The 144,179-nt window shown below is 45.8% G+C and overlaps 1 protein-coding gene and 2 long non-coding RNA genes across 13 annotated transcripts; 1 reads left to right on the top strand and 2 right to left on the bottom strand.

The window, feature by feature from the left end:
• Positions 1–3,704: 3,704 nt before the first annotated feature.
• Positions 3,705–17,836, bottom strand: LOC125923915 (uncharacterized). The gene is made up of 3 exons (XR_007458193.1): positions 12,536–17,836; positions 12,189–12,392; positions 3,705–8,972 (listed from the first exon to the last, which is right to left on the bottom strand). It is a non-coding gene; the product is annotated as an uncharacterized LOC125923915 (long non-coding RNA).
• Positions 17,837–32,514: 14,678 nt separating this feature from the next.
• IRF2 (interferon regulatory factor 2) lies at positions 32,515–135,276 on the bottom strand. 11 transcript variants are annotated; one of them, XM_049632580.1, is made up of 11 exons: positions 135,088–135,276; positions 134,793–134,974; positions 91,672–91,767; positions 83,180–83,279; positions 81,352–81,528; positions 80,983–81,029; positions 70,606–70,723; positions 58,308–58,472; positions 50,466–50,512; positions 43,780–49,135; positions 32,515–41,682 (listed from the first exon to the last, which is right to left on the bottom strand). In XM_049632580.1, the coding sequence occupies exons 3-10, from the start codon at positions 91,756–91,758 to the stop codon at positions 48,827–48,829; spliced, it is 1,050 nt and encodes a 349-aa protein (XP_049488537.1). In that variant the 5' UTR covers positions 91,759–91,767; positions 134,793–134,974; positions 135,088–135,276; the 3' UTR covers positions 32,515–41,682; positions 43,780–48,826. The 11 variants fall into 11 exon arrangements, with proteins under 11 accessions (XP_049488537.1, XP_049488533.1, XP_049488531.1 ...); XM_049632576.1 differs by lacking the exons at positions 134,793–134,974; positions 135,088–135,276 and adding an exon at positions 134,700–134,771 and having other exon boundaries at positions 32,515–32,863; positions 34,809–41,682; XM_049632574.1 differs by lacking the exons at positions 134,793–134,974; positions 135,088–135,276 and adding an exon at positions 134,700–134,771 and having other exon boundaries at positions 32,515–39,918; positions 41,590–41,682.
• Positions 135,277–140,458: 5,182 nt separating this feature from the next.
• Positions 140,459–143,895, top strand: LOC125923916 (uncharacterized). The gene is made up of 2 exons (XR_007458194.1): positions 140,459–140,896; positions 142,203–143,895. It is a non-coding gene; the product is annotated as an uncharacterized LOC125923916 (long non-coding RNA).
• Positions 143,896–144,179: the final 284 nt, after the last annotated feature.

Below are 144,179 nucleotides of genomic sequence, written 5' to 3'. Positions count from 1 at the left end.
AATATATAACTCGACAGATCTAATTTCAACATCTAACAAAAATAAACTGACTATAATCCACCTATGATTATGGATCCCTTTACTTTTTTTTTTTTTTTTGGACTATTTTGCTCTTAAATAGACTTTTCCAGCTATTCTACCTAATTAGCTGCCAGTGTTACTCGTCTAAATATCTTTGTTATTATTGTCTCTAAGTCGATATACCATCAATTCAAGAGGAGAAGAATAGGTTTAAGACTGGAGATTGGTAATATCTGTTCAGGGGGTCAAGCCTTAATCACAAAATCTCCTATATTTTGAGTGATACGATAGGGGAGATAAACCTTTCTTTTTCTCTACCTTCCCACATTCAATAGCTGGAGGACCTGCAAATAAAGTTGACAGAAGACAGATTAACAAGAAAAAAAAAAAAAAAACAAGAACAGATTTCGTTATATCAGAATGCACTGGAGTTCGCAAAGAGACATGATTCAAGGAGGGAATTAGTATTTGGGGCATATGCGCACACATGTATACGTATGTATGTATATATGTGTGTATATATGTATATATGTGTGTATATATGTATACATACACACATATCATTTTAGGCGAGACAAAGGAAAAGGAGTTGGGGGTTTCTGGCGGTAACTTATGGGAAGTTAAGGGAAGGAAAAGTAAATAGTGTTGTTCAGAAAGATTTGTCATGCAAATAAGAGTCACCTCTGGGGCTCAGAGTTCTCTGGAGTTCTTGTCTTGATAGGGCAAGAGACACGCCTTTATAAATGGAAATTTATGTTCTGCTTTTAGACTGGGAGAGGGGAGAGAGCTAATTTCCTTTAGCTCAAGACAATCCTTACGCCAAGGTGGCACATTTGGGGGTGGCGTGCTTGGTTTTCTTCATACCCAAGAGCCTGAACAGGTAACGCTACTGGTTTGGTATTGGCACACAGCACCCCCATTGTTATTTCTGTTTCCTGCAAAGGGGTATAAGCTCCTTAAGGGGAGGAGAAATGGTTTCTTTAGTTTCAAGTTCGTAGTGTTCCCACTTAAAAGCTACCCTTTGTTCAGTGCCCATGCTACGTCACGTGATGTGGATACGTTCTCTCCAGGACACTTCAAGGTAATATAAACATCTCACTTTATAGATGAAGAAATTCAGGCTCAGAGAGGTGAACTGACTTACTAAAATTATTCAGCAAATATATAGCAGAGGACTCAGGCCTAGATCTGTGTTTTAGTCAGGATTCTCCAGAGAAGCAGAACCAAAAGGATATGTGTATACAGAGAAAGAATTTTATCCAATGGAATTACCCCCACGGGACTATGGAGGCTGGCAAACCCAAATCTGCAGGTGAGCCAGTAGGCTGGATACTCGGGAAGGAGCCAATGCAGTTCAAGCCCCAAAGCAGTCGGCTGTAGAACTCCCTCTCGCCTGGGGGAGGTCAGCTTTTGTCCTGTTTGGGCCTTCAACTGTTTGGATGAGGCCCACCCACACCATGGAGGGCAATGTTAATCACATCCAAAAACACCCTCACAGAAACATCCAGAATAATGTTGGACACATAAAAGTAACTATCAGCATCTGTTAACAGCCAGTTCCACATTCATTTCTTCTTATTGTACATAGGTTCTTCTCAAACATGGGTTAATTGAGGGGCACCTAGGTGGCTCAGTCGGTTAAGCATCCCACTTGGGTTCAGGTCATGATCTCGCAGTTTGTGGGTTCGAGCCCCGCGTTGGGCTCTGTGCTGACAGCTCAGAGCCTGGGGCCTGCTTCGGATTCTGTGTCTCCCCCCTCTCTGCCCCTTCCCATGCTCACGCTCTGTCTCTCTCTGTCTCTCAATAATAAATAAACGTTAAAAAAAAATGGGTTAATTGGTGACCTTGAGTCAGGTTCAAGCCCTGCACACTGCTCTTGGGCAAAAGCTTCCCCATCTTAGGTGAAATATATAATCAGTTCTATGTAAAAGGTCTTATTTACAAAGAAAATTTTTAAGGGATTTTCTGCCTCCTGAAACGTAAAAAGCAAACCTTATATGAGTGGTTATAAAGAACACAACCATTCTCTAAGCATCCTAGCCACAGAGCCAGCTTGAGAGACCTCCAGGTAAATTTTAGAAACCCATCTAATACAAGGAAATAACAAGAGGTTAGGTTGTTATATTTAAGCAAGGCCATTTTATTCTTACTTTCTGAGAGAAGAGCAAAGGAGAATAAAAACAGGCCGATCACATGCTGGGAATCGATACCATGTGTAATGAAGTTCCCCTAAAGTCGCAGTTATATTTTAGCTTACTTTATATAGCAATTTTGCTCTTAAAATATTTAACAATTTTTGATTAAAACCAAAAAATGATGGCTTCAAATAAACCCATTCCCCAGTCTTTCTGTCATTCTAGAAAGTTTCACTGGTGGGTTTGAGACTAGAAGCTGAGTGGTAAGGTCAGTAGAAATGGTTGGGGAGGGGATGTCCAGCTAAAAGAGGAAGTTTGCAAGTGATCTGGGATGGAAAAGCTTTGGAAACATAGTCTTGTCTGTTCTTTCAGCAAAGGGCCCTGCATGGAATTCGATGGCCCAAGGCATCCAGTATTTTATTTTCATTTTGGTATGTTTATATCAAGGTAAAATACACACAACATAAAATTTACCATTTTAACCATTGTTAAGTTTACAATACCGTGGCATTAAGTGCATTCACGAGGTTGTACCACCAACACCACCATTGCCAAGACTTTTGTCATCATTTCAAACTCTGTACCCATTAAACAGTAAGGCCCCTAGTAATTTCTGATTTACTTACTGTGTCTAAGAATGTGTCTATTCCAGGTACCCTACATAAGCAGAATCATACGGTTTTTGTCCTTTTGTGACTGGCTTCTTTCACTTGGCGACATGTTTTCAAGGTCCCTCCATGTTGTAGCCTTTATTCCTTTTTATTTACAACTTTATTCCTTTTTATGGCTGGATAATATTCCATGGCATGTGTATACACCACATTTTGTTCATTTCTCAATCCGACTTATTATTTGAGAAGATGTTCACTGAGAACAAAAAGGATGTTTTCTCAAAGGATAAAAAGACATTCCTTTCTGTTGAACAGGATGTGGTAGGCAGGTATCAGTGTGAGGTACGTAGCTAAAAGCACACGGATAGCATTGCCTGGATTGGCATGAGAGCCCAATAAAAATCCTTCCCTATTGCCTTAAATAGGTAATCCTAGTTTGCTAAGAGTTTTGGGTTTTTTTGTTTGTTTTTTTGTTTTAACAAGAATGGATATTGTATTTCTACATACTAACAACAAACCATTGAAATTGAAATTATAAGAAAAAACACCTTTTAAAATAAGATCAGAAATATTTAAGAATAAATCTCACACAACTAAAATATCTGTCCACTGAAAACTATAAAATACTGCAGAGAGAAACTAAAGAAGGTCTAAACAACTAAGGAGATATATACCATGTTCTTAGAAAGAGGACTGATCCAACATTGTTAAGATGAACATTCTCCCTGAAATTGGCCTCTCCAGTGCAATTCCAATCAGAGTCTCAGCAGGTTTGTATGTGTGTGGAAAGTAATAAGCTGATTCTAAAAAAAATTTTTTTTTATTTTTTAAAATTTACATCCAAATTAGTTAGCATATAGTGCAACAGTGATTTCAGGGTAGATTCCTTAGTGCCCCTTACCCATTTAGCCCATCCCCCCTCACACAACCCCTCCAGAAACCCTCAGTTTGTTCTCCATATTTATGAGTCTCTTCTGTTTTGTCCCCCTCCCTGTTTTATTATTTTTGTTTCCCTTCCCTTATGTTCATCTGTTTTGTCTCCTAAAGTCCTCATATGAGTGAAGTCATATGATTTTTGTCTTTCTCTGACTGACTCATTTCACTTAGCATAATACCCTCCAGTTCCATCCACATAGTTGCAAATGGCAAGATTTCATTCTTTTTGATTGCTGAGTAATACTCCATTGTGTATATATGCCACATCTTCTTTATCCATTCATCCATCGATGGACATTTGGGCTCTTTCCATACTTTGGCTATTGTCGATAGTGCTGCTATAAACATGGGGGTGCATGTGTCCCTTCAAAACATCACACCTGTATCCCTTGCATAAATGCCTAGTAGTGCAATTGCTGAGTCGTAGGCTACTTCTATTTTTAGTTTTTTGAGAAACCTCCATACTATTTTCCAGAGTGGCTGCACCAGCTTGCATCCCCGTGATTCTAAAATTTTTATGGAAATGTAAAAGACCTAGAATAGCCAAAACAAGTTTTTTGGTTTTTTTTTTAAAGAGCTGAATTTAAAAAGAAGGGGATTAATATGACTAGATCACAAAGCTTACTATAAAGGTACAGTCATTGAGAAAGAATAGTTTTGGCATGAAGATAGACAAATAAAGTGAGGGAGCATAAGAAAAAGTTGAGACAGGGGACAGGAGACCCACACATGAATGGAGAATCAATGTTTTACAAAGATGCAAAAGCAAGTAAATGGAGAATGAGTCTTTCCTATTTTTCTACTGTGTCATCTCAACAAATGATGCCAATCCAACTGGTAATCCATACACAAAAAGCTCAATCCATACCTTGCACAATATACAAAAACTATGGATCATACAACTAAATGGAAAACCTAAAACTATAAAACTTCTAGAAGGAAATATTTGTGACCTTGGGTTAGATCTCTTACATATACCACCATAAACACGATGCATTCAAAACAAATTGATTAACTTTAACTTCATCAAAATGTAAAACACCTGCTCTTCAAAAGATGCTATTAAAACAGACAAGTCACAAGCTAGGAGAAAATATTTTCAAAGCACATATCTGAAAAAGGGCTTATATCCAGAACATATAAAGAATTCTCAAAATTCAATAATAAAAAAACAAATCCGATTTTTAAATGGTCAAAATATTTTAACAGACCCCTCACTGAAGAAGATAAAATAACTACATGAAAATATGATCAACAGAATTTGTCATTAGAGTAAATTAAAACCATAATGAGACACCGTTATACCTTATTAAAATGGTCAGAATCTAAAAGACTGAACACAACAAGTTTTGCGAGAATGTGCAGGAATTGAGCCCTCACATACTGCTAGTAGGAGTGCAAAATAGTGTTAAGTATTTTGGAAAATAGAGTGGCAGTTTCTTAAAAATTTAGATATACACCTATTATATGATCCACTCATTCCACTCCTAGATTTTACCTAAGAGAAATGGAAGCATGTGTCCCTACAAAGACTTCTACATGCATGTTCATAGAAGCTTGATTGGCAATAGCGCAAAACAAGAACCGACCCAAATGTCCTTCAACAAATGAATAGATAAACACGCTGTGGTGTTATCTGTGCAAATGAAATAGTACTCGGCAATGTAAAGGAATAAACTGTTGATATATGACAGCACAGACGAATGTCCAGATTATGCTGAACAGAAGAAACTAGAGAAAAAGATGCAGGATGTGTGATTTCTAGATATAATTTTGGAGAGTACGAACTAATCTATAATGGCAGAAAGCAGATGGGCTTTACTTGATGGGGGCTAGAGATGGGGGAGGACTCACAGAGGGGCACAAGGAAATGAAACTTTTGGTGGTGATGGATGCTCATCATCGCAGCCGTGGCGATGGTTCTGTGGGTAGCTGCATATGACAAAACTTCTCGAACTGTACACTTTAAATACGTGCACTCAAATATTGTACATTTTGCCATATGTCAATTACACTTCAATAAATCTCGAAAAAATCCACCACTTTGTGCTCCACACACTATTTCTCCAGTTTAAAAAGCCCCTTCTGTGGTTACGACCACATTTATTGGGTGAGAGACCCTATATCGATGTCAAGTTACAGCTCACAGCGGGATCATCGGTCCTTATAAGTGCCTGTTGAGAAAGGCCAGGCATCTTCAAGATGCGAAAATACGTGAGGAAACTAGATTGGAGGCAACATGGATACGTGGAAGGTAAACAGGACAGATGTGGGTTCAAGTTGCAGTGCTGCTGCCCACAGCAGAATGACTTAGAGGTGGCTTCTTAATTTGTCACAGTATATCAGCTGGGGGTACGTGGTCACGAGCATCAGAAACTGATTCAGGCAAAGATTTGGAGCAGATAAGAACCAACAGCTCCAAAGCATCTCCATGGCAGAAACCAGATCTTAATAGTTTTATCCAGAATTTTCCTCCCTCTGGTCATGAATCAAATTCCAGAGACAGAGCATCCAGTGGGACCAGTCCAAGTCACATGCATGCCCCTTGACCAGGAGGGGGATGCGCATCTTCTTAGCAAGTACAACAGAAGGGATTTGGGATGCTATCAGCAAATGAAGGTAGGATAGAGGCTTGGTGCAAACAACAAATGGCACTTTATCAGTTATATATTGCTGACTATAGATTTAGTGGCTTAAGAAAATAACGATTAGGGGCACCTGGGTGGCTCATTAGGTTGAGCACCTAAGTTTTGATTTTGGCTCAGGTCATGATCTCATGGCTCATGAGACTGAGCCCCAAGTCGGGCTCCGTACTGACAGAAGCCTGCTTGAGATTCTCTTTCTCCCTCTCTCTCTCTCCCCCTCCCCCATTCACACGCTCTCTAGCTAGCTCTCTCTCTCTCAAAATAAGAAAAAAGAAAACAGTGATGATTTCTTATTTCTCATAAATCTGTGGGTCACCCGGGTGGTTCCTCTTCTAGTTTTGTCTGGCTTGCTCACGTAGTTGCTTTCAGTGAAAGGCAACTTGTTGGAAGGTCCAAGATGGCCACACTCACACGCGAGAAGTGGGTACTTGGCTGTCAGCTGGTGCATTTTGTTTCTTCTCCACACAGCCTCACATCCTCTAATAGGGCTATATATGCTGCTGTTATAGGCATTATAGGACAATGGTCCAAATGAATGAGGGCAGAACCTGCCACACCTCTTGAGCGGGGGCTCCGGAACTCACATGCATGTCTCTTCTGGCACGTTCTATAGGCCAGAGTAGGTCACAAGGTCCTCACAATTCTGGGAAGGGGGAGGCAGTGAAGAACTAAACTGCGCTGCTGCATGGGAGGGACGGCTAGGTTACACTGCAAAGAGCGTGCATACTAGAGAGGGACGTTTAGCCACTAAACAAGCAACCAGTGCCATTAAAATATTTTCCTCATTATGAAATTAGACTAATAACTAAATTCTAGAGTTATTTTGATAATATAATAACATATTTGGGAGCCTTGACATATAAAAAACACTTGGTGAAAGCATACCTGTTATTAATGTCATTAAAGGTTAAGGTTATAGGGGCACCTGGGTGGCTCAGTCAGTTAAGCGTCGACTTCAGCTCAGCTCATGATCTCACGGCTCATGAGTTTGAGCCCCACGTCAGGCTCTGTGCTGAAAGCTCAGAGCCTGGAGCCTGATTCAGATTTGGTATCTGCCTCTCTCTCTGTCCATCCCCCAATTGCATTCTCTCTCTCTCTCTCTCTCTCTCTCTCTCTCTCTCTCTCAAAAATAAATGAACACTAAAAAACATTTTTTTAAAAAAGACTAAGGTCAGAGACAGGCCTCCCTCAAGGAAAATTTCTTCTTTTAAAATACTTGTGTTGTTGGGGTGCCTGGGTGGCTCAGTTGGCTGAGCGTCCGACTTCAGCTCAGGTCATGATCTCACAGTTCATGAGTTCGTGGGTTTGAGCCCTGTGTCGGGCTCTGTGCTGACAGCTCAGAGCCTGGAGCCTGTTTGTTTCGGATTCTGTGTCTCCCTCTCTCTCTGCCCCTCCCCTGCTCATGCTCTATCTGTCTGTCTCTCTCTCTGTCTCTCTCAAAAATAAACAAACATTAAAAATTTTTTTAAATAATAAAAATTAAAATAAAATACTTGTGTTGGGGCAAATGGGTGGCTCAGTTGGTTGAGCACCTGACTCTTGGTTTCAGCTCAGGTCACGATCTCACAGTACACGAGATCGAGCCCCGAATCTGGCTCTGTGCTCACAGCGCAGAGCCTGCTTGGGATTCTCCTTCTCTGTCTGCCCCTTCCCACACTCGTGCACACTCTCTCTCAAAATAAATAAACATTAAAATAAATACAAACGATAAAATACTTGTGTAACTTCTTTTCCGGCTTGGTGGAACCTGCAGGACATACGGCAGGAACTGAATTTTGCTAAATTTGGGGGGTAAAGTGCTGCCTATCCTTTCCTTTCTGTAAATTCCAAAATACAGGTGGAATAGGGGATTAAACACAGTGAAACGGTAGTTTGGTTTGCCTTCAATGTTTGTGTTTAGTTTATATGTGTCTACGTCGGTCAGTGTCCAGTCAGCAGGACAGAAACTACTATAGGAATTTCAAACAGAGGGGCGGTTCACAACATGTGAAGGGCTGGAGGAAAATGAAAAGGAAGCTGAGATCATTCAGAGATCAGTAACAGCAGGAAGCGACTACCATCCCAAGGCTGAATGAGCCCAAGAAAAAATGGTGTGATCCAGAATCTGCAGCCGCTCTGCTGCTGAGGCTGCTGGTATACCCACTGCTCCACTGCTCTTGTCGGGCCATCTTTCAGGAAGCCAGGAGGCTGAACTCCCACCCAGGGTTGCCTGTCACTGCTGCTGCTGCCTGAGCCAGAGCCAGAGCTCGGGAACTCTGCCCTGCAGAGGCTGCAGAAGCCCCCCTGCCCCACTGCTGTTGAAACTCTACCACCTGAGCACAAACCCACATTCACCTGCTGTTGCCAAAGCCTTCAGCAGACATGGAAGAAAAATTGGCTTTTTCTCCCACCTCCCTTGCAGCCTCCCACTGCTGTCTGCCCCACGGGTAGAAGCTAAGTGGAAGCCAGCCCGCTGGGGAGTCTGGGAAGTGTAGTTCACAGGCTTCCGGTCCCTCTGGAGAAAGGCGGGAAGGGTGGGAATGGAGTCAAGAGCCGGCAAAGAGCAAGCAGCCCAGCGTATGAGTCACACACAGATGTTTCACGTAGCGCCGCTGTGTGTACCTCCAGATGTTTTCTGTTCGGGTCTGTGGGAAGCAAAGGGAACATATGTTGACTTGTTTCAAAACTTCTCGTAGAACGCTATCATGCCACATTTAACCATCTGATAATCAAACCCCTCTCCCTCGCGGCCATTTACTCCGTTCCTCCTTGGGCTTTGGCAGGGGATGTGTAAACACTGGCAAAAACTTGCATTTCACACTCACTGTGCAAGATACCAGGGAAATCTTCCTAGTCTCCTGCCTCCTACCCACTTGAGAGCGTTTCATTAAATACCCGATGCCTGTGTACATTGTATGGGACCGCTTATGCGAAGGGACAGCAGAGCCCTTATTTTGCCTTCAACGGGTCCCAAAGGTGCTCCTGGTTTTCTCTTCAAAACTGTCATCTTTTATCAGTGATCGCACATGAAGGGCAACAGAATGTGCCACCCCAAAATATGACATAGCACCCCCAAATATGCTGCTTCAGTGAGTTTTTCTTTACATTTTTTATTATTTTTTTAATGTTTATTTATATTTGACACAGAGAGAGACAGAGTGTGAGCAGAGGAAGGGCAGAGAGAGAGGGAGACACAGAATGTGAAGCAGGCTCCAGGCTCTGAGCTGTCAGCACAGAGCCTGATGCAGGGCTCGAACCCACAAACTGTGAGATCATGACCTGAGCTGAAGTCAGACACTTAGCCAACTGAGCCACCCAGGCACCCCAGTGCTTCTGTATATTGATTATTTTGAGCTGTAAGCAAATACGGGGAGAGGCTTTCTCTGAACTCCCCTCATCTGCCTAAAGGCAGATACTCCAAGGGGAACTCAGTTGTCATAAATCCCCTCCTGTGAGTCTCATCAACCTGGGAGAACTGACTATTGTCACAGGAAAGGAGCCTAGAAGTCAACCCCGCACCCAAACTAACTTTGTCACAAACTGTCACACCACCCATCTATTCTTCCAAGGGCCCATTTTTCTTTCCTAAAAATCATTTCCTCTCTCCTGAAAGGCCTATATTCTCCTTCCCCTTTCTCTATTAAGATGGCTTTTAAACCCAAATCCTAACTCACTTGAGTTGTTCATTTGTCCCTGAGTATCTCCCACACACATAAGTATACATGTAAATGCATACACATATACATTATATTAGTATATACAGGTATATACAGGAGGTATACATGTTAATGAACATCTGTTTTTCTCTTGCTAATCTGTCTGCTATCACAGAGGTCTCGGCTAAGAACTCAGAAAGGTAGAGGGAAATTATTTCTCCTCTCCTGCACACATGAAGTCTGGACGCACAATAATGCTAATGAGCTAGCAATAACTGTCCCTTATGAAACAAGGTCATTTCCCCTGGACACCTGAGCACAGACTTCTTTAGACTATTGGATTTTCTCTTAGGTTTATTGAGCCCGGTTTTCCCTTCATGGGCACAAATCAAGCTGCTGCCTGCAAGACCAGCCCTGGAAAGGAGACGGGTAGGACAAGTGTGATAGGGCAGAAGACACTCTGACAAATGAGGCTTGGTCGGAGCTCAGGGGAACTCTATCCTGACGCTGGAATTGGCTTCTCAGGTAAAATCAGGTCACACTGAACAGTGAAGGCAGTTGTAAAAATGGAAAGTGAAGCAAGGCTTGTTTTGGAAGTGGCCGTCCCTGGGACCTGGAGGCAGCTTAGATCCCTGGCTGGGGCTCCCGAAGGGGGTCCAGCTAAGGCAATGTCAGGGGTACAGCTGCACATGGGGCATTTCGGGGTGTACAGATGGCACATTACAAAGAAGTTTAAAGATGGAAACCAGCTCTACTGTTTTCTCTTTCCAATCCTGACAATGACCTTCTAATATCATGTTCTTTTTGGGAAGCGGGGAGCTTGGGGGACCTCACAGCTGGGGAGCAGCAGAGCCAGATTCAATGCCCTGTCTGTTCCACCCACACAGAAATGTGAACAAATCCCTGTGACTGGCTCCCTCTAAGGGGCTTGAAGAACAAGCCTCCACTGAGCGTTTGTCGTGTGCCAGGCACCGTGCTGTGTGACACGCACATTATGTATTTCAGTCTTCCCAAGTACCCTGAATGGTAGGTATTGGTGCGCCCATTTTACAGGGAAGGATCATAAAGTCTAACATTGTAACAATACACAGACAGAAGATTCGAACCCAGGTCTGGCTTATTCCAAAGCCATACTGTTTCCATGACAAACAGCCTCTCTCTTTAGAGAGAGCGCAGCGTGGAAGAGGACTGGGGGTGGATGACTGGTGTGGACAGATGTGTGTGGAAACAGGAGAGGGGAGAGCCCAGGTCTGGAATGACCACGCACGCATCACAGTTGCCTTACCCCTCATGTCCCCTCTTCCCTGCCAGCGTCTCTCAGTGGCGCACACTACCTGGGCCACTTCCTTTTATTTTTTGCCAGAACCCAGTATAATTTTGAATTTGGGATCCCAGACGAATGTTTCTGCTGATCTCCCCCACAGCGGGGCCCCTTCCCTGCCACTTTCGCTGCCTACATCCCAACCTGCCAGCTCTAGGAGTAGGGCCTTTCATTCTACACAAGGCCTCCCCCTTCATAAGGCTGTAAATACAGCTGGGCAGAACCTAAGCCTGCTCTTTAATTGCTATCCCTGAAGACCCATGACATCACTGTGCACCCAGGGGATGGTCTCTAAATATCCTCTGACCAACTGAAAAAACACATTAACCTTTAAAAAAAAAAAAAAAAAAGCCCCAGCATTTTAGGAAAAGCATAGCCACTCAAGTCAGTTTCATGGGGCTCACTTTGAGAGTTGCAAGCAACATTTTGAACAGCTACAAAGCATGAAGAAGTCAGTGGCATTGAGCAAAACGAAAGAAGTAAACTAAAATATGTTGCCATTTTTCAAAAATCTCTTCCTTTTAAATTTGGTGTCACGGGACAGTATTTCCTGCCTAGGCAGCTTGGCATGTCCTCACCCCACATACCCCGCTCCCCTGTGAAGAAGAAAAAAAAGGAGGAAAAGGAAATCTTGTGCTATTGGGAAATTGCTGGCTAAAATTTCCTTCTATCTCAACACTTTGTCCTCCTAACCCAGTTCTGAGAATGATCTCAGTGGTCGAAAGGTTTACACATTTAAAGCCAGACAGAACTCAGAAATAGAGAGACGAGGGAAAGAAAACGAGATGATCTGGTCACAGAACAAGCTATTTGAGACAACATCGTCTATAGAAAAATGGTTTAAGCACCATTTTATGAAAAAGCATTACGGGGAAGCAACTAACCAGGGATTTCCTCTTGGCAAGGAGTTTGGTACTGCTTTTGGTATGTCACATCCTCCACATGTCTTTCCAGCAGGTGACTGAAAAAGCAATAATGGTGCTGGGGAAATTCTTCCATTTCACAGCAGCTACAAGACAGACCATCCCAAGAGTCTGAAAAGATGCATCCCCAGCGACAATTTCTTAGGAGGTTTCAAAGACAGATTGCTTTGGGGAAAAAAATAAAATAAAGACAGATTGCTTTGTTAACTCTCAGTGAACTCCATAGTATTTTCAAAATGCTGCCTGCCTGCCTTCAATTTTACTTCCTCTTTCAGCTGTGGAACAGCAAACCCTGTTGCAGAAATTACCTCTCCTACTGTTCCTGAGGCTTCAGCTCCAAATAGGAATGGATGGATGGATCCATGTGCTCAATACTCTGTCTCTGGGACCAGGAGCTCATACTCGAAGGGGCTACCTTACTTCTCAGCACCGTCCGATTTCTGTTGACTCAAGAATCCACCCAGAAATCTGGAGAAACGTCTCTGGTAGAGTGACACCACCTGTCCCTCCTCCAGTTTGTGCACCGGCCACAACATACAGGAAGGAAGTCACAACTTAAAAATATAATTCACACAGAAGCCTTTGGCCAACATTTAAATCTTAATCTGAAGTCTCATGATTCCCACACTGACACTGGAGAAAGATCCAATGTCATTAATCGTCACACGGACACCTTAGACCATCTCCTCTGAGCTGGGATCATCCTGGGAGAGCTGCCTCAGCATAGCCGGTGGAGTGCCCTCTGATGAGAACTCTGCCCATGGCTGGATTGGAGTCCCACATCCATACTCCCCTATGTTGTGGCTATGTCCTTGTGCCTAGTGGTAAATTCCCCAGGCTTTATGACACGTCCTTGGATCTCCTCAAGTTCCACTTGAGAAGGGTTTTGGAACTTGCCTCCTGACTCTAATGATAGGTGCAAAAAGCTTGTCATTGCCAAAGAAGCATTCATCAAAGTCTCTGTTCGTCCACAAAAGGATCCAAGTAAGGCTTCCTCCACTGGAGCCTGCCCACCAGACAGAGGTCCAAAGGCGCGGTCTGGTCACACTCAGAGCCCAGGAGGAGATTTCAGTGTCTCCACCCAGAGATCAATGGGGTTTTAATCCCTTGAAGTCAATGGACTTCTCCAGATTGCCTTTCAGTAAAAGGTCTGTTCTGACTTCTGATATGCATATCTATTTTCATTTTTTTAGATCACTTCCCGGTAATAGCCAGGACTCACAGATGACCGACTCCTTTTATAACACCCCAGTTGGCCTCAATTCCTCCCCAATGCCTGCTCCCTGATGGTAAGGTTCTGCTACCTAGAGGTCAGTGTGAGGCCAATAGGAGAGCCATCTGGCACCCAGGACATGGGAAGTCATCATTTTAATCCACTGACCATCTGGGTCTGTTAAGAGGCCTGTGTCTGTGGCCTGGTGCTCCGTTAGAAAAATTGTTTTTCTGAATGTAGACTCCAAATCATCACTCCATACAAATGAAGTAAGATACCTCGCCCCAGATATGCCTTCGAGGTACTGCTCCTTGACTCTTGGTACACGAAGACCTTACTCAACCCTTCTCCCTGCCTGGCTGATGTGAATTGTGTATTTATCAGCCGACCGAAGTTCTTTCCATCCTGGTTTCGCAGTCCTCCCCTGATCAGTGTTACGAGTTGCATAAACAACCTTATCTTTTGGCAGCAGTTTTGAAAAACATGTAAGTCCTTTTCTTTTTCCTCCAGTGCTCCCCCGCCCCGCGCCGGGTACTGTACTGAGCTAGTGCTGACTCTCTGGACTTTTCCCTGGAGCATTGTCCTGGAATATAGTAGGTGGAAAAAAACCACCTGATCATGTTGCTAATCCAGTGGGATGATGGGAGTTCATTTCTCTGTGATGTTAATTGAAGGCCAAGGTCCACACTACTTCATGTGCCTCTTTTAGAACACCAAGGCCAATATCATTGTCACTGCACCAGTTTATCATGGGCCCCCTTGGAAGCAGGTGGGTGTGGCCGGACAAGGATTTGCTGAACAAGGGGCAGGCAAATATTTACACCTGCAGGTGCTGCTCACGGGCGGGCGGGGCTGAGGGCGCTGCACCGAGAAAGCTCCCTCCATAACCCTTTCCTCCTCTTGCTTTCCACAGTCCCCATTTAAACCTAGTTTAATCGATCCTCTTTTTAAAGTCTTCCAAAGGAGGACTGATAATTGCCCTCGAAAGAGCTCCTTAATGCGTAATTTAAATCCAATTCACTTACATATTCAATCCGTGCCTTATCGGCACTTACTAATCCATTGCGCGGAACTCATTTTTCATTATTATTTCTTGAATACGTGACTGGAAAAAGTTGCACACACATAGCTCATCCTCCAGTCTCTTTCTGAATCTTGTGATCGTGACAGAGCACCCCCTCTAAGTCACATTTACAAGTCCCCCAGCGTCCTGCCTTCTTTTCCGGGTTGTGTGGCCTCAGTTTCCCCCGGTTGTCCTTGTGGCTCTCTTTTGAATGCCCTTAAGGACTTATTTCTTCTCTGACTGGGCATGCTGTGCGGCCCAGACATTAAGCCATCACTGAGTTACTTCTGAACGAACAGCAGGCAAACAGGCAGGAGAGACTCTAGAAAAGCTGTGATGAATGCACGCTCTTTTGGAACAAAGGATAAGGCCAGCCCCAAGTCCAGTACCACAAACAGGATAGATCTGGCAACTGGCAAGGACAGAAGCACCACACAAAGATCTTCTAGGGTGCACAGTGAGGAGCCCGGAGCCCTTCCGAGCGCAACTGTCATCTTCCAATTTAGAGGATGCATTTGAAGGGCAAAGCGGGGAAAGAGGCACCGAGAGGAATGTGGGCAGGAGGAGGAGGTGGAGGAGTGGGGACCGACCCCACAGGTCAGGGAGGATGAAGAACAGACGTGGGGTAAGAGTGGCTCAGGCTGAGAAATGGGTACAAATTCATTGTACACATTAATATACAGGAGGTTCTAATATCTGTCCGTGGGGTGTGCATTTGAAGGCCACCTCCCCACCCTATGGTGACTTTGTTGGTGAGGCTTTTTCTCTCAATGGTATCTGTGATAGGCAGAGGCACTGAAATTGTGGAAGGACCTTGTGCTGGAAAAGTTGGAAAAGCGTGCATGTCTAGAACCTGCTCTTGTACATTTTTTTTTTCCTCTAAGAGTTCCAGGGCCACAAAATCACAGGAGGCTGACGTGAAGGGGGAGTTACAGGGGCGAGACAGCTTGAAGGATACGTGAGGAAGTCACAGTGTACGTATGCGGGAGCGTAGGGGTGGCACTGCCTCCTTGAGAGAAGCTTCTTGGTGCCTGCAGTCCAAGACCATGAGAAACAACCCCGAGGATAGGAGGTCTGCCACCTGCAGCCATCGTGACTGTGCCAGCCACTGGTACTGGAGCCAAACACAGTTCACCAGGCACACCCCAGGTTGGATGGTGCCGCCATTGTTCTTCGCTCCGCCTGGAAGTTACTCCATACCCTCCACAGTCTTACCCATTCTCAAGGCTCTGCTCAAGGCCACCAGCAGGAGGCCTTTGCCACCACACTGCCACCTTCATTTAAATTCCTAGCGCTCACTGTTTCCACCAATTACAGTCTGCTTTTGCTCAATTATTCCAAGCAGATCACCATTTGGAAGCAATGATCAGCAAGGGTTTCAGAGTTAAATAGAAAGTTTTAGCACCAAATGAAAACTCGAAGAAAATCTGAGACTCCGAGCATCTTGCCAAAGCGTCTCCCATTAGTGCAAGTAGGAACTGGTTTCATAACTTCAAGAAATTGGACTTTCCAATATGTCTAGGGAAGTTGTAAGTGGAAATGAAGAATTTGCAGAGACATTTCCTCCAGTGCTTAAAAAGAAATGATTGACCAAGAAGGCTATCTCAGGATTGTACTTTAAAAAAAAAATGTTTATTTTATTTTTGAGGGAGAAACAGTATGAGCGGGGGAGGGGAAGAGAGAGGGACAGAAGATCTGGAGCTGGCTCTGCGCTTAATAGCAGTAAGCCAGATGCGGGGCTCGAGCTCACAAACCATGAGATCATGAGATCACGACCTAAGCTGAAGTTGGACACTCCACCAACTGAGCCCCCCAGGCGTCCCAAGATTGTACTTTTAATTTTCATGAAGCAGATCACTATCAGAAACAACTGCCCTATGAACGTTCCATTCTCAAGGAGAAAGCAAGAGGTAAATGCCATGCCAGCAGAGATTAACTGTACCAGTATTTGTATTGGTGTTGTTATTGTTTTAGTAGTGCTCTGATTCTAAACTCCATAAGCTTTGAGTGATTTGCCACAATCATACTTTCACTTAGAGCCCAGTTACTTTTCATGCTTGATTTTACAGACAGAAGCATTTGTTGTCGTTGTTGTTGTTGTTGTTGTTGTTGTTGTTGTTGTTTTAGTAGGGGAGGATACATATATCGCATTATAGTAGAAAACCCAATATTTGACAATTTCTGGCTACTGACCCATGGCACCATTTTCTGGATTTGTGTCTCATTTAACTTTGCTGTTTGTATTAGTTTCTATTGCTGCTGTAACAAATTACCACAAGATCAGTGGCTTAAAAAAAAACACACAAATATCTTATCTCATGGTCTGAAGAGGAGAAGTCCAAAACAGGTCTTACTTACTGAACTAAAATCAAGATGAGGCAGAGCTCTGTTCCCTTTTGCCTTTTTCAGCTTCTAGAACCTGTTTTCATTTCTTGTTCATAGCCAACATTGGCCAGTCAATTCTCATATTGCATAACTGACTTCCTTGCCTCCCTCTTTCACATAAAGGCCCCATGTGATTACACTGGGCCAAGCTGGATAATCCAGGCTAACTTCCCATCTCAGAGCTTTGATTTTATCATATCTACACATTCTTTTGTTGTGTAAAGGAACACATGCACAGTTTCCAAGGATTAGGGTGTGGACCTTTTAGGGACGCCATGATTCTGCTACCACTCTGTTACCCTTCTGTGTGTTCGCGCTTCCTTGAATGCCTCTTTGTCTTTTTATTCCCCACAGCAATTGCCCAATTCAGATACACATAGGCTATGTTTAAATTAACTTTCCTTCCTCAGTCTTGATTTGAATAACACCCAGGTGTACTCTCAGGCATGGGTTGAGTTGACCCAACTACGGCATCTTTCCTACCTTCCTGCTGGGATACAAAGGTGATTAACTATTGCCCCAATTTTCAATAACTTTGCCTTGCAAGATGTTCAAGATGACTGGTCAGCATCCAGGCTTTTAAAAACATGAATAACACATATATCTAAAGATAAGAATAAGTGCAAGACAGGATCAAGCACGGTTTTACGGAGCAAGGCGAGAGCTGGAATTAAAGGAGCAGACAACCAAGGAGAAAGAGAGTCCAAGTGGGTCCATTCTCTCCACATTTTGAATAAGGTCTTGGGGAAAACTGAAGTGAGTGGGGGCAAGATAAAGTGTGCAAAGATGTAGCATAGACATTAGAACCCAAGGGGCACCTGGGTGGCTTAGTCGGTTGAGCATCCAACTCTTGATTTCCACTCAAGTCCTGATCCCAGGATTGTAGGTGCGAGCACATTGGGCTCTGTGCTGAGCAAGGAGCCTGCTTAAGATATTCATTCTCTCTCTCTCTCTCTCTCTCTTTCCCTCCCTCCCTTTGCCCCCCACCCCTACTTGGCACACTCTCATGCTCTCGCTCTCTCTCTCAAATTAAAAAAATGAGATCCTTAAAGATATCAAAGTATGTTTATGCTTAAATATATCCCAAGAGCAAGGAGTACACATTTTATTTAAAGCACTACAAATAAAATGTTAAAATGTAGAGACTCTTGGAGGGAAGGGGAGGGCAGGAGGGACTGATATAAGCAGTTCCTCAGGTCTTTCGCTTTGTCAGTCAGCTGCTGAGACAAATCACGGTTCCATGGACATGTCAAATTTCTCTCCATCTGCCCCAGAGCCCCTCTCCAATATTGTAGTCTTAGGATATAGTCACATTTCCCTGTACTTCCCATCTCCCTGTATCTAAAAGCACGATCTCCTCTGCCTAGTGTCCCCTCTGCTCTGCTTCATCTTTCCAGGTTTAGCTAAAACGCAACCAGACTCATCTCGATAAGTAAAGATTTTTCCCACTCCGGGACCCCTAGGGCACTTTGTTTGCAAAGTGCAGAGCACCGAACACGTGTGGCTTCAAATTCTGCAACACAAATCCACACAAACCTCTAAAAGCAGAATCCACTGTGGCTGCCTGTATTTTCCCAAGATAAGAAGATCACAACATCTTCCATCCAGGCCCTTCCGGAACCTTGCCAATAACCTGTCAAGGCACAAAGTCTAATTCTGTTTCATTTGAGTCTGGGCAGGGTTGTGGCTTGACTGCCACTGATAGAAGGCAGTGGAAACGGTGCTGCATGACTTCCAGATCACAAAGGCATTCATCGAGCTTTCGTCTTGCCACGGAAGCACTTAAGCTTTGAGCCCTGAACCTCCATGTTAGCAGTCCAGCCACCCTGAGGCTGCCGTGCTGTGTGGAAACCACACCACATGGAGAGGCCCTGGATGGGTGCTCAGTCCACAGTGCTCATCTTCAAATATCTCATCCCAAATCAGGGACCAGATATGTGAGTGGAAGGAGTCCTCAGATCACTTTGTCCCCCAATTTCATGTCACTCCAGACATTATGGAACAACCCTAAGCGCTATGGAGCTGGGAGATGGTCCCTCCCATGATGACGGCACAGACGGATGAGGTCATGCTGGCCTGGCTCTCACTCAGCCAAGACTGTCTAGGCCCCCAACATTATGGAACAGCCATTCCCACTATCTCGATTCCAAAACCACACAATCCATAAGCATAATAATAAAGTTGTTTTAAGCCACTAAACTTTGGGGGTGACTTCTTATGCAGCAACAGTAGCTGGGGTACCAGGTATGAACTGTATAGGTATTTTCACTGAACTTACAACAGTAAGTAATCAGGGGTATCCTGATTCAGAGTTATGACCACAGCCATGAAGTCATCAGATAGACGAATGCCCAGGAAAACTAGGGCAGTGTCAGTGGATTCTCCAGTGCTGGATGAGAGAAAAACATTATGAGCATCACTTCTAAGACAGTTTTTTGACTTGAAGCAAGAAAAGATATTTGGGGGGGGTCTATCACTTCTCTAGAAGAGAAAAGTAAGCAGAATTTGGGTGCCTACAGACTGCTGAAAATAGGCACAACTCCCTCCCCAGGACCCCTGGGTACACTGCCTTCCTGCTCTAGGGAAGACCACCACCCAACTTAGGCAGGAGGGGCCCCTGTGGGAGGAAAACAGCAAAGGACACATCTCAGACAGGTTAGGGATTTCCAGGCAGTCGCGGTAATAGTCCTTTCTGTTGTTTCTTATATATGTCTTTTTTATGCCACATTGTGGGTCACACACACACACACACACACACACACACACACACACCACAGCTGACGGTGCACAGGACTTCCTGAAGCTTGGACAGAGTAATTGTTGCTGGGAAGAAAAGGGAAGTGAGTTTTGCCTTCTGTGGCTGACATGTGAGGGGCTGGGCAAACTTCCCAGTCCAAGGAATCTCTGTGACAGGCTCATAAAGGAAAGGAGAATAATCCCCACAGAAGTTGCTGAAGTGAAAGTGAGTTGTCCAAACACGGGACCCATTCATTATACGGGGAACGGCTGAAATGAAAAATAAAACTTGGTAGACTTTGTAACGTCTTGACAGTTAAGTAGACGTCAATCGATATTGTTAAGACATTTAGGAATCCAAGAAATTACTATTAGGACTATTCTTTTTCTTTGCTTAAGACAACTGAATAATTTTGCATGGACCAGGATGGGAATATGAAGTTCTCGGATGTTTCAATCAATCAATCAATCAATCAATCAATGATTACTGAGCAGGAAATTCCAAAACTCTTTGTTTGGATAAAGAAATTCCAAGAAAGAACTTTTTAAAGTCTGTAGTAAATGGATGTTTCCTTCCGTATTAGCTGTGATTTATTATGCATTACAGGTCTACTTGAGGCTCCAGACGTGTATTTTAAATATCAGGCTTTCTTCTTCTTGTCCTAAAAGGTGTAATCATGAACTGAGTATTGGTTTAAGGGACTTCAGTCTTTCTTAGTGTAATCACCTGCCCAACATCCTCAATTATCTGATCACTAACTAGTCAAATCTCCAGTTTACCTATGGTGACATTCTGGAAAAAGTCAATTACAGATCATCTTGTATTAGTTAACATGGTGCTGGCTGTTATTACACATAAACCTGCAAAATAGTATTATTGATTTATATAAAATATACAATTTTACTTATGAAAGTTATGTCCCACTCATGTAGAGTCTGACTGATGCAAGGCTCCACTCTGCACAGCCCTCTGGGGACCCCAGCTGAGACAGCAAACACATGAGTGTCCTCAACACATGGCTCACAGCGCTGTCCATGGCACAGACATCCAACCAACATACAGAACACAGGGAGCAAAGCGCCTCATTTTTATAGGCCAGGCTTAGATGTGTTTACATGACTTTTGCCCACATCCTGATGGCCAGAGCTCATCACATGGCTCAAATTAGATGCAAATGTTTCTGGGCGATGCTATCCCTGGCTGACCATCCGCTTCCCAGCAACACAGAAAGGGGCATAGTTCTTTGGTGAACAACCAACACTTCTCCACCCATCTCATTTACACCGTGGATGCTACCCATCCCCAAGCCTATGGGGTAGTGCCACACACTATTATTTGAAGTCCAGTCACAACAGACCCATGCTTTGCTGCCTTGGTCTGCATTATATTTAGTTTGGAGAAGTGCTATGGAGCTGGCAGACGGTCCCTCCCATGACGACATAGCACAGATGGATGAGGTTGTGCTGGCCTGACTTGCGCTCAGCACAGCGGTGCTATGACCTTTCATATTTTCCATGTTCCTTCACCCAAGGGGTTGGAGGAGGACCATATATGGGAGGCCTTGTGAAGGAGAGTGTTCCTTCCATCCTTAATGACAGATAGACACATTAGCATGGCGGGTGCCTGCAGGCCAACTTTAAGAAGCCAGCACTGGGCATCCAGAAGATTTGCTGTGGGGTGCCTGGGTGGCTCAGTCGGTTAAGCGTCCGACTTTGGCTCAGGTCATGATCTCACAGTTTGTGGGTTCGAGCCTTGGATCAGGGTCTGTGCTGACAGCTCAGAGCCTGGAGCCTGCTTCGGATTCTGTGTCTCCCTCTCTCTCTGCCCCTCCCCTGCTAATGCTCTGTCTCTCTCTGTCTCAGAAATAAATAAAACATTAAAAAAAGAAAAACATATTTGCTGTGAGATTAGGCCTTGGCCAGGATTTCACTTAGTAATAAATTCTCTTATTCTTTTGTAAGCAGCTACTAATAATGTAACGCCTGGGGCAAGCGAGCCTGTATAAAACCCTATTCATTTGCATAATAAACCGGCCTGCTGTGCGGGCCCATCACCCTCCTTCTATGTAGATCTAAATTATTTTTAAAGTAACGGCAATGTAAACTATCATGGACTGTGATCCCATTGTACTAGGCACTGTACAAAGTCCAGGACTTCTATAATAGTAACAATCATTCTGTAAAGTAGACATTGGTTTTGTTTTAAAAGGAGGTACCTGGGCAAGGTTAAGTAGGTTGTTCAAAGTAAATGATGAGTGGCTGAGCTGAAATTCAACTCCAGAACTATGTACCTCTAAAATGTGTTCAGGGGCGCCTGGGTGGCTCAGTCGGTTAAGCGTCTGAACTTTGGCTCAGGTTGTGATCTCGTGGTTCGTGAGTTCGAGCCCCGCATCGGGCTCTGTGCTGACAGCTCAGAGCCTGGAGCCTGCTTCAGATTCTGTGTCTCCTTCTCTCTCTCCCCCTCCCCACTTGCGTTCTGTCTCTCTCTCTCTCAAAATAATAAGTGAATATTAAAAAAAATTTAAATGCGTCCTCCCTCCACCATGCAGTGTGATGACGACGGCCAGCCCCCAACTATCACGCCATGAGGTGCTCACCACCAGCCAAGAGCAAATGCTCTGCACACACCAGGCAAACACCAGCCCACTCCCCGCTCCGTGGCAAGACTCACCCACATAAGGCTTCTCAGACTTCTCAGGGGCCTGCCTGGGGCCTTCACCTTGACAGAGTAGCCCCCACGTACAGCAAGTTCGGTGACAATGTATTCATTGCCAAGTGAGCGTTCCTGGCCCATAACCGTGCACAACGAGAGCGTAGGACCTGTGGCCACACCCACTCCTTTCCAACCTTGCAAAGGGCGAGCTGCCGAGACACCACAGCTGTTCTGGATCATCGTGTTCAGGTGGACATCAGTACAAGGCCCTTCACGTGTCTGCTTCCCAGTCAACAGTCAGGTGTCCCTCCTCTGTCTCCAGCAATGTTACAAAAGCAGCACTGATTTAAACAGTGACCAGCGGGTCACCAAGAGAGCCTTTTTGCCCAGCCACAGAATATTTTAAAAGATAGCGAAGCCAAGAATCTGCATCACTTAACACCTTCTCCAGTGGGACAGGTGTGTGTGTTCCTTTGGAGAAGTCAGGCAAAGGTAGAGCATTTTGATGCTGGGCACAAGAAAGAAATGAATGCTGCAAGGTCCCTTGGCACCAGAATTAAAATAATGACGTCACTTATCGCAGTACCTAAGATTGCCAGGCCCTGTGCTGGATGATTTACACACATCGTCTTATTCAATCTCCACAAGGATCCTACAAAGGCTAAAATGTTACTATCTCCATTTTACAGAAGGAAGGTTCAGTGAATACGTCACGAATGGCAGCAGCAGAACTGGAGGTTTGTCCGTCTGTCTCTAAAGCCCAAGTTCTCTTCTCTGAACCAGCCCACCTGGAGGTCCCAGAGCTGTCTGCAAAGAATGCCAGCCAGAAGGAAATCCTGACATGGAGCGGAAAGACATTCCAGGGCCCTGTGGCAGTGCTTTTGTTGTGCAATTACAAGAAAGGGAACACGATGTTCTGAAATCGCACAAGGAATGTAAACAAGACAGATGGAATCTCAGAACTGGTGCTAATCCCTTGCTGGAAGTTGATTCCAGAAAAAAGGTCTTTTGTATAGCATTTGACTAGGTAGATTGGCCCCTCAAATCCTGAAAAAAAAAAAGTGCTGAGCTGAGCACAATGGCTGAGTTTTGCAAAGGTGTATGCACTTCAGATAGTTTATCTCTTCCTAAGCAATTGGTTTCCTTGCTTCTACTGGATCTCAAAGGAGCTAGTTAAGAATTCCCAGGAAGACGAGAATGAGCTTTTAGAAGGAAAATCCCAAAGCTGACATTTGTTGACAAAAGTAACTTCACAAGGTTTGAGGGAATGATCTGGGTATTTCTCAGTGAACCCCAGTGCCACCCGCTTAAGATCTGTAACCACTTATGGGGACAGCGGTGGGATGGAGTTATGTGAAGGACCCCTGCCACATGCCTCTTCATATACAATAAATAAAGAGATCGAGGTCATGAACTCCCTAGAATTGTTTCAGTTGCTTCAAGTGAAAACACTCACATGTGAAAATGCATGCATATTTTGTCACATTTCATTTGTAACTCAAGCTTTAGGAACTTACAGTAGAAATGAGTTCATACCATGTAACCATTTATTGAGTATTCACAATGCGTCAGGCCCTCCAGGTAGTGTCTCACTGAATGTTGACAATACCCTGAGAGTTTGTGGACGAAAGAATTCTCATGCCCATGCTATAGAGGATGAAATTGAAATTCAGAGAGGTTAAGTGATTTTCCCAATGTCAAATGACAAAAATAAAACCGTGCAATGACTTTGATGTCCTTTATTCACGGGGAAACGACCCATGCATTGGGGGAGGACAGCGCTTCTCAAGCAGTAAAAAAGCACTCTTCCTGAGGGAGTTGGGGCAAGAGCAGATTTTTTAGAGCATAAGAAACGGCAACTCAGAGAATCAATGGCCAAGAGGGTGGGGACTTCCTTATAAAGCTCAAAGTTCCTATTTTCTAGGCTAAGGTAAGGCAGAGCTGAGTTGGGTGATTGTGACTGGCATATGCTAGGTTTCTGTGACAGTGACACATTTCCCTTAAGTGCTACACACTTAGGTTTCGATTTGTGTGGTGGGCCATGCCACTGCGAAAGCCTCGATTTTGCAGGTCCCGATATAAGAATTACCTTTATCATTGAAAAGGAAGAAAAACGGGGCACCTGGGTGGCTCAGTCGGTTAAGCGTCCAACTTCGGCTCAGGTCATGATCTCAGGGTTTGTGAGTTGGAGCCCCTCATCAGGCTCTGTGCTGACAGCTCAGAGCCTGGAGCCTGCTTTGGATTCTGTGTCTCCCTCTCTCTCTGCCCCTCCCCTGCTCACACTCTCTCTCAAAAATAAATAAACATTAAAAAAAATTTTTTTTTAAAGAAAAGGGGGGGAAAAAAAAAGAATTACCTTTATCACCAAGAACACAGAGGTAGTAAGTGGCTGAGTCCAGATTCAGACCCAGGTCTTTGCTTCCAAAGACAGGCTCTCTATCAGTTCTCTGAATAAGACTTGAAGTTTTCTAGCACGGTTGTGCAACAGGTCACCCGAGAAACTATAGGACCTTGCTTGGCATCACTTTGAAGTTTCTATTCCACCAAAGCATCTCAGGAATCCTTGAGAGTAGCAAAAAAAAAAAAAAAGGGTTTGTGTATGTATTCAGAGGTTGCTTATTTTTTACACATAGCCCTGTCTTACCCGACATTGTTCACCTGCCAAAGTCCCCCCAAGTCTACCATCCGCCATATGAAGTAATACATAATTTCATCGAACCAAAAGTCACTTCTTTTGAGCTCTAAGAATTTGCCCATCATTTCCCATTTGGAACCTACAGGAGCTATATTAGCTCTGTCTGAAGATCTCCTATAGCTCAGTCCTCATGGGTTCTGTCGAGACTATAGTCATTAACAACTTACAGTCTCGTTTCACTGAGATCTCTGTTAAGTGTTTTGTCACAAAAAGCCCACAGATAAACCTGTATCCCTAGCCTTTGGAAACCAAACTTTAAAAAATATATTGACGTCACTTCTTTGTGTGGTTAACCTGTTAGCCAGACGAGTCCTCTTGTAGGTGGGGGTGTGGTTCTCCTAAAGGGTGTAACATTCCAACTGTTAATCATCCTGGCAAAAAATAAATTCTGGGACAGGAAATAAGGACCTGGGATTGGGATGAAGGGATACAACTTCCACCTCTCTGAAGCCATGGCTCGGTTTGGGCTGAGTTTGAGGATGGAGGTGCCCCAGGGATTTCTGGCAGTAGGGATGAGCTGCCCCTGGCCACAAGCCATGAAGACAGCAGGTCAGTGGTCTGGTAAGAAACCCCAGCGCAGATATTAGTTTATACAATATTTGTAAATTCATTCCAGGGAAATCTATATCAGTATGTATATCATTCTCTCTCTCTCTCTCACTCACTCTTTCCAGCTCTGGGGCAGAGGAGATATATATATATATATATATATATATATATATATATATATATATCTCCCCGGGGATATATATACATGTGTGTGTGTGTGTGTGTGTGTGTGTGTGTGTGTGTATACATGTATATTTCATCAACCACATATGTATGTTTCTTCCTTTATCTTTGAAACTTGAGTGAAAACTTGTTAAATGCTATAAGGTTGTCTCAGTGATGCCATGAGGAATTAATGAAAATCCAGGCACATGCAGTTGGTAGGCAGAGTACAGAACAGAGTGGCATCCCCTCCCTCAAGCTGGTAGCAGGAGCAGTCTCCAGAAAAGGCCAGGTGCACCCAGTAGATATGCCACTCTCAGAAGGGTCAATTGCCATGTGACCAGAAGGTCAAGATGGAAGACCCCGAGAGACCTACCCTTGAATTCAGGTCAGACTGAATTCAGGTCAGACTGAACCTCGGGAAACAGTCCCCGAGAGACCTACCCTTGAGTTCAAGTCAGACAAAACCTCGGGAAATGGCCATGAATGTCCAGCAAACAACTGTGAAGACAGCCAGTGTCTTGCAATAATACAGCCAGGGGCCATGTCATCAGGATCGTCCCTTGGCTAGGTTGTGTCCTGCCAAGGACAACCAGCCAAGGGGGTGAGTTGGGGTTGAAACCCAAGCTGTCCTTCACTTACCGAGCCATGCACACTTGCATGGGGCTGCATCCACCTGGAGGAAGTCCATGCATGTTTCCAATGTTCAGGAGTGTTGCAGGCACTAGGGCAGCCCAAACGCCACTGTAGTTTGACTTATACATTAAGAAGTACAGCTCTGGAGTGTTGTTAACAGAATGGAGTTCAAGTTGGGGTGAAGAGGACTCAGGCCCACTTGAAGTTACTGTTGAAACAGGTCTGAGTAGAGAATCGTCATGGGGGGCTTGGGCAGTTGGCCAGAGTGGTTGGCATGTCTCCTGTCACAGAAGTGGGAGGGGACATGTATATAGTGCCTTCAGCCAGTATCTGCAGTGCAGGGTGCCTTGGGCGGGCATTCATATCTACATGTCACCGGATCCAGGACAGCTGACCTCAGTGAGCATGGGCAGACAGAGGAAGAAGACCTGTGTTGCACTGTGGCAGCCAAGAGGTCTTCATAACCTTATGGAAGACCCGAGAAACGCCTAGACTTCTGTGGGTGGGAGTCAGAGCAATGCAAATCTGTGACTTCTAGTAGGATCTCTATCCCAACTCCTACCACCGTCAGTAGCACAGGCTAGGAATTAGGGCTTACATCTAGGGGTCTGTTGGAAGGTTTCATTTATATGCTTGTCTCCCATGAAAACTAGAAGTTCCTTGGGTCAAGGATCATGTTACATTCATACCTGTATCCCCGAATCCCTAGTGCCCGATATATAGTAGATACTCCATCTATGTTTATTGAAAGGACAAAGGACAGAAAGCTACAGGGTGTGGTCACCGCAGAACTGTGCAAGTCATGTTCCCACCGACTGATTCCTGGCTGCACGCCCATTTGTGCCACCCAGTCTGATGCTACCACAGGGCTAAGGTGCTCAGAAAAGGCTAAGATGTGGGAGATGGGCTGTACCACTCTCGACAACCACACTTGAGCACACTCTTGACTCACCAGCTGCCTGAGCTAGCCAGTTCTCTGGCTAGTGAGCTGGGTATGCACAGTCTGCTGAGCTGGGCAAGATGACCAGCGAGAGGAGAGAGGGCACAGAAACCTGAATGTCACAGACTTCGCTGTTTCTTCTCTCTTTAAAGATAAGAACGGACTGGGTGCTCTCCTCTCCCAACTCCATGACCAACGTGCCAAAAGAGAAGAAATCGTTGGGGGATGTGGTTCGTAGGCTTGGCCACAAACTCCTAGGTTCAGCTACAAGTTCCAGGAGACCCAGGCATGAGGTTCATGTTTCCATTAAATGTCTTCTCCCTGTTCAGTCAGGAACTGTGAACAAACTTCTCTTTCCGACCTTTGTTCTTGGTGCCTGGATAAGTGGAGAGTTAACATTTAAGTGAGCTGATATAAATGGCTATTAATTTACTTTAGCTGAATTCAACAGGGGTTTATAAGCAGGAGCTATGCACACAGCTCAACGCATCAGGGGACTTTTTAAAAAGTCTAGGATATCAGAGCCTTCCACTAACTATCCCATTACAAAAGCAGAGCAGAGCAACTTTGGGGAAAATATAGAAAAAAGCTAGGCAGGATGTGATCAAGAGTCCCCATGAGTGGCCCAGTCATCGGGAGGTCTGAGAAAGATCACTGTGGGCAGGAAAGCTCCCTGTGGGCGTGAGCCAGATGGGCAAAGCTGGGTGAGTTCAGGGAGAAGAAGGGAAGGGGGGGAGGCATTTCAAGCAGGTAGAATGACATGAGCAAAGGCTTGGAGGTAGAATAACTGATACCTCAAAAATGTTTCTCTTGGGAATAGGGACCAAAGGGAAGTAAGACTGAATGAGTTGGTTGCAAACAGATTAAATGCTCCACAAAAGAGTGTGTACTTGACCATATACTCAGGCCAGCATTTGCTAAAATATTCTCGCTGGAATCCTAGCCTTGCAATCTTGACCATGAGATAAGAGTTCCAGTCAAGTCAAAATCATAGTCCCAGCAATCTTCCCATTAGGCAGTTCACACGGTGCATTAATCTAGTAAGACTGAGTGCAGTCCTGCAGTAAAGAAAGAAAATCTGTTCCACTTGGTTGAAAACCCTGTTAAACATGAAAAGATGTTCAACATCATTAGTAAATAGGGAAGTGAAAATTTAAAACATACACCCTATTAGAATGACTTTTTAAAAAAACTGGCAATACTAAGTACTAGTGAGAATGCAGAGCAGATGAGACTTTTGTAATACTGCTGGTCAGGGTGCAAAATGGTGCCACAGCTTTGGGAAACAGTTGGGCAATTTTGAAAAATAAAGTCAAATACATACTGTCTTAGCTTGGGCTACCATAAGAAACTTCCATAGGCCGGGTGACTTAAACAACAGAAATGTATTTTCTCACAGTTCTGGGGGCACGGTCGGTTTGTGGTGAAAGCTTTCTTCCTGGCTTGTGGATGGCCACCCTCTCTTTGTCCTCACGTTCAGGCCGTATGTACGCTTACCATACAGCCAGAAATCTCGCTCCGAGGTATTGATCCAAGTGGGGAAAAAACAAAACTTACATTCACAGCAAACTAGGACACAAATGCTCAAAGCATTTCATTCATCATCACCCACAACAGGAATCAGGGCAAATGTCCTCGGAAGGGGACCAGAATATGCCACCCCAAAATATGCCACTTTGGGGTAAAGATGATTTGGAGCTACAGCCAATTGAGAATCAAAGGATGAAGAAACAGGCCTTCTCAGAGCCTCCCCTATCTGATTAAGAACGGAAACTTCTGAGAAATGAGGGCTGCCGTAAATGCCCTCTCCTGGGGGAGTTTTATGGCCACAAAGCAGATGGAAAGGACCTACACAAACAGCCTTTACTAAATAAACCTTATCTTCCATTAGTTTCCCTATATATTTACCTTCCCACAATTTACCACCCTAGAAGCTCAAACCCTTTCCGTTTTTCTTATTATAGCTCTGCAAATTTATTGCCCTTTTGCTAAAATGGTGGATAAGCTTTAAGGTCTGCCTGCCTCTTTAGGGTTTTAATTTCATTTTTTTTCTAACGTTTATTTATTTTTGAGTGAGTGAGAGAGAAAGAGAGAGACAGACAGACAGACAGACTGCGAGTGGGGGAGGGGCAGAGAGAAAGAGACTACCGAATCTGAAGAAGGCTCCAGACTCTGAGCTGTCAGCCTGATGCGGGGCTCGAACCCACGAACCGGGAGATCATGACCTGCGCAGAAGTAGACATTTGACCAACTGAGCCACCCAGGCTCCTGTGGGGTTTTGATTTCTGTGAAGCCCTTCTTATGCACATATGAAATAAACCTTTTTTTCTCCTGTCAATTTGTCTTTTGTCAGTTCAGTTTGCAGGGCTCCAGCCACTGAACCTCAGAGGGTAGAGGAAAAAGTGTGTTTCCTCCCCTCCACAGTTAATGAATGAATGGGTGAACAAACAGATACATTCATACAAGGGAATACTGCTCCACAGCAAAAAAGAATAAACTACTGACACATGCAGCCATATGGTTGAATGTCAAGAACATTGTATGAAGGGAAAGAAGCCAGACTCAAAAGGCTACATATTGTATAATACCATTCATGTGACATCCTGGAATGGGCAAAACTTGTAAGAGTAGAAAGCTGCCAAGTGGCCACCAAAGTCTGGGAGTAGGGGAAAGGTTTACTAGAAACGGACAAGAGGGAAGTTTTTGGAGTGAAGGAAATATTTTACATCACAGTAGGGGCAATGACTATACACTGTGCGTTCGTCAAAACTCACAGAGTTGAATGCACCTAAAAGGTTAATTTTACTGCATATAAGTTATGTCACAATCATTTCTTTTAAATGAGGATAAAGCAAAAAAATGACACGGAACAAATGCCGAACAAGGGGGGAAATGCCTATTCACATCCCTTGGAACTATGTTTACATGGAACACAATTTGTAATTGGGGCTTGAACTCATAGATGAAGCATTCCGACAGTCACACCAGGATCCCTCATTCATCCCACAAATATTTAGTGAGTTTCTACCCTATGCATTATTCTAGATTCTGGCGCATTTAAGAGCACAAGCAAATTAAAAATAAGAGGCTTGGGGCGCCTGGGTGGCTCAGTCCGTTAAGCGTCCGACTTCAGCTCAGGTCACGATCTCGCGGTCCGTGAGTTCGAGCCCCGCGTCGGGCTCTGGGTTGATGGCTCAGGGCCTGGAGCCTGCTTCTGATTCTGTGTCTCCCTCTCTCTCTGGCCCTCCCCCGTTCATGCTCTGTCTCTCTTTGTCTCAAAAATAAATAAACGTTAAAAAAAAAATTAAAAAAAAAAAAAAAGAGGCTTAATTCTCCCTGTTGAAAAATAAGGGGAGACGCACTTTCCCCTTCTCCCTGTCCTTTCAGTTTCTTTCTCTGTTCCTTGCACTGCTGTGGGAGAAAATGCAGAGAAGGACATTAGGGAATATAGGGAGTAGGACTTTGTCATTGTTAGTGTGGTGGTCAAAGAAAACCTCAGTGAGAAATTGAAGTATAAGCAAAAACTTATGGCAGATGAGGAAGAAAGCCATGAGGCTATCTAGGGGAAGAATGGCCTGGTCAAAGGGAACAAGTAGATGCAAAGGCCCTACGGAAGGTTGTGTACTTGATCTCTAAATGCTCAAATTTCACTGCCTCCCTTCTTTTGAGAGTTGCTTTCTGCCCATCTGACCCACTTGCCATGCTCACAAAACCAAGAGCCACTCTTTCTCCACCCGCTCCAAATAGGCGGAAGGAACCCGGCCCTTGCTTATGTTTATCTGCACTTGACTCTTTTATGGTGATTTGATCTCTTCAGTATCTTCTCTAAAGAGAGCCAATAATCCCACCTGTTTGAAGGCATCCCCATCCCTTCATCCCATATCAAGCAACACGAGATGCTATTTCCCCAATTCTGAGATGCTACTGATTGTAAGATGCTCTATCACTTGAATAGAAGCCTTTCAGTGGGAGAAAGAAAGGAAAGAAGGAAGTAAATAAAGAAGTTAGAAAGAAAGAGAGGAGGGAAAAAGACAGGGAGAGCTTGGGGAGCTAAATTAACTGTATATACTCTTAAATTACTTTAGCGTTCACACATCTGTGCAATTATATGCTGCAATCGTTTTCCTATATACCAGCAATGAACAGGGGAATTTGAAAGTAAAAACCTAACACTGGGGCTCCTGGGTGGCACAGTTGATTGAGCATCTGGCTCTTGATTTCGGCTCAGGTCATGATCTCAGGGTCATGGGATCAAGTTCTGTACCAGGTTCCACACTGAGTGTGGAGCCTGCTGGAAATCCTCTCTCTCTCAAATAAAAAAACAAAACCAAAACATAACACTATTTATATTAGCACCCTCCAAAATGAAATACAAATCTAACAAAATATGTATAAGATCTATATGAGGAAAACTATAAAACTCTGATAAGAGTATTAGAGAAGAATTCAATAAATAATAAATGGGGAGATGTCTTATGTTCACGGATGGAAAGACTCAGTATTTTCAAGATGTCAGTTCTTCCTAACTTGATCTATAAATTCAATGCAATCCCACTAAAATCCCAGCATGTTATTTTGTGGATACCAATAACCTGATTCTAAAGTTTACGTGGAGAGGTGACACAGACTATCCAGAATAGTCAACACAGTATTGAAGGAGAAAAACAAAGCTGGAAGATTGACACTATCTAATTTCAAGTCTTCCCACAAAGCTGCGGTAATGAAGAGGGTGTGGTATTGGCAAAAGAACAAACAGACCAATGAAACAGAACAGAGAACCCAGAAACAGACTCCCATCAGTATCGTCAACTGATCTTTGACAAAGGAGCAAAGTGATACAATGGAGAAAAGACATGGTCTTCTCAACCAATGGTGCTGGAACAATGGATGTCCATGTACAAAAAAACGATTCTAGACACAGACTCTACACCATTCACAATTACCAAAGCTTAACTCTGGCTTCTTTCATAATCAGAGATTAAATATTCTTCCAAATCATTTTGTACCCCCAGTTATTTCATAGCCTGGTGGGGACCGGCTGCTTTTCAGCCAGCAATGAGTTTGGCCTCATTAGCACACTTAAGATTGACAATATAATTTGAAGGCATCATGGAGAATCCTAGGGGTTTACTGGCATTTCCTCTTTGGTTAAACTTATAGTTTCATTTTTCCTTTTTTTTAAGGATAAACATTAAATAGCTTCTAGTGAAAGTCACTAGAAATTTTCTACAGATTTTGAATTCTGAATAACAGGCTTTTTTTTTTTTTTTTTTTTTTTAATGATGCATGAAACGGTCACAACAATTCCCCCTAGCTTTGAAAACTTTTTAACTCGCCCTGCGTGATGGGGCAATTTCTTTTTTTTTTATTTTTTTGTTTATTTTGACATGTAAGAAAAATAGAGCGAGTCTTAAATTAGAGGAAATACGGCAGTTTTCAAAACTCACAAGGCCTTGAGAACTCTATTGAGCCCACAGAGCTGACACCGTATCCACCAGCTGAAAAGTTGTGCCTTCCTCCACACTTTCTGTAATCCCAACTCCCGCTCCAGCTCCAACCTTGGAGATAAGAGAATTCAAAGCACAGTTTGGAGGGAAAACCAATCTGAAAAGGAAGAAGAAGACAATAGTGAACGTTTATTTTAAACTTCCTGCCTGAAATACCATGAGACTAATTTCTTTCAGATCGGATTTTGTTTCCTGAGGGCTCAAAGGCAAATGTGTATTTTCGCGGCTGTGCTAAAATACGAAGGCTCCCTTTTGTACGGCCTTGAACCTCCCTTGAATTAGCTGTTGTTGAAACCCCAACTCACATCTGATACAGGAATTAGGACTTAATCCTACAAAAAGTATTTTTTTGCAGTTTTGTGTGCAACATGTATGGTTGTGTTTGTTTGGGGTGTCTTTTGTTTCTTTTTGAGTAAAATTATAAAGCAAAAACCTTTTCCTCATGGTTACTAGCTCTCATACAGCAAAGCCCCTCCCTTCATGTTTTAGCAGGAAGAGCTTTGCCTTGCTGCCTCTGAAAAAAATCTGGAAATATGTGACATGAACGTACATGGGAGGGCAAAGCCAACAAACCAGGCCAAGATCCAGTGTCTGGAAGAAGGAGTCACCTAGCAGGGGCTCAGTGCCTCTCTCACTGAGAGCCAGCCCCAGGGTGAGAATACAGCCTCTTGCTGGTGCCCGCAGCCCCGCAGACCGACATAAGAAAAGCAAACAGGACCACGCGCCTCTGCCATAGCGGCCCTTGGTTGCTGGACAGGAAAGAGTAACGTCTCTACCGGAGCAGCTAGAAACCCTTTCCTCTCATTTCTGGCCAGGAAATCTTCCACATTCAATGCAAGATATCCCTTACTTTTTCGGGTTGAATTATTTTCTGAGAAAGGGCCTCATTTTGCATCACCCACTGTCTCTGCATGCTGCATCTGGAGGTCCTGGACTTTCCTGGCCACTATCAAGGCACAGGCTGAGCAGTCCTGCTGGAACCAAATAATGGGGGCACCATTACTGAAAATACAAAAGTTCATGTAGAAAAACAGACATTTGGGGGCACCTGGGTGGTTCAGTCCGGTAAGCCTGCAACTTCAGCTCAGGTCATGATCTCGTGGTCCCGTCAGTGAGTTCAAGCCCCGCGTCGGGCTCTGTGCCGACAGCTCAGAGCCCGGAGCTGCTTCGGATTCTGTGCCTCCCTCTGTCTCTGCTCCTCCCCTGCTGGCACTCCGTCTCTCTCTGTCTCTCAAAAATGAATAAACGTTAAAAATTTTTTAAAGAGAAAAAAGAAAAACAGACATTTGATCTAAATACAAAGTCACCACTGCTTCACGGTGATACATAAATACATTTTTGGTATCCACTATGTTAAATAGCCAACTTCAAGTATGATCTTTTTAAAAAATCTTTTCTAATCTTTATTTACTTTTCAGAGAGGGAAAGAGAGAGTACAAGCAGAGAAGGGGCAGAGAGAGAGGGCGGGATACAGAATCTGAAGCAGGATCCAGGCTCCCAAGCTGTCAGCACAGAGCTTGACGCGGGGCTCAAACTCACAAACCGCGAGATCATCACCGAGCTGATGATGTTGGACGCTTAACCGACTGAGCCACCCAGGCGCCCCTACAATCTTCTTAAAATAACCACTAACTTCTGAAATAGATGCTGACAGTCCTTTAGTAGGTTTTGTCCACAGGTTTTCTTGTGGCCAGTCCCTGGCTGGATGGTGAATGTCACAAAAATTTAGTGTAAATTACATGTTCATTATAACTTCCCCAAGAATCAAAAAGATAGTAATAATTTGTTTCACTAAGCATGTACTTTTTAAAAAAGGGTATTGTTCCCCACAGTGTTTATTTATCAAACAAACAAACAAAAAGGAATTATTAAATATCAGAATGAATAGTTGTGGATTCAGACCATACAGCGAACGGCAAAACCACTGCGGGAAAAGCATTCGGGGCATTTTGTATTTGTGCTACGGAAGCCACGCTCAGCTTTTGTTTTCTGCACGTATTTCACGTACGACCACCCTGTAGTTTCCCATGTTTGCCACTGACCTTGCTGAGTGGCAATGTGATGCTGCCATCCATCTCACAGGCCACAGCACAGACCGCAGGGCACAGCTGACGGGCACACCGAGTGATCCGCCTGAGCACGAGCAACAGACCCCCCCTTCAGGAGATCTGGAGACTTAAAGGAGTCACCGATCCTGAGACACAGGTGTCTGAAAGCCTGGTGTATGTTAAGCTGCCCACGTGCTGACCTTCAAAAGGAGATATTAGTTATGCTGTGTCTGGAAAAGGTCAGGGATACGTATTAAAGTGAGAACGGTTTTCACTGCACATGCATCACATGCAATAAAAGCAGAGGTCTACCAAACTTAACCCGGGTTCATTTAGTGTGACCATAAAGATGAATATATGATCAAGTTTTCAAAATGATCCATGTTCATTACATTTGAAAAGAAGATATAATCTCTATTATTAGGGCATAGTATTAAACATATGCGCACAAGTTCTACCTTATTATTTATTAACTTGTTTAAAACATGTATATCTTTATTTCCTTTGTGTTAGACCTGTCATGCTGAGTTTGTGGTGCTGAAGTCTCTATTTTCTATCTTCTTCTATTCTCATCTCATGTAATTTCTGCTTTATGTTAGTGGTGGCTGTATTATTTGGTGCATAGATGTTCATCATTTCTCTTCATTGCAAATTGTGGTTTTCAGCCTTAAGTGTATTTTTTGTCTCATTTAAAGGTTTTTGGCCTGAATTTACTTTAACCGATATGAGTCACTACCCTGTCTTTCTACTGTTTTTATTTTTATGGTGTGTTTTTGGCCATTTCTTTATCTTGGGTCTTTTGAATCACTGTGTTTGAGGTGCGTCTATTAAATATAACACGGGATCTGCTTTTGCCTTGTGAGCTAATTTGAGAATTGGTTCGTTTGTCCCTATAGCAAGAAAAGAGAAGACACCAGAAAAGTCCATTCCATTAACTGGTTTGTCTTACATGTTTAGTCTCAAGGTGATCACATTATGTTTTAATCATGCTTGTGTTATATTTACTGTCTTCCCTTCTTCATTGGGCATATTTTCTTTGCAATTTCTTTGTTCATTGCTTTTGGCATTTCAGAATGTTTGTATGTCTGTTCCAGGGGCTGTCTTTGTATTTGTTCCACTGACAGTGCCCTTAATCTCCCTTTTTTTCTTACTAAGGCTTTGCCATCTGGTATGTCCATTTGTATCCTTCTTCACTTATCTATACAACTGTCAATTTTACTGTCCTACCTTGCTGTTTCTCTCCCTCCCTCCCCCTCTCTCTTTCTCTCTCTCTCTTTTTTTTTTTTTTGGTTGTGTTAGTTTTACTTTTCCAGAGCATAAACTATAGAGATACTACTCTTCAATCCATATTCTCACCCTCGTTTTAGTCTTAGCTATGCAATTAAATATATTACAACATAAATAACATAATAATTAATTAATGCTAATAAAATAAAATAATATAATATAATAAGATTACATCATAAAATACATTTTCACTACTAGTGCTTTTGCTCAAGTTTACCAATTATCTCTTGGTTAGATAAAATTCATCCTCTAAAAGAGTCCTCTCTGGCACACGTATACAGTATTCCCTGAGTTACTGCATATTGAAACCATTTCCTTTAACCTTAATATTTGAAGGTAAGCTTGGCTGGATAGAAAATCTTTGGCTCACAGTCTTTGTTCTTGAGCCTGTTAAAAAGCTGTCCTTTATTGACTGGCTTTATAAGTTGCTCATGAGAAGTCTGATGTCAGTTTAATATTCTTACCCTTATAAGTAATTTGACCTGTTAGCTGGGAGGCCCTGTAATGGACTAAATAGTGACTCAAAACAGGTATGTCCTCAGCCAAATCCCTGGACCCTGTGAATGTTACCTTATTTGAAAAAAGGGACTTTTCAAATGTAATCAAGAATTTTGACATTAGGTCATCTTGGATTACCCAGGTGGCCTCTAAATTTAATGAAAAGTGTCCTTTTTTTTTTTTTAATGTTTATTTATTCTTGAGAGAGAGAGCACGAGCAGGGGAGGTGCAGAGGGAGGGGGACAGAGGATCAGAAGCGGGCTCCGTGCTGACAGCAGAGACCTTGATGCAGGGCTCAAACTCACAAACTGTGAGATCATGGACCTCAGCCGAAGTCGGACACTTAACCGATTGAGCCACCCAGGTGCCCCAATGACAAGTGTTCTTAAAAGAGAAAAGGATGGGATGTAAATTTGAGAGAGGAAGTGAAAGAAATGCACAGGGATAAAGAGGAGAAGGCCACATGAAGACAGACATTGAGATTGGAGTGATGTGGCCATAAGCCAAGAAACACCTGGAGTCACCAGAGGCTGAGAAAAGCCTAGAGGATTCTCTCATAGACCCTTCAAAGGGAACATACTGACACCTTGATTTTGGACTTCCAGACTCCAGAACTGTATAAAAATAAATTTATGTTGCTTTAAGCCACCAGTTTGATGTAAGTTATCATCAATACAGGTGCTGAGGATTGTGGGTATGTGTGTGTGTCTATAAAATCTCATGGTTCGGGGGCAGCTGTGTGGCTGAGTTGGTTAAGCGTCTGACTTCAGCTCAGATCACGATCTCACAGTTCGTGACTTCGAGCCCCACATCGAGCCCCTGTCAGCTGTGCTGACAGCTCAGAGCCTGAAGCCTGCTTCAGATTCTGTGTCTCCCTCTCTCTCTGCCACTCCCCCACTCATGCTTTGTCTCTCTCTGCCTTTCAAAAATAAATAAAGGCAATAAAAAAATTGTTTTTAAATCTCATGGTTTACCCCAAAATGCCTCAAGTTCTTTCTGGAAAATTTTCCTAGATATGTAGTGAGCCTTTTAAAATATTGATTTACATTTTTTTCTTATTTCTGCAGTTTTCTTGGATTATAGTTATGTTTCATTGCTTTGTTTTCCTTCTTCAGGAACTGCTATTCTATATGTTGCACTTTATTTGCCTATCTTCCATTTCGATCACATTGTCTTCCACCTCGGCTACACCTTTCTTTATTTTATTTTCATCTTCCTGATCATTTAACTGCCCTTGTTCAATGTTGAAATCATGCAACATCCAAATCTATTGTCTTTTTCTTTTTTTTCTTTTTTTAATGTTTATTTCTTTTTGAGAGAGAGAGAGAAACAGAGTGCAACGGGGGAGGGGCAGAGAGACAGGGAGACACAGAGTCCCAAGCAGGCTCAGGGCTCTGAGCTGTCAGCATAGAGCCCGACACGGGGTTCAAACCCATGAACTATGAGATCATGACCCGAGCCAAAGTTGGATGCTTAACCGACTGAGCCACGCAGGCACCCCTCTGGGTTCTTCTAATAGCATCTCTTTATAGAGTTAGGTTGATTTTTTTTTTCTTTTGCTGAGCCATTTTTAACAGAATTCCTAATTCAAGAACACTGTCAGCTGTCCGTGCCGCAAGGTAAAATGTCTCTGGGGGACAGTGATGGGGAGCAGAGCCCTCAGGTCTTATTTATGTGTCATTTCTGCAAGATCCTAAGTTTTCTTCTTAGTTCCTTCTTTTCCGTTCATTGCCAGGTCTCTAAGGTGCACCGCCCTTTTTTGGTTTACCTGATTCTCCCACAAAGTAAAGCTTTCCTGTAGCGGCTATTTCTGGTTCTGTTCACTTTCAAGCACCTTCTCCCTCACTGTGCGGTAGACATTTCACTTAGTTTTAAAACTTGCTCTTTCTGTGAGTGTTTTTGTCTACACTACAGCTAAGTGCTCCCTGTCTCTTTACTCTTTTTCCTGGAGATTTTAAGTCTCTCTCCCACGCTCTTACCCAGGTTATAGTGACAAGTGATAGGAGCTCTCTTGGGATACAGCCTTCATTTCTCTCCTTGTTGGTAATTTGAAGTTTGGGGTATTCTGTCTCTTCTCATGCTGACGTCATGGGCTACGGGTGGTACTCTTGTGCTCCTGTTGAATTTAAAGTCTGTATGAAGAGACTCGATTTCAGGTGCTTGCACTTATCCTCCAAATATGGAAACTTGCTTAGATTACTGTTTCTTAACCCTTTTAAACCCATTTTCTCTTTTCACCATCCCAAAAATCTCATACATTATTGAAATGTTTATAAAATTCAAAACAGATGAAATCCCATAACTAGAAACAAGTCGAAGCAGTGAGACAAAGCACTGTTTTCTTTCTAGACACACACTTTCCCCTCCCCAGAGTCTGGTGTGTGAACATTTCCTTATCCTCTCCTTCAAATCACTGAACTGAGCAATTTCCAGAGCCATTGTTTTAGTCCATTCAGGCTGCTAAACCAAGAATACCATAGACTGGGTGGCTTATAAACAACAGAAATTTATTTCTCACAGTTCCGGAGGTGGGAAGTCTGAGATAAAGGCATGGAATGGCTGTTTTTTGCCGTGTCCTCACATAATGGAGGGGAGGAGGGAGATTTCCGGAGCCTCTCTTCTAAGGGCATGAATCTCATTCATGAGGGCTCTACCCCGTGACCTAATCACTTCCCAAGGCCCCATTTCCCAGTACCGAGGAAAGAGTCTTCAACATACAAATTCTGGACAGACACAAACATTCCATCTGTAGCAGCCATATTACTGGATCAAGATATTTGGCCATGTTGTTTTCATGCAGGAACATTTGGATACTTCTAGACTTATGTCTTTTTTAATACCTTTGATTTCTCTTTTTCTTCACTTTTTATTGTTTTGTCCATTTTAAGTGGTGTGATACGACTCATACCCAGTATCTGTCAATATCATTGATATAATGAATAATACGAGAGAATGAACAATGAATGAGATGGTGGTCCCTTCTTCCTCCCTTCTTCCACCGTTTTTTAGTTACACTCTTCCTGCTTGGCCAGAACACATGTTTACATTCTATTATTTGATCACATTCCCAACTTTGCTTTGGTGTTAGTTATACAAGTATATACGTTAAATTTTCATCATCGGTGCTTTTGTTGACGTTTTCCCCACCTATCCCTTGCTGGAAGCAGCTCATCCTTCAAAAGAATTCTCTAGAAGGCACATGTATGTGGTATTGATTCCCTGTAGGGTCTTCAATGTGAGTGAAGGAACACTCATGAGAGAAGCCTTGTTTCTGGAGGAGAATCAGATACATGGAGAAGCAGTGGTGTTCCTTACAGATCTGATGGTGAGGAAAGAGGAGACAGGAGGGGAAATCTCGACAGTCTTGAAGAAATGAAGAAGAAATACACTTTTACATCATAATGGTCACACTACGATGAAAAAAACTTTTTTTAAAATGTTAATTCAGTTTTTGAAAGAGAGAGAGAGAGAGAGAGAGCAAGCAAGGGAGGGGCAGAGAGAGGGGGACAGAGGATCCGCAGCAGGTCCTGCGCTGACAGGAGACAGCCCAACGTGGGGCTCGAACTCACAAACCTGAGATCATGACCTGAGCCGGAGTCGGATGCTCAACCAACTGAGCCACCCAGGCGCCCCCCCCATCCCCAATTTTTTATTATTCATTTGTAATTTGAATGTCCCAATGTTTACCATCCTGCATCCATGTGACACCATAGGACACATAGACTGTGTCCCTAACTTGAAAGCCCAACCTATGCAACCTAAGGATTTCAGTAGCAGAACCCTTTTCCATTACTACCACCCAGTTTTGAGGTCCCCTCCAGCTCTCGTGTCTTGGGTTCTCTGCTTCATGCACCCACCCACCAAGTACACCTCGTCCATCCCTAGGCTTGGAGTGGCTGCTTCCCTGGGCCGCCTGCCGGCCCCACTACCTAGCCACTTGTAGCCAAGTTCTCATCCCTTGGCTAAGGCCACCCTATGTCCCAATGATGGGGCCCTACTCCAGAATGTCTGAGAGCTCCTCCTGGCCATCTGCTTCTGCCCTTTCCAGGGTCATTCTGGTCATTCTACTGGATCTGCCACTCGGGCTCAGGCCACGACTCATCAAACCACTAGCCAGGGAGATAAGGAGGGGGAGGGGCCCTCAGGTGGCAGTTCTCCACACCCTCCGCCATTCTCTCCTCGGGGTACACATGCTTCTCAAGGGTGGCCAAGTGTCCTTATGGGCTCAAGCAACAGTCTTGACGCTACGAGAACAGCTTATGTTCACCTACCACCTTCAGAGTCTTATGGACTCCAGCTGGTCACATCCCAGGATCTAGTCTCTATCTTCTAGCTCTTCTTCCAGAGCTTTCTCAGCCCCGATGTTAATCGATGTAGGCAAACAGAGGCCCTAGGAGGGAGTACTCCTGCCCTCACACCTGGCGCATGTTTGGGCTCTGACAAACCATCTGCCATATAAGTTCCCTCATCCCATCCATGAGCCCAAAAAGCACAAAAGCTTAATTGTTTGATAGCCTGTTTTATAAGTACGTTGAAATACACCTAATTTTGAAATTGCTGAGCCAAATGTCATGCATCACATGAATCTTGTGGGAAATGTGGTGCAAACTGGTCCATGATAGATGGGTATTACATTGCCGACCCAGAGAATCACCTCAATAATCAAAAGTTTATTTAATTCCCCTTGGAGGTTTTATAAGGCATTTAAAATTTTTGTTTGAGGGGCACCTGGGTGGCTCAGTCAGTTGAGCATCCGACTTCAGCTCAGTTCATGATCTCATGGTTTGTGAATTTGAGCCCCGCGCTGGGCTCTGTACTGACAGCTACGAGCCTGAAGCCTGCTTCAGATTCTGTGTCTCCCTCTCTCTCTGCCCTCCCCTGTTTGCACTCTGTCTCTCTCTCTCTGAAAATATAAATAAACATTAAAAAAAATTTTTTTTACTTGATTCTGTGTTGTAAAAACTAAAAGTAACTACCAGTAAGTTCTGACCTTTTCAACTTCTACGAAAGGAATGTTTTCTTAGCTCCTTCTAAGCCACTCAATAATAGAATTAGCCCGTCCCGGTAAAGGATGGCCCAGGATCTTAAAAAAAAAAAAAAAATCCGGCTCATTTTAGCTACATAGAAATTGGGATCTTCTGTGGTGAATCCTTGAATTAATCTAAGTCTGGGAGAAGATGGGTAATTTGGAATCAGCACTCCAAAATATGTTTGTTAACAATTTTACATACAAGCTGTATGGTTGATAAAAAATTGAATGCCTACAATATGCCCTATATTTTAATAGTATTATCTTATTTAATGCTTACAACATGCTTCCAAGTAAGGTGCTAATACTCCTTTTTATATATAAAGAGGCCATTTCTCATAGGTATTAAGAGACTGCTCAAAGTCATCAGCAAGTGAGAACTGAATCTAGGTTTATCTGATTTCAAAACCTAATTTCTTCCCACTACACAATGTTGCCTTCCCATACACGCTGGATGTACAGGATGAAGTTTGATTCTCTGGACAGTCTTACCTTGGATTTTCTACTTCCTTTGGTCTTCTTGGCAAAGAGTGGTTTCCTGGAGATGTATGGATGTCCTGAATAGGCTCATTCCCAATTCCTTCTCGTGTGTCTTTTTCTAACTCAGAGGTTGGAAATCTAGAACCATGTTTCCTAGTCTTTCTTGCAGCTGGATTTCTAATTGTGAATTAGGGTCGACTAATTATACGCATTTGCATGAGGCTGGAAGTCAGAATTGAAGCAAAATCCACCTTGCCATTGATTTCGCTGGAACCATTGGCAAACACGATTGTGGAGACACTGGGGCTTTTGGTCACTAATTTAATGGGTGCTAAGAGATAGTCAGAAGGGGGGTGACAGGCACTTCTTACTTCTCACATTTCAGGGACAGCAATGTGTTCTCAGTCATTCCTTACAGCGGCAGCCTCCTGATTTCCGAGCTTCACGGCAGTGGCAGCTATGGAACCAAGTCAGCTCCTCCAGCTTTCCAAACAATGCAGTAAACACCTGCTTCTCTCTGTTCATTGCCTTGCTGCCTAAAATAGCTAGAGTGGTTTCTGTTTCCTGCAACTGAACCCTGCTGATACACACTGTTTTCCTTATTTCCCACTAACTGCTGGTCTTTGCAACTGCCAACACTTCAACTGATCCTTTAAGCTCTAAAATGAAAGTCTGAATACCCCCGTTCACTCCCTATCTCTCTTACCCAGCTTTATTTTTCTCCATAGTATTTATTACTGTCACTCAAAGATGATTTATTGGTTGACTGTCCATCCCTGCTGGAACAAGGACTTAGTTTTGTTCGTATCTGTACAGTTTTCTAACACTTAGAACAGCCCTGGCAACTATTGAGAACACAATAGAGAGTGTCCAATGAGTGAATCTTTTCTTAACAGAACACTACTACTAAATTAATGTATTAGTAATAGACTCATCAACAATATACCCTCAATAACACCTCCTCATGAAGCTTCCACTTGGGTTTAGAAAATCCTCAAAGAACACAAAATGGTATCTGTTCTCTGGATCTTGGCATTAAATTTAGGGTGACTAACTCCTCCCAGCTTGCCTGAGACTTTCTCAGTTTCACCACTAAAGCCGCCCCCCCCTCCCCGCTCCCGCTGGCCCAGCCCCCTGATCCCAGGACTCCTTCAGTCCTGGGCAAACCAAGATGATTGGTGACCCTAATTAAATTCATGAGATGCTACAGAAAGGCATTTGGAATCACATTACTTTAAATCAAGCTTGCACATAAAAGTTTGCAAACATCAATCTATTCAACCAGCCTGTGTCTTCATTCCCAGATCACAGCCGTGTTGCTGTGACCCCTGAAGCCATGGGGTGAAATTTGAGCAAAGGCTTGGAGTTGTAATTTGCACTTTTACTAAGATTCCTGTTTGCCTCTACCCTGGATGTGTTGGAGCTCAGCCTATGAATATGAAATGAAATCTCATCTGTATTTCACAGTTACATTAAGACTACAATATGTGAACTTCCCAGAGAAAAAGGTACTGCAGGATTTATTGCATTAGATCCTCTGGGAAAGACAAGAGAAATCCGAGTTTATAACCTCTTTGGGAGTCAGAACAGTGAACTCCACAGAGAATATTTATCAATGTTATTTCTAGGAGTGAATAAAGGCTTAGCCATCCCTAATCCAAAGGAACTCACCTTCTTTAGCTGCTAACATTATCCTGAAACTTCAGACAGCGGGTTCAAGCATATAACTTGTTGATTCGAAATGTCAACACCTTTCAACTGGTGCCTTGGGGAAAATTAGGAGAACATGAGCATCCTCAGATCTGGGCCCCAAGCTTTTGGCAGATGGAACATTTTGGGTATTCTCCTTCCCTGAGGATTCATGCGGATGGGTGTTGGGGTGTTTCAATTTTGAAACGTTCTTCTCAACCAAAACTGAAACTGAGAGATGCAATCGCTCTGGAATTTTTTGCACCTGCAAAAACAGTTGTGTTATTAAAATCAACTGTTGGTGCCGCGCAGGCCATGGCATGTGATGGTGGTGTTTCCCCAGCCACGCGTGTAAGGGGTTCACCGAGCGGTGCTTGCACAATCCCGGCACGACACATTCCCCGGAGCCAGCATTCTCCATTCCCCTGTGTTTACAGAGCAGCTACAGAGCAAATGACCAAACTTCCAAAGAGCAGCTTGCTTAGAGGAACAGAAGTGCACATGCAGCTTTCCGTCTAATGAAATTGGTCAAAGGACTCCAGAAAATGTTTTTCGGACTGTGTGCACTCTGCGATGTCCTGCATCTTGCTCCTTCCACAGCATGACTCAAGTTCTTGGACAGACTTAACATTTCTGCTAAAACCAGCTATTAGGCCTGGCCACTTCCTTCCTTCCAGGCACTATTTTCAGTAGCAGAGACACGGAGCCCCTGCACCTGTTGTTAGCACAGCCACAGAAGGAAACGCAACAAACCCTCATTTGCCCCCACAGCACAGCCAGGGATGCCCGAGCTGCAGCGTGGGGACGGGGTCAGTGTCCAGAAGGGCGCGCTGGGGCCCAGAGGCCAGGCAGCCTCAGGGTGTTAACGTTTCACCCAGCACCTTCTTGGCACGCCGTGGGGCTCCTCTCCAGGTCTGGGGCTGGCCACGTTCCCGAGCCCCAGCCCTGTCCTTTTGACACAGGAATGGTCGATCTCTGAGGAGGAGGAGGAGGAGGAAGAGATTCTGGGGGTGACTGCCAACCTTGTTCCTCATGTTGGGATGCAGGCATGACTGAGACACAGCCCCGAGAAGCCTACAGTCCCGTGGGCTGTGACACTCTTGGGAAGGGGTCCACTGTGGCCCGGGAACAGACGCAGAGCTGGCTCCCGGTGCCCTTGGCTGGTCAGGTTCGCCTCCCGCTGGCTATGATCATCGTGGCCCTGGGTACACCACTGGATGGAATTTTAGGATGAGGTAACTGAACACCACCAGGTAAAAACCAGTTTCTGTTTCCATTCTCTTTCCAAACCGAAACTGGTACTGAGACTGCATGCCAGGGACCCTTCTCGGCTACCTCGTTGCAAACCTCTTCCTCGCCTGCTCTTTGTCTTTCTTCAGTAGAAATTTGGCAGAAGAGTGGGGTTCTTACTTTCACCTTTTATCTGAGTCTGTTGGTCCACAGCTAGAATAACAGGGGCTTTTAAAACCTAATGAATTCAACGTTCAAAGAACAGCCTCAAGCAAATGGAATGTCTAATGTTCCCTCTCTCTGGTTTAGGGCAGGAGGCCATTGGGGCTTAACGTCTTTTTCATTCACATGCAAAATATTTCCAAAAGCACAAGTTTTAAAATTCAGAATGCTGAGACCAAATCTCTAATCTTCCTCATCCTTAAAATTTTTATCTCCTTAGTGGGTACCTGATAGTTTAGTATACTTGAGAAGCGAGGAGCAAAAAAGGGATACTGTTTGGGGGGGGTTGATGTCCAATGGATTTGTGTGGATTTCTTTCCATGTGTATTTCTTCTCCTCTATAAATACATTTGCGCAGACTAAACACCTCCTTTGGCAGTTACTTCATCAAAACATTGAAAAAATGCTACGGTTGAGCATGGATTTATTTAGACACTTGCAAATGGTGTTCTGGAAGCCTTGTGCAGTTGGAGGATGTGCTGGGTTCTCTCGGCCTTCTGACTGGGAGAAAGATCCTGTCACTGGATTCATAGCTCATAGCTGTACACTGTTTCTGTTATCAGGGGAGAGCCCTGGATGCCGGCTGCAGAGAATGGAGATTATCGTTCCAGAAGTCGTTCCATCCAACTTGCTACTTAGACACACACACACACACAGCCCATCATAAAAGCCTATCAGCTCACACAGGCGCGAGCCAAACGGAGCACATGTCCCTGGTACTTCCTCTAACTGACAACAACAAGGTCTGAGGCTTGAGTCCCTGAGATGCCCCATCTCATTTGCTTTTCTTCCTCATGTCAACCCCCACCATTGTTTTCTACACAACTGGCTAGTAACACTTAGAAACAATACAGCCTTCCTCAGAAAGAATTTAAACGGGGTTCTGTTTTCCACCGCCATGGATGATGATCCTTGGGACTTCAATTGTGCATTTCCAAATCCTGAACTTTCTTTCACCTGGTCAGGTTCTGGAAGTCTTGGTTACACCCACAGAGGTGGGGGACGCAAGCGGGGGTGGCGCAGAGCTGCGCAAAGGGGCAGGATGTGAGCTGGCTCCTCAGAGAAACAAGCTGGGAAGAGAGAAGGGGACGGGGACCAGGAGCGACCCACAAACCAGTGACTGCCAGGCCACGTGGCTTAGGGCCACGTTCTGCTACGATTTTTTTTTTTTTAATTTATTTTAAAACGGGAGGGTCAAATAAAAGGACTTAGATACAAGTCACAGAGAGCTGGACTCCTCTATTTAGGACTCTGAAGACGAGTAGGTTCTCTGGGACTTTTTTCACTAAGAAAGTGAGGCTCACCCATGAAATTGAGGTAAACACACGGTCCACAAAGTGCTCCTCGCAGAAGCAGTCAACCATCCAGATGTGGCATTTCAACACATCAACCAGGAAAATGCTTCAGTTAATTTCCGTTCAGAGCTGGATAATGTTATGACCGCTCATTATGTCTGTAGCCACACATGGAGAAAAGCATAAAAACAGCTCACTGTCCTTTCATTGAAGGAACCTTTTCAAAAATTAACTTGGCAATCTCCTCCACAACCCTGGAGGTAGCAGACAGGCAGCTAAGCCTCAGTTTTCGGATTTTGTAGACATCTCGGAAGCAGGAGAGGTTAGCGCAGTGGCTTTGCCAAGGTCAGGTATACACCTTGAAATGACAAATGGGTGATGGAGTCTGGAGTTTTCTCATGCAAAAAGACATGTCCTATGTACTGAGGGCAGCTTCTCAGTCTAAGGGTCAGGTCCTGGAATGAGGACTGATGGAGACTAGGAACCCAACAGGTACCTCCTGTTACTGAAAACGTCTTGCCCTTGGGCCTGGTGTGTGACATAAATACAACATTTTCAGGGGCGCCTGGGTGGCTCAGTAGGTTAAGCGTCCATCTTTGGCTCATGTCATGATCTCACAGTTTGTGCGTTCGAGCCCCGTGTCGGGCCCTGTGCCGACAGCTCAGAGCCTGGAGCCCGCTTCAGATTCTGTGTCTCCCTCTCTCCCTGCCTCTCCCATGCTCACACTCTGTCTCTCAATAATAAATAAACGTTCTTAAAAATTTTTTTTTTAAAAATACAAAATTTTCGTCTTATGTATAAGCCTATGGGGAAGAACAGGAGCAGCACAGAGGTGGAGAAGGAGAGGGGGGAGCAGGTAAATGACTGCCTCCACAGTCACACCAGACTTGGGCTTCATTCGTGCCCTTGATTACTACCCACGTGACCTTGAGCAAAGGCATTTTAAAAGTCACCATTTCTTCCATGTGAAATGGAGAGAAGTCTCTATCCTGGACACAACCTTGATGAGTGAGAAAGGGAACTCCTGTAAAACACGCAGCCTGGCACCTGGCTCATGGTGAGCATTCGAGAGAAGAGGCCATTTGGTCCTCATGGTTAAGAACCCCCCGGGGTTTCTCGTGGTTGAAATGGGAGAAAGTTTTGATGCCCAAGAAGCAACGATACTTGTCCAGCCCTGTCCCATGGTGGTGCTCCCAAGTAGACACAGACAAAGTCAGGCATGATGCCCATTAAAAATTTAACTATATATCATATTCATTTATTATCAATCCACAGGATAATTTGATTGCTACATGAGCTCATAAAAGCTTTTTCACCTTTACAAAATTAAAAAAAAATGTGCCACAAGGATGTAATAACAACTGCTGATAAACAAGAAAAGGAATCTTAAAATTATAAATTTGCTGTAGAAAAGATAAAAAACAATTATATTTTCTTTAGAATTTTACCTTGAATAAAATATTCCCCTGTATAAAAAATAAAAAAGCTTGCTCTGGTTAGAATTAGAATATTTTTGTCTTCAAATCTGGGAATTTGCATAATATCTCCATGATAGTTTTCCTCTGTACCGCGTGGCATTCAAGCACAGCAGATTAGATTTTCTCTTTCTTCCTTTCTTTCTTTTTTTTTTTGAAAGCAGTCTTAAAAATGGGACATCTGTGGAGAAGCTCTTTTTCTTCTTCTCCTCCTCAGGGATGCGGAACGCAGCCTCTGCGGGGAGGACAAGGAGGAAAGGGAAGTGGAGGGGACGGGCCGGGAGGCAGGACACAAAGGGCCGCGAAGGGGGAACGCTGAAATGTGCCGTGAAATAGAGCAAGATCACAAGAAGAAGGTCTATCTGTAAGTGCTTTAAGATAAGGTGCAGAAGCAGACTGCAACGTCGCTAGTGCTGCCCTATGTACATATTCACAAGAATACAAAATTCCAGCTAGTTCACATTTTCTCATCCGTTCTGAGGCATCCACTCCACTGTGCTGGCCTTGACCGCAGGCAACGCAGCACCGCGCTGCCCGTGTGGGTGTTGGTCCTATGACGTCCTTGAACTTGAGGGAGCAGCCCTGGGAGATCCAGCAGGCTCTAGAGACACGCGTCTACCAATGGGCTGGAGTCCTGAGTTAAAAAGAAGCTCCAGTACTGGAGTTGGACACAGCAATCAATGTTCTATTGTCAAGGCTTTTTCCCTTAGATTTGTCTAAGATAGGTGTCAGAGAGAAAAATAAAATACAAACAAACAACAAAACACAGCCAAGACATCCCAACAACCACCGGGGGAAGTCAAAGGCTTAACAGCTCTTGACGCGGGCCTGGGTGATATCTGACGTTTTCTTGATGACGCTGGCCCGCGTCTCCCGGTCCGGCCGACTGCTGCTGGGCGCTGGGGTCACGGAGGGCGGGAGGGGGAGGTCTGGTAAAGTGGGCCACGAGCTGTTGTAAGGCACCGGACAGCTCTCCTCTTTGATGGTGACCTGGAGGTCAGGTTTGTTGGAAGTAACGAAGGTCGCCATGCTGGGCAGCAGGTAGGTGCTTCGTGTCCCCATGTTGCTGAGGTACTGTTTGCCTTCAATGTTCCTCTTCCGCCAGTGTGGTCGTCCCTTGCAAAGAAAAATAATCGAGAGATACATCTTTTTTCTTTGCCTTCTACCGAACGGCTTTCTATAAAGAGGCACCACTGTTCCCACGTGTCGGTGTGTTAAATGAATTTCTTAAGAGGCGTGGAATGAACAGAAGCTTAGCGTCTCGACAGCCCTCAACTGACATCCATACCCAGCTATTCACATCCCAAGCAATGGTTTCTCTTCCCTTTTTATCAATTCCCATTTGCTACCTCCCAGAAAAAACAGGCAAGACTGTTCTATGAAGGCAGGAAAACAAGGCAGCAACTTGGGTTTCTGGTTCCCCTCTCCTCCAACCACCCAGCCTGATCGTTAGGTTAGGTTTTAGGTCATCATGGCTGGTCTGTCATAGAGACTTGGTTCCTCACTCCTGGCCCAATCCAATCTGTGAGTCAATCTGCGTTTTCAGAGAAAGGGAAGTGAGGAACTCGGGAGGGTAGAAGCCCTTCCGTTGTCTTCAAATGGGTATAGCTTAGAGCTCCAGTGTGCCGAGCAAACAGGGGGCCTCCAAGGTGGCTTCGCTCAGAGGATGAGCTGGAATTTCTGACCTTGAAGAAACAGGGTTGGCATGTGCGCATCTACGCTTCCTGTCTTTGCAGAATTCCTGGACTCTTATTTGAAGTATTTAGTACACTGGGAAATGACGGATTAAAAACAACCATTAGTCGGTCAGTCCCTCTACCTCAAATACAGACACAAAGCAGGCCCTTAGCAGGAATGCTTTCCATCACATTACAGCCATTTCCTGCCATTGTGTGAGCCCAGCCTCGAGCAGGGAAATGGGAAGCAGGCGACTGGGAATCCAGACTGAACACACATCTAGCCTCGGCGCCGATCACAGAGAGAGGGGACTCCAGGTAAAGGTGCCGATACATTTGCTTATTAGCACTTTCTGACAGTTACTTCCGGTCACTGCTCTTGGCCACTTGGACGTTCTATTTCTGCGGCTGAACTGGGATGTTTATAGTGGTGAGAATATCAACAGTTCCTGGCCTCCACTTGAGTTTCCTTTTCCTGCCGTCATAGCCTCTTTTTCTAATAGTAACATCTCACTCTCTTCTTGCCTCCCGCTCAGGTCCCAAAGCTTAAATTTAGAATTCAAAATCCAAAAGTGTGGTAAATTTCATGTTATGTATATTTTAAGACACACACACACACACACACACACACACACACACACTCCTCCAGGAAAACTCATGGTCAAACACAGAGCAGCTTAACCAGCAGCCGGGACACCGAGGTGCTGGATGGGAATGGAAATGGTTTCCCACAGCGTCGGTTGGAGCCGAGTGGCGGCCGCCATGCTTACCTCGGCGCTCTCTTCATCACTGGGCACACTATCGGTAGTTTCGCTTTCTGTTCACAGAGAGAAAAACACAGGGCCATCATTCCTGCCGCTCCAACTGTCGTGAGGCTCAGGCAGTATTTGAAAAATATATCAGCACTTTTTTTTTTTTTTCCCAAAAGAAATGGGTCAGCGAACTCGTCTTCAACCCCTTTGTAAAGTTAAGCACTTGGGGCTCGGGAGACATTGCAGTGGATTTTATGTCTCTGATTTTGGCCCTCCCGAGAAAAGTTTTAGAGTTGGGGGGTAGCTCCCTTTCTGGGAGCCAGGCTATGTTTTTTCATGGCCGCCGCCTCCCAGGATGGGGTGTTGGTCCCCAGGATGCCAATCTGCTCTCCGCTCCCTCCTGCGTCTGCCTCACCCCCTTTCCTCAGGGCTGATCCATCCACGCACCCCACTCGTGCTTTCTTTCCATCCCTGTCAGTTCACTCAAGTCCCGACTCAGAGCCTTCCTGGATTACCCCCACTTACTTGGATCTGGTCCTTTACCTCATGTCCCTTTCATACTTCTATGTTGGGTTTATAAAGTTACATTTCCCACCCGGGTTACTGTGGCGGACAGATTCTAGGGGGGGCTCCCATGATCCTCATCTCCTTCCTGGTGTTTACTTGCTCGTTGGGATTCCCTCCTCTGGAGCGTAGGTGGGACCTGAGACTTGGTTTGAAGCAACAGAACACAGTGAGCGATGGGATGTGTGTGGTTACGTTAACGAGGACCGAATGCTGTCCCGTGAGGAGACTTTCTCCCTGGCTGGCTTTGAGGAAGCCATGTTGGGAAGGTTTGCATGACCAAAAAGTAAGAGCTGCTTCCAGCCAACAGCCAGCAAGAAACCGAGGTTCTCAGTTTGCCAACCTGCAAAGAACTACATTCCCCTCCCCCCCCCAAACCATGTGAGCTTAGAAGAAGACTCTCCCCACCACTTCCGTCCTCAGTCGAGCTAGCAGCCCCGGATCGCACCTTGACCACAGGTCTGTGCAGGCAATATGCTGGGCAAAGAACCCCACTAAGCCATGCCTGCGCTCCTGGCCCTCAGAAACCGGGGCGGGATAATGGATGTGTGTTGTTTTAAGCCGCTGCGTCTGTGGTTATGTTGTTGTGCAGCGACAGATAACCAATTAGGTTGCCATCCCAATTCAGTCTGCCAGCTGTGAGACACACGGCAGGTTACTCAATTTCACAAAATGCAGCTTCCTCATCTGTCAAACAGGAGTACGGACCTCTTCCAAAGAGGACTGAGTGATGAATCAGTGAGAGGATATGTGGGAAAAGGCCTACCACAGGGCCTGGCCCACGGCATACACTCAATAAACGATAGCACACCTTTATCCTGAGTTCATCAGCCTTGCTCAACACTGGATTCGCACAACACGGAGATTAACACAGTCAAAGTCAATAGCAAGTGATTGATCACATATCACCTGTGCATACAGGATTTTTTTAAAGAAAGAAAAAAAAATTAAATTAAAATGTTGAAAAATTATTTAAAATTTAGTTAAAAATAATAAAATTAAAATAAATAAGTAATTAATTAAATTTTTTAGGTAAAAAAAAAAATTCGTTTTTAAATAAAAAAATGATGGCGTGCGGCTGTTCAGTGTTTGCAGCATGGAGAAACGAAAGCACAGAGGGCAGAGAAATACACTGACCCTTAGAGATCTCGGAGTCTGAGTCATTCATTTACAGACAAGGCCTAGAGAAAGCATCACAATGTACTTTTCTAGAGAGCTGTGTCAGCAGTGCTGGTGTCTTTGCACGTGGGTCTTGTTCAGCCCTGACTGAGATCGTCAGTCGGGGAGCAGCTCCTATTTCCATACCGCCCCCCCAACCCCCCCGCTTATGCAGAAAAGCTCATGTGTTCTAGCACCTTCTACCTCTTTCCATCCTAAATCTACTGAGGGACTGGCCTCCAGTCTCACATCTGGCGGGTGGCACAGCCAGGACCCCGATGGCTCCAGCCCAGACGAAGCCTTTTCACCCACCCGGAGCACTGGCCACAGAGCAGGATCTCGATGAAGTCAAGGTTAAAGAAGAAACGGATAAACTGGGCCACAGGTTCATTCATTCCTTAACCAGACAAATCAAGAATGTTGACCACATTGGGCCCACCCTGGAGCCTTTTTACGCCTGGATCAGCCACTGTCCTCCAGTGACTGTCCCCCAGCCCCCCACCCCCAGGGCCTGAGTGATCCCCGAGGGCTGACCAGGAGCACCTAGATAGGATACGGGCCTCTCCTCTCCTCAGACTGACAAGACTTCCCTCCCCGACTGGGAGCAACAGCCACCGGGACAAGGCCGGGCCTCGGCCGCTAATGACGCTGGCTGGCAACACCAGGCACAAGAAACGTTTCCACACAAAAACAAGTTAAAAACAACAAAAAAGGGAAATTCCCCTGCTCACGGAACCCTTGGGCTAGCTCGGTCTCCCGAGGAGGCAGGAATCAGTATTGCCACTCCCAAGAAGAATGAGGAACAGAGATGTTGAGAAACCTGCCAGAGTTGTGGCCTGAGTCAGCACGGAGGAGAGAAAACAAAACTGCGAGTCTGAGCCCAGGGCCCCGGGCACCGAACACAGCAGCCCTGCTTCCTGAAGCTCTCCTGCTCCTCCAGCTGAAATTTCAAGATCCCCTTTCCATTTTTAGGCTTAGCTTTCTTTGTGCTCCAAAGCCAAGGTTTCTCTTCCTTTCCTACATGTCTAGACCCCTTTTGCTCCTAAGTACCCTCCCTAAATGCCATCACCTTCGGTTCCTTTCCCCTTGAAATAAAAAGAAACAAACAGATGCCAACAGGCGTGTGTCGGGGCCTGGAGATATGTGAAAATGAGCAGTTACCACCAAGGTTCCGGGATTCCGCCACAGCCCGAGCCCCAGCGGCGGGACAGGTTGGAAGGCAGACCCTGGGGAGACTCCTTGGGAAGACCTCGCAGAGACCATGACCACCGTCAGAATGTTAACTGCCTTTAAGTACCCAGTTTTCAACTGCAGGGAGACGGTCTGAGACAAGAAAAGACATACGTGTTCTGAACTTAACGCAAATGTCAGTGGAGAGCATGGTTTCTAGATTAAGATCACTTCTGAAGTAACTGCATTTCATAACAGTATATAACAACAGCTCCATAATAGCAAGCTGAGATTTTTTAGTTGTCTAAAAGAATGGCCTTGAGTGCCTTTTACCTAGGAGCAGATGGATGCGTGAAGCTCCAGCCTGAGGACCCGAGACCCTTCTCTCTGGAATAACTACAGCTCTTCTGGCTGCCCCAAATCACCAGCTCACAGTGTCTTTGAGGTGCACACAGGCCCATTTTCCTCTGTTTCCTTGGTTTTCCTCACCATTACCATTCTCAAGAACCCCCCCCCTTTTTTTTTAATGTTTATTTTTTGAGAGAGAGAAAGAGAGAGAGAATGCATGAGCAGGGGAGGAGCAGAGAGAGAGGGAGACAGAGGATGCCAAGCAGGCTCCAGGCTCTTGAGCTGTCAGCACAGAGCCCGATGCAGGGCTCGAACTCACAATCCCTGAGATCATGACTTGAGCCGAAGTCAGACACTTAACTGACTGAGCCACCCAGGCACCCTGAGATCCTTTTGTATGTGACAAATGTGTTCATTGGAGCTACTGCTTCTGGGTCAATGCTACTGCCCAATATCAGCCTGTACTGTTATCTTGTTTTCCCTTTTGATTAGTCTGGATTTGGTTTTTTACTGGTTGTGAATACAATGGAATAAAAAAAATTGGGAGTTGCTTGACTAGCACTAGTGACTAAGTACGTGCAGGGGTGCCTGGGTGGCTCAGTCAGTCGGGCGTCTGACTTCGGCTCAGGTCATGATCTCATGGTTTGTGGGTTCGAGCCCCACGTCGGGCTCTGTGCTGACAGCTCAGAGCCTGGAGCCTGTTTCAGATTCTGTCTCCTTCTCTCTCTGCCCCTCCCCCACTTGTGCTCTGTCTCTGTCTCTCAAAAAAAAATGTAAAAAAAAAAAAAATTTAAATAAAGTACGTGCAGAGCGGTAACAGGTACGTGAGTAGCTCATTTCAACACGGTGGTCCCAGTTTCCCTGAAAGTGACTGGTGAGAGGGAAGGGGGTCAACCCTTGGGTAGGCTGATCTCTGAGGTTCTTCTTCCAGAGCGGTGGTTCTAGGATGACACTAGCCTTGGGTTCCCACTCCACTTTAGCACAGTTTTTACTGTCCAAACACCTCAGGAACATTATGGGGAGGAAAACAATACGTCTTTACACAATATGTGCCATGTGCAATCATGCAATATGTGTAGTGTTAAAGCCTTTTTGCATGCTGATACCCTGGTACATTTTCTGGAAGGCTCTTATTCCATAAGCTTTATTAATAAGATTGACAAGGATTTCTTTCCGTCCATCCTTTGCTCAACTCCCTGGAAAGCTCAATCAAAAGATTCAAATCAGAGTGTTCTTAATTTCAAAGTACTTTTATCTTCGCCCCACCCAACCAAATGCAAGCCTACTATGGTTTCCTTAAGGAAGTCTTCACTGCCCGTTCCAGGTCAATAGGCAATTTCCATTCTCTTGGTTATAACCAATCAATCCTTTGTATTATATTCTCTCCTCTAACTCTTCTCCAGCCCTCCACCATATATTGCTATGGCTTTCTTTTACTAAACCATCAATTACGTAATAAAATCCTGGTGCCATAGATACATCATGCAAGGCGCCACTTTATAATAAACCTTTAAATATAAAATGACCGTCCTCCAGAGTTTCCCAAGGTTGGCCTTTGGGATTATCTCTCCCCAGGGTGAAAGTTTTAAGAATCCAGCAAGAATTTTATATTGTCTTCAAACATCCAACACAAGTACCTCCACTCGAAGAAACCACCTCTTTTCTTGCTCGCCACAAAATTTAGACAGACTTGCAAAACTGAATGTGGTTTTGTAATGCTACTGGATTAGATTTCAGTGATCAGTGAGGGTAAAAAAATAATAAACAACAGCCTCCGAATACCAGTTTCCTAAACAAGTGAATGAAAATGGTTGGAGGAAGTCGACAGTTGAATTCCAGTCCAAACAAAGGAATCTTATCACGAAAACACAAACAGCCTATCCTTCTGGGGAACGGAAAATAAGAAGAGTGAATTACAACCAAAGAGCTGCCTCTCCTAGCAGAAAGCCGTAAAACTCCTGTCGAAAAGACTTAAACCAGCCACCATCCGTAACAGGTACATTTCACATCGGTAAGCTCTAGAAAAGCAGCCGTGATGAAACATTTTGGCTCTAGCCAATGAGCCTCACTCCAAAAGGTTCTGGAGAATTCAGACAATAAAAACAATGGAAAGAACCAAAGGCCAGACAGAAAAGCCAGGCTCCAACAACACCCCCCAGCTGCCTGCCAGCCTGCACTGGAATCCTTCTTTTCAAATCTATGCAAATATCCTGAAAAGGGTAATGAAATTTTCATTTCTCTCTGCACGGATCAGCTGTCCTTGGGATTCTTCTGCTAAGGCAAAATGCCACTGAGGGAAGAATAGCAAGAAAATGTCTTTCCGGAATCCTCAAGAAGTCTTCGGAAAGTCTTCAACAGATAAACAGAAACATCTATTCTAAAACTACGACCCTTGGGGCGCCTGGGTGGCTCAGTCGGTTGAGCGTTCGACTTCAGCTCAGGTCACGATCTCGCAGTCTGTGAGTTTGAGCCCCGCGTCGGGCTCTGGGCTGATGGCTCAGAGCCTGGAGCCCGCTTCCGATTCTGTGTCTCCCTCTCTCTCTGCCCCTCCCCCATTCATGCTCTGTCTCTCTCTGTCTCAAAAATAAATAAACGTTAAAAAAATTTTAAAAAAATTTAAAAAATAAAAAAATAAAACTATGACCCTTAAAACAACAAACCCACGGGGTGGAATAATGCCTGTAGCTCATGATGTAGAAGAAAGTCACTCGTTTTTAGCCATAGCTACGTAAATATAAGCAAAGTAACCTAGTGTTATCTCAGCTGTAAAATTAAGGCATAAACATGCCGTTCTGCGTCTTCGGTGGGTCCTTGAGATCAGGGCTGTGGGTGCACACTGAACGGAAGAACCCTGTGCAGCTGTCCAGGGCAGCATAACAGGGGAGGGCGGGCGGGGTAGGGGGGGCAGTTAAGAACAGGCTTTGGGCACCAGCCACATGTAGGTGGATTCTATCTGTTTTACCAGTTGTTCGTCCCCGGACACACTGCTTTACCCACACTGGCCTGAGTTTTGTGATTTTTAAAGAGGGAATAAGGATGATACCCAGGCTGACAGGGTTATTCTCATAATTAAACAAGTCAGCTGATACCAGGCCGTTAGCCCAGTTCCCGGGGCACGAGAAACTTGCAGCAAATAGTAGTTATTCTTCCTGGGGCCTGGCAAAGACCATAAAGGCACATGCAGGGGCTCAAAATGTGACAAATAAATAATGACAAGCTTATCCGGTTTGACAGATTAGAAGGTTCTTGTAGGCGAGGTTTGATCTCACATTCATTGTATGTTCTTAGCACAGAAGAAAGGCCCTTGAGGGCATTAAAGGAAACAAGCCCATCACAAGAGGAGGAATACTGTTTGATTCCACTCACATGAGGTACCCCCCCACAGTAACCAAATTCACAGAAGCAGAATGCAGAATGGTGGTCGCTCTCGGTGGGCTGGGGGGAGGGGACCGGGGACTTCGTGTTTAATGGGGACAGAGTTTCAGTTTTGCGAGATGAACAAGTTCTGGAGACCGATGGCGGGGATGGCGACGACACAACACTGTGAAGGCACCTACTGCCGCTGACATGTGCACTTAAAGGTAGCAAAAATGGTCAGTTCTGTGTTATGTCTATTTAGCCACGACTTTAAAAAATAAGCTAAAAAAAAAAAAAACCCAAACAAACCCAGAAAGTTGATGTTCAGGAACTAAAAGGTTAGGTTAGTGGCTGATAATTCACAAGGAACCTGTCACGATCAACCCAATTCCAACACGACTGTGTGTCAGTCACGGGAGCAGCATCCTAACGAAAGGACACTGGGAAGGACTCCTCGACATTTATGAGCGCTGACTGTAGTTATTCATGATAGGACCTCTGCTTTCTTTTTGTAATGTCTGCAAGCAATAACATTGACTCGGGATATATATTTCCTAATTATAACCAAGTCCCCCCAAAATTAAACAGAGATCATCAGAGAGTATAAGATGATGTAATGTTGGCAGAGAAAGGACTCATTGGTTTGTTCTATAAGGATCGAAGAACCAAATTAAACTGGTTCTAATCCTACTCCTGGGTCATTATGTGGCCCTTCCCTGGGGAGTCAGATACCTGGCCTGATTAGAAGCTCTACTAAATTGAAAAAGAAGGGGAAAATATGTGGAAAAAAGTAAACTTGCCGGAGTGGAATGAAGGTCCAGGTCTCAAGGTTGAGTTCAAGTCCTGACCCAAACCCTCACTGGCCATGTGACCTAGAATAAGTGTTTCACTTGTAAAAATGAAGGAGCTGGAAGAAATGGTCCCCGAGGTTCTATCCAGTTTTTGGTCAAACTCAGATTCCACCGAACACACCCTTCCAGATTTCTGCAAACAAAATAGCCTTAGATGTACTACTTCTCCAAAGAAATAGTATTTGTTAGTCATGCACAAAGATGTTATGGGTGATCGAGTAAAGAAACGCTATGGCTATGACTTCTGGGAACAAAAGTACCCAAGGAGATGTTCATTGAGACAATAAAGCCAGAATAATTCCCAAGACGGAGGAGAGATTCTCTGCTGTGTGGAGGGTGGGTGGCCCCACCCTGAAGGGCTGCCCCACCTTGATCTGTGCCCAGTTCCAAAGCTCCCCTCCTGCCCCCTTACCTGCATAGGAAGACACGGGGGAAATCTGCAGAGGGTAGAGCTCGCTCATGCTGACCGGCTGTTCGTCACTCTCGGTGGTCACCTCTACAACCTGGCAAATGTCCGGAGGATTAGTGACAATCTCTTGATCCTCGATGTTGCTGTCCAGATGTGACTGTCCTACAACTTCAAAGAAAAGACAGCCATCAGGCGCCGATGCCTGATTCACGATTCTAACATGTGCTCTCAAGAAAGAAAACCTTCCCCCAAAAAGCTGAATGGTCAGGAGTCAGATTCTCAGTCACCACATGTCATCGGCCACGAAACTGAAGGACAGCTTTAGCTTTGGGTTAATGTCTCCAGAGAAGCAGCTTGCCAGTAACCTGGCTCCCCAGGGCTATTTCCAGCATGCTGGCCAATGGTGCTTACATGTGGCAATGTCCCAAACTCAATCCAATCACAGCCAAGCCTGCAGGACTGGAGGCTGCATCCAGACCTAGCCCCAGGGCCAGAAAGACAGTGCTTTGAACTTGACCCATTTCTTTCCTCTGTTCTTGCTCCGAAGGAAGCTGTTGTGCCATTTTCCAGGTCCTGGGTCCAGAGAGATATTACCAAATGTTATTATTAAGGAGAAAGGACCACCAAAATCCACTCCATTGTGTCATGTCCAGCTGTGGGTGCTCTGTTCACACTCCCAGCCCCTTCCTACCCTGCAGGCAACATGACCACTGGATGGAATATCTGAACAGTGGAACAGAATGGTTTTCCCAGCCCAACACACATTGGTAGCACCAGCTCCCCAGAACACTGACAAGATGATTTCCGACCACCTTGCCTCTGAATCCTGCCTCAACTTCCTTTTAATTAAATCTTTTAGTTTGAGGTCATTATAGAGTCACGTATAGTTGGAAGAAGTAATAGAGAGATCCTGTGTGCCCTTTATCCAGTTTCCTCCAATGCAAGCATCTTGCAAGATTATAGTACAATTCCTGGGGCGCCTGGTGGCTCAGTCGGTTAAGCATCTGACTCTTGGTTTCAGCTCAGGTCATGATTCCATGGTTCACGAGTTCGAGCCCCACATCAGGCTCTGCACTAATAATGCAGAGCCTGCTTGGGCTTCTCTCTCTCCCCTCTCTTTCTGCTCCTACCCCACCGGCACGCTCTCTCTCAAAATAAATAAACTTAAAAAAATTAAAATTTAAGACTACAGTACAATACCAGGATACCGACACTGATAACATTCTAGGCATCTTGTTCAGATTTCCTCAGTTTTCCTGTGCGTGCGTGCGTGCGTGCGTGCGTGTGTGTGTGTGCGCGCATGCACACACGCAATTAGCTTTCTGCAATTTTATCACTTACGGAGTTTCATGTTTGCCAGCACAATCAAAATACAAAACACGTCCATCATCACAAGTATCTCCTACGTTACTCTTTTATATCTGCCTTCCTTCAGCCTCTCTTCCCCATGATCTCTAACCCCTGACATCCACTAACCTGTCCCCCATTTCCATAATTTGTGTCATTTCAAGGATGTTTCATAAATGAGCTCACACAGTAACCTTTTTATATTGGCTTTTTATTCAGTATAATTCCCTAGAGATTCACCTAAGTTGCTGTGGATACCAACAGTTGGTTCCTGTTCACTGCCGAGTAATATTCCCTGGTGTGGATATAGCACAGTCTGTTTAACTCTCCAGCCACGGAAGGAAGAGAGGAAAGGCACCCAAGAGGCTGGGGAAGGAGGCCGTTTTCATGTTTTGGCTGTTACAAATAAGGCTGCTATGAATATGCGTGTTCAGGTTTTATGTGAACCTAAGTTTCCACCCCTCTGGGATAAAAGCCCAAGAATGCAATTGCTGGGTCATACGGTAACTTCATGTTTCATTCTACAAGCAACTGCCAAACTCTGGCTTGACGTGGCTGTACTGTTTCCCATTCCCACCAGCAACGTATGGATGATCTCATTTATGCACATTCTCGTCCGCTTCTGGCGTGGCCACTATTTTTCTGTCAGCCACTCTGATAGGTGTGCAGTGGTATCTTACGGTGGTTTTAATTCGAATGTCCCTAATGCCCTCCCCTACTTTCCAACAGAACTGACCTTAGACTTCTGTTGGCAACTGACTGGATGAAATATCCCTGAAAACAGCCACCAATAAACCCACGGAAATAACAAAGGAATAACAGTGTTTTCCCAAGGGCCTCAAAATACTTTGCCATCACAGTCAATGTTTTACTCGTGTAAGTTATTTTAACATTTCCACCCATGACCATGACAGGCAAACCACCATCATCCTACGATCAACTAAGAAACTAACTCAGGCACAGAGAGGTAGACTGACTTCTCCAAAGTCACACAGTCTGTGGATTATGTACGGTGTCCGTGTCCCTCGCATCTTCCCGACCATCAGGGTAGGCAAGAAGGCCGCCGTGTTCCAATCTTCTTGAGAAGTCTGCCATCATGGACAAATGCTTGTTTTAACCGCTCAAAGTATTTTCATTGCTCTGGTATTTTTGTTTAGAAATGAGTTCCTGTTTTAATTGCTTTTTTTGGAGGGAGATGAAATGACCAGCCCGACGTAGGGAGAACATGACCTGATTCTACTCGGAGAAGGCTTGAGAAGGGAGTGAGGATTCTCGGGTTCTGGAAGGAAGAGAGGAAAAGCACGCACGAGGCTGGGCAAGGAGATCTGGGGATGTGATAACCATCCACAAAGCCACAGCATTCAGAAGGGAAGGGAAATGGAATGTTGTCTAAGTTCTCCTGGAGGGGACAAAATTAAAGAGGAGGAAGGCAGACTATATATGGCAAGCAGACTCCCCAATTCTTATTTTATCTTTGGACTATCCTATTTGAGCAGGACAGCATCAATTATGCAGTTCACCAGACACAGACTGAGTGCTGACACCGACCTCTCTCGAGTTTCTTCCACCTCTTCTCGCACAGAAGACAAAATGGCAGGAAAACGAGATTTCCCAAGTCCTAAAAGCAGTCGGCAGATAGAAGCCAAACGGGGTGTGTGTACGAGGAGGGCTGGCTACAAGTAATACCCTGCACACTAAGGCAATTAGGCTCTTCTATGAATTAGATTTCCATCGAAGCCACGTTAACTTCCCATACTCCAAAATTCATTCTCTCTTGCACTGTCGTTGCAAATAGACGGCAAGCGAGCTGGGACTGTACCCAATGACAGCAGCTCAAAAGTCTTCCTCTCTACAACAGCCCCGCGAACTCTCTGACCAGGAACTCTCGCCCTCGCTGCTTTTGCCCAGAATGCCCGACTCGGTCATTCAACATACGGAAGATTTGCTGAGCACCTACTTCGTAGGACAACTTGTCACGTACTGGGGAGGGGCAGGACATGACCGAGCCAGCAAGGGCCTGGTTTGTGAGCTGTCTCGTAGGGCTCCTGGTCAGCACAGAAGGCTCGAGAGGTGAAGTTTAGGACAGTGTGAAAAGAAAAGACAGTAGAGAACTTTCTCCCAGTGGGAAGCATCAAAGGCTTCAGTGAGGCGGTAACACGGGTTGGAAGGGGAAGGTGAGCAACAGGCAGCATTCAGAATGCCTCTGTCTTTCTGGAGCCTTTTCCTGACCATCCAGAACTGTCTGACCTCCCCTTCCAGAGCGCCCCTCACTCGCGGTCCCCACTGCTCGGCCAACACTAACAACATGACATGACCTGGAGACACTTCCTGACTTTCTGCCTCCTATTGCAAGTTAATTCTTTATGTCTCCTTTTAACTTTTTATTTGGATGCGTCATCTTCGCCACCAAATTGTGGCTCCTGAGAGAGCCGAGAACTGGGATTAGAACTTTGTGTATCAAGTCGTAGCCCAGGCTCGTGGCTGATGTCTGAGAGCAGCTAGTGAATTTCTGCTAAACAAAGAGATGAATGAACACGGCAAGGCTCACCGACTGGAGCCGGAGTCCCAGAGGAGACCATGGCCGCTTGCAAAGGCCGGATGTGACAATGAATGTTTCCTAGCAAATGTCAGGACTTCTGGCGCGCCGGGCTTTTTAGAACCTAGATGAAATGATGAAGATAGGGCGGGCCATGGTTGCCAGAAGCTGGGGGTAAGGGGAGGAAATGCTTAGGGGTAATAAAATGTCGTAGGTCTTGAATATAGTGGTGGTTACACAACTGAGTGCACCGGCCAAGAAGAGGTTCATTTTACATTATTTCACTTAATATCTGAACATCATTGAGGTCCCAATCCGTAAGGTTCCAGCCCAGAAGAGAAACAGGGAAATCTCAACATCTGAGATGCTCTTTGGATGTGCTTTAGGCACAACCCCTAATCCACTGACCAATCTCTGCCTCTATGTCTCTCTCACGAGTTCCCCAAACCACTAGCCTTTGCCCCCAGTGACACCGACTCCTGACTCCTGACACCTGAAAAGACGGGCAAGTAGCAGAACTGTTAGCAACCCCTAAGGCAAATAAAGTCACAAGTGGCACCCTGCTAGGCACCTGAACATCCCCTCGGATAAGTAATCGTACAAAGCCTAAGGCTTCCCAAGCACTTAATCTTTGCCTTTCCCACTCACCCTGTACGTCCCATCTATAAATCTCCACAGCCCCATGAGGAAGGCACAATTACTGTCCCCATTCTAGACACGAGGAAAAGGCATCATGAAGAGTTAAATACTAATTTGAGGCCAGACAGCCAGTAAGTGGCAAAACCAGCAATCAGATTCCACTTTCCCTGACCCCAAGGCTCAACTCAAGTACTCCCCGATATGGTCTCCCCAGCTAAGACAGCTCAGGAAATTCTGACCGGGCGCCTCTGGCTTCCTAATAAGCCCATCTGAGGATAAAAACTTACGCATCTCACCTTAATGAGACTCTGGGCTCATAACCAGCAGTGGGATTGCTTTTCAACAGCTCTATATTGGGTGCCAAGGAAACTCTCCAATGGTTGGAGGGGCTTGAAATCCACCAACCTTCTCCAGCACATCGGGGAAAGAGCCCCCCACAGGAATGTAATGTTATCTGGACCTAGTTGCTAAGAATTACAACAATATTATTCGTGGCTGGTTACTGATGAGCCAGTGTGGTTCCTTAAAGGGTCATCCCAACTTTATTAACAATTGTTGACTTAGTGGAGGGCTCCACCTGAGAACACAGTTGCCCCCATGCGTCACAGAAAGCTCTTAATAGCAGAGACTATTAGAAATGAAAACAAGGGCCTCTGAAGGCGGGGAGGCTTGGTCCTACCACTTTATAACTAAAGAAAGCTGAGACCCAGAGAGGCCAGACAAATAACCGGCAAGGTCACCTAGGTAGCTGCAGGGTCGAGAATAAAGCCAATGAGGGGAGGGGGGCACCTGGGTGGCCCAGTCAGTTAAGCATCAGACTCTGCGCTGACAGTATGGAGACGACCTGGGATTCTCTCTCTCTCTCTCTCCCCCTCTCTCTCTGCCCCTCCCTCACTCCCGCTGTCTCTGTCTCCCTCAAAATAAGTAAATGAAACGTTAAAGCGTATCAGAGGGCACAGAAAATCAGGCCATCGGCGTGGTATTATGGAGAGAAATTTCTTCTTGGTCCTGTCTGAAAGTCTGAGAACTGGAACTGTTAATATTAGCTGCGACGATGAGGCACAGACTGGAGGCTACTTTTCTTACTCGGATCTTACTTAATCACAATATTATTTTACCACCTTCTAACTACACAGTGACTTTTCCACTAGGCTCATTTTGTGCTCTCAACAACCCCGTGAGGTAGGCAGGATCAGTATTATTATTTCTACCTTATATGTGAGGACATGGAGTCTCAGAGAGGTTAGGGAGTTTGCCCAAGGTCATGTGGCAAATAAATAAATAAAATAAAAAACCTGCAGAAGGAGGTCTAAAACCCAAGTCTTTCTAATCTGGGGTGTGTGTGTGTGTGTGTGTGTGTGTGTGCATATGAATAAAATGCAGGCATGATCTGGGACAGATGTCCAAGAGCAATGGTGGGAAAGACCGTCACTACAGGGTTAATAATTTTAGAGAATGGAGTTCTGTCCTCGCACAGGCCAGACAGACCCCCTGCAGCCTGCACCCACCTCAACCGGTTGATGTAGGCCAGGGTGAAGCACGAGGGTGACGGGGCCGAGATAACAGCACCACACGTTACCATCAAGGGGAGCAAATACTCTGCCCCAATACAATCTCAGGAGAGTTGATCAATACATCACGAGGGTCAACAGTCTGGGAGCAGAAATGTGGGTGAGACGTGCCGGGGTAGCAGCTTACGCTTCCCAGCGGAACTGCCAAACATCCGTTTCTTTCTGTGCTGCGCTGACAGAGCCCTAAGGGCCGTGCCACAGTGACAAAGCCAGAGCCACCTCGCTTGCACGCTGGACAGGCACGTGGAAGTCACAACATGCTGAATCATTCAAGTTCAAAACCAAATACATGGGGCGCCTGGGTGGCTCTGTCCGTTAAGCCTCCAAACTCGGCTCAGGTCATGATCTTGCGGTTCGTGGGTTCGAGCCCCGCGGCGGGCTCTGTGCTGACAGCTGGGAGCCTGGAGCCCGTTTCGGATTCTGTGCCTCCCTCCCTCTCTGCCCCTCCCCCGCTCACACTCTGTCTCTATGTCTCTCAAAAATAAACATTCAAAGTATATATACAAATAGGGGCGCCTGGGTGGCGCAGTCGGTTAAGCGTCCGACTTCAGCCAGGTCACGATCTCGCGGTCCGTGAGTTCGAGCCCCGCGTCAGGCTCTGGGCTGATGGCTCGGAGCCTGGAGCCTGTTTCCGATTCTGTGTCTCCCTCTCTCTCTGACCCTCCCCCGTTCATGCTATGTCTCTCTCTGTCCCAAAAATAAATAAAAAACGTTGAAAAAAAAAAATTAAAAAAAAAAAAAAGTATATATACAAATAAAAGGGGTGGGCAAGGACCAGGTCACCAGGACTCTGTGGAGACAAGAGAGACTCAGATCTTCATCTTGGGGACAATGGTGACATGGTGAGACTGGCATTGTTTTTTTTAAAAAGTCACCCTGTGTGGAGAATGAATGGGGCGGGGGCGGAATGGAAACAGAGCGCTGCGACAGCAAAGGTGACTGGGACTGGTGTCAGAAATAGAAAGAAGGGGCCGGATTTGAGAAACCCGAGGAGCTGATGGTTAATTATAAATGAGGTGGGAGTGGCAAGGCAGAGGGGAAGGTGAGAAACCTTTAGCCTCATGAAAGGATGCCAGGTTTCTTGGGCAAATCAAAACTTCTTAAGGTTGGGGGCGCCTGGGTGGCTCAGTCGGTTAAGCGGCCGACTTCAGCTCAGGTCACAATCTCGCGGTCCGTGAGTTCGAGCCCCGCGTCGGGCTCTGGGCTGACGGCTCGGAGCCTGGAACCTGCTTCCGATTCTGTGTCTCCCTCTCTCTCAGCCCCTCCCCCGTTCATGCTCTGCCTCTCTCTGTCTCAAAAATAAATAAAAACGTAAAAAAACAAAAACAAAAACAAAAAAAAAACTTCTTAAGGTTGAAAAGACATAGCTCAGACTACTGCCGGAACTCTGCACGCTCATGGTGACGGAGAGCGTCCCGCACGGGCCCATCTCTGTGACCAGGCTTTTCCAGGCCGGGTCCACCGGAGAAAAATAAGGTGCACTATGGGTTCTGGGTCTGGGTTCACGTCTCACGTGGGGGTTCATGTTGCTCTGCGTTTTCTAGTCCTAACAGAACCGGGTGCCTTGTCGCGTGAGGGGGTGAACAGCTCAGCCCTCCCAGAAACAGGCAGGAGGCGCAGCCCCCCCACCCCACCCCGAGAAGGAGCACGGAAGACCTTCACTCCCTCTCCCTTGCCAGGGAATGCCTTCCACCTAAAGGTCCACCTCAAGGGACCCCTGAGAGGCTCAGTTGGTTAAGCGTCCAACGTGTGATCTCAGTTCAGGTCATGATCTCACAGTTAGTGAATTCGAGCCCTGCGTCCGGCTTTACACTGACTGCTCAGAACCTGCTTGGGATTCTGTCTCTCCCTCTCTCTGCCCCTTCCCCTCTTGCACACTCCCTCTCTCTCTCTCTCTCTCTCTCTATATATATATATATATATATGAATAAATAAACTTTAAAAAATATGAAAAAAAATAAAGAGCCACCTCAAGCTATTATTTATCTTGTTGATGAAGTTTTTTTGTTTTTCATCGTAAGCACCAGGAAAAACAGCAAACAAAAGAAGGGTGAGCAAAGGAGCTGGGAAAAGATGAAGACATAATTCTACCGCCTAGCACCACCTTTGGTCGACCTCAAAGCATTAGGAATTCTGGTGCCAGAGGCTGCCAACCTTGAGTCATAACCATGAGGTCCTCGTGGGGACCCACGTCGCGAATCTGTTCTCTTCCAACGCAGGTCCTTCTTGGCGATACCTGAGCTCCTAAGCTTGTCTGAAAGAGCTACCAAGCTTTGCTTCCAAAGCCAGTCAAATTTGGAAGCAATTACCAAAAGAAGTACATACATCCCATAAGGTGCATTTGGGCAGACAAAATCCAGACAAAATTCAAATTACATTGTTTCCTAATTGTTATTCGTGACTAAGGGTTGCTCGATTTACTTTGGAGCAATGAATAGCCTCCTCTGTTACACAGCAATCTTTGCTTTATTGAAGGGTGGGGTTACCTTTTATCAAGAAACACAATGGGGTTGTAAAGCACTGCCTGGGCAAGTCAGACAGAATGTCCGCACCTGCAAACTTTTTACACTGGCCCGGAGATGATTTGATTTCAATACGGCTCAGCAAAAGCGCTGCTAACCTGGGCAAGATGCCAGGGGGTATTGTCAGAACAATTCAACATGTTGCTGGCGTCTTCCGCTTCCTAAAAACAGAAGTCCTCCCCCCCCTCCTCCCCCACAAGACAGAATTCAATGCTAAAGAAAAGTAAAAATAAAAATAAAGGAGTGTTCCCCCCCCACTCCTTAAAAGGAAAGCAGGGATGGGTCTTTGGGCTATCTTATACGCTAACCTGTGTGTTTAATCAGACAGGAGAGATGGAACATTAAAAGACAAATCCCGGGGCGCCTGGGTGGCTCAGTCGGTTGAGCGTCTGACTTCAGCTCAGATCATGATCTCACAGTTTGTGAGCCCGAGCCCCACATCGGGCTCCCTGCCGTCAGCCTGTTGGCGTGGAGCCTGCTTCGGATTCTGTGTGTGTGTGTGTGTGTGTGTGTGTCTCCACCCCGCCCCCCGCCCCCCAATTGCTCCCTTTCCCTCAAAAAAAATAAATAAGTAAAAAGACAAATCTTAAGTATTGAGACACTGTGCTCCTTTTTGCTGTGCACCACTAGGCACACCTGAAAGTGCGTTCAGCAGTTATGGACAAGAAGGCAAGCCCAGGACCCAGCCCGCCGATGGCCACAAGGGTGCGTGTGCCTGTAAGCCTGCGTGTGACTAACCGTTATCGTCTCTGGCAACAATAAAAGTCAAACAGAACAGCAATCAAGCAAGAGTCCCTGTGTCCGGGCCACGGTCCGTTCCCCTTTTCTCCTTCTCCACACTGAACTGGATTCACTTACAATAACCTCTACCCTGTCTGGAATGAAAATGTACTGGGTAGTTGGCCTCCACTGACTTGACGTATTGATTTTCAATCTATTTCCCTACCTAAGAGCTTACGGACAGTGTGAAAAATTGCTCTCATATCAAGTACTCATTTCAGTTCCCAATTTTAACCCTATCAACATAATGCTCATAAAAGTAGAATGAAAACATCTGGAAGTTTTCCTCTTGGTGCCTAAATACAAAACTGGAACGAACCCCGGGTTTAGAAACAAATGAACTGAACGCGAGAAACGGTGTCAGTTTTCAATAAAGCGTTTTTAAAAGGTTAAGAGAAACCGAATCTCTCAAATTCCACAGTGGCCTCGGAATCAGAATCCCTGTGTCTCTCACCTCCGTCCACAAGTCACACAGGCTGGGAATGGCTAATTAATGATACGTGGGAGTGGAGACCAAAAAAAAAAATCTGTGAAGGGTTTAAAACTGGAGATAGAGCTGCTGTTAACAAGGATCACCAATCACCCATTCCTTTAAAATGCTTGTATGGATCCACTTGGTATATTATTATACAGCGTTGTGAGGGCCACCAACGGATTCAAGATATTCAAACTCCTTTTACTGCGTCCATTATTATTTTATTATTAGGCCAAGGAAGAGACTCGTGTAATCAAGTTCTACACCAAACCGGGCATCCAGTCTTTGCCCGGAAGAAGGAAGTAATGACTCATTAAATTAGCACCAGCCCCTAGAGCACTAATCCTACCGAAAGGGCAAAGAACAATCAACCTGACAGAGAATTTACATGCCAAAGACTCAACCAAATGTTTAAGGGGGGGAAAAAAAGGCCAGAAAAAAACCCTCTGATACCACTCTGGCTTTTGTTTGTCATTTTATCTGAGGCTGAATTCACCGCATAAGTGAAGGGTAGCGCAAAACCCACCAGCTCCCTGGAAATAGCTGAATCTTAAGAAAAAGTGCCTGGAGTCTTGGCAAATTAGCTTGTTGTTGCTGTTTCTTTTTAAAGGGCTCAATGGGGAAGGCTTTCCAGAGACCGCCTGCCTGCCGAGGAAGGGAAGCCTGGCAGGCAGGGCCATTATCTGCCCTGATACAGCGAGCTCGCAACATATGCTCCCGTCCTTCCTTCACACCGCACTCTGCCAAAGCCCGCAGCGTTCAGGGGAGTCCCTGCATACATCATCCTACTTCCCAGTCGCCAGAACCCAGGGGGAAGGAGGGGCGAGTGACATTTACAGCACCCATCTGTAGCCTCCCATCAGTACTCGGCTAAGGATCCAGGAACCAAGGTACCTGGACAGGAGGTTTGCTCTCATGGTTCTGCGTGATCTCACTGGTTCTTACCGGCATCAGAAGCCCTGACAGGCTACAAAATGGGGAAGGGTTTAAGGGACGCAAAGGCGCCTGAGGGCAAGGCCGGGTTGTGGATTCTGGGGCTGGAGCTGGAAGACAAGGTCACGGGCCTCCACTCCCGCACAGAACCCCCACTGTCCACTCAGTGCAGTGGCCCAGTGGGACTTGGTTGAGATGAAATTCACACTGGTCACCCTCCTGCCGAAAACCCTCCAAGGGGTGGTGTTTACATTGCAGGTGTATGTAAAACGGTTGTGCACTCTACTGTCTGTTATACTTCAATATAAAAATATATATATATATATTTGGGGTGCCTGGGTGGCTCAATCGGTTAGGCGTCCGACTCTTGGTTTCAGTTCAGGTCATGATCTCACAGTTCGCAGGTTCGAGCCCTGCATCGGGCTCTGTGCTGACAGCTCGGAGCCTGGAGCCTGCTTCAGATTCTGTGTCTCCTTCTCTCTCTGCCCCTCCCCCACTCGCACTTTGTCTCTCTCTCAAAAATAAATAAACATTAAAAATTTTTTTTTAATTAAATAAAATAATAAAAATTTAAAAATATGTATTTTTTGAAACATACCCTCTGGCAGTTTGGGAATAAGATCCAAAGTCCTTCCCATGGCCTGCACAGGCCCCCAGGAGCCTACCCTGTGTCCCCCTCTGATGGGGGGGGGGCTTCGGCCCCTCTGGATTTCCTCCTAGTACTCCCAGTAGGTTCCTACACTGAGGTCCGTGTCCCACAGTTCTGGGGCCCGCCCCACGTGGCCCCTCCTCACCCACCCACTGCAGAGGAAATGTCACCCCTTCACGAAGCCCCCAATCTAAATCCGGCCCCGGATATTCCCTCTTGTTCTTTTCTTTGCAGCATTCTTCTCAAATGCCAGCGCCGTAGATATCTGTGGCGCTATGTGGTGACTGACCGTCCTTCCACAGAGACTGTCCTGCCCCCCAACCTATTTCTAGCTCGGAGTCTGGTATACAGAAGGCGCTCAAGAATCTTTGTGGAATCAAAGTGTGCCCTCTGGCAACAGGTCTCTGTGCCTCAGTTCCTTCATTTGTAAGAACGAGCGCCACTTGTATGGGAGGTATGCCAGGGAGCAGGGGCAGAGAGGACCCACGAGGACAGTCTTCCCTCTCCTGGGTCCCAAGTTAAATGAATAACACTTTTGCCCACGTGACCGCTTACTGAAAGACGGAGAACTGCTGATCGTGAGCCACTGGGAGAAAAAAAAAAAAACCCATTTCACCTACCGGACTCTCCGGGGAAGTCACTCTTGAGGCTGACCCATCGCAAGCTCCTTTATCTGACCTTAGAGGTCTTTCTTTTTCAGCCCTGAAATCTAGGGGCTGGAACTTTGCGTTTTCAGATGGTTCCAAGACCTCCTCCCCCTGACTATGTTATTTCAAATCACGTTTTACAAACTTCAGACCCCGGGGGGCTGCTTGTGTGTATGAAAAATGAGATGTCAAAACAGTTTACCTATGATGTTCACCGTACTATCCACTTCATTTTTTATAGCTGAAGTCAGGACGGCATACTCAGGAGAAAGATCACTTACTCCATTACTAAGCCCCAAAGATGACTCAACTGGTTCTTGCTAGGAAGAAGAAAAGAAAAAAGAATTGAGAACACTTCCTTTTCCCTCCTTTTTCTTAGCTTCAACTCTACCCTCTGTCTACTTTCTTTAACGCTAGGGTCATGTTCGTCTCCTGAATGCGTTCCCTGCTAATTTAAATCAGCCTGAAGCTAAAGAAGCATGTTTCTGCATAGACTAGACCTACCATGTACGGCCCTCTCTTCTTTTCCTTCTAGGAAAGGGTCCCAGCAAGCTGGTTTGCGTTTATGAAATGCTTACACCTGTAGAGGACGGTTTGGGGGTTGAGCAGGGCTGCGTAACTGTCTGGGTACCATGTGCCTAGCTGCCAGATCTTCCTTCTCTGAGAGACGGGGTGCTCAAGAGGGCCAACTCCTGGCTTTCTAAGGGGAGGAATCATGCCACGTCTTCCACAATTATTTCTGAGGAGAAGGTCCGCCTCAACCATTGCGCCAAGAACAGGAACCCAGGGGACTTTGTGAACGACTTCTCCTCAGGTAAGGTTTGCCCTGGGCCCTGGTCACCTGAGCACCCTGCTCTGGGCCGGTGGCGGACAACACGGGCCAGACCAAGTGGAAGGCTTCCTCCCCACCACGGGAGTCCAGTGGGGCAACCCCACGCCCAGGGCTTACACGTAAATGCCTTTCGAGTGCGTGAACGTCCCGGGCCGCCCGAGAGGCTACTTGTTCATGCTATTGAAACAATGCAACAAATTCCTTTTCCTTAGTGTAGCTCTCCATTCTGCTTTATTCAAGCCCACCGGAGCCCTCCGACCTCTGAGAAAGCCAACCAACTTTGGGGGAGCCAGTGCTGAGGTACCTATGGACTTTCAGCATTTTGATGAGACAGCTTTTCCTCAAGGTCAGGTTGCATTTGCATCTATGATCAATTGAGCCAGACAAAAAAAAAAGCCACACAGGACAACCCCTTTGGGAAACCAGAATGAAGAGTGGGGGCAGAAAGAACACAAGACGGGAGCAGAAGGTCATCGGAGATAGACATGCCTGTGCTTTGAAAAATCCAGAGTGGTGGCACCTCCAAGGCATGCCAACTAGTCTTACCCATTTGTTTACATGCTACCTGGAATCAGGGATGAACACCCCCTTCCCAAAAGTCTTAGGGAAGGAGGAAGAAATTAACCTCTTCCTTCATGACCCCACCTGGCAGACTCTCACCATGGTAACTCACTCTAACCTCGAAGGCACCACCTCACCCCGTAGCTCAGTCCTAATAAACTTCCACACTGCACGGCCGACAAGAGGCCCCAAAGGGCAAACAGGAGAAGGGCCCAGGATAGTCCCCCCCGGCACAGTCTTACCCCTTTCTCCCTTTCTCCTGCAGCGCCTTGCATCTCCCCCTTTGTACAAGTCCAAATAGGAACTCTGCCCGTTCTGGGGAGCACTCGCTTGCCTGTGACACGAGTCTCCACCGTTTCTCTTCCTTTACTGCCAAACTCCTGAACAGGTGTCTGCCTTTCCCACCGTAGCCTCCTCACCCGTACCCTTGTTAGAGCCTGGGGTAGGGCCGCCACCCCAGCCTCGGGCTCAAGCTCCCGGCTCCTGTGGGGCCGGGAGGACACGCGTGTTGTCTGTCAGGCTTTGCGGTCACACGGACCTGGGCTCAAAGCCTGGTTCCTCCCACCTTGTACTGGATGCAGGACCTCATTTAACCCTCTTCAAGCCTCTTCTAGGGCACTGTAGACAGCTGTAAGCTGAGGACGATAAGGGACCCATGTCCCAGGGATGATGTGAAGATTAAATGAGACAAATATGCCCCTAGCACTTAGCATCAAATAAATGCTTTCTATTATTCAAGATCACCAATACAACTGCTCGCGAATGCAATGACCTGTCCTTAAGTCCCGTCCCTCAACCCCACACTCCGACATCCAACAGGGGGGGAACGCACTATCCCTCCTGACAATGTGACCGTCTGGTGTTAATTCCCCACCTTCTGACGCCACCTGCCTCTCTCGCTGCTTTCTCAGCGGCCCCTTTTCCACATCTCCCTCCCTGGCCACGCCCCTCTATCCATTCTTCCGCAATGGCCCAAAAGGAACTATGTGCAGAACATCTTAAGGAATTAGGAAAGGAACTGCTAATCTTTATGGCTCTCTTAGGTTGTCAAGTTATTTTTTACTCACTCTGCTTCTAGGTTGCTTATAAAAGTAACGAGGCAGCCAGACGTGCATAGATTTAAAGACCTAAATTATTCTGATCTCAGCTGAAGGCCTCTCAAGTGCTTCGCATGATCTACAGTTTAATTAGTGGCAAGTGATACTTCTATCAACTTTACACTTGAGAAAACTATGACTCAGAGACTAAATTAATTTTCCAAGATCACACTACTTTTAGCCTAAGGAGATACAAGAACCGAACTCCGTCTTTGGTCACGCAACATGATCCTATTCCAGGAGCTTTCTGTCTTAATCAACGCTGCGCTAATCCCCACAGAGATTCAGACAGAAGTAGTTTCCACACCGTGTTACTTCCCACCCCATCCCTACCCTGTGTCCCGCGCTACGTCTCTAACGCAACAAACAGCACGCTCTTCCAACGGAGATGAGTCAGACTATTTCGAACGGCCTACTTCAGAAATGCCCTGTTGCTTTTGAAATCTGCAGCGCAAACCATGTCGCTGGTATCATCACTCTGGAAGGACAGTAAGAGTACACTGTAGAGCGAGATGTAGCCAGCGCCTGTCCGAAAGATCTCCACGCAGGGTGCAAAACAAAAGGGTCTTCACTGTACTTAGTCAAACCTAAACTATATACTTTAAAAAAAGGCGGGGGAGGCACCTGGGTGGCTCACTCAGTTAAGCCTCTGACTTCAGCTCAGTGATGTCATGATCTCATGGTCTGTGAGTTCGAGCCCTGCATCCTGCTGACAGCTCAGAGCCCGGAACCTGCTTCAGATTCTGTGTCTCCCTCTCTCTCTCTCTGCCTGTCCCCGGCTCACGCTCTCTCGCTCTCTCTCAAAAATAAACAAACATTAACAAATTTTTTTTTAAAAAGCAAAGAAGTCAAACTAAGCAAGGGGGTGCACAGTTCTCTATGGAACACGCGCATAGAGGTCTTTGTCCAGCATCTCCTGGTCCCATATGGTGCCCCAGGCCTGCCCTGTCCCCTGCCTTGCTGTACTATCTCAGGGCCAGATTAATCCTGAGCCAGCCTCCTCTTTCAGTTCCCTTTCTTAGTTTAGAGATAGGCTGTCCTGTGAATCAGCTAGTTTTGGTTTCCAACCTGCCCCAGAGAAAATCAAAGATTATGCTTAGGTTCAGACCCCTCCATGGTGCATTAACTCTGCCAAATATTTACGCCCAAGAACCTCTCTTCTCAGTATAGAATCTAAAGTTTGGTCTGCAGTTGAAAGGGATTTTAGGCAAAAGCAAACTGGCACAAGAGAGAGTGCAAGGGCAGGGGCCGTCCTCTTTAGACCTCTAAAGTAACACATCTTTGGTTGGTCTCGAAAGCTGTACTTGCTGGAGGGGTTTGGGGATAGACCGAGTCAGAGGCCAGCAAGGGGCACTCAGCCCTCGGCTCCAAGCCAGTTCCATCTCATTCCTGTGCCACAGCCCCTTGTCCAGACGTCCCTCTCCTCGAGGCCAAATACAATGGCCGTATGACCATTTCCATGGGCAATCCAGCCCCCTACTGCCAGAAATGCCCTAATTCATCTGTACAAAGCCTGTCTCCTTGACGCCACATTGAAGGACATCTCTGGGTCTCTCTACTAACTAAAATTTCAGGTTGATGGCTGCGTTCCATAAATGCCCAGGGGACTCCACACTCCACACCATGAAGCCGCTAAGAGCAGGAACTCTAATAAACAGGTTGACGCCTCCCGCGCAGTCCTACGACACCTTCCTTCCTTCCCTAGAACTAGAACTTCCCTAGAATTTCATTCTCTTCCTACTCTCACTGCAACCTCCCTTTGACTTCTCTCCTTGGCTCCCTTTTCTCTTCGTCTTGTCCTTGGGTTTCTGCTTTCATCTCATACAGCTCCTCCTTGGAGAAGACATCTGTTGTCAAGGCCTCCAGTGTCGTTCTCGAGTACATGACCACACTCCTGTGCTCCCGCGCTTACCTGAGCTCTGGGGCCTGCTAGATCCGACTTTTCTACCTGACACTGGCTGCAGAGGGGTCTCTGTCATCTCAAATTCAACAGGTCCCAAGTTAAACTCACCCTCTTCTCCACAAAACATGCTCCACTCCCAACATTCCCTTCTGTCTTAATAAGGGAAGACAGACAGGACTGGACTCAGGGTCTGGACTCAGGATCTCTTCTTTGATCCACTCCAGTCTTCACCCTCTACCTCCCGTCCAAACTCTCCTCCTCTCCGTTCCAATTGCCACCACCTCATCTACACTTGCCCAGTGTGGTCTCCTCTCCTCCGTTCCTTCCTACTCCCAAATATCAACTCCATCATGCTCTGATCTTACCCCAGGAGTTCAACCACGCCTTGTTGCACAACACCATCCAAAGAGGTTATTCAACCCCCCAGCCTTGGCACTGTGCTCTGAGCGGTACCCTCGAGAGCTATCAAGAGTGGAAGGAGGCACCTGGGGCAAGCCCTCTCCCCTGCTCCATCCAGGGCAGCTCTCATTACCTGTTCCAGTGGGTTGTCAGCCTGTGTTTTCACCTGATTAAGGTTTAAAAACTGAAGACCTCTTCCGACCAAGGAAGGGATCGCTCCAGTATCAGCCTGCCAGGTGGTCTTTGGACAGCGACAAGGGAGCATGTTGTTTTTAATCCAGCTCAAGTCACCGTTAGAGCCAACAGCTCGGTTAGAAAGTTGTGCTAGGGGTGCCTGGGTGGCTCACTTGGTTAAGCATCCGACTCTCGGTCTGGGCTCAGGTCAGGATCTAACAACGGTTTGTGAGTTCGAGCCCAACATCGGGCTCCGTGCTGACAGCAAGGAGCCTGCTTGGGATTCTCTCTCTCCCTCTTGCTGCCCTCCCCCACTCGCTCTCTCTGTCTCTCTCACAAAAATAAGTAAATAAATTTAAAAAAATAAAGAAAGAGGGGCGCCTGGGTGGCTCAGTCGGTTAAGCGTCCGACTTCAGCTCAGGTCACGATCTCGCGGTCCGTGAGTTCGAGCCCCGCGTCGGGCTCTGGGCTGATGGCTCAGAGCCTGGAGCCTGCTTCCGATTCTGCGTCTCCCTCTCTCTCTGCCCCTCCCCCATTCATGCTCTGTCTCTCTCTGTCTCAAAAATAAATAAACATTAAAAAAAATTAAAAAAGAAAGAAAGAAAGAAAGAAAGAAAGAAAGAAAGAAAGTAAGTTGTGCTAAAAACAGGGGCACCTGGGTGGCTCAGTCAGTTAAAGTGTCTGACTTCAGCTCAGCTCGTGATCTTGCGGTTCGTGAGTTCGAGCCCCGCGTCGGGCTCTGTGCTGACAGCTCAGAGCCTGGAGCCTGCTTCGGATTCTGCATCTCCTCTCTCTGCCCCTCCCTCACTTGCGCTGTGTCTCTCAAAATAAATAAACATTAGAAAAAATGTTTTTAATAAAAACCAAATACCTGCTTTTCTGTAACTTGTACCCAGAGGTCTGCAGTCAGAACTAATACAGACCAGGCCTGGTCTTGACCAAGTGGCTTTAGAGGAACCTCCTCAAATATAGTTCCCATCATAGCACCAATGCTTTGATCTGGAAGCACTTTACAGTTTCAAAGCATGTCTGTTTCATCTGCAAACAATCCAGTGAGGCAGGAAGTATTAATTTCTAATCCTCCTCACCCACAGTCTTTGTTTCCCACTGTTGCCTCACACAGACTCCTGCTCTAATTAAGCCAGTTTCCTGACTCATCCAGGGAAGACCAAACAGCAACTCTAACTTCCCGGCCTTCATTTGATGCTCCTGGTGCCGGGGATTGACGACCATTTTATTTGATCCCTGCCCCAAAGCCTGGCTCGGGTCCCACAGCTTCTGAAAGGCCAAGAGGTACCAGGTGTGGTGAAAGAGTGTGGGTTCCAAAGCTAGAGTGACCCGGATTCAAATCCCAGTTTCAAAAGCCGTGCTACCTTAGGGAAATTAGTCACCCCCCTGTGCTTCCATTTCCTCATGACCTGCCCATCACAGGGAGAGCTAAATGACATAATAACTAGAGCTCAGAACTGGGTAGAACCTGGCTCTAAAATGTCAGCTACCACCCCTCTGTTTATCCACTTCTCTCCTTATTGATCTTGGCCTTGTGATGTTTTTGAAACGCATATACGCACTGGGGATGCACAATACAGTATTGCTCACTACTGTGTGTCTCAGTCTTACTTCCTTAGATGGTTACCTCCACTCAGGCAAGGCCTGGTTCCAGTAAAACATGGTCCACTGAGCTCAGAGCATACATATTCACAAAGAGAACATCGAGGAACATCGAGGCAGAGTTTCTGCACCTACTGCATAGCCGAGGGGCCTCAGTTTCCCAGTCTCAGGGAAGCTCCTGGCTGAGGGAACACAGAGCAAGGACAGAAACTGCCTGACCTACCCAAGAAAAATGCTGACACTTAGTCCACACGTTCGAAACATCATTTGCTAGTTAAGACTTCAACTTGAACTCAACAAAGACGGGAAGGATCCTGTCTCAATAGCAAACTCTCCTACCCGGTTACTAGACACAAGACAAACTTTCTCCGTGCAAGAAACCTACCTGGCCTACCCAGGTGCACACTGCACAGGACATATTAACTCAGAGCTCAGGCACTGTGACAAAAGTAACGTATTAACAGCTCAGTAAGGATAAAGCCCTCGAACTGTATGATTCCAGACAACCTGGAGAGTTAACTTCGGAAACAATCTACACAAATGTTTCAGGAAACACACTGGCTTTGGCAGTCATGAGCCACAGAACTTGGGAAGGTTACTGGCCTTATCTATACTCTGCTGCTACACTGTGGGACAGGTGCAAGCAGATTTAAACTCAAAAGGTAGGCTGTGCTTACGGCTGATGAATCGCCTGCCTTCTGCCGAAGGAACAAGGCCTGTCTGAGGGACAAGTCTCAGGTATGAGCCATACCGTCATCAGTGGAAGATTGCGCAATATGCACTTGGCTGGGATAGAACCTCATCTACACAGCTGCACGTAAGAGGAAAGCTCTTTCTCGCTCCCCTGGACCACTACGGCCACACCTTGCCCGGGGCCGTCCCTTCCACAACTGAGCGGCCATATAGAAGATACCGCCATTGCTGATGTGACTGAAGACGTCTTCCCTGATGAGAACAGCAAGTGTCATCAATTCTAAGAAGCGCATCTCCACAGCCCTAAAATAGGATTGCCTGGTAATCAATTGTGGGCCATGGTTTCACTGCAAGCAGTTTTTCCTGCTTGGACATACCTAAGATAATGGCGTATCATATAATCGCTGGCATCTGTTTTTCGATGGAGTATGGCAGATATGTTTGAGCAAGGTTTATTGAAAGTGAACATCTGTTACTCCATTCTTATTGTCTATTAACAGAGATTATGAAATTAAATCTGCATTGCAGTGTAAACCCCCCCCCCACTCCCACCTCACACCTTATATTTATTTGTGCATCTATTTAGTGATCAAATATGTATTAAGTATCTGTTCCCTACCAGGCATTGAGCTACATGCTATGAAAACAGTGAAAATATGACGTCATACCTAAGATTGTAGCAAATTCTTCCAACTCACATATTTGTGGGGAAGTTCAACTTTTCTGACTCAACAACATTAATTAAAATGTAGGCCCTAAAAAAAAAAAAAAAAACCCAAACTCCGGGAAACTTAAAACTAATGACTAGGTTTTATCAACTGCAAGGAAAAATACATTTTTTTAAAGTGATGTTAAGGAAGATCTATATGTTAAAAAACACTTGTGGGGTGCCTGGGTGGCGCAGTCGGTTAAGCGTCCGACTTCAGCCAGGTCACGATCTCGCGGTCCGTGAGTTCGAGCCCCGCGTCGGGCTCTGGGCTGACGGCTCGGAGCCTGGAGCCTGTTTCCGATTCTGTGTCTCCCTCTCTCTCTGCCCCTCCCCCATTCATGCTCTGTCTCTCTCTGTCCCAAAAATAAATAAAAAACATTGAAAAAAAAAATAAAAAAAAAAAAAAAAAAAAAAAAAACACTTGTAAGACATACCCGCCAACCACAGTGTGTGAACTGTATACGGATTCTAATTCAAGTAAACAGACTGTACAAAAATTACATCATTTACGAAACAACTGGGAATCTGAACACTCACCAGATATTTGATGCGCTTGAGGAATTACTGTTAATTTTTCAGATGCAATAATGATACTGTGTTGATAACAATTTTTAAAGAGTGCCCATATTTGGAAAGTATACCCTGAAATAGTCATGGGGGGAAAATGACATGATGTGGATTTTGCTTCAGAATAGTGAGCTGAACCATATAAAATGGTTTTTGGGAATCAAAAATGGCTATCTATGGGGCACCGGGGTGGCTCAGTCGGTTGAGCATCCAACTTTAGCTCAGGTCGTGATCTCACCGTTCATGAGTTCGAGCTACATATCAGGTTCACTGCTGTCAGCACGGGGCCCACTCTGGATCCTCTGTCCCCCCTTCTCTCTGTCCCTCCCCCACCTGCACTCTCTCTTTCAAAAATAAACCTTTAAAAAAAAATGGTTGCCTGAAATCTGCAATTTCATATGGGATGGGGGGGGGAAGGCGACGGGGCCACGACTGAAATTAAAGGGCCATGAGCTGATTGATGTGGAAATTAGGGTGATGGTTGCAGAGTAAATTTTACTCAGTTGTCTCCTTCCTGTGCGCATAAACATTTTCTACAATAAATAGTTAAAACTGGGGCACCTGGGTGGTTCAGTCAGTTAAGCTTCCAACTTTGGCTCAGGTCATGATCTTGCGGTCCGTGAGTTCAAGCCCCGTATCAGGCTCTGTGCTGACCTCTCAGAGCCCGGAGCCTGCTTCGGATTCTGTGTCTCCCTTGCTCTCTGCCCCTCCCCTGCTCATGCTCTGCCTGTCTCTCAAAAAATGAAATAAATGTTTAAAAAAAATTTTTTTAAGTTAAAACAAAATTAGGTCTTAGTACCACTCTGTATGCAAAATAAGTCAGAAAGTAAAAATATTTAGAGTGAAACTGGAGGTTGCCTAAAATACACTGCCTAAAATGTTTGTTTTCCACTGTGAATGGAAGGTGAGTATGTCCAACACTTTAACAGTTTATCTCAGCTTCCCCTCAAAGTCCATCTACCTTCACAAGATTAACTTTATATCAGAAGTAAATAGTCTTGTTTTCTTTTTCTTTCTATTTTACTAACTGGCTTGCTTTTAAACATCGGGCTGTCTGGACACTCTGGATTTTTTCTTTGACAGTGATTCTGGCTTAGGAATCAGAATACTTGGCATCACCTTTAAGGTCAGTTCTAAATGACCATGTGACTTTGGCCACATGACCTACACAGCCTTTGGGCCCACGTCACTCTACTCCCTCTAGCCTCAGTTTCTCTACCTGCAAACGGAGTGCAGTGAACCCTAAGACAATCTTCTCTTCGATGGTCTATAGGCCTGGGAATGTAGTGTCTGCTCTTTGCTTGTCCACTGAAACTCATCCTCCATTTTCCGGGGACATCTGGCTCTTCTCTGGCTATTTAACAAGGGCTATGCAATCTAGGCACAAAGATCCTCAGGCCACAGGGGATTCCAGACTACACAGCCTACTGAAAAGCTCACACACACAAACACACCCCTATGGAAAACCCCTGGGAGTCCTGAGAAGTAGTTCGGGGGTGGGGGGGGGGGGGGGCGGTTGCAGAAAGAATCTCCTGAGAACCACACTAACAGGGTGTTCCAACGGACCACTGTGCCCCCAACCTAACGGCCTGTCATGGAATATACACGTAACGTATAGATGCTACATTTTAATATAAGTCTATAATACTTAATATACATTACATATATTTAATAGCCTAAAAATATACTTCATGTGATCAGATAGTAGCTGGTTGCTGGAGCTCAGCTGAAACTAAGTGACCAGCTGGCAACAGTCTTGGGGACCAGATGGAGGCTGGAGTCCAGCTCAGTGTGAATTTGTGACTTCATTCATAAACTGCTCAGTGGAATTGCATTAAGCAGGGGATATGCGTGCTGGAGTCTACACAAGGGGACATGCCAAAGAGGATACATGGAAAGCACATAAAACACGACAGCCAAAGAAGAAAGGTTAAATACTTCACAGAGATCCCATGACTTGTTTTCATGAGACAGAATAGGAATCATTAATACGGTCACAACTTTGGCTTTCTCTCTGAACAACCAAAGATTACCTTGATGTGCTTCACTCTGTCTTCTTTTTCTGTCTTTGGTTTCTTTCCTGTGGCAACAAATAGAATAGTTTTGAATTAATTCATGAAGACCGTACAGAGAAAACATTTCCCCTCAATTCTCTCTGAGACTCTCACTGAACCTGTACATGTTTTAATCTATACATGGTCAAAATTCCAAATGTTTCTTTGACTGTCTTTGGTGACCGGACAGTCACTTTCCCCAGCCAGGTAAAGGCAGGACCATCATCCACAGTGTGAATTACTGTTCCATCCTTGGAGTGACTACGGATGTGGAAATAATGAAATCACAAGGGTACTACAATATATACTCAGTGATCACGGTTTTCATCGGTAAATTTCTTTATCTACCTTTCTTAGAAGGTCTTTCAGACAACGGCAACATCCGATATACTCTGAAGGCATTGTTTCCTTTCTTTATACTTTTGTCCTTGACTTCTTCAATGTCAGGCAAGGAGTTCATGGCACATCGAAAATTCGCCTTCCATGTTTTTGGATCAGGTTTATCTACTCCTGGTTGATGCTTTCCTAACAAAAGAGCCAAAAGAATGAAGGTTAAGAAAAAGAGGGGAAGGGGTGCCTGGATGACTCAGTCAGTTGAGCGCCCGACTTCAGCTCAGTCATGGTCTCATGGTTTGAGTTCGAGCCCCGCGTCGGGTTCTGTACGGACATCTCAGAGCCTGGAGCCTGCTAAGGATTCTGTCTCTGTCTCTCTGCCCTCCCCACCCCTCTCAAAAATAAATATTAAAAAAAAGAAAAAGAGGGGGAAAATATAGAGTAAAAATGCCTGGAAACACAGGAATGCTGGCTAGGTAGTGCAGAGAACCCTTTTAATTCCAGGCTCTACTTATAGCGGCCAACCATCCTGGTTTGCCTGGGACTGGGACTGAATTCCTGGGAGGTGAGAATTTTTGTTTTAAAATCTGGACAGTTCTGGGAAAACTGGGACAAACTGGTCACTCTGGCTCTACCAAACAGCTTGAGAAAACCCTCATAACGGTAGAACAAAGGAGAATCAAGGTACGTAACAGAGAAGGCTGGAAGGCCAGGAGGCCAACAAACCCAGATAACTGGAGTGTCTCTTTTTCATCTGCCTCAAATATTAATCAGAAAGCCGATTCCTGTAAATAGCTCCCTACTGAAATTTTGTTATAAAATGTCCAACTCTTGATTTCGGCCCAGGTCACGATCTCACGGTTCATGGGACTGAGCCCCGCGTCGGGCTCTGTTCTGAAAGCATGGAGTCTGCTTGGGATTCTCTCCCTCCCTCCCTCCCTCCCTCTCTCTCTCCCTCTCTCTCTCTCTCTATGCCCTTTCCTCACTCTCTCTTTCTCTCTCACAATAAATAAACTTTAATAAATAAATAAATATATCCTTGACTACCCTTTGGAGAGAGAAATCCAACTCAAGCTTACCTGCCAGAACAAATAAGTTCTATATTCCCCTGGTGCACACCTAGTGCGCCATAGTCAGAATCCCACATTTACAGGAAATTTAAGGACTAAGTTTCCCCAGCACGGGCACAGCATCACTTCTGAATGATGAAGTGTGTACCCCACGTGTCCTGGATGTGCCTGGGGACACGTCACCAGCTTTCCAGAGCTATCTTCACGAAGCCATAAGCCATATATGTGCAGTGAGAAAAAAACACAAAACGATGGTTAACACTGTATTATTGTAAAATCGAGATTTGCTAAGAGAATAGAATGTCAATGTTCTCACCAAAAACAAAAATTAAAGGTAAATATGAGAAGTGATGGGTGGGTCCATTAATTTGATGGGAGGGAAATCCTTTCACGGTGCATACATCAAATCATCACATTGTACGCCTTAAATATCTCACAATTTTGTCAATCTATACCTCAATTTAAGAAAAACGGGGTGCCTGGATGGCTCAGTCAGTTAAGTGTCCGACTTTGGCTCAGGTCATGACCTCACAGTTTGGGAGTTCGAGCCCCACGTCAGGCTCTGTGCTGACAGCCGGGAGCCTGGAGCCTGCTTCAGATTCTGTGTCTCCCTCTCTCTCTGACCCTCCCCCACGCATACTCTGTCTCTGTCTGTCTCTCTCTTGAGAATAAATAAACATTAAAAAAAAAAAAAGAAAGAAAGAAAAAGAAGACATGTAAGCAACAACCGACAACAGCGTCTGCCTCTAGAGACGATGCGGGGCGTTTGCTACCTGTGTGGATGGCCCAGTTTCTAAAGAGTGGTGCATCTTTTTCCACATCCCACCCATGTCTAGCCGCATGCATCCAAGGGATCTGGAAAATCTTCTTTTCCTGAAAAACAAAAGCAAAAAAGCAACTGCAACCACGGGGTTCAGGCCACCTTTGCGGGAGGTTTGTAAGTCCTGGCTAGTAAGATTCTCTACTAAGTGTCACTGGGTTTGCTAAGTGTCTACAGTAAAATCCACTAGTGAACGCACCTCCCCACTGGGCCCCAAATCTTGATGGCCTGATCGGGAAAGATTCAGAGTCATGTGGAGTCCGGCAGCATAGGAATGTACTCCAAGGTCAACGTGATGATCTGGGGATATGCCAATGCGTTCTGTTACCTGCGTCATTTTTCCTTAAAGGACCACATATAACTGGTCACTGACTGCAACTTCTAATGCTTATTATTACCATTGGTTTCCATCATTTGCCAAAGAGGAACTCTGGTTGCCTTAGGCAAATTAAAAAGTAGGCAACTTTCCAAAATGACACCCATTTGTGCTGCTAAAAGGGAAATCAGGGTTATCTGAGGTCACTGGCACACAGACTAACTACCTCAATCTACTTGTGTAGCCAACAGAAATTGAAGATGTGGTCTAATGTCCTAACCCCTAAGTGTCTACTGCCCTGCACGGAACATCAAGATGTACAAACAAAGACGTATGGAGTGTGCAGAGATGATACTACTTTTCTGGAGAAGTCTCTCAGTGCAATTCTCACAGTAGACCCCTCCCACCTCTCTTACAGCCCGAGAGGCAACTCAGAATAGCTGGAATCAACCCTGGCAAACACAGGATTAGAAACCAGAGCTTTGGAAACAAAGCCATGCCCGTGACTGGACAGGACCAGCAATTATTGTGTTCCCCTGGCACTTTACATCTGGCTGTCCATGTGTTCACATGGTCTCAGTTTTGTTCTGAGAACCTACGGAGCTCCACATGTTATTATTTCTCTTTCACAGTTGAGGAAACTGAGGAACAGAATTCATTCTATAGCCAAGGAAATTACTGTAGTGTCTGAATTCAAAACCACAGCACGTGATCCCACAATCACTTAATCACATCACACATTGTCTCCCAGTGGTCAGATTCAGATTTCCAATCCTATGACGCATCTGTTGTCTTAGATTCTGTGGCAACGAAGCCCAGGAGAACTATATTTTTTGAAGCCCTAAAGGTAGTTCTGGTAGTTTCTAGGTATGGAGACCCCTGCACAATACACTGGGGAAGGGAAGAAGATGTCAGTAGGGATTTTCCACCACCTTGGTTTCATACAACGAAAGACAGAAAGGGTCCCAACTGACCCAAAAGGGACTCAGTGCCTCTCTGTAGAGCCAATCACAAAGCCTGAACTAAAAATATTTCAGAACATTTGAGAGTTCCCCAAAACCTGTTAAAATTAAAAAGAACTGAAAGTCAGAGGCTTTTCATAAACCCCTCCTTGTTCATTCTGTATCATCCACCGAGATTGCACGGTTTCAGGTTAGCTGTCTCCAAAGGGCAGTGATGAGCAAAGGTCTGAGTGAAATTTTATTTTTTAATGTAGATGAAAATCAGAGGGCAAAATCATTTTAATGTCATTTTTGATGTTCACATGAAAATGGAAAAAAAAAAAAAGAAAAGAAATTTATTTCAGTGAAACAACTTCTCTTCAAGAGAACAACCAGAATCCAAAGGCTTATGCTTAAAGACCTAAACCCTTCATGGAATTTGCTGTTGCACCTTTCTGTAGGTCCAAGGAGTTCTGGAGGTCAGTCACCCAGGCTGAAATCTATCTCATTAAGCACAAAGGATTCTGGTATATAGATCTTCTCAAGCATTTGTGTCCATGCAGGCACGCGCGCGCGCACACACCCACACACACACACACACACACACCCTACCAAACCTAGTACCACAGAAATTATGCCCAAATCACAAAACCACAAACATAATGACTAAACCTAGCAATTATCCACCATGGATCCCTAGATCCTCTTTAATAGGCAAAGAGTCTGAGTGGACCTTTGTTGAAAGCAGATAAATAGCATGGCCAATAAGCACATAAAGACACGTAGCATCACCAATCATTAGGCCAATGCAAATCAAAACAACAATGAGATACCACTTCCTACCCCAGGATGGCTAGGTAAAATCAAAAAACAAGTAGTAAGTTATTGGCAAGGATGTGGAGAAACTGGAACCCTCACACATTGCTGGTGGGAATGTCAAATAGGGTAGACACAGTAGAAATCAGTTTGGCTAGTCCTCAAAAAGTTAAACACAGAGTTCTCACATGACCCAGTAATTTCACTCAAAAAAATCACAAACCGGTGTTCAAACAAATATTTTATACATGAATGTTCAAAACAGTGCTACTCACAACAGCCAAATGTCCATCAACTGATGAATGGATAAAGAAAATATTGTACATGCATTAAAAGGAATAGTATTCAGCCACAAAAAGGAATGTACTATTGACACAAGCTACAACATGAAAGAACCTTGAACATTGCACTAAGTGAAAGAAGCCTTCTACAAAAGGCCACCTATTGAATGGTTCCATTTATATGAAATGACCAGAAAAGGCGAATCCAAAGAGACAGAAAGCAGACTAGTTGATGCCTTGCACAAGGAAAGGATTTGCAGTGCCTTGCAATGGAAAGTGACTGCTTAACAGGCACAGTGTCGTCCTCTTGGGGTGATGAAAATTCTGGAATTGTAGTGGTGATGGTTGTGTAACATTGTGAGTATACTTAATGCCACTGAATTGTACATTTCAAAATGGTTAAAGTGGTAAATTAAAAAAAAATACGTGTAACTTTTTTAAAGTGTATTTATTTACTTTGAGATAGAGTGTGAGTGGAGGAGGGGCAGAGAGAAAGGGAGAGAGAATCCTAAGCAGGCTCTATGCTGTCAGCACAGAGCCCAACGAGGAGCTTGATCTCACAAACCATGAGATCATGACCTGAGTTGAGATCAAGAGTTGGACACTTACCCAGCTAAGCTACCCAGGTATCCCCAAAAAGCTACATGTTACTTTTAACTACTTTTTCATGTTGCAAAAAATAAATAACTAATAAACATATCATATATATCTTTTTTTTTTAAAGACTATGTTAAAAGATAAAGAAGGGGAGACTCATTTTAAATTTTTTTTTTTCAACGTTTTTTTTAAATTTATTTTTGGGGCAGAGAGAGACAGAGCATGAATGGGGGAGGGGCAGAGAGAGAGGGAGACACAGAATCGGAAACAGGCTCCAGGCTCCGAGCCATCAGCCCAGAGCCCGACGCGGGGCTCGAACTCACGGACCGCGAGATCGTGACCTGGCTGAAGTCGGACGCTCAACCGACTGTGCCACCCAGGCACCCCGGGGAGACTCATTTTAAAACTGGAAGAGATTCTGGGGGCACCTGGGTGGTTCAGTCAGCTGAGCACCCAACTTCGCCTCAGATCATGATCTCGTGGCTTGTGAGTTTGAGCCCCGCGTTGGGCTCTGTGCTGACATCTCAGAACCTGAAGCCTGCCTTGGATTCTGTGTCTCCCTCTCTCTGCCCCTCTCCCACTCATACTCGCTCTCTCTCTTTCTCAAAAATAAAAACATTATAAAAAAAAAGTAACGCACTGGAAGAGATTCTGAGGAGTAAACATTCTGGTCATAGATCTTTATGTCCCAAAGGTGATAATGACATTGCTCCATGTCTGTGTAGACTCTGGGACATCAGTACTTGCTATGAGAAGCCCTGAGTGTCCCATCCACATAGGATGTGCCTACCATGTATGGAAGGATGGCATGTTACAGACTCTACCAGTGCTTATACAGAGAGAAGACTCTGCCTACCTACCTGAGGGCAAGAGAGAGAAGCACTGCTTGAACTGAGAAGAACATTTAAGATTATCTTGAGTAATGCAGAACAAACATACCTTGGCCCCAAGTGGAAACTAGCTCATTTAACTTTCTCTGCTTCTTCTCTCCTCCACTGTCTATAAGATGTTCCAGTCTACTCTGCTGTTTTTGTGTGGACTCCTTACCTTGATCTGAGGTAGACTGATATTTATATAAACACAAGCCTGCTTGTGAATGAAAGGATAAGGTCTGAAACTACCTAGGGACACCGTACGCTTGGAGAGTGGCCTTGGCCCTGGGGTCCAGGTAGGTCTCCCACATGAAATGAGAACTCCAAGAACCAGAGTGGGAATCAATCAGAGCTACAAAGCAAACAACGAGCCTGGATGTGGCTGCCTCCTTCCCTCCTCAAAAAATGGCCCAGAGAAACCACAAACAATCCAGAAATGACCTGGTCTCTTCCACAAGTCAATGGCAAAATGGGAAAAAAAGGAAGAGCTACCGTTCATTATCATGACAATCAGGAGACACTTCGAATCAGACCAACCAAACACACCCTGTGAGCCTTTTCTGGATTCTGACTGAACAAATCAACTGTAGAAACACATTTTGGGAATAGTCGAGGCATTTCAGATATGGACGGTGCAGTGATGATGTTAAAAAATTACGATTAATTATGATTTATTTATGGTTATACAATTGATAATGGTATGGTGAACATATAGAAAATGGTTTTAAGTCTTATACATGTATGCTGTCAGGGAGTTGCTTTCAAATACCACACACACACATTTTTTAAATGTTAACAATTGTTGGGGCATCTGGATGGCTCAGTTGGTTCAGAGCCTGACTTCGGCTCAGGTCATGATCTCGCGGTTCGTGAGTTTGAGCCCCACATCAGATTGCTGTCAGCCAGCTGTCAGCATGCAGCCTGCTTTGATCTTCTGCCTCCCCCTCTCTCTCTGCCCTCCCCGCTCGCGCTCGCTCTCTCAAAAATAAATAAAACATTTTTAACAAATGTTAATAATGGTTACATCTAGAGGCGAGTTTTAAAACTACACGGGATTTTGCTACACTCTTCTCTCTAGCCATTATACCATTTAAACCTACTGTGTATGTGTGCAAATGCTCCTAATAAAAAGTAACGGGCCCTGGGGTGCCTGGGTGGCTCAGTCCGTTGAGTGTCCCACTCTTAATTTCAGCTCAGGTCATGATCCCAGGGTTGTGGGATCGAGCCCCCCAGAGGGCTCCATGCTGACTATGGAGCCTACTTAAGATTCTCTCTTTTCCTCTGCCCCTCCCCCTCCTCTTTCTACACAAATATTAAAAAAAGTAACGGGCGGGAGGGAGGCCCAGCACCCAGCCAGCGAGCAGTAACAACCGAGACCTCCCTGGCCTGCCCTCCAGGGCCTTCCAGCACGGAGTACGCCCCCATCAACGCCAACACATTCTGAACAACGCAGCTAAGGCCTAAGTGAGTAACAAAGCCCCACGGACAGGGCCGTTTTCTAGGAGTCACCACCAGTCTTCAGCAGGAGAAGAGATTTTACGACGACCTCAAGCCACAGAACGCAAGCAGGAATTTCAGGCAGAATGCTTGTGAAGGAGAAGGAAGGAACAGCAAGGTCTCAAATATTTATGTGGGCAGACGAATGCCAAAGCCTAAGTTAGCAGAAACCTAGATAAAGATGCCCCGAGGAGGTGGAGGTACGGAGAGAAAAGGTCCTGATGCCACCCGAGGTGCACAGTGCCGGTGACAGCCCTGCCTGAGCACACAGACAACCTTGCAGACGCTCTGCCCAGGCGGGCGGGCGGCCCGAATGACCGGTCCCCAGGGCGCACGCGGCCGCCTGTGCCTCAGAGGCCTCACTGCGGCAGCCACGGCCCGCTCAGGCGGAGGGCCAGCAGGGGGGCCAGAGGAGGCGGCCGAGGGGTCTCCTTTCCCGCTCCGCCAGGGAGGAGAACTCACAAGCCAGGAGCCAGCTGAGTGGAGCTCAACGGGGAGGGCCACCTGACAGGGGTGGAGGGTTCGCTGCACAGAGAAGAATCCATTTCCTTTGCGGTCCTCTCTCAGGAAAATCACGGACGAAGTAGATGGAAGAAAACGTGTCGCGGTGGAGTCCCAGCGAGGAAGCAGTCCCAAGAGGGTGGATTTGCTTCTCACAGGCTGTCCCCAAACTGCCATAGACGGGGCAGCGTATAGCCCAGGACCGTGCTGGAGGCCGGAAACCCAGAGCCAAGAGGTCAGCAGGGTCGCATCTCCTTCAGAGGCTGTGAGGACAGTCCTCCCTTGACACGTCCAGCTTCGGGTGGGGTCAGGCACTCCTTGGCTTAGTGGATCTGTCTCTCCAATCTCTGCCTCTGTCTTCACTCCATCTTCTGCTCTGTGTGGGTCTTCTCCTCTCCGCCTCTTCTATGGACACTTGTCACCGCATTGGCCCAGCTGGATCTCATCTTGAGATCTTTAACTCTTCCCAAAGACCCTTTCTCCCAACAAGGACGCGTCCACAGGTTCCGGGGGTAAGGAAGTGGATATATGGTTTGCAGGGGGGCAGGGGCGGGGGGCACAATTCAGCCCTACTGAAAGGACAGTTCACTGCACCGTATCAAGTGCCTCCTCATACAGGGGATGCAATGACATGTGAAGTTTGCTACTGCATCAAGCCAGCCAAACTGGTGGATATATTTTTGTACGAGGGAAAAAAAAAAAAAGTACTTCTCTTCAGAAATCAGGAACTTCTGTGTTAATTTCGTACTCTGAATCGATGTAGGCAAAGTTACCTTGTTCTTTAAAACGTACTCCTACCAGGGTGCCGGGGTGGTTCCGTTGGCTAAGCCTCCAACTTCCGCTCAGGTCATGATCTCACAGCTCATGAGTCTGAGCCCTACGTCGGGCTCTGTGCTGACAGCTCGGAGCCTGGAGGCTGCTTTGGATTCTGTGTCTCCCTCTCTCTCTGTCCCTCCACTACCAGCTCTCTGTCTCTGTCTCTGTCTCTCTCAAAGATGAATAAACATTAAAAAAAATTTTTTTAATATAATCCTACTTAATGACTCTGCACCTTGGCTTCCTGGTCTGTAAAATGGAAAACCCAACAATATCCTACCCCATTGTGGGGATTACGTGAGCTCATGCACGTATCTTGCTTAAAGGAGTAGCTGTTGTTACTATTATTATTGAGTACCCCACATTTCTTCAACTCCCCTCTCCTTATAATTCCACTTGTGCCCCTGCTGACCACGGAGGCCAAGGCCCAACCTGATTTATTTGGAGCAGGCTAGTTACAAAACCCCTCCAGGATACAAATTTAAAACGCTAGAGATACAGCAAGCCTAGAAAAACATTTTATTTGCCATGCGACGTTAAGATACACGACAGCTCCCATGAAGTGGACATATGGTTTACTTAAGTGATTTCTATTTACTTTTTACCCCACCTTGTTTCAGAAAGGACCCACTGAAACCGATGCACTCAAATACAATACATTTAAAATAAGTGAACAAAAAAAGTGGATGAGGAAAAAAGAAATAAGGCTTGACAGCTATCTGAAAAGCAAAGATGAAGCCAGGAGTGATCTTAGTCAACACAATCATGCTGTAGTATCCTGCACACTTGTGAGAAGAGGGCCACAATCGGGCTCTAAGCACTCAACCATGCGATAAAAGATGAAGCCTGACCAGCTGAATTATTCATTGGGTCCTTAAGATCAAAATGAGTGGGGAGGCAGAAGAGAAAAAGGAAATTTACTCAGAAGAACTGAGATATTCCTGGTAGCAGGAGAGAAACTTCTCTCTTGGACCCTCTGAAAGACAGCGTGATATGTTAGATGCTTTTCTAGCTGGTAACTATATATTTTCAGGTGTTCTTTATTTTGACATCCGCTCTCTTCCTGATTCACTCCCAACAGGTAGGATCAATTAGATTGAGAGTTTGGGGTTGATAAAGTCAGAGAGTATTTATGTATATGTGTGGGTTGTAAACGACACACTACTTTTTTAGGACAAGTAGGCACACGGTGTTTCACGATAAAAAGAAAAGACAGGGGCACTTGGGTGACTCAGCTGGTTAAGTGTCCGACTCTTGGTTTCGGCTCAGGTCATGATCTTGCTGTCTCGTAGGTCAGAGCCCCACATCGGGCTCTGTGCTGGCAGTACAGGGCCAGCTTGCGATTCTCTCTCTCTTGCCCTTTCTCTCTGCCTCTCCCCCACTCATACTGTCTCTGTCTCTCAAACAATAAATAAACTTAAAAAAAAAAGAAAGAGATGATTTTCAAGACAAAACCAAAAGTCTTCTCCATAGAGAATACTGAGAAGAAAGCCAATATGCTCCATTCCCAATATAAAACCCAAGAATTTCCACATCCTCTGATCCTAGAAAGCCAGGAGAAGCGAGAGAAAAATTCAGAGAAGGAAGAGGGTAAGAATCATTAAAGAAAAACACAGATCATTTTGGGTGGGTTGGTTTTGTAATTAACAAGCATCAGATTCTGAATACAAGGAATACAATTTTACTTTCTGGCAGTCTATATGTATGTGGTTTTAGTAAGGACCCCCTCCTCCTCCTCTTCCTCCTCCTCCTCTCTCTCTGTCTCTCTGTCTCTCTCTCACACACACACAAGCACCCAACACACTTACCTTGTTAAGCCACTTCAGCCCCGGTATCGTATTTGAATTTATCTGTTCCTCCAGCCATGGGCGCATTCGCATCCTTTCCACGGGCATGGTACCCTTCTGCAAAGAGAAGCACAGTTATTAGGCAATTCTGCCACTGCCTGCCATGTCTGCACTAGAAAGTTCTAGACCCCTGCCTGACCGTCCTCCACGATCCCCCTCCTTTGCCCAAAACCACGCAGCTGATGTGTACATGGGGACTGGAGGGCTAGGGCGGGCACTGGGGGCTCTGCATCGAGCCCACCTGCCCACCCTGGGCACGCTGACTCCGCAGGAGCCGGCTCAGTGGGTCGGTGGTTTGAGCCAGGCCTGCTCTTGGCGGAGACGGTTCCAGGGAGGTAGGAAGCCTGGGCTGGCAGAAATTCTGCGGGCTCAAAGGCCCGGACAGCCCTGAGTGACCTGGCCTAACGCAAGGTCTTAAGCCCCCCGCCCCAACCTGGCCTTGTTTATAGCAGACGCCTTCCGTGTATTACCAGGCCGGTAATGGGAGGACCGGTATCTTACAAATACCTCTGGGCATCATCCTTCTAAGAGCCCACGATGGACAGGGCAGAACAGTTGTGGGTTAAGAGTTCTTAGAACCAATTCATTGCTTCTGGGAATCTGGGCTGCCAAAATGCTTTGAACCCCCGATCTTTGCACTTTAAAGCCTAAAAGAATCAGTTCACTTGGCTCCAAGGTCTTTCACCAGCGAGCTCTCCCGTTCGGACATATCCTGTCGGCTTCCAGGGCACAGCAGCATCTTGCTCTGGCTTCAGCTCTGCGCTCACTAATGCATTCTCTTGCCCCCTCCCTCATCGGTCTTCCTTTACAAGTGTGCACGGCACCCCACCCCCCCTGCCCTGAGACCACCCTCCCCTTCCCTCTGCAAACAGCTGCATGGTCTCAACGCGGTTCCTCTACCAGCCCACATAAGGCCTCTCTCCCCTCCTTCCAGATACCTTTCTAGATACTCTTTCTTCCCTTGCCCACTTAAAACATCCAGAGTGGAATCACTAACAAAGTACTGCCTGCCGTTCCTTCATCCTGTTTGCACACCAATCTAAATTTGAGATGGGATTCAAAAGCAAAGAGGAGGCCAACTCAAGCCCCCACTCTATAAAGCTTCACGGGCAGTGTGACATTATCCTCTTTTCAACTCTTCGTCGCATCTTCCTTCTTTTACTCATTTCCTCCTCCAAAAATGAGCTCTGAAAATTCTACCGAGATGAATTTGCATTGAGATGGGCGAAGTTTCAGTTACACTCTCTTGCAGCTTGCTGAGGACTTCTCTCCTCTGTGCCTCCCCCAGCTCATGCCAGAGTGCAAGCATCACCACGTGAACCACGTGGGACCGCGTCCTTGGCCTCTCGAGCCTAATTACATTCTAGAACCTGCATTTCCCTTGCACATCTCTCCCAGTTCAGATGCACTCACGGTTGCAGATGCCTCGGGCTCTGCTCTCGCAACACACCGTGCTCTCTGCTCCTCCCTCCCCGGCCTTGTCCATCCTGACCCAGCCTCCAAGACCCTTCTGCCCTCCTCCTCCACGGGCCTCCCCGGACGACTCCAGCCTGAATAAATCCCTCCCCTCCTGGACTTCCCCAACAGTCACTGATCTTACGCTGCTGCTCGTTTGAGAATCAAACATTGCTTTAGGGAGGCTCTATGCTGTCTTTATTCTTATCCAACTCTTACCTTAACTATAAACTTTCCCACTGCATACGCGCCCTCTCCCTGACCAACCGGTAAGCTCTTTGAGAGGAGGAATTCTACCTCTCATAGGTCTTTTATATTCCTACAAAGCCCGAACGCTGCCTTCCACGCAGGAGATGTTCAAACAAGATCCAGGCCAGCTCAAAAGGTGTGCCAGGCTGGGCTCCCATCGCAGATTGGCCCCCATCCGCTCCCGTGGAGGCTCTGGGCCACTCTTTGAGACACATAAGAGGAGCCTCAGGGACAGGCCCAAAGGAGCTCCCAACACAGCGGTTCTTAATGGCCCTGAAGTCACTCCACTCGCTTTCATTCATCCACCCACTCAGAGACATTTATTGAGAACGATACTCCAGGAACAGGAAAAGGTAAGACATCCTCTAGCATCTAGGAACTCCCAGCCGAACAGGAAACAGGTAAGAAGACATTTCCATACCAAATGAAGAGTCCTGTGTACAGAATGATACTAGGAAGCAGTCAGCAAGAGAGAGGGTGCCAGACACAGGCGGGTCCCGCGGGGCCTAGAAAACCATGCCTGGGCCTGTGGCCATCATCCCAAGACTGAAGGGGAAACTGGAGACTGATGCAGATAAATGCCATGATCCATTTTGTTAACAGGAAAGGTAAGAGTAGATTACAGAATCCAGACCAGCGCTCACCAGCCTTAATGTGCACACAAATCTTCATTTGGAAGATGAAGCCCTGTGAGTCTATGTTTCTTTTTTTAAGTTTATTTATTTATGCTGAGAGAGAGAGAGAGAGAGAGAGAGAATGAGCAGGGGAGGGGCAGACAGAGAGGGAGACAGAGAATCCCGAGCAGGCTCCGTGCTGTCAGCACACAGAGCCCGACGCAGCACCTAAACTCATGAACCGTGAGATCGTGACCTGAGCCATGATCAAGAGTCGGACACTTAACTGACTGAGCCACCCAGGCACCCGTGATTCCATTTTTCTAATGGGTCCTGGAACCAGACTCGAAGGAGCAAGGCTCTAGATTGCCTTTTACTTTTAATTATCAGCCACCTGCTCTTCTGTGACTTCCTGCACAGTCTGGTCATTCTGGCAGGCAGATCTCCTCCGCCGGTCTTAGTGTGTCAGCTTCTGGTTCATCCCTTATCCATTCACGTTCTGCACCTTTCTAACAAACCTCACGCTATTACTTACCGAGCCAAAATGCTACGGAAATTACACATGTAAAACATTTTCTAAATCTTTAATCAGGACTGTCATTAATCATAAGCAGGTTTGTAGGAAAAGCAAGCACATGCAAGTATTGCCTTATCAGAGTAGGACAAACTCTGTTACAAAGGGCTTCACTTGGGGCGCCTGGGTGGCTCAGTCGGTCGAGCATCCGACTTCAGCTCAGGTCACGATCTCCCAGTTTGCGCGTTCGAGCCCCACATCAGGCTCTGTGCTGACAGCTCAGAGCCTGGAGCCTGCTTCGGATCCTGTGCCTCCCTCTCTCTCTCTGCCCCTCTCACACTCTTCTTAAAAAAAATAAATAAATAAACAAACATTAAAAAAAAATTTTTTAAAGGGTTTCACTTATCTCAGTTTCTATGTTTTGTTATGTTTTAAACAGCTAGGACATCCCTGATGTTAAACAAGAAAAACCTGATCCTTTTACCTGAAGATACTTCCTCTATTTCTACTTGATTTTATAGCCCGGCCCCACTTCCCCCACTAAAAAAGTAATGAATTACCAGTGGTGTTGCCACATGACACGGAAGAAAACACATTTCCCATGACGATCAGAAGTTGAGTGTGCGCCCTGACTTCTGTGAAAGAAGCAAAGGTAGAATTCTCTTCCGGGCCTAGCCCCAGAAACTCATCATTTAGTGTGAAATAAAAATAAATTATACGTCTAGAGATTAAAAGGCAGGGGTGACAGTCACAGAGGGTCAGAGACTGAATACGGAGAAAAGATGCTTATTCGGCATGTATTTTCCAGCTTCTGTCCAGGAAATTCACAGTGACAGATTGGTCTTCCTTCTGTAAGGCAAGGTTCCCGTAGGCACCAGTTCCCATGGCCCGTATGAAACTCTAACAGAGTTGAGGAAGGCACAGGACTGGTTAGAAAAGACACAGAGGGGCTATTTTTGCCAAGAAAACCCAAGTATGCCAGAAATCAACACACTTGTGTTCCAGTCCTGACTCTGCCATTATTAGCGGGTGCCCTTGCACCAGTCACTCAAACCCTCCGGTCCACACTTCGATCATCTAGGAAAATGAAGAGGTTTCAAAAAGATAATATGCCAAGTCATCCATGACTCCAGGAATCCTTTTGTGACATGAAGGCTCATCACCTGATGTATCTTTTTTTGGTAAGCTTCTATCTATTCTTGTACACTGGGTTGTTTTTAGAAGTGAAATGCTGGGGTGCCTGGGTGGCTCAGTCGGTTGAACGTCCGACTTCGGCTCAGGTCACGATCTCGCAGCTGGCGAGTTTGAGCCCCTCGCCAGGCTCTGTGCCGACAGCTCAGAGCCTGGAGCCTGCTTCGGATTCTGGGTCTCCCTCTCTCTCTGCCCCTCCCCCACTCATGCTCTGTCTCTCTCTCTCTCTCTCTGTGTCTCAAAAATAAACATTAAAAAAATGTTTTTTTAATTTAAAAGTGAAACGCTAAAGTCTTGAGGTTCCATAAACCTAAAATACAGAGCATCTACCATCAAGCCCGACAAAAGGCACTTTCTAAAGCCACCTATCATTATACCTTCTAGATACGGGGTTGGTCTCATCTTTAAAACCACGGAATCAACCTATAAATCAGTTCAGTACATGGCGGGTATTTAGGGCACCGTGATGCTGCATAAACGCAAACAAGCTATTTCCTGGAACACAGTGACTGAACTCATAGCAAGTGAACAGCCCCCATGAAGATGACACTGTTATGGTCCTGCTTAGGGCCATTAACAGTGATCTTGAATTTTAACCTGAATCACTGAAGTTTGGATCTTGGAATGGTAACAGAAATGGCTACTATTTACTGAGCACATACTATATGCCAAGTCTTAAAACCAGAGTTTTCTAGGAGTTCCTCATGTAATTTTTATAACCCTGGAAGGCAGGGACTTTAAAATTCCATATCACAGATGAGAGGACAGGTAAAGGAACTGTTCAACGCAACCCGCTAGTAAGTAGGAGAGCCAAGGATCTCATTCATGTCTCTCTGAAATGCCCAGATTCAGAAACCCTAACACCTGCTTTTTTTCTTACTCTAGAAAGCACTCAGTTATGATGGTCTTTTAACCGTTCAACGTACTGAGCCTTTCCCAACTCCTGTCTGCTTTGCATACCACTGACATATTAAATTTCCTAAAATACCACTTAAATCATGTTAATGTTCTTTTCTAGAGACTTCTAAACATCCCTGCTGGATTTAAGATAATAAAATCCTTGGCTGAGTGGAGGAGGGGTGCACTTCTGATAATGACACAATGGGTAATTCAGACCTAACTCCCAAGGTGAATAACAAGAAAACCTGTACAAAACATGTGTGTGTGTTTTTTTAATCCGTTTAGAAGAATCAGAGAGCTAACAAGGTAGTAAAGAATTAGGACAGCAGGGTCTGGGAGAAGAATGAAACCCAGGAAGGTAAGCCTGACGTTTGGGGCACTCTTTTCCCAGCCTAGGGGCATCTGCTGATCCCAGAACTAGGGGGATAAAAACTGAAGATCAGGACCCAACTAGGAAAAGGGAGTCCTGGAAACCACACACACACATACACACACACACACACACACACACACACAAAAGCTTGTTTGGGATAAAACTAAATGGAAAGAGACTGACCTCAGAGACTGAAGCCTAGCTCTGAATCACCTCAATCCCTGTGCAAATTAAAATGATCTGGAACTCCCAGAAGCAAATGTAAATTATATCTTGAGGAAGACAACATTATCCTAGGATTTATATTATCTCTGGAGTTTTTCATACGCAACGGTGAGCATTCAATCAATTTAGCTGAGAACACAAGGATAAATAAAAAGTCAATGAAATATGGACAACAAAAAGAGACCCACAGGGATTCTGACACAGGTCTTTCACAGATACAATGGAGACACAGATACCAAAAGTTTTCAGACACAGTCTTTAAAACAAGAATGTCTAACATGTTCAAGGAAATAAAAACAAGACAGAAAATGTTCGCAAAAACCTAGAACCTAAAAAAGAAATTCTAAAACTAAAGGGCAAGGGCACCTGGGTGGCCCATTTAGTTAAGCACTGATTAACTTGATTTTGGCTCGGGTCATGATCTCATGGTTTGTGGGTTCAAGCCCTGACTTGGATTCTGTGCTAACAGTGTGGAGCCTGCTTGGGATTCTCCCTCTCTCCCTTTCTCCCTCTCTCTGCCCCCCTTTCCAAAATCAATAAATAACTCAAAAAAATAAAAAAATAAAACTACAGAGCAAATAATTAAAATTAAGAACTCAACAGATGGGTGTACCAATATATTAGACATCATAAAAAAAAAATCAGTGAACCAGAACAGAAGTCAGAAGGAAATAAACAGAATGAAGCACTTAGGGGAGAAGAGTGGAGAATGTTACAAAGAACATAAAATCCATAGGAGATTCTATTTTAGATCTAAAAAGATCTAAAACATGGGCAGTTTGTAGTTCCACGAAGACACGACAAAGAATGAGGCAAAAAGCGATGTTTGGAGACCATGACCAATTATCTTAATAACTTGCTACAAACCCCAAACAGACAAATACGAATGAAACCCCACCTAAGCATACTATAGCATGTTTGCTGAAAACCAAAACTATAGCGAAAAATCTTAAAAACAGCTGGGGGAGGGGGTGGGGGGAGGGTGCGGAATAGGCATCACCTTTAAAGAGCAAAGAACAAAACCCCCAAGACCCAGAAGCCTTACAGTTACTACTACTCAACAGAAACCAGGGAAGACAGAAGACAATGGAAAGGTGTCTCTAAAAGTACTGAAAGAAACAGCTATTTTTAAAAGTTTATAGACAGCGAGTATTTCAAGAATGAAGTGGAAATAAAAGCATCTTCACTCAGAGAAAAACAGAGCGTTTCCACCAGCAGCCCCACAGCTCATCTCCCAGTTGCAAGGGCACAGGAGATAGGTCAAAACTGGGGAGCAGGGAAGTCAGGAGGGTTGGTGCTGTGCAGCTAGCTAACATCAGGGCTTCAGCATGAGTCCGTGTTGCAGAAGCTGACCGCAGCAATGCTCCATCCCCTTTCTTCTGCAGCTGCCACATGTATCTGTCAACAGCCCTCCCTACGTAACCATGTGCCCACCCCGCTTACCAACCTACGGGAGGGTTACCCCCTCACAAAAGCTAGCTCAAAGCTCTTTTCATCCACTAACCTTCCCTCACAGCTCTATGGCAGCTCGTGTGGGCAGTATCCAGTCGTCCAGTGTATCAACAAATATTTATTACACGCGTTATTGCAGGGAACTCTGCTAAATGCTATGGACGACTCAGAGACGTGTGAGGCATGATCACTACCCTCAAGGAATTAGTAAGTTAACTGGGGGTATGTGACATAAATCACATAAAGCTACCTAATAATACTATAATTATAATAATAAAAGACTGCAATGGAGATCAGAAGGCAGTATATGATTAATTGCCAACTACGCGAACCAGTTTCACGAGGAATATATAAATCATTACTGGATGGGTTTGTAAGGGAAAGCTGTGCGGCAAAGGGAGAACTTATAGGATGGGGAAAAATCGCCTAGGCAAAGTGGCAAGCAAGCCTGGCAAAGGTGAAGTTGGTAGAAACAGCCAAGGTCAGGACCGGGGAAGATGTGTTTGCTGCCGTGGGCGGAGCAACTGACTTAGACACCAACGTGGGTGGAGCTTCTTGAGAGTCCGCGAGCAGGTGAGAAGCGTGGGCTGGCTGGTTTACAGAAATCATCACGAACCCACACACCGGCCCTAATAAGTTAAATATTGTTATCCCCGTTTTAGAGAGGGGCAAAAGCATAACTTGAAAAAGTAACTTAAAAAAAAAAAGAAAAAAGAAAATCATGTCCGAGTCACCCAAGCCCCTTAGAGAAGGGACCAAGGCTTGAACCCCCCATTGCCCGGCTTGTTTAGAGGCTATAAGACTGCTGAGCGCCTGCTTGAGACTAGCCGCGACCCAAGCAGCACCCATACAGGGGCAAACTGAAGCAAGGAGAGGAGCCCGAGCTGCTTCTCTGGTCCGAAATGGTGGCTACGGGAATGCAAGGGAAATAAAGCCAAGTGACAATACAGGTGTAAGAATAATAGCAATTTGTACTAGTAACTTTTTCTGCACATCTGGTATTCTTTCCCCAGATGCAAGTTCCTCTTGCATGATAGTCTACACCCCTCACATTGACTTTTGTACCTTTTTGGCAAAAGTTAATTTCCAGTTCAAAATTATGTGAGTTGAGAGAGCTGAAAGCTGGAGTTGAAAACTGAAAATTATCGCCATCATTATCCCCATCACCTGTTGAAGTGCTTCCTAGGAATCAGACACTAAGCCAGGGGCTTCTCATGCATGATTTCATTGAATCTGCAAACAAACTATAGGAGGGATAGTATCTTAGCTCCCGTTTTCCAGATGAGGAAATGAAGCTGGTCACCAAGCTGCAGAGCTATTAAGTGGTAAAGCTGGGATTCAAATCCAAAGATGTCAAAAGCCTCTAGACCAGTGTTTTTCAACCACTGGGTCGGGAAATCAACTTACTGGATTAAGATCAGCAATTTTAATGTAGGTGAACACAGAACACAAACTCTGAGAGTCCCCCAAATAAGAGTAAGCTTGTTTTCTTGAAATTTTTGTTTCAATTTTCAATTATATTATACTGGTACCATGGTCAAAAACAGTATAAAAAGCAGAGGCACCCGGGTGGCTCCAGTCTGTGGAGCGTCCGACTTCAGCTCAGGTCATGATCTCACGGTTCATGAGTTCAAGCCCCACATCGGGCTCTCTGCTGTCAGTGCCAGCCCGCTTCAGATCCGCTGTTGCCCACCCCCTTCTCTGCACCTCCCCCACTTGTGCTCTCTCTCTCTCTCTCTCTCTCTCTCAAAAATAAACATTAAAAAAAAAAGTATAAAAAGCATTGCACTGGGCAGAACCACTCCCCAGGTGTGCACACAGATGTGTGTGAGCATGTGGCGGGGTGGGGGGGGGTGCGGCGAGGGGAGAAGGGGAAGGTCATGCGGAAAGCAGGAAGCAGAAGAGAAGGATATAGCCAACCTTAGAACCAGAAGGACTCCCGGAAGACAGAGAAATTTAACAGCAAGTACCCGGTATGAAAACAACCACGTGAGTGATTATTATAATGGATATAAATAATCAGAGTGAGGTAACAGGTAACAGGTTCTCTCTCTCTCCCGATCTCTCTGCCCCTCCCCTGCTTGCTGTCTCGCTCTCTCAAAAGTAATAAATAAACATTAAAAGAATCAATAAACTTCAGGAGAGTTAATACACAATGGCAATCAAAGCAAGTGTGTCACTGATGTAATCCTTATTTCGTGTATGTAATTTGTCACTGATGTAATCCTTATTTCGTGCACTTGGCTGTTTCCTTTTATTGAACTTTCGAAAGATGCGTGTCATAGATTCATTTAATAATTTTAGTTTCTAGCCCAGTTTTTCTCAAGGTTTTTAAGCAATTCAACCATGAATTCTCCTACCCTGTGGATTTTTCAGGAACTCAACCTTGAACGATGGGGCAGGATTACTGGGAAAGGCTCCCCTTGAGATATCATAAACCATAGTTATATTTTTCTATACTATTCCATTCTCCTATACCAGATCCCCAAACTGCCTGTGCACATTATTACCTAGGGAATTAAAAAAGCAAAAAAACAAACAAACAAAAAGACTCCTTGGCCCCATCTTAGACTCACTGCAATGGCATTTCCAAGTTCTTCTTATTATCCTAGGGCAATTTGGATACGCAGCTAAGTGTAGGTATCACTGTCATTCAGTACCCATAAGCTCAATGGCCTTCCGGATTCCATATGTTTAATAAACATCTCCAAATGAGTCATAGGAAAATGAGGGCGCCAATGACGAGTAGCTTTCATCATGAATGGAATATGAATGCACATGAAATTAAAATTCTAAAATGCCTTTAAATACCACTGAACAAGTTTCCCATACTGAGAATCATCCAAATTATAGTTTTGCATATCTGCCATCCAACCCACAATTTTCTTCTTGGACGTGTTTTCTGTATCCTTTAGAGAAGATATTACCATAGCTACTTGACAAAAACTTCCCTGTCTTTGACCACAAGCTGGTCTGGGACCTGAAACGGTGTGACTGAGCCTCTGATAGTAACTTGCACTGCACCACTTCAACCGAAACTGACTTCTGGCCTCCACCTGGGTGCTCGAAAGACACCAAAATATACGACTGGTTTTCCGTCCTGCAGGTGAGCCAACGGTCATTCTAGGAAACGGTTCTCAATGCAGCCCAAAGCAATCAGGAGTCCTCCATCCAGAGAGAGCAAGCCTTGAGAAACACGGACCATGCTCCACGTATGCGAACGTGTGCTTTTCGGAGAGGGGGCCCAGAACCCTGCCGTCCATCTCTGCCCAAGGAGCCCTGCTCCCCGGGCCCCTCTCCCCAGAGCACCTTCTCCGGCCCCCTTCTCTGCCCAACCCAGCTGCCCCAGCCCTTCTCCACTGCAGATGGGTCTCACTTCCTCCCTCCTGTTTGCTCAGGCGCCACAAACCCCATGCTTGGGCTGAATGATGCCCAGTCCTGACCACCCACGACACGCTGATGGGCTCATCACCTCACCTGAGCATGCGGATTTCTGCACATCTTTTTTGCTTCTCCCTCATCAGCTCCTGTGGTTGTTCCCCACAGGAGCAATCGGAGATCTTTCCATCGTCACGCTAGCGAATTCATTTCCACACCCATCAATTCCGGCAAAGGGTCTTGCCTCTAACCTCAGGGAGGAAAATAGAAGCCACCAGGCTCTTTCTGAATTTCTGACTCCCCTCCCTCTTCAAACTTATCTGGACTTCCGTGACCTCCTTTTTCCCTTCTTTACACCGGGCAGGTGGTAATGCCGCTCTCCGCAAGGGGAATACGGAAGGTTTAAGGGGAGAAATATTGAGGTTGGTTTTGGGTCTACTGGCTTTGGGATATCTTTGGGATATCGGGGGAAAAAAAGTGTTGGGTGGGCAATTCGATCTATGAGATTAGAGCTCAGGAGAAAGACCTAGCCTGAAAATAGCCATCCACCCCTACACAGCTAGTTCAAATGCCATTCCTTCTACAAAGCCTATCTTTACCAAATCCTGCCTCCAATATATATCCTCTGCTCCTGTCAAGCTGGAACCTTGTGTTAACGTCGCCACATATCTTAACACGTAGACCTGTGTAGCCTTGCCCTTGACATCCCAGCAGGCATCTGCCAGGCCTATCCAGCCATTCTGGACACGTTCTGTATCTACGCAGTCCGACAAGGGAGCCATCAGCCACGTGTGGCTACTGAACACCTGAAATGTGGCCAGTGTGAATGAGGAACCATTTGTCCCCAAACAAAGACACATAGTTTCAAGGCCACTTCCAGTTTTCCAAATCACAGTGAGTAGTCAGGTGGCTGGTAAAAACAAAGTGTCTGCCTAGGACACCCTGGTGGGGTTTTTGAAGAGGCAAGTTAGCCACCTGACGTTGAAACTGTTCTATTTTGAGGAAAGCCTGGGGTTTTTTTTTTTTGTTTGGTTTTATTTTCTTGTTTGGTTTTGTTTTGTTTTTTGTTTTTTGTGTGTGTGGTTTTGTTTTTTGTTTTGTTGGGTTTTTTTTGTTTTTGTTTTTTTTTTTTTTTGAGAGAAGCCTGACTCACACTCTATAAGCTTAATCACCTTTGGGGAGGCAACCCGTTGGTTAAGTGAAGGGAGCTTCTGTGTAATTCTTATCCCTGTTTGGACTTGCTAAGCCCTTGAAAACACCAGCAGCTGGCAGGTACCGAGCACACAGGATCCCATGCTACACTCCGAGGCCACGAACAATAGCTGATGAGTATTATGTGCTTAACACCGTCAGGCAAGTTCCCAGCTTGTTAGGAGTGTTAGTTCTCTCGATTCACCACGATCCTGTAAGGTAGGTGCTACTAAAATCCCCATTTTACAGATGAAGAAACTGAGACACAGAAGGTTAATAAGTAACTTGCCCAAGGTCCCAGAGCTACTGGGTGGTTGAGTTCAGATTTAAACAGAAGGAGTCTTCGGCCCTTACGTGGCCTTTGGACCATGAGGCCCAACTGGGGTCCACATAAAGAGGCATGGAGGGCCCAGCGCCTCCCAGTCTGCACGGGGAGCCTGCGCTGAAGGGGCTCCCAGCCAGGGCTGAGAGAGCCGGCTGCTCCAGCTGCCCTAGTTGGGCCGGATGCGTAGACTGCAGCTCTCCGCCTCCAGTGCCCAGCACCACCCCCATCGATTCACACTTCCTGCCCCTCGTAGTACCTTCCTGGCTGGTGGAAACCAGCGAGACCAACTGCGCATCCTGTCCGGCCAGACCTTTATTTCTGTAATGTGTACTAGGACAACAGTATTTCCCCACTCCAAAATAAAACTGTCTTGCCGCCTTCCACCCCTCCAATTCCTCTTTAAGAAAGCAACAGAGGAGAACCAGAGGGTTTGCTGTCTGTCTGTCCGTCCCCGGGTGTATTCTCCACTTGTTTCTGCTTCTGCCACACGGCAGGGTCACCTGGCCCAGAGCACAGGCCACCTGGGTCCTGGGGCGGTCCTCAGAAAGAAGGGGAGGAAGAAAGCGCACCCTGCCCAGCCTATGACTGCTCAGCCCCAGGAACTATTTCAGGAGCGCAAAAAAGCCCCTCTTGGACAAGCTGTGCTCCAACGCCGCGATGGACGTTCCGCGTTAAGATTTTTGTAAGGTACCGAAACCACTATGGCGGTCGACATTTGGGGTATTTGTCAGTTTCCACCCCCTCAGTGTGTATGAAGAGCAATCGTGGGCCGTGAGGGCGTTTTGCTTCTCCCTTATTTTTAGCATTAGGAGCTCTGGGGAGGGCCAGACCTCACGTCTGCAAACGCCACGCCAACCCCGCGTACATCTCCCCGCACCCTGTTTGTCCTACACCCCTCCGCACCAACTCCCTTCTCTCTTGGAATTGAGGGCCAGTTTTAAATCTACCCTTCCCCAACAGCTTTCCCTGACCATTACAGGTTCAACTATTACCACAGCAGTCTTTCTGTTCATACTGATAGGGCGGCTTTAAGGAATAGTTGGATGTTAACAATAACTGATCTTGTCTGACTCTTGGCTAACTAATTTGACCTAGAACTTCCTAATAAGTGATTATGATCTCCACGGGGCCTAGCACTGTCTTTATTTGTCAGCGAGTAGGACGGTGCCACGATGCAGGACTGACAGGCACAATGACTCAGGGACAGCACGGCCACCCTTGGGCAGAGTGGAGATCAGGGAAGGCCTTGGAGGCTCCTTTGTCCACCAAGGTGGGCAAGGGGTGAGCCTGTTGCTAGGGCTACATCCTTATCACCATGCCCTAGATGAGGCTAGGACTGGGGAGTTGTGACCCTGAGGGAGAAATCCACCCGCCATTCCCCTAAAAACTCATAAATCTCTTAGTCTCCGCCACTTTCCCCACAACTGTAGGGGCCACTCAGGTCTAGGAGTATTTCACTCGGCAACACAGCCTCTCCCCAGGGCAAAGCGTTAGGAACCAAACGCAAAGGGTAGCAGAGCCCCACGTCCCTAGGCCTCAGTTTTCTCATCTGTAAAATGGGGCTAACTTCCTTAGGGTTTGTGGTAGGACTAAGATGATGTGTAAAGTGCCTGGCCTACTATCTGATCAACAGTGGGTGTTTAATAATTAATAGTTTCCGCAGACACAAATATTCGGTCAAGGACTATTCGATGGAGCATTATCTACAAAGCAAAAACTTTGCATTGGTCCAAATACCAGGCAGTAGGGAGATGGTTAAATAACATGTGGTGGACTCAAATAACGAAACAGTGTGACTCTGGAAGGGTATTTCCTTTGTATGGGATGATGATCAGAAGATATACGTTCATATAGAGTTACTGTATGTAATTATATGTCCCATAGATTTTTACATAGTCTATGTAAGTGTATATATGTTAACATAGTTCAGAATATAATACAAGCTAAAAAGTGAAAAAAAAAGCAGGGAGCAGAGGTCATTTTTCGATTATCAGGGCAATACGCTTCCCGGATGTGCCGGTCCGTGGGCAGCGTCCCCATGGCTGCTGAGCCCGGGCGCTGACACAGGGCTCTCTTGATGACAGCCAGACCTCACCCTCCACAAGGACTCCAGCCGACTCTCTCAGAGGCCAGCACCGCCTAGTACGGGACCGACAATGCACACCAAGACGCAACTGTCTGGCCTGGAACTGGGTGGCTAGGGGTCAGGGGAGCCCCCCGCCCCAGGGGCACCAGACCAGGTGAGGACGGGTGCCCAACAGTGAGTAAAAAGCTGTAATACGTTACAGCATAGGGTGTCTTGAGGGGCACAGTCCCCATGAGGCCTCGTAAAGTCACATGCCAATGAGTGCCATCCTGTGTTCATTCCAAGTCCTGAAAAGCCTTAATGTCGGCAGAGTGCTCTAGTTTTAGATTTGAGAAGAAGTAGAATATGGCAATAATGAACTTCGCAAAGCTACAGAGGTTCCTTCTATCCTCCCCCCCTCCTCCCCCACTCCATGAACGATTGAGTCCAAAAGTCCATTAGGCGGAATGGAGCAAAGCAGATGTACTGTGTTGAATGGGGTTTCCCCCAAAATTCACATCCACCCAGAACCTGTGAATGTAACCTTATTTGGAAATAGGGTCTTGACAGATATAATCAAGTTAAAACAAGGTGATACTAGATTAGGATGGGCCCTAAATCCAAGAGGACTGGTGTCCTTACAAGAAGAGGGAAATCTGGACACAGACACACACAGAGGAGGAGGCCAGATGAAGACAGAGACAGGGATGGGGGTGATGCGGTGGGTCTACAAGCCAAAGAACGCCAAGGACTCCCAGCCACCACCAAAGCGAGGAAAGCAGCATGGAGCAGATTCTCTCTTAGAGCCCCTGGAAGGAACCAACTCTGCCAACACCCTGATTTCAGACTTCCAGCCTCCAGAACCGGGAGACAATACGTTTCTGTTGTATAAGCCACCCAGCCTGTGGTACTTTGTTATGGTCCTAATGATCTGAAGACATTAGGAGAGAGGAACAGAGGCATGCTAGTGAGGACTACTGGCATTAAGAGGGTGTCCCCTTGGGTGGAAGGAGGTGCTGGCACATCGTATGGGGGATCTTGAAGCCCAGGTGGGGAAATGAGGATAGACACGGGGACAGTGGGGGAGAGCAGCCCAGAGTGGGGTGTCAGGGCCCAAGTGGGGTGAGTGGGCTCCTGTCCAGGGACAGCAGTCTTGTCTGGGAGCACAGAAGCCTGAGGAATGAGATGGGGAGGGCAACTTCATTGCAGTGGGGCGGCCGAAGGGATGTGAGATTAGATACACTCAGGCAATTGAGTAAATTAATTAATACATTAGGGGAAATGGAAGCCAGGTTTCTCACTTTTGGAGAAGGAAGTTCAAACAGAGAAAGAAATCTAGAATAATCTTGGGTGTTGGGATAGAATAAGGACTGAGTTCATATATGTCGATAAACACAGAAATAAATATAGATGTAAAAATATGTGTACATATATACACGTACGTACAAATATGTGTACGTACACGTGGTACACTATTCCCTAACCCTGCCCACTACGAGGGTCTGGGGGCAGCAATACACCACTGGTGATAAGCACACATAGCACCCAAATCATGGTTTCTAAATACCACTCTCCACTAAAAGGAATCAGGGCTTCTCGGAAACATGGCTGATTGCAGGTCTAGGGCAGGGAAAGCAGAAGACGAGATGGAACTATGTTGGGGGGTCAGAAAGTAAGGACGTGTCCAAAGAACACCGAGAACATCAAGAGAACAGGACAATCCACACGAAGGCTCCCACCGGCCAGTCGGAGACAATCTGAATGTCAAAACAGTGACAAAAGCGTGTTACAGTCCATTGGATAAAATAGGAATCAATGAAAAATAGAGAGGAGGGAGCTTTTCTACAAAGCAGCAGGGCAGGTAGTAAGTGTGGAAAGAGTATGGAACTAAAAATCACCATGCGGCAGCTATCAGAGAAGTAATTCTGCTGCCAGGAAACATCAGTGGATGCTAAAACCAGTGAGTTAAAAGGCTGGTGAGAAATGGGACCCTTACACGGTCTCGAAGGACATCCCACAAAATATTTACCACAAAGGGAAAAAAGAATAACCAAAGAGAAGCCTGACAAATACCTCCTCGGTCAAATGGTTGAATGAACATCACGAAGAAAGGAACACATCACAGTCACTCACCACTGGAGAGGACACAATGAGGAAAGAGCCCCACGTCTGTGATATTCCTGCATAAACTCTGTAGCCTAAATCTGACCGCGAGTGAACTGTCACCAAGCCCCACCTGATGGGTTACCTATACGATAACAGGCTCGTAACTGTCAAAAATGTCAAGATCAGAGACGTTACGGGAAGATTAAGGAGACATGACCCCTGAGCCTGAATCGGATCCCTGTGCCATGGGGTCGCTGTTAAGATCACTGGCCAACCCGGATGGGGTCTGTGGATCAGGTGGTGCTAAGGGTAACGGCCTGATTCAAACAGGGGCGCTGCGGTCATGTTGGAGAGGACCCTTGTTTGCAGGAAGATACACTCAAGCATTCGGGAGTGACGGGACGTCCTGCTGGCAAGTTACTCTCCAAAGGTTCAGAAAAGCAGTTCTCTGTAGTGTTCTTGCAACGTTAGTACAAGTCTGAAATGAGTTGCAAGGAAAAAGCCTCGGCCAGAAAGACCAGAGCAAAGTACATGAGTGATTTACAGTCCAGAGGGGGAAACAGCAGCAAACACGACATTTTTCTGCAAATACAACAAATTCTAGAAAATTCCCTCTCTGGTGCTTCAATGAAACTGCTTGCAGTTTTGTTTTTTGTGGTTTTTTGTTTTTTGTTTTTTCAATCCAGGCACCACGACAGGATTTAACTACACGCATCAGTCACGTTATGCGATGAGGCAACAATGATCTTAACAAGAAGCCTGGAAGCTTCATTTCCTGGGGAAGACGAGGGATGATGGTCCATAACTCATTTAAATTGCAGGTTGTCTGGAAAACCAGAAGCGACCAAGGGCCAGTGTGCACATGTGAGAGAAGGCTCTCAGCGTTCAGCACGAAACATATGCCTCCTAATCTTTGTGCTAATATTTAACAGCAGTTATCAGTTCTCTCAACTTGGAAACACGAGGGTGGTTTCCCAGAGACACTGCCTCACCCGTTGGGTGAAGTTAGCGGCCAAGGAAAGCAGTCAGAAGCACCCCCTGCCTTTTTTCAGATACGCGGCATTCAGAGGCCCCACACCACCACGTTCTCTGGAGGACACTTCAGGCCAGCTCTTGGTTGTCACCCGGTGGCCCCCAAAGCTGGCATTCCCAGCCGGGCTTCATCCCTTCTGCGAGGACGCCTCCCCCCTCCCTCAGTCTGTCAGGCACTTGGCTCGAGAAACACCCACCATGAGTAAGGGTTTTGCTTCCTGTTTCTCATTTGCAATTTTTCCTCATCTTGCAGAATTCGGAAGCCTGAATAACCTTCAGTCCTACTTGCTCGAACTTGGCGGAACATTTCACTAACTACTTTGGCCCCAGAGTACCGAGCAGAGCGCATATTTACTATTCTCCAGGAGAGTAACTTGAACACTGTGGGGATAGAAAGTGCCACGACCAGTGGGTCGGGAACAATTCCTTCCTTCAGCACAGTCAGGACCAAGCAGCTCTGTGAGCTCGGCCCCGCCCTCCAACCCCAATCTGGTAGCTACTCTGCAGCCAGAACACCCCCGTAAAAGCACAGATACGGTCCGTTCAGAGCCCCTTGTTCCACAGGCCCGGCTCTGGTGTCATCTCCCTCCACTGTCCTTACTCCCAGCACCTCCAGTGGTGGGTCTGTCCCCCAGGCCTCCTTCCCGGTCTCAAGAGCAAGACCGTCCCCTTTCACTGAGTAACCTCACACTGTCTTAGCTCCGAGACCACTTCCTCAACAAGCCTCCCTTAGTCTCTGAAGGTCAGGCCAGGCCGCCGCATCTGTCTGCCCGACTTGACGAGAATCTCCACGAGGCCCGAGACCCTATCTGCCCACTCACCACTCTGTACCCAGGTCCTAGGGTATGGCAAAGGCCGAGGCTCGATAAAGAAACCACGAATATACTGCAGATGCTGGGCATCAGCGATGATGAAAGGGGGGAACAAGAGAGGCACTCGCGAACTAGTAAAAGAAGGCTGTACACAAGCAATTACGATCAGGAAACAATGATTTGCCATCATAAAAAGATGCATATAAAGGCTGTGGGGAATCGCATCTAAGAAAGCTGTAAGATAGACCTTTTTAAAATAAATACCTTTGGGGCGCCTGGGTGGCGCAGTCGGTTGGGCGTCCGACTTCAGCCAGGTCACGATCTCGCACTCCGTGAGTTCGAGCCCCGTGTCAGGCTCTGGGCTGATGGCTCAGAGCCTGGAGCCTGTTTCCGATTCTGTGTCTCCCTCTCTCTCTGCCCCTCCCCCGTTCATGCTCTGTCTCTCTCTGTCCCAAAAATAAATAAATGTTGAAAAAAAAAATTTTTTTTTAAAAAGAAATTAAAAAAAATAATAAAATAAATAAATACCTTTAAAATAAAATACCTTTTTGATTTCTTATCAACAACGTTTCAAGTCACCTTAGGGTGGTCTAGATATAACCTAGAACCTTGTTTATTTTAAAGCCATATATAGGAGAACTCACTGGAAACTTACTGACGGCCATCAGCACCAAACTGCTCATTACCAAGAACTCACAGACAGTCAGGATGGCGACCAAATCATGGATTGTCCAAAATGGAACAATTCTCTTTTTTTTTTTTTAAGTTCTATTTATTTTGAGAGAAGGCGCTAGCAAGGGCGGGGCAGAGAGAGAGGGAGAAGTCCCAAGCAGGCGCCACACCCATCGTGCAGAGCCTGACGCGGGGCTTGAACTCACAAACCATGAGATCATGACCTGAGCTGAAACCAGGAGTGGGACGCTTAACCAACTGAGCTACCCAGGTGCCCCCCAAATGGAACGCTTCGAAGTGTGAATGGGGCCTTATAAATAGTCATACCTTGCCTCTAACCAGATGTAAAGAGGAACTGCCCCTAGGAAAACCAGGATGTGGGGCTGTTCCGGTTATAGGAGATAGCTGCTCTTTTATTCAAAATCCTTAGACCAGACAGGTTTCAGAACTCAGCGGTATGGGGATATCAGAAATATGGTGCATATACCATATAGAACAAGAACACCCCCAGCAGTATCTAGAGAACCCCTTAATCCACACAGTCATATTCTGCAGTAAAACGTGAACATTCACACTGATTGGGATTAGTGAAAGCTACGAATAGCTCTGTGCCAATTCAGGGCAGACCATGCTGCCAAATGAGTCATGACAAAAACTTTCAGTTTTCAGGGTTTTTTGGGATTGCAAATAAGGGATGCGGGCTCTGTAATTAATTTCAAGTTATTTCTATCCTTGGAATATATTAGTGTTCCCACGTTACACAAGGAAATCAGCATCTTCTTCCTTAAACTGTACTTACGTTATAAATTAATCTGGCACACACTCTACTTAAATTAGTGAATAATAGCATATTTTTGTCCTGAAATCGAAAAGTTTAATGCAAACTTCCTTTGCATGAAAGTAGGATATTTTTATAACATTTGAAATCTTAAGTAACCACTGAAAAATTATTATTGCCTTTACGCTACATCTACCTAAAAATATGGATATGTTTCTCCTTTTCCGATCTAATGTATAAAATATTTATTTATAAAATAAGAAAATCCTTAAATAGAGATTCAAATTTCTCTCAGGGGTGCCTGGGTGGCTCAGTTGGTTCAGCATCTGACGTCAGCTCAGATCATGATCTCACGGTTCCAGAGTTCAGGCCCCGTGTCAGGCTCTGTGCTGACAGTGTGGGGCTTCAGATTCTCTGTCTCCCCTTTCTCTACCTGTCCCACACTTGCTCTCTCTCTCTCTCAAAATAAATAAATAAACATTTTTTAAAAATTTCTTTCGGGCGCCTGGGTGGCCCAGTCGGTTAAGCATCCGACTTCAGCTCAGGTCACGATCTCGCGGTCCGTGAGCTCGAGCCCCGCGTCGGGCTCTGGGCTGATGGCTCAGAGCCTGGAGCCTGCTTCCGATTCTGTGTCTTCCTCTCTCTCTGCCCCTCCCCCGTTCATGCTCTGTGTCTCTCTGTCTCAAAAATAAATAAAACGTTAAAAAAAATTTTTTTTTTTAAATTTCTTTCAAACATCTTCCCTAGGGTTCCTTTACAATGACAATAGTAATGACATTGTTCCTTCCCCTATAGCATTTTAAACATTTCATTTCCAAAATTAAATTTATTACCAAAAATAATTTTATGAGTACCAAGTTAGAGCAAGTTTATTTATTTTGTTTTTGTTTATTTATTTATTTGTTTTGTTTTGAGTGGAGTATGAGTGGGTACAGGAACCATTCTCCCATTTCACAGAAGCCCTACTGCTCTGTGGCCACCATCTTGGGAAACACAAGGACTAAATACCTACAGTGGCACAAATGCAAACTGACTCAAAGAAGTGTCTGGAAAGTTTACCTGCGCCATTTTTAAAAATCACTTAAAACCACTTTGAATGAAAGCACAGATTATCATTGCAAATGTGAGAAGTACAATACACGCTGGGTTGCTCGGGGTCTGTGGAATGTGGGCAGAAATTCAGTTCACAGATCCGTGGGCACATGTGAAGAAAGCAAACACACTAAGGCTAACAACGGTCAAGGTGAAGACCTCCCAGAGACCTTCCTCCCATAAGGGCCAAAGCACTTATATCAGTGTTTACATTTACTGACTTGAATTGTGTATAAATATATGCACTTTTGGAGGCATTTTTTTGGCCTCCAAAAAAAACCGCTCTTCTGATTTTTCAGATCACGATGGTGGTAGGGATATCCATAGAGCATCTGTGATGCACCTGCTATTAAAGTCTATGCTTTATACACATGATCTCATTAACTCTCACAGTAACCCTATGAGGTAGGCACTCTAATCATTACCATTTGAGGAAGAAGAAGCTATGGCTTCGCCCTGGCCCGAGCTGATTCCCAGTCACAGCTCCACTATCATGAGAACCGAGTGTCCACAAGTAGGCTTCAACCTTGAGTGGACAGTGCTCATCTATGCGTGCCCTTTGGGCCCTCAGACATAAATGCTAGAAAGCTGGTGTCCAAGCTTCACTCGGATACCGCGCTGGTTCTGACAGCTGCTTCCACAAGTCAGGAACATTTCGGGAACGTGAGCGTTAAAGCCACCCGGGGGGCTGCAGATCAGAAAGGAAGCACACAGCCACAGTTGTCGCATTTCCCAACACTTTCTGTTTCATTTGCTCTTTGCTCTGAGGGAGGTGCAATGAAGAATACAAATCACCCACAAGCAAGGATGGAACAAGATAAGAGAGCTGTCTGGGGCTTTTTCTAAATGAGGAAGTCTTCTGACCCTGTATGACCCAAGGGCTGCAATGATGACAACACTTTTGGGGGAGGGGGTGTGATCTATCCCACCAGGTCCACCAGCAAAGATAAACATGGGTTTTAAACCTGGAGTCCCTAGACCGAACTTTGTAAAACCTTCGCCTCCATCCGACCCTGTCCCTCTGGTGATGTTGGCAACCTCATGATGGCAGGAGGCAAGGGGACAATGAGGTTACAAGGGTAGGAGGTTTAATCCCGCCTCCAGCCTTTTTTAGCCTGCAGAATGAGGCAGGGGAGAACTGAGGAAAGTGGCCACTGAACTATACAGTTTCCTTAGGAACGTACAGACCATTAGGCACTTGGGTGGCTCAGTCGGTTAAGCGTCCAACTCTTGGTTTTGGCTCAGGTCATGACCCCAGAGTTGGCAAGTTCGAGCCCCGCACCGGGCTCTGCGCTGGCAGTGCGGAGCCTACTTGGGATTCCCTCTCTCCTCTCTCTCTCTCTCTCTCTCTCTCTCTTTCTCTCTCTCTCTCTCTCTCTCTCTCTCTCGTCCCTACCATGCTTGCTTTCTCTCAAAATAAATAAGTAAACTTAAAAAATAAAAAGAATGTACAGACCAAAGGTTTTGGTTCAGGGAAATCATTCTGCACCTATCCTTTCTAATGCATCAAGAATGAGGGTTCAAGAGATTATATCCATGCCTAGGGATTCATCGAAGGAAGGGGCTCATCACAGCATCACGTTGTTAATTTTCTCACACCGGCTGCTGTGGAAGTAACAGAGCACAAAAGGCAACAGTGTGCAATGTGGAGTCTGGTTGAGATGCTGGGTTCCAAATCCTAGCTCAATCATTCAGTAGCTGCGTGACGGACAGGTAGCTGACCTTATCTGTTCTCTCCTTTGCAAGGAGTAGGTGAGGAAACACGTAAAACATCTAGAATAACTCTTTATAGCTCACATGGGTTATGGTATAAAAAGGTATAAAATTTCCAGACAGCAGCTTGGCTATAGGTATCAAAAATTTTAAGTGGCATCCTTTGACCCAGCCACGTCGCTTCTAGGAATGTTTCCCAAGCAATTTAAACAATCATGTGTGAGACGTGTAGTCTTAAAAAAAAAAAACAACTATAATAATCATGAAATCTGTTGCAAATACAAAGATAATATTCTTTCTTGTAAAAAAAAAAAAGGCTGTATGCAGATAAATTATTTCCCAGATACATCTGAATTATGAAAATCTAAGAACAGTTTTAAATCCATCACCTTTTTTGAGTATTTTCCAGAAGAATTCATAGAAGGTGATAAGGACCTAAAAGGGCAGAAACACGCTGTGACTACTGGTCGTGTTTGGGCCCGGACGCCAGTACCTAGATGGCATCCGATTCTGCAATTCAGCAAAGCGAGAATCATGGACAGATTTCAAAGCATATGGACTCTGGCTCGTACTGCATGTTCAAACCTTCTTTCCATATGGAAAACAGGAAAACAAGCGACCCTAATTTTCCCTTAATCAGCATGTCCTCTGAGCACTGCCTTTGCAGAACAGGAGAAACACTTGGAAAGGCACAGCGTCTCCTTTCGGGACTTAAGAGTTCGCTTCAGACTGCCTCTCTTTCCATGGATACGTTGGTGGCCGTGAAGCCACCCATTTTAGGCCAGCCCGAAAAAGGCATCGCGTAGTCCTCAAGGGACGCCAGGAATGTAGGAAAGACATTTAATAAGACAGTGCACGTGAGAAAAGTGTGAACAACACAGTGGGTAAATGAGACACACACACTAGCTGGGGGAGAAGGAGCAGCGCAGGGAGTCAGACAGGACCTGAATTCCCTAAATTGTTTTTTCTTTTTTTTTTTTTTTAAGTTTTTTTTTTTGAGGGGGAGGGGAGGGGACGGGAGGGGCGGGGCAGAGAGAGGGGAGAGAGAGAGAGAGAGAGAGAGAGATAGAGAGAGAGAGAGAGAGAGAGAGAGAGAGAGAGAATCCCAAGCAGGCTCTGTGTCACCAGCGCAGAGCCCGGACTCGAAGGTCAGAATCCCAGGACTCTGGAATCATGACCCAAGCCAACATAAAGAGTCACATGCTCAACCTGACAGAGCCACCCAGGCGCCCCTCCCTGAATGGCTGTTACCACTCAAGTCCTCTTCACTCAGCAGACCAACAATGGGTGTGTTTTGACACACTGTGGATACAGCAAAGACAAAGGGAAAGGGGCGGGAGGAAAGAAGAGAGGGCCGTGCTTTCGGTGCTTAGCTCTGAAAAGGCAAGTTAACAGGGATTTTCAGAAGGACCAGCCTACTGGAACCTTCTAAGAAAACCTATCTGCATAAAATGACACAACTGTTTGCTGCCATCTGATTTCAAATCCATTACTGGCAGACTGTGATGAAAATCAACGCCTTCCCCAAAAACAGTTGCCTGGAAATGATTTGCTCTGAAAACGGCTGACTTTGAAGGGCACTGTCTATCTTTCCCCCTGGCTGAGAATAAATACTTCCCTCCCTCGGTCTACATCCACAGGCTGTGCCTGAGGCTGTGCCTGGACAGTCTCCTTCCTGCTGCCACTTTTCCTTTGAAGATCTTCTTTGAGTTGTCCCCTCAGCCAGTAAGCTCTCAACAAAGGTATTACTATGACGATGATGATGACGATCTGCTATTATTATCATTATTACAGAGCCATTCAATTCAGCTCTTTATGTTCAAATCAGGTGGAGACCCAACACATAACCAACTCCGGCACTGGAGCATTCATGAGTTTGCTTCCATCGGTAAGTTATCCTGATAGCCAATGAATTCCATTAGCGTCAAGCCAAAACTGCTACCCAGTCTAAGTACAGAAATACCCCTGAGCCAAGAGCAAATATGTCCCCACCAGCTGCAGAACAGTCTTCAAATATTTCTAAACAACACTTCCTGGACAAGTTCCGGATCGAACCGGAAGCTGAATCTGGTGCCCACGGTGTGGTCACCATTCCCTCCTCCTGCCAACCCCTCCCAGGGCCATACTGGTTGCCTTCCTTCTCCTTGCTGAAACAGGATGGGCTCCGCAGCTCAGATTTGGTGCCGAGCTCACCTGGATTCGAACCTCACCACCCACAACCTGTTAACTTCTCCAGATCTCGGGTTCCTCATCTACAAATAGAGATCTTAATGGCAACGTGGCGACATCTCTGAGCAAAAGCTAGATGAGGAGGAAGACGGGATGACTGCTTTGGCCTCCTCTAAGACGTCCCCCCGCAAAATTTCAAACATGGAGCCAGGCCTCCATCTAGTAGAGTGAACAAAGACAGATTCTCTCACAAAGGAGCGGGGGAGTACCCAGGGTCCATCTTCCGGAATACTAGCACGGTCCCCACCGTACACAGTAGCGGCCAGATTAATCTTCCGAACCGCTGTCTCCCCTGGCACAAAATCCTTCAGCGGCTCCATGAGGCCCACAGAATAAAATCTGGGCCATAACTCAGCCTGTCCTACCTTTCAGGCTTCATATCCCACCACTTCCTCCCAAAGCTCACAGCTTAACGAACTTGAAAACAGGCATATCCCTGTATAAAGTCCTTGTGAGCAGGAATCTCATCTTATTCATCTTTAAACCTTCACAGGTATCAAGCACAGTGCCTTGCAAATAACGATATGCAGTAATTAATAATTATTTATTGATCGGTGTTGGGGAAGTTCATGGAAAAGACGGGACCGCCAGCTGACCTGTGAGCGGGACCTCACCAATAGGAGGCTCCTCGCCCCCTCCTCTGTCCTTGGAATGTGGCTTCTGCTTGCCTTTCCTGCTCCCAGAAGCTCCTCCAAGGACACAGCCTCGAGATGGTGATGTCATGTTGAGAACACCTGCATGGTATACTGACTGAACCCAGTTAAGGCCTCTATGTAAACTTCGAAGGTCTGGCGGGCAGGTGCAGGGATCTAATCATCTTGCTGCAGCCAAGACAAGCCTCACAGGAAGTGCCCTTTGCTTATTAAAACTGCCACCTACCTCCTCCCTCATCTGCCTCTGCCCTCTGAGTTCAGGGGCCAATTGCAGATTACACCAGGGAAGCTTGCGAGAAGGTTGAAAACCAGTGATAAGAACGTGGAAAAATCCCTCCTGGAGAACCCATGGTTGGCAGGGGCTGGGGAGGAAAAAGCAGATGATATGAACTATGTGATGTGATGGAAAAAACTTACTATGAATAAGTGGTAAGTAAGTAGGGGGAAAACTGATTGCGAAAAGCAGGCGACATAAAGAAGAAGAATTTTGCTACGTTCGTGACATTTTCCAGATAAATCGAGCTCAGTATGTTAACAAACTTTTGAAATATATTTACTCAACTTTTCATTTAAAAAATCCTGGGGCGCCTGGGTGGCTCAGTCGGGTTGAGCGTCCGACTTCGGCTCAGGTCATGATCTCACGGTCTATGGGTTCGAGCCCCGCATCGGGCTCTGTGCTGACGGCTCAGAGCCTGCTTCAGGTTGTGTCTCCCTCACTCTGCCTCTCCCCTACTCTCACTTTGTCTCACGCTGTCTCTCAAAAATAAATAAATGTAAAAAAAAATGTTTTTAATAAAATAATTTTATTGGGGCACCTGGGTGGCTCAGTCAGTTGAGCGTCCAACTTCAGCTCAGGTCATGAGTTTAAGCCCCACATCGGACTCTCTGCTGTCAGTGCAAAGCCCACTGCGGATCCTCTTGTCTCCCTGTCTCTCTCTGTCCCTTCCCCACTCTCACCCTCCCTCTCTCTCAAAAAGTAAATAACATTTAGGGGCACCTGGGTGGCTCAGCCAGGTAAGCGGCTGACTCTTGGATCCAGCTCAGGTGATTATCTCACGGTTCGTGGGTTCAAGCCCTGCATCGGGCTCTGTGCTGACAGTGGGAACCCTGCTTGGGATTCTCTGTCTCCCTCTCTCTCTGCCCCTCCCTCCTCTGTCTCTCTCTCTCTCTCTCTCTCTCTTCAAAAAAAAAAATAAATAAATAAATAAACATTAAAAAAAAAAAACCTTACCGAGCCAGGTACTCTAAGAAGCCCTATGTGCCAAGCGCAATGACCATCTCGGACGGGGGTGATACAAAGGTGATGAGGGCATGATCTCCATCCTCAGAGTTGACACAGCAGTGGTGGACTCGGGCACATAAGCAACCAACTCCAAAATGAGGCATCTCGTCCTGAAGGTGACTCTAGGGAAACAAACTGAGGACGGTGGAACTTTCGACGGGGCACTTCAGGATGCCTTCCATGCCATGGCAACTCAACAGCGGCATTCAACACCACCGGCTCCTGGTTCGCTCTCTGCAACAGACTCCCCACCCTCAACGCATCTCATTAGCTTCACAAGAATGTGCCCCTGAGTTTTATAAAGGTGACTTTTTTGTGGAGGGCATTCCAGGGGTGTTTTACTGGGAAAAACCCACAAGAGCTAACTCTGGGAGACTTCAAAGAAGAGGGGCCATCTGAACTGGGCTTGGGGAGATCAGAGATCCTCAGGTGAAAAGAAAGGAAGAACGTTCCAGACAAAAGGAAGAATAACAACAGAGGCAAGAGGGAGGAAGTGTACGTGGCAGGATTGAACCGGTAACAGGGAGAGGTTGTGCCACAGGGAAAGGGTGGAAGCGGGAGAGACACAGCCGGAAAGCCCGTCCAAGACCGGCTAATTAACAGAGAGCCATTTGTTCGGCCCCTTAACAAGGGTCCCTGTTGACTGATGAGGGGAAACACCCCATACACCCCTGGGCACACGTGAACATGGCGGATGTGCTTTCCACCTGCTGTCCCGTCCTGTTCTTTACTAGGCAACACAGCACACGAGCCCTGCTAGCTCTAAGGTACTACATGGGCCCGTGGGTGGACGGGAGATAACAAACGGAGAACTAGGTCAATCATTACAATTTAATTCAACCAATATTTATCGAGTGCTGGCTGTACGCGAGTCATTTTGCTGAGCCCTGAGGAACCCATGACGGTACTCCAAAGTTTATCTCATCAGAGTCGAGAAGGCAGCCATGAATAACAGATGCAGAATGTGGTATCTGTAATATAACCCAGAAAAATCTAAGGCCTTTGAATAAGATCTTCAAACCTTATCCCCCCAATGAAGCGGAGAGCCCAGCAAATCTCCATCATGCTATCAGTGCAGCCAGTCAACCAAGCTGACGTGGCCTCCACACCCGACGGTGGTGCCATTTTGGCTTCAGCCGTGCGGAGGGAATGCAGATGGGAAGGGGCCTCAGCGAGGTGCAGCCAACACCACCAGTTTCCTCTGAGCTTCCCAAGTGCCCGTAGTTTGGGCTTGACCCTAACGATCCATGCCCCAGCCCTTCCATGGCCTTCTGTGGGCATAACTCAAAGACCGTGAACGAGCATACCTCACACCTGGACAGGGAGGAGCCTCCTAAGCCACAAGCCAGTCTCACCACCCAGGGGAGAGCGGGATCCCCATCACATGTGAGCCAACAGGACGCCCGTCCTGAAAACTTCCGCTGTGCTCATGCGTGGTTTTGGGGCACCTCACCATCCAGTGTCTCGGTGCTCCAACTTGGGTCTCTCATCCGTATTAAGGACAACGGTCTACTGTGGACCTGTGCATAATCCCTTCTCTCTCTTTATAGACCAAACCAAAACAAACAAAAGAGAGTACAAAAAAATATTTTCATACCTGTGCATTACTTCCTCTTAGAAACGTATCAAACCACCCCAAAGACAGGCCTGGTTATCATCAAAAACACAATCTGGCCCCTTCTGCAAGGCCCACGGTGCGTAGGAACAACCAACGCATGCCCCCTTACATCTCCTCTCAAAAGCGACAGGCTCTCGGTCCTGCCACCCCCGGGCCACAGTAATTACCTACCATTTTCCAAAACGTAAGGGGAAAATGTTCCCAATCCTTTCAATCACCTTCCCCCCCCCCCCCCCCCCGAAAACTTGCTCTGTCCTCAAAACAAAGCCTTTCTCTACTGGGAAACACGGGAGCACAGAACTTGAGGTAGCTGTGGCCACCCAGACTGTCCCTGTCACTCCCGGGATCCATCTAACCCCACCACATCAGACCACGCCCCATGTGCCAAGAATGGAAGGCCTTTTCAACCCATGTCACCTTTGCTCTTCCTCTTCTGTCAACCAAAGATGCCCCGCTCGCCCTTTGGCCACCAGTCGACACCGCCATCGGCCATCGTCTTTCTGGCAGGTGGGAAGTAGGGAGTGAAGCACACCCCGTTTACCCCGTTTCGCTGGTCAAAGACACAGCGCCTTGGGCTTGCTGTGCTTTTATGAAGCACACATTTCATTCTTTCTGTTACTACAGATGGTTATCTACACGCCTGTCTCTCTAAGTAAATGATAAGCTCTTTGAGAACACGAAATTGTCAATTTTACATCTCCGCAGCCCGGTTCAAAAAATGTCTCCCGAAGGAATTAAATCTCCTGAGAGTTTCCTTTAAAATACGTGCTTGCAGAAAGGGGTCTTCAACTTGATTTCGTCATGATCATATTTGTTTTCCTAGTACTTGAGGCTAATTTTGAGGACTTTTTTTTAAAGCCTGGGTCCCACACCAGAGGGAATATAAGTTTCCCCCCTCTGCCTTACGTCAGAGACATTATGTATCTTCTTCCCAATTATTTTACAATTCACTCTTAGTTATGATCCATATGTTATCTTGCCAGGTCGTACGATTTAATGAAAACCAACTCTGCCGAAGGATCGGGTGAGATGAAAAATTTGAGCACAACATAAAGCAACCCAACAATAAATTTGCTATTGTACAGTTGTGGTATTTCACTGAATTTCCTCATCCACTGTAGCTCTCGTAAGAACAAATAAACGGTTCCTCATTTGGTCGATAATTCACAACAAATACACAAATGCGTTCATTTTACTTTACAGATCTGTTATTACAGCAATCAATTTGTCTTCATCCACACAAGTAGTAGTATTAAACCATTATTGGATGTATTATATTTAAATGCTCATGCTCCAAATGCTATTCTAAGGCTGCTTTTACTCGCTTTTTATTTTAATGTTTGTTTATTTATTTGGAGAGAGAGAAACAGAGAGCAAGTGGGAGAGGGGCAGAGAGAGGGGGAGACAGAGGATCCCAAGCAGGCTCCAGGCTGTCCGCGCACAGCCCGATGCGGGGCTCGAACTCACAAACGGCCAGATCATGACAGGCTACCTTCACTCACTTTTATCCTCATACCGCAGTGGTGATGAACCTGTGAGCAGCCACTACAATTAATTCACTACCATATTCGGGCACTGCTGTGCTTCCTCTAACCAGAAATTTTAGAATTCAAAGTACAACACACAAAAAAAGTTAATTCTTTACTACAGAGTCCAACAAAACATACCAAGTACTTCATCTGGCCACCAGATCCTGGGCAGGTCACTTGATTTCTCCAGCTAAAAAACCAATGGAGCAGACTATAATCTCTAAGGAAACTTCCAATTCTAGTATTCTATGAGATTAAGTACTTTTATCTGATTCCCTATTTACCAATCCACCCAAATTTACTTCCTACAACATAATTTAATTCCTCAATAGGTGCTTTATCAACAATGTTGCTTTTACAACATTGCAAAAAAATGTTTTAACTTCCTTTTAATGTTGATTTATTTTTGAGAGAGAGACAGAGAGCAGGCAGGGGAGGGGCAGAGAGAGAGGGAGACACAGAATCCGAAGCAGGCGCCAGGCTCTGAGCTGTCAGCACAGAGCCTGACGCGGGGCTCGAACTCAGGAACTGCGAGATCATGACCTAAGCTGAAGTCAGACGCTTAACCCAACAGAGCCACTGAGGCGCGCCATCATGACAAAATTTTTTAAATGATTTTGTGCCGTATGCTACTCACACTATGAAGACGGGGGAATCATTATCAGTTTTGAAGACCATCTAGCACATCATTTGGGAACCCACAAAAAGAATGACATAATCCTACAACTCAGCAACAAAAAAACCAAATAACTGATTCAAAAATGGGCAAAGGATTTAAGCAGACATTTCTCCAAAGGAAATCTACAAATAACGAAGCACATGAAAAGATGCTCAACACCACCACCTAGTAGGGAAATGCAAATCAGAAGCCCAAGGAGATACTGTTTCACATCCATCAGGAGGGCTACTGAAAGAAAGAAAGAAAGAAAGAAAGAAAGAAAGAAAGAAAGAAAGAAAGAAAGAGGGGCGCCTGGGTGGCGCAGTCGGTTAAGCGTCCGACTTCAGCCAGGTCACGATCTCGCGGTCCGTGAGTTCGAGCCCCGCGTCAGGCTCTGGGCTGATGGCTCGGAGCCTGGAGCCTGTTTCCGATTCTGTGTCTCCCTCTCTCTCTGCCCCTCCCCCGTTCATGCTCTGTCGCTCTCTGTCCCAAAAATAAAAAATAAAAAATGTTGAAAAAAAAAAATTAAAAAAAAAAAAAAAAAAAAAAGAAAGAAAGAAAGAGGGAGAGAGAGAAAGAAAAACAGAAAATAACAAATGTTGGCCAGGATGTGGAGAAACTGGAACCTTCATGCATTCCTAGAAGGGCGTAAAATGGAATTGCCACTGTGGACAAGTTGGGTGGTTTGTCAAAATTTTGAAACCTGGAATTACCAGATGATCCACTGCATTGAAAGAATGGAAAGCAGGAACCAGGCCTGATACTTTTTGCAGGAATGATTACTGCGGCTAAATGGTAATAATAACAATGCAGGCAACCATCAACAGATGGATGGAAAAACAAAATGTGGGACTATTACTCAGTCTTAAAAAGGTATGAAGTTCTGGCACATGCTACAACACAGATGAACCTGGAAAGCACTCTAAGTGGGGAAAAAAAAAACAGTCACAAAAGGACAAATATTGTAGGATTCCACGTATATGAGGTAGCTAGAGTGATCCAATTCGTAGACAGAAAGTACGATGGTTGTTGCCAGGGGCTGAGGGCAGCGGGGTTCTTGTTCACTCAGTACAGAGTTTCCGGGCGCCCGGATGGCTCAGTCAGTTAAACATCTGACTTCAGCTCAGGTCATGACCTCGCGATTCGTGAGTTCGAGCCCAGCATCAGGCTCTGTACTAATAGCTCACAGCCTGGAGCCTGCTTCAGATTCTGTGTCTCCCTCTCTCTGCCCCTCCCCTGCTCCTGCTCTGTCTCTCTCAAAATTAAGTAAACATTAAAAAAAATAAAAACAAAAATAGGCACAGAGTTTCTGTTGGAGATATTAGTAAGCCCTTGGGTGGACAGTGGTGACACCTGCGAACACTGTAAACGCACTTAACGCCACTGGATTATATGCTTAAAGATGTTTGTAACGGTAAATTTTATGTTACATAACTTTTACCACAATAAAAAGAAATACGAAGGCAGGCATTTGTGAATTCGCTGCTTGCTCCACTATTGCCTTTGGTCCCATCATGCATGACAGTTACTCTTTGATTCCAGGCAACTTGAAGTATTGACTGGCACGTGTGCTTGTGTGTACTTGTGTGCACACACACACATGCACACACCCAAAGAATGAGTGAGCAAGAGAGGCAAAACGAGGATTTTCAAATTTCAGTAAGGGCCAACCTCCCTTTCATGGCGAGGATAACTCAAACCAAGTGAGGACAGAGCCTCTCCTGGACGTACAAAGAAAGGGCTAGATTCTCCCAGCACCGACCTCCGGGGCGAGAGCACAGCAGTAAAATTTATTAGCAGCACTGCTGGCTACAGGGTCTACCTTGAGGGAAAAGGAAGTAGACGGCAGAGATAGCTATCAGGACTTACCCACATGGTTTTCCTGAATGACAAAAGACACCAGACAACAGTTGAATTCTACACGCCAAACGAAATGTGAAAGAACTGTGGAAAAACAACAGTAACGACAAAGCAATATGTTGTTCTATGCCTACGATAGAAGAATCTGTCTTTTAGAAAATAAAATGGATACGCCCGGCCAAAATTTTGTCATATTAGCACTGTTACTTCCCCTACAATCTGAGACGACGCCACATGGCCCACGGAGGACTCTAGAAGGTCCAAGACACATGTCCAAGAGCACCTTCCAGAACTGGGGTCTTAGACGCCTGACTGCTTGACTGTGTTTTATCTAGCTGTTGAAATTAGGTACGTCCTTACAGCTATATCCTCATGGCGATATCCTCTGCCTAGCTACCTCAAATCCAAGCTCATTTTTACCTTTTTGCACCTCCCTCTCCACAGAGTTGGCACTGAGTCAATAGCTGTGAAACACGTCACTCAATGATCAAAATAGTCCATTGCTCCGGTGGAATGGCTCATCTCAACCCAAACTGCAACCTGACTTTAAAGAAATTTAAAAAAAAGGGGGGGGGGCGCCTGGGTGGCTCAGTTGGTTGGGTGTCCGACTTTGGCTCAGGTCATGATCTCACGTTCCATGAGTTCGAGCCCCACGTCGGGCTCTGTGCTGACAGCTCGGAGCCTGGAGCCTGCTTCAGATTCTGTGTCTCCCTCTCTCTCTGCTCCTCCCCCGCTCATGCTGTCTCTCTCTTTTCAAAAATAAATAAACGTTAAAAAAATTTAAAAAAAAAACATTTTTAAGACCTAATGTATTAAAAGCACCTGTAAGAGAGGCAAATCCTCTCCTACACAATTTAAAATTCATCCGGACTTCTCGAATCACCAGTATGACCAATTATTTACAACTCACACTCAAAAGTGGAAATGGCAGTTCATCTACATTCCCTACAGGGGCCTCCTTTGCAGGAGCCCCATTTCTACTTTTACCCTATCATGGAAGAAAGAAAGGAGGGCAATGCTGTCGGTGTTGGTCCCTGGGAACACCCAGGACACCCCACAAGTCCACAGTGTCCTTCTGGGGCAACAGCTTCACTTCTGATTTCTCTGTCTCCATTCTATCCTGAGGAGCTTAACTTTCAAGGTCAGCTAAACAATGCACATTGAGTTAAGTTTTCCCATATGAACAAAATCCCAACATTCCCCAAAAAGAGTCCATAAAGATTTACCTTCAGGATTACTATTTTAAAGTGAGCTTATACTTTCCTGTTCTTCTGTCAGTTGCAAATCCCCAAACCTACTAGAATTCACTTAAAACTAATCTACAGTGTTTTCATTGGAAGAAAGCAATCAGAAAAGCTCGGACCCACTGAGCAGCTGGGAATTTCTTTGCTGAAGGTTTGGTTTAGTCTTTATTTTTCTAGCTGCTGGCCCTGCTAACATGATTCAGTGAAGGTCGTATTTAATCTCGCGGAGAAAAGCTACCTAAGCAGTTCTTTGGTAGGCTTCAGTAAAAATAAATTGCCTTGGCTCTGTGGAGAAGTCTGTTGCTTCAAACCAACAATGATAGTCAAAGGGAACAAATGAAGGCAACTGTAAAATACTGTACTTGACTTTAAAAGAATTTCACCGCATATACGTTATGGCTAAGTGTCTGTTAATAATAAAGTTATCGTCAATGACTAACCCACCAAGAAAGTAGCAGCTCCCAAATACACATCTCCAGTTTATCAGTGTGCATAGCTTATTTACATGTACAGAAAGCTGTTAGTATACTCATCAGAACTTCAATGTCAAAGAAAGGGACAGGGCGCCTGGGTGGCTCAGTCGGTTAAGCGTCCGACTCTTGATTTCAACTCAGGTCGTGATCTCATCATTCATGCGATTGGGCCCCGTGTCCGGCTCCACGCTTAAAGCAGGAAGCCTGCTTGGGATTCTCTCTCCCTCTCTCTGCCCCTCCCCTGCTAGTGCACGTGCACGCACGCCCTCTTTTCAAATAAATAAATAAACATTTTTTAAAAAGAAGAAAGGGACTGGTAAGATTTTTGTCAAGTCCTGGGTACAAAGGAAGAAAAAAAAAAACACAGTTTTTCACCTTCAAAATGTTGAACCCCTAATACAAAGTGACAAATCCTAACGCAAAGTGACAAATCTCAACGTTTATGTGCTCAATACATATGCCATTTGGTTTTGAACACAAAGTAGACAGATCTATGTCGCCCATTCCAAACTGGAATTCAGCCTTGTGAGCTAACCTTTGCTTCAGGGCTGAAAACCAAACCAACAAATATTTATCTAGTTCTTACTGCGTATCAAGTACTGGTGGGGAATGCAAAGAAATATAACACGATCCCTGGATCACAAATAATTTGCCATGTAGGTGTTATAAGTGGAAAAACCCAAGGAATCAACTATTTTCTTAACAGTTCCAGAGGCTAGAAAAGATTCAAGGTGTTTGTGACTGATCGCCATGGAATGGTACATATGGCAGGTGACCTCTAAAAAAACTTGGAGCATTTTACTACCTTAGGCTGAAGAGATCGGGGTGGTGGGGGGGGGGGGGGGGGGGGGGAGGCAGGGAGGTGCAAGCAGTTATCACCAAATGACCGAATCACCAAAAGGACCACTCGAATCTGCTCTCCCTCAGTGTTCTTAGGTTTAGTCCTTGGATTACAACTTTTCCCCATACTTCCCCCTTGACACCTTGCTTCATTTCCTAATCCTGCACCACCTAACGTGACAGCCACACGTGGCTACTGCACTCTTGAAACGTGACCAGGCTAAATTCGGATGTGCCACACAGGTTTGTGAAAGACAATGCTGGATCTTGAAGATTCAGTATGGAAAAAAAAAACAAAAACAAAAACAACAACAAACCAAATGACCTCATTAATAATTTCACATGAACCCCATGTTGAAATGGTAATATTTTGGACATCCTAACCTAAATAAAATATTACGGAAGTTAATTTTACCGCTTTCTTTTTACTTTCCTGACATGGCTACTAGAAAATGAAAAATTACGCACGTGGCTCATGTGTTATTTGTATTGGACAGTGTTGTCCTAATCAATACTTTTCTCTTTCTCAAGCTATGCTTTGGTATTCTGCCTCTGAAGTGCTAATGGTTGCACCCGTTAACAATTCAAAATTTGTAACAATCCAAAAATATCTCCAGTAGCTACCAAGGGATCAGAACTAAATTTTTTCTCAGACACAAATTAGGGATTTGGAGGATTCTGCCGGTGTGAAAAGTCTTCAGTCACACTCTGAGTCATAGCAAAAGTCATTCTCCAATAAAGGGTGTTGTGTGAGGAAATAAAACTTCCCTGGATTCTTCAGTGCTTCTGTGAGACACTTTAGCCACCCAGGACACAGGAATGTATGCAATATAAAGATAGAGAATGTATGGGATATAAAGATAGGGGATGTTTTTGGTGTTTTTTTTGTTGTTGTTGTTGTTCAGGTTAGTTAACATACTGTGTGGTCTTTGCTTCAGGAGTAGAACCCAGTGATTCACCTCTTACATACAACACCCAGAGCTCATCCCCAAAAGTGCCCTCTAAGATAGGGAATGTTTGCATCCACTTCCCCTAGAAACACTTTATTTTTCACATGCCATGAAAATTGGATCTGTAGCCATTTGTCTAAATTAATTGCTCTGATCCAATAGGATAATTTAACCCTTATCTGCTCAAGAGGGCCAAAGGGATACAGCCTAGACTAGGTCCCTGGGTTAAGTTCCCAGGGTGCCAGGACATTTCAAAAGGAATGAAACCCAGATCTTAGAACACCTCTAGAAAAAAAACCTTACATTCCAAAAGGTTAGGAGTAGAACCCTGAATCCTTTCCATTCCCTCTCAAAGGAGCAAAGGTGGTTGTTGTTGGGTCCCCGCCCCCCGTCTGTTTTTCCCTTGGCTGAGGAGACGGATGGTTGCTCTGATGTCATCTAGAGTGTAGCCCACACCCACGTTCCACCTGTTTTCCCAGCATCACCGGAGGCTCTGGGTACGGGTGATTATCACTGCAACATCATTCTGGCTGTTGTCCTGGCCATTGAGATGGATAAAGAATTCTTCTACCCCAGTGCCTTGTTTCTGCAGCATTCACATACAGAAAAGACATATCTGCGAAGTGGGGTAACATCTCTGACCCTCCCCGGTTTTTGACAAAACAGCGTGCCCCACCCTCACCGAGGAGCTGTCAATCTCAGTGACTTCAAGTAACAAGAGCTGAATCCAGACAAGGGCATCTCTCAGCCCTGGCTGGGAGAGCCCAGATTCTAGAGCCTGGCTCCAAACGTCAAGGCAGAAAGAGCTCAAGAATGGCCAAGTCCACATACAACATCCCCCTCAGTCGTGTCCTGATCTTACATTTATCAGAGATGACGTCAGAGGGGACACTACAGAGTCATCTCGAGAATATTTTTCTGGTTATAGAAGCCAGTGGTGCTGTTACCTTAATTTGCAAAACGCAAGTGTTTCAAGTGGGGAAAAAAGCCAAACACCCTCGATCCCACCATCAAAATATTTTCTTCTCGTTTTTTTTCTTTAATGATGTATATACAAATACACACACACATTTTTTAAATGGAATTAGAGTCACCATTGAGTATCTCTTTTTCTCCACTCAACATTCCTCACAAGCATTTTTCCATCATTAAATGCAAAAAACATGAATTTTCCAAGCTATCTGTACTCATTGTCTGGATGTGCCATAATTCACTTACATGTATTCCCATTGTTGGGTATTTAGGTTGTTTCCAAATTCTCACTATGACAAAAGCTAATTCAATAAACATGCTTGTACATAAATCTTTGTCCCATTTCTGGTTACTCCACGTGACTAGGTTCCTAGAAGTGGCATTACTGGAACGGAGAGTTTTAACATCTTTAAAGCTTCAAGCATGTAACACCAGATAGAATTCCGGAAACTTCCTTGCCACGTCCAATCCCAACTGCAATACAGAGTGCTTAGTTTCCAAATCAGTGACCTGCCGGACCCAGCTTCGGCACGCATAGCTCAGGCTTAACGTGGGTCAGTTATTCCTTTGGGAAACACCGAAGTAGCCCGTTCTGATTTCCTGACCCCCGGTGACCTCCTACAACCCGACAAGAATAAAACAGCAGCAAGGGAGACCAGCGTGGGGCTAAGAGAGCTATTACAACATGTCTAAAACATTTTTATCATCGTGTATCTTCCTCTCGGGGGTCCATGGTTGCCTCCAAAGGCAATTTTCAATGGAGTCTGAGGTCTCGAGTGGGGGTATCAATGCCTCCAAGTGCTCTGGCTCCAGCACCACGACCTCCAAGGTGGCTTCAACCACGCCCAAGTGGTAACTGTCCACAACCTCTTGTGAGCTTGCCTGAAGTCGCCTGATGCCCTAGCGGTTCTCCCATCAGACTTCACCTTCCCCGGGATAAAAAGCCTTCATTCCAAAGTCGGACGTGGACGGTCCTCCAGTACGTCAACTTACCCTTGAGTCAGTATCCATGAACTACCACCTTGCTCCCTGCCACCCCAAAACCCCTTCAGTGATATGTGTAGAGAGACAGAAAATCCACCTGCCTGATTCCTTCTTCTCACTCTCTCTCTCTCTCTCTCTCTCTCTCCCACACGAGAATTCAGGAGGCACGATTCCACCCTACACCCATTCTCTTTTTCATCCCCTCACCGCCCCCCCCCAAAACCGTCACCTTCCAATTCCCTCCCACTCCCATCCCATCCATCCGTGCACCCACTGGCACCCTACCCAGGTGTTGGGACACTGTTCTCCCCAGTGTTAATTTTCCTCACCCTGTTCAGTAATTCTAGGGTAAGGAGGAAAAAAAAAAAAAAGCTCTCTTCAAAAATAACACGTTAGATATTGCTTGAAAAAAAAAAAAAGCCATGTGTATGCAGTCCCTTCTCACTCAAAAATGTCAATCTCATGAAATGGGAAAGTCAGCAGGATTCTAAGAGTATGGGGCCAGGACAGTGTATTCTATCTATAAAACATTTCTTTAGATCGTGCACAAACCTGACATTTGTTAGCTCAAATTAAACTGGAAGCTCATCTTTCCTTCCATCACACTGAGTGTGCAAGCGTAGCAACAGATTGCTAAGTACGCCTGAAAAGAAATTATTTATGAAGATTATACAGCAAGTAGTTAACTCTCAAAAAATATTGCTTTAATGAAAACTGGCCAGAACTTCATCACACAAAATCCCAGACGAAGATATCTCGTTGAACTACATCAGCCTTGCCCTTGAGATAAACATGCTCAGAATCCCTCCTCAGAAAGAATTGCACAAGCCGTGTTTCTCATAAAAATGGGGACAATGAGGCCTGCATAGGGCAGGAGGCAGCGGGGACATTTTTGCTGGACTCAAGTTTTGTTTATCAACGCCGAACACCAGCAGAGGTTCTGTGCTAGTTTCAGAACTCAGAAAACCTAAGGGGCCAGGACTTTGTCTTAAAAAAGGCCGTCTGGGGTCTAAAACGTCAAGGTTCTCTACTTCGGGCCGAAATGAGATCAACCAGACTGGATCCTATTTCTCCCAAGTCAATCAGGAGTTCTCACCAGAAGTCTTCTACAATTCTAAATAATAAAAACAGAAATCCAAGTCTTCCTAAGGAAACACAATTTATTTCATAGACAGAGGGAGAAAATCATTTAAAAAGGACGCTCGGAGGTGCAGCCCAAGGGGCCTCGCGGAGTCCTCTCCAGTGAAAACTGTATTATCTTATTCATTATATTATAGAAATTATAATAGAAATTATAGAGAAATTATAGAGCATATAGAGCTTGGTGCCTGAGGGCTGGATTTCCTGCTTGGGTTTTTCCCTAGGTATTTTATATAAAATATTGGCTTCAGGTTTAAATCTGGAACCTATGGATAATTTATCAATCTTTTAAAAAAAATCAAGATTTATCCAAACTTCCTCACTTTCATTCCTACCAGCCACCCCCTTGAGGGCCAACCCTCAACCCTACCTTGGACAGACATTGTGCACCAAATAGTGATCTCACTCAGGACAAAAGTAGGGCACATAGGGGGCAAACGGGCAGAAAGCCCTGACCTCCTACCCTATGTGAGAAGAATATGGTATCCCATACAGATGGAAAGAACTGATTTTATTATAGTAAAATTTTATTATATATTTTTATTATATATTTTTATTATATATTGTATTTTATAATATATGATTTTATTATATATTATTACATAAAATATATAGTATAATAATATATATAATAGTAACTAACACTTCTTAGCAGTTATATTATTTTTATGTATTGCTTTATATACCTTAAAAATTTTTTCATATTTATTTTTGAGGGGGGGGCAGAAGAAGGAGAAACAGAGAGAGAGGGAGACACATAATATGAAGCAGGCTCGAGGCTCTGAGCTGTCAGCACAGAGCCCAGTGCAGGGCTCGAATCCACAAACCGTGACATCATGACCTTGGATGCTTAACCAGTTTGAGCCACCCAGGTGCCCCTACTTTATATACTTTTACATATATATACTGTCTATTTTATTTATTTTCCCATACATAGCGTTGGGTACACAGTAAGCATTCAATAAATGAAAGTTAACCAGCTCCCATTAAAGGTGTTACAGCAAAATGCTAAAATTAGCTAGGGGCATACCTGTAATAAAAATAATGAATTTTTAAAGAGTGTGAAGCAAGGGTGAAGAAAATTCAGACCAAAGCATACTGAGCCTGAGAAGATTTATAACATACGTGGGGGCGGGGGGGGGGGCGCGAGGCGGGGAGAAAGGTTGGGGGGAGAGAGAAATACATCAGTCCAATCACTGTTATTTCCATATCATTTGGTCTCCATGGATACCATCTAACTTCTCTTCTGACAGGAAAAAATTCACTGACATTATATTTCACTGTTAAATTCTTTGATGCTTTACATAAAATAGCTATTCTGTGTTTAATTCCTTGCCATTACCCATATTATACTCTCAGGAGAAGTAAATCCCTTTTTGCTGAAAATTCTGTAGGAGAATGCCAGTATTTAATCCACAGTCTTGATTTCCTGGCTTTTTCACATTAATAATAATGACGGAATTCTGAAAGTTAATGCCTCACACATTTGTAGACTGCTGCAACTTATACAACCTTCTTTCATACACAGTATCTCATCTGTTCCCCAAAGCAACCCTATCAGATATGCAGGTAACTATTATTATCACCTTCCATAGAACTAACCCCAAAAGGCAATCACTGTTATTTATCTTTTAGCTGTGTTATTATCAGCTCACCAACTACAAGCAATTTCTCAAGAAGGTAAAGGAAGTTGTCTTCCTGTTCCCAGTTGAACTCACGGAGCCTAGCACAGTGTCTGACACATAGTGAATGTCTCACGAATATTTATTAAATGAATAAATAAAGTGCTTTATCTGCTCTGAGTCCTTTTTGGTATAAAGCACAAAACAGAACCATGTCCCAGATACCCCATTTGGAGTTCTGTTCTCTATCAAAAGGAAATTGTGTGAAAATGCTCTCGAAACCACAGAGCTTATATTCGATAATCCTAAGAATAAAAGTACAACGTCCTTGCAAAAGTACCATGAAACAACAGTGGATGCACATCTCAAGTTAAACATCCAAAGTCTCAAATTTTCCACGACTAGTTGTTAAGTTTAACACCCTCAACTAGCTTTTGCATATTGAATATTTGCCTAATACAGTACTTCAGAAAGCACAGTAAGAGTGGGGCCATAGTTCACAGAGCTGCGCTTAGCACAACCATTTCTTAGCCACAATTTGCTTCCAATTTAACTACCAACTCTTACTTTCGATTACGGTGACATTTTTACAGGTAAGTAAGTCTGAAACAGGCAAAATTATCTTGAACTTTTGAAGATCAAAAGAAAAAAAGACAACTCGCGTTGGATGAAATATATAAATGTTTAATATTAAGAAGGAATTACAAGCCATCACAGAACAGGACTCCTGAATCTAAGAGGCCAGAATCTAACTTCTTACACAACAGGCTGTTATAAATTATAATCATTCACTAATAACAGCGACATTCCGGACTTTGCCACATCAATCGATAGATGTTCCAAGATTACCCCTTAGCAATGCCAGTTTAATTTCTAAACATTCCATCTCCGAGGTTTCCTTAGAAAAGACAAGTTTTTCCAAGACTTTTTAGGTTTCTATGTCCATCCCTCTCCCGTCCAAAAAAGGAAGGATGGGCGTTGAGAAAAGGAGAGAATCCTGAATCTGCGTGCAAGCTGCCGTGAAACAGGGATCACCCTCAAGGTCCTGGCAAGGAAGCGCGCGTCTGTCTAACATCAAGACGATCCACCTTTCGAACTCAAGTCTGTCACCAGACGCCTTCCTGCACCTGCCCTGAAAGCACCAAAAAGTGCAGGCTCCTAAGTTCCAATGCTACTTGCAATCGGGCTGAAAACTAATAAATGACTGCAGGCTTGACAGCAACCTTGGTGATTCCTGAAAATCCACAACAGGAAATGTAACTATCCTCCACCCTCCCTAGCCATTCATCAAAAGCAGACCGAGTCACAGCAACAGGGAGGCCAGTGGCGGAAGGCAAATGCCAGCACTTTTCCTCATTTAGAAACACTGCCTTCTTCCCAACCGGTAACCAAGGACGAGGAGCACAACCCACCGCCCGCACCGGAGGGAGGGGCTGAGGAGGGACGGAGCGGGTAACATGTCCCCAAGTTCCAAACACTCTACTCTGGGACTGAAAATGAGTGCTAGCCACGCCGTTAAAATGTGGCAACCTCGCCTGCCAGTCCCAGGGGGCACATCTGCAGCTGGTGACCGAGGCTTCTGCCTACAACCACGGACCCGGGCGCCTCACCTGGTGCCCGGAACACTGTCTTTGCGCCCGGCTCGGGCTGCCAGCCTCCTCCCCTTCTCCCCCTCTAACCGGGCAAGGGGGTAGGGCGGCAAACGTACCAAGACCCGGGGCCAAAGACAGATGCCGGCGCGTCCTGGCGAGGGGCTGAGTTACCTCCAGAGGCCCTTCGAACTTGCGGAGGCTTCCCGAGCCCCTCTCGCGGGCCGGCCCCCAGGCCGGGGCACTGAGCGCGGCCGCAGGCGGGCGGGCGCCACGATTGGCCGAGGCGGGCAGCGCTCGGTGGGCGAGCCCGGCCCGCGAGGCGGAAAGGAAGTGGCGGCCACGGCCGTGCACCAACCACGTTCGGCCGGCGGGCGAATGCCACTCGGCGCCCAGAGCGGGGTCGGAGGGCGCGGGGCGGGCACTCGCGTCCCCACCCCGCCGCGGCCCGCGCGCCCCAGGACCCCCAGGGGACGCCCGCCCCCACGCCTGCCAGCAGGGCGCCGCTCGGTCCCCGGAGGCTCCCCACCCCCACCTCGCCCGCTCCGTAGCCGAGGCGGGTCAGGCCCAGCGCGCCAGGCCGGCCCGGGGGCGCCTGCGGGGACCCGGAGGCGCCCGGCGCTAGGCCGCGGCCGGGGCGGATGACCCCTTCCGCGCGGCGCCCTACCGGGACGCGCCGCCGGAACCCCCCGCGCGCCTGGACAAGTGCAGTGACAAAGCCCCAGGGCCAGGCCGGACGCTGGCCGGCGGGAAGGAGGACGCGGCGTCCCTCCGGAGCGGCGGTGGCGGCAGCGGCCCAGCTCCCGGGAAGCCGGGCGTGCCGGCCAGGCCCGGCGCCCACCCCCGCTCGGAGCCCGCCCGCCGCCCCCGGCCGCTGGCACCCGACGCCCGCGACCGTTCCCCGAGTCCCGCGGGCCGGCGAGCCCTGGGACCGCCGCGGGGCGCCCCACCAAGTTTCCTTTGGCCGCGGCGCCAGGCGCCTCTCCCGGCCGGGGCGCGGGGCGCAGGCAGCCGGGTGGACGGCGGGCTCCGGCTTATTCACGCTGGAGCTGCCCGGAGAGAGGCGCCGCCGCCGGACACCGTGAAGGACCCGCTCCCCTCCTTCGGATCCGGTGGCCACGGCGTCTGTAAACACACACACATGCACACGGTAATTTTGTTTTAAAAGGAGGCCCCACTCCGGCGGACCTGCACCCACACACACAACACCTGGGGCGCAGAATCACACAGAGCAGGTCTGTGTCCATGGAGCCAACCTCTCCGCATCTGCAAATCCAAAAGTGAAATTAAACCTCCACCAACCTCCTCCTCCTCCTCCTCCCTCTCTACCTCCTCCTCCTTGCAGCCTCAGCAGCCCCAGTAGCAGCAGCAACAGCAGCAGAACCTGCTTCCCCTAAAATCAGATGATCCGTAAGAGCTCCGACTGTTCCTCCAAAAATCGGCATTAATATTTATGAACCCCAGCATTCTCCGTCTGCAAAACACTGTGTCAAACCATCAGGACACGCGCACACATACATCCCCTCCAGTCCTCACAAACATGCCCTCGAGAAAAACACACACGCACAGTCACAACTATTATTTGAAAAAATGTTACCTCTCAGTGTGCTTTTTCACACTACCAATACAATTCCGCAAGGTTTAAGTGTTGCTAGGGTGTGTGAAATGGAAATGAAAGCCCGTCAGTTGAATAATCGCAGGAGCAAAACTAAAAGTTACTCCCCGGCTTGCCTGAGAACAGTCCAGATCGAAAGCAAAACAAGGAGAGGAAACTGCGAAGAGCTGAGGCTGGAAATCCCCCCACCCCCCGCCCTCCTCCCTGCCCGGCTCCCTCCCTCCCTCGCCTCCCCCCTCCGCCCTCCTCCCTCCGCCCTTCCTCCCCAGTGTTTGTTTCAAGCTTGTGCAACCCGGAGGTGGAGGCGGAGGGAGGGCGCGAGCGGCCGGGCCGGGAGGTGCGGAAGTTCGCGGCGGCTGTTCATTGGCAGGCCGAGCCGCTTTCATCATTTCTCGGAAAAGTCAATTTCATTTTCACTTCCCCACGGCGCGGCGGCGGGAGCAACAAGCGGCTGCTCGTGAGTCTGCCGTTGGCACACCGGGACGCTCACACTCGCCGCGCTCACACTCGAGGCGGGGTGGGGGGACGTGGGGGTCCCGGGGCGACCGGGAGCCCGCTTCGTTTCAGGGCCGAAGCTCGCGGCTGTAGGAGAGGAAAGCAGGTACCCGACCCTCCCTCCATCCTCAGGGTTACCTGAAGGTTGGGAAGGAAGGAGGAGGAGGGCGGCAGGGGGAGCCGAGGGGCTCTTGCCAGCCTGTTGGTGGGGCAGGTGTCAGTGGTGTTCAGCACCGCTGTGTTCAGAGCGGATGAAAATTCACTCTGCAACACTGCCCGCCTCAAAGGAATAAAAGGAACTGACGAGACAGCAATACTTAGATATTAATTCAAGAACTGGGCCGAGCGAGGACTTGGCGACCTTAACCTTATTTGAACCCTCATCAGTGGTTGAGGGTGGAACCATCTGAAGGATGCTGCCATCTCGGGCACCACCTGGCGCTCTGTTTGGGGGCGATAAGGAAGGCCTTCCCCTAGTCCGTCAACAGCAGCACACTCCAGACTGAGTTCTCGCCAGTGCAACAGAAGTTACCTAATGCAGGATGAGATGCGCGAGGGTGTGAATTAATTGTATTTCAAGATGTCTTCATAGTGGCTGGTCCAGGAGAGAAGCTTTATACTGTGGCACTTCCAGCCAGATTCAACTCCGGCCTCTTTTAACTTATTAGCTGGGCATGCTCCCTCTTGTTGCATAACCTAAGGCCTTAGTTTTCAATGCTGTGAAATGGGGATAAATGATAAAATGCAAGAATACAGGTACAGCACCTGTCACCTTCAGGGTGTGTTAGTTCAAACTCATACAGTTCATTTGGGACCTACCACTTTTGGGGACTTTGCTTTAAAGTTTATTTATTTTGAGGAGGGGGGGAGGGAGGGAGAAAGAACGAGTGGGGGGAGGGTCAGAGAGAGGTGGTGCAGAGGATTCCAAGAGAGCAGGCTTGGTGCTGACAGCAGAACAATCCATGAGATCGTGACCTGAGCCAAAGTCAGATGCTTAACCCGCTGAGCCACCCAGGTGCTGGGGGGGGGGGGGGGGGGTCCTTTGCTTTAAAAGCATCAATTCTCATCTAATTATACCTGTTTCTTCCCCCAGGTGCAGTTTAATCAGCTTCTCCCAAACTGATCTGCCTCACAAAGAAAGACCCTTCCTGGGAGGCCATAGTTCTGTACAGGCAAACACTTTTCTAAAAACATAACTCCAACATCCCTCTTTGCCACAGAAGTATTGAGTTTTCTAGGGACTGGAAAAAGAAAGCATCTGAAGACGCCTGTGTGGTTAGGAGACAGCCAGCCGAGTGTTTAGGATTCTGTCTTCTATGTGATCTCAGCAATAGATACACACATTCCTTCTCATCCTCTCTCCTCTAATACCATCTGCCATAGCTACTCGCTTTCCTATTTCATAGAACAGTGACCACGACAGGCAGTTGGAGTCGTCCTATACAAAGTCTGTAGGGCGGTTGTCACTCTTTGCCCACCTACAGACCCAAGTTAAAAACCCCAGCATCCATTCAATCGGTAGCATCCTGCTGGCTTGTTACTACTCCCAAATCCGGACCCGGCCCTCCCCATCTGCCCTGTATTGCCTTCATTCAGTGATGAACCCGCCTCCAGCTGTGCTCCCAGGTTGTGCTCCTCCGGGCTAGCAGCCACACTACTGTCCAATTAAGTAGAAAATCAACTCCAAATAAAGCGCGTTCCAACCCTAACTCCACCCCTCAAAAACCTCTCCTAGCCTTCAGAATAAAATCCGTATTATTTAACAAAACATATAAAATCGGTATAATCTGGCACCAAAGTACTTTCCCAGCCCCATCTCCTGCTCCAGGGCCCCACAAGCCCTTGGCAAACCAGCTGCCACTCCTTGTTGTGAAACAACAGAGCCATCCTCTGGTTTGTTGTTTTATGCTGAGCATGGTGCCCTGCACGCAGGCGCTCAAATAAATGCTTGTGAATGAAGAATTCCTTGCCCTTTTGTTTCTCATGAAATATTTTAGACTCCATCAGAGTCTTTTATTAACATGCGGTGACCGATACTCGTTGTACAGAATGCCGACGAGTTGAAAGAAAAACATAAGCCACCTGGAATCTCAGCGGTCGGGAACTGAGGTGCTGATGTTTTTATGTATTTCCTTCTCGTAATTTTTCCAAAGGGCTGTTTCCAGCCTTCACCGACTCAGTCTCTCTGTGCCATGTAGCAGTGCCCATCCGGGTGCCTGGGTGACTTCCCTCTGTCCTGTTCTATTTCCTGGCTGGCTCCTCTTCTGCGGCCAGCCCCCTAAAGTACAGTGTTTCCAGACATTCCATCCTAAACCCTTGTATTTTCTCATTCCACGTGCTTTCTCTTTGAGTGCTCTCACTCATGCCCACAGCTTCAGATATCTCTATTTGGTAATAGCTCCAAAGTGTATAGCTTCTGACGTCTGGGTGATTTACCTCCTAGGTGTTCCTTGGGTTCAACAAATCATGGATGTCTAAAACTAAACTCATGACATCTTTCCCGACAACCTTGTATATGTGTCACCTCACTGACCCTCCAGGAAACTGGCAGAGATCACTGACTCCTGCCTTTCCTGAGCTCCCCCCTGGAGCTCCCCGAGGCATGGGTACTGTTTCCAATTTTTCAGGCCCTTAGACACATAAAGCATAGAATGAATTTCACTCAGTTCTTATGACCTTGATGACGTATCACTGCAGACAAAAGTTTAAATACGCCCCCAAAGTCCACATGGTATTGATATACACAGTCAGGAAATATTTCTTAGCTCTTTGATGAGATACATACAGTCACAAATCTCTGTGGAAAAGGGATCGATATAGCAAAATGCAACCTTTCTGAAAGTCTCTGAAAAAAGTAACCTTTGCCGTACTGAAGAACTCTGACCAAACACCTAGGTCTAATGCAAAAACCACCGTTCAAGCAATCTTCTATAATGAAACCAGAGTGATCTCCTGAGTGAGGCATGTTAATATTTCACCGGTGGAATAGAACCTCCTAAAAGAAGATCCACCTGCACGCATTAGGAGTAATTTCTCTTCAAGGAAGTTAAGTGAGAGCAGTGATCAGCTGGACACATAGTGATTGATCTCTCCTTTCAAATGGGTTTTTAATTTATTTTTCTACCAAGAATAGTTTCATAAAAGAATCATTCAAGTAACAGACTTTATTAAGTGCCCACAAACTTTTCACAGCACTGGGACTACAGCACTGAACCCAAACCATTGGAAACCTCTGCCTCCCAGGAAGGTCTCTTAGAGTCTAGTAAATTGGCATGTTAGTTTCCACTATATCATCCCCGTATCCCAGCAGCACCTCCACCTATAATCACAGCTTTTAGAACTGTATATTAGAGTTAAGAACATGGAATATGATGGCTTACTCACTAAAGTGTTGAGTATAGTTATGATTAAATCAGTAGCCCATGATCCATCTGTCAATTGATGTCCCAATTTTCTCCACCATATCACTAATCCCACTCTGTCCTGGCCACAGAGGCTCTCCTCCACGGTGTTATTCAGGGGATTATCAAATCATAGGAAATGAGTGTTCCACACTTGCAAGAGCAGTTGGCTCATACAGACCCATAGACTACAGTTCTGCGCTCCAAAAAGTATTATTGTGAAGTCTACACTGAAGAAATATACAGTCAAGTTAGATTTTAGTTGAGACAGAACGGTAAGGACATTGAAAAAGCCTCCTATCAAAGTTCAAGGATCAGAGCATCAAATCGGAGAAATTCTTGACTATTACCTCACGTAATTGTTCCTCCCATGTTACTGGAAACTCCGAAATGAGGTTCATTTTATTGCAATTATTCTCTGAAAATCATGAATTTAAATTGAGCCATATATTGCCCATTCCTTCGTAATAAATATTAATTTTGTCCTGCTCTGATGAAGTCAGGGAAAAAATATTCCTTAAAATTGCCAGGGTGTGTGTGTGTATCTGTGTGTGTATGGGGGGGGGGGGGGGGGGGGAGAGATTTTCTTGTCTAGAAGGAAAGCTTACAATTTTGAAAACTTCATAAATTGTTTTTTGCTAAGACGTCTCTGTTCCATCCCAAATAGCTTTGAAATATCCATTACTATATCCAAATGATAAAGTAGTACTTTCCTTTTTTAAACTCGGAAGGAAAAGGTGTCCATAGCTCTGCCTTGAAGTTCTTTAGAAAGAACTACTATAATAGTTTCAACTATTAAAAATATTTTGAACAAATACATTTCAAATTTTTAACATAAATTCAGCAAACCACAAGATTCACTGGGTCCGGATTAATTGGCGAATTTTCTGTTAGTTTCCTCTCTTTCTCTGCAAGTTCCTCACAGCCTGTGAAGCTCGATGCCAGTGTGTTCCCTTTCTCCCCAAACTTCCTAGCGTTGCGAATGACGCACTTTCACTGTTTGAAAATGTTTGAAAGTTTGCCAGTCAGAAAGACAGAAGAGTGTCATAAAACAAAGGATTGAGAGTATTTTTAAGTCTCTGACTTCCTTGGGGAGAACAAAAAAAAAGTCATCTCCACTAAGTCCAAAAGTACATGACAATTCACACCGGCTCCTGGTGCTGCCTCCTTAGCCTCTGATGTGAGTCGGTGACATTTCCCACCCATGTGTGCCCAGCCCTGCCATGCCCCCCGGTACTGAGAGCTGCCGTGAAGGAAGTAGGAACAAGACAAGCCCTGGCTCTCCCGGACCTTACATTCCAGTGGGGGTGACGTCAACAGACAAACCAACCAATAACACAGTTACAGATTTGTATTGGTGTTCTGAAGGAAATAAGCAAGAGCTCCCCCTGAAAACACTGGCAGAATCTAGGTGGTCAGGGAAGGTTCCCCTGAGAAAATGGCTTGAAGGTATTCGTTTCCTGGGGTTGCCATCACAAAGGACCATACACTGGGCAACTTAAATAACAGCACTGTATTGTCTCACAGTTAGGAAGCTGGTAGTTCAAGATCCAGGTGTCACAGGGTCGGTTCCTTGTGAGGCCGAGGGAGGGATTTGCTCCATGCCTCCTGGCTTCTGGTGCTTTGCCAGGACTCCTGGCCCTTCTTGGGCTTGCAAATGATCTCTGATCTCTGCCTTCAACTTCACCAGGTGTTCTCTGGGGAATGCACCTGAGTCCAAACTTCTTTTTATCAGGACACCAGTCATTGGATTCGGGGCCCACCCTACTCCAGGATGATCTCATCTTCAATTACATCGGCAAGGACCTGTTTCCACATAAGGTCGCATTCTGAGTACTGAAGGTTATGACTTCCACAAATGAATGGAGTGGCGGACACAATTCAACACATAACAGGTACCAATTATGCACTGAAGCCGGTGGGCAGAGGAAAGAGTGGGGGACTAAGGCCCTAAGAAGCAAAAGGGTCTGGCATATTCTGGGAATGGAAGGAATGTGTGACTTCAGAGTTAGAAATGAGGGAAAGAAGGCCCTGGGCAGAGGCAAGGTGAGCAGACACCAGATGGAGAAGTTTGGACTTTATTCTGCCATCAATGGGAAGATTTCCACAGGTTCTGTGGTTTTAAAAGGTCATGTTATAAATTTCCCAATTGTCGCCTCAACAGTGAAATGCAAGGATTTCTTAATTTGTTGGTTTCTAACGAGAATTTACAACTGTTTTCTCATTGCCCTCTCCCTTATATGTTGAATTTGCTAAGGAGATACAACACATTTATGATCTCTGAAACAGTTTTGTCTTTTTATATTCATTTTTAATTCCTCAGTTAAAATATTTATTTCCTGTTACGGGGCGCCTGGGTGGCTCAGTTGGTTAAGAGTCCGACTCTTGATTTCAGCTCAGGTCTTGATCTCATGTTCACAGGATTGAGCCCCCACATCGGGCTCCATGCTGCCAGCACTGGATCTGCTTGGGATTCTCTCTCCTTTTCTGTCTGGCCCTGTCTCTCTGTCTCTCTCTCTCTCTGTCTCTCTCTCTCAAAATAAATAATATAAACATTTTTTAAAAAGCAAAAAAATATTTATTTCCTGTTAACTTTCTCTCTGATTTTCATCTGCAAAAATAAAATAAGTTTTTTCTTCATTCTCTTTGCCCCTCAAGAAACTTCCCTTAAGGAAGAGGGAAAAAGAGAAGAAATATTCAACTGAGGTAATTTCCTCAGACTGTTTTGAGTGAACAGTGATCATTTTCAGAGGTTCGGTCACCACAAAATCAACATTCATTCCAAAGTTCAGTGGCTCCAAATGTATTCAAGTTTTTTGATTTCCAAAAATTTTCAGATCTTTTTCTTCTGTCAGAAACTCCATGTGTAATAAATCGTTTTCACAAAACTGAATTTTTGTTGGCAGAACAATCAGCATAAGTAAAACTCCATGGTTTGCCTTGAACGTTTTGTAAGTTGAAAGCAAATGTTGTTTTAAACAGCCCATCACATATTTTCTCAACCTCAAGCTGTGGATCTTGGTTTCTGCACTACTCCCTCCTTGATGACCGAAGAAGGTCCACTTTTTTCTGTTTTACATATTGAGGTTCTGGGTAAGATTCCATTTAGGGAAAAGGTTCTGTTGCTTTAAAAAAAAAATTTTTTTTTCCATTTAAAAACTAAGCCACAAAAACTGGCTGTTCGTTTTATTTCATTTTCAGACAACTGGAGATAAGAAAGAAAACACAACCAACCATGAGTGGAAAGGCGTTCAGACTGAAGGAGAGAAAGAAATACGGATACCAAGCGACAGAGGTGGTTGTACGCCTTGATAGAGTGGAACCAGCCACATGAGAGGTACCCACATATAAGGTCATCATCAACGTGCTCAATTGTCTCCCGTTTTTCTTTGTTTCTCTTTCCCATCTTTGATAAGAACTTCTCATCTTTGCAGTGATGCAGAACCAACAGAATCATGACCTCTTGTTTCCATGTATGCAGTTGAGGTCATGCTTTTATGACACCTTTGGGCAAAACTTTTTCCCTCATTGAGAAACTAGAGAAACATTACCGCAATCCCGTCATCTTTCACAAGACTTATCCGTGTGTTCCCACATACAAACTGTTCCTTTTGTTGGTATTTTTGCTTATGATGAACTTAAGATAAATAGGATAGTATTTGTACCGCATTGAGGGTAAAAAGAAAATGTTTTTTTTTTAATTTTTTTTTTAATGTTTATTTATTTTTGAGACAGAGAGAGACAGAGCATGAACGGGGGAGGGTCAGAGAGAGGGAGACACAGACTCTGAAACAGGCTCCAGGCTCTGAGCCGTCAGCACAGAGCCCGACGCGGGGCTCTAACTCACGGACCGCGAGATCAAGACCTGAGCCGAAGTCGGCCGCTTAACCGACTGAGCCACCCAGGCACCCCAAAATGTTTTTTTTTAATGTTTATTTTTGCGAGAGAGAGAGACAGAGTGTGAGGAGGGGAAGGGCAGAGGGAGAGGGAGACACAGAATGCGCAGCAGGCTCCTGGCTCTGAGCTGTCAGCACAGAGCCCGATGGCGAGATCGTGACCTGAGCCAGAGTCAGAAGCTTACCCGACTGAGCCACCCAGCTCCCTAATGTTTTACATGCACAGTATAACCACCCCAAAGATATCTTTATTAAATAAGACCAAACAGAACCACATCGAAACATTAACAGTGGTTGTCTTTGAGTGATGGAACTATGGCTAATTTTTTTCCTGTGGAAAAATTAACATTTTTAAGAATAGATTTTATTTTTATTAAAGTAAAATTTTAAATAATATTTAATAGGCAATTTCAGAGAATTATTTCTTGATATATGATCTTTATGTAAATAACTTGTAAGTTTTAGCTAGCATAGTACTTCAAAAAAGAAAGCACTGATTAATAGACCTTATATTTTACACTACAGTCTTTTAAGAATTTTTAAACTATGTCTCTTTAAGTTACACGGAAGACGATTCTTCCTACAAATGTTACACAGTTTCTCCTAATCTTTTATTTTATCAAAACATTCATTTTTAAAAACACATCTGTGTGGCCAACAGGCACATGAAAAGATGCTCAACATCGCTCTTCATCAGGGAAATACAAATCAAAACCACACTCAGATATCACTTCACGCCAGTCAGGGTGGCCAAAATGAACAAATCAGGAGACTATAGATGCTGGAGAGGATGTGGAGAATCGGGAACCCTCTTGCACTGTTGGTGGGAATGCAAACTGGTGCAGCCGCTCTGGAAAGCAGTGTGGAGGTTCCTCAGAAAATTAAAAATAGATCTACCCTATGACCCAGCAATAGCACTGTTAGGAATTTACCCAAGGGATACAGGAGTACTGATGCATAGGGGCACTTGTACCCCAATGTTTATAGCAGCATTCTCAACAAGAGCCAAACTATGGGAAGAGGCTAAATGTCCATCAACTTATGAATGGATAAAGAAATTGTGGTTTATATACACAATGGAATACTACTTGGCAATGAGAAAGAATGAAATATGGCCTTTTGTAGCAACGTGGATGGACCTAGAGAGTGTTATGCTAAGTGAAATAAGTCATACAGAAAAAGACAGATACCATATGTTTTCACTCTTATGTGGATCCTGAGAAACTTACCAGAAGACCATGGGGGAGGGAAAAAAAAAAGGTTAGAGAGGGAGGGAGCCAAA

This window comes from Panthera uncia, chromosome B1, assembly GCF_023721935.1.
Source record: "Panthera uncia isolate 11264 chromosome B1, Puncia_PCG_1.0, whole genome shotgun sequence".
NCBI lineage: Eukaryota > Metazoa > Chordata > Mammalia > Carnivora > Felidae > Panthera > Panthera uncia.
The sequence above is the reverse complement of the archived record's forward strand: the minus strand, read 5'-3'. Positions and strand labels throughout refer to the sequence as shown.

What these genes read in the sequence shown, in the direction of transcription:
- IRF2 (XM_049632573.1), bottom strand. Translation starts at nt 134,756, where the DNA reads ATGCGGAGAGGTTGGCTCCATGGACACAGACCTGCTCTGTGTGATTCT. An exon ending in GGCTGAAGTGGCTTAACAAG is followed by an intron (nt 83,280 to 91,671) that starts GTAAGTGTGTTG and finishes TTTGTTTTTCAG; the next exon opens with GAAAAGAAGATTTTCCAGAT. An exon ending in CCCCGTGTCTTCCTATGCAG is followed by an intron (nt 50,513 to 58,307) that starts GTAAGGGGGCAG and finishes CTCTGTGAACAG; the next exon opens with AAAGCGAAACTACCGATAGT.